We start from the raw sequence: 137224 nt of genomic DNA on the forward strand, positions 1-137224 counted from the left end.
CAGCAGGAGTAGTATGGAGCTTTGTCATCGCAGAAGTACTTTTCAAATATACATATAACAAACCTAACATCAAAGATCCTGAAAGAGAAACTTCTTTCAGATGATATCCCAGGCTCAGCCTCTACAGAGCATAAACAGAAGGGATGAATGATGTTGGAAACAACAAAAAGAAGTAAATTGTCTCCTCTGGATGAACTCAAGCTTAAAATCTAAAAAGGAACTTGTCTTGCTTTTGTCTCTGCAGAAAATCCACCTCCTGCCTGGACAATACACGGCTGTTCGGGAGGCAAGAGGCAGCCGGAGAGCTGGGATGGAGCCTGGTCAAGCTCTATTTACAGCCTCCCAGCTCACCAGGGAAACAATAGAACCTGAGCACTTGCTTTGATCAGCCTATTCAGATCTCCATCATATTAATGTAATATGTTAAGTAATAGCAATAGGTCATGCTTTTGAGGTGCCTTTTATTCAACAAACAAGGAAACCATCAGTGCTCATCCGCACCCCCTAGCACTGAGGTACGTGAGGGTCTCATCTCTCCCTTTGCGATGATTAGATGGAGGAAGAGAGGATCTGGGCTGCAAACACACCCAGGATGCTGGGCTGAAACGGGCTTTGCAGGGCAGCCCTCGGACACCCTCAGATGGTTCATATGGAAAAATACCCGGCACACCTGGCATCCTGCTGGAGCCAGCCCGAGCAGCTCAGGCTTCAAACCCTCACTGCAAACCACTTGTACTGCAGTCCCTAGGGTGACAAATGCGGCATGGCAGCATCAGGGACCATGTCCCCAGGGCAGCAGGAGGACAGGCAACACCTCTCTCCAAAAGGCAGTGGTGAGCCAAGGCTGGGAAACATGAAGCAACACCCAGCCACCATGTGTCACTTAAGGAGAGGCATCCCCAGCCATTATATAAATTGCTGATTCGCCATTTAAACAAGTTAGCATTAATATTTACTGCAGCATGTTCACAATTGTAAAGATCTTCATTTAAAATGTTTTGTGCCTTACACCCTGTCAGCAGGGAAAGCACTATAAGGCAGAAAGCAGGCTTGCAGGCTCTAATGCAAAGTGATGGCTCCAACTTCAGAAGAGAAGCCTATTTCCAGCAGGAACATCTGCTCGAGAAGTGGAAAGCAGGTACCTAGTCAAGAAGGCTGGGAGCAGATGGAATGGGAATGCGTCTCACCCTCTTGCCGCGGTGAGCAGGGCTCATGGCTGCACCGGGTTCCCTGTGTGATGCTGCCCCCGTCCCAGGCTGCATCCCCACGCGCCCTGCTCCTCTTGCTCCAAAGCAGGCGGGAAGCGGGAGCAGGGGGAAAGTGCTTGAAATGTTTGGTGCAGCAAAAGCAAACCCAATTCGGACGTGGTGCCAGCAGCTCTCCATCTCTCGCATGCCCAAGGAGCTGCAGTCACTCTGGCGAGGAGCGGTTTGTGCCAATGGCAGGGAAGGCGAGAACTGCCTGTGCGTCAGGAGAAGAGGTTGAGGCAAGGGAAAGGTGAGAGGACTGTGAAGCAAAATAAAGATTAAGGTGGAAAAGTGAGAAGAACTTAATGCCAAGATCTGTTAAACCTCCCTCTTGCAAAGCCTTATGCAGGTGCTTAACTTTGCAGGCTGTGAGTAATCCAATTAAAGTTGTTAAATCCCGCAGAGAGTTAAATTCAGGGGAATTAATGATAGTGCGCAAAGTTAAGCGCACACTTACTGGGTAAAATAGTGTGAAAAAGGCTCCTTAGGAGAAAGCTTCATGACTTGGAACTTTTGGAAGTGGAAAAAAACACCATCAAATATATCAAGAAATAATCTTGCACTGGGTTGGAAGAAGCGTTTGATGTGACCTAAAAGTCTCTTCCATCTCCGACTTCTATTAGTCTGTGACAAGACTTAAAAGGTCATCTAGTCCACCCCTTTGCTAATGCAGGATTATTCCCCAGAGCACAGTGCCTGTTACTTTGTCCAGTCCAGTTTTAAATGAAAAGCCTTGCAAAACTTCCTCTTCCCAAGGACCATTATCCTCCCAATTCTAATGTGTTTCTTTTTGTCAATAGTTCTGTCAGTATAATGAAATCCTTACTGTGCTAAATTGCTAAAAAAGATCTAAAAGTCGAATCTTCTTCTAATATGACATGAAAGTGCTAGTATAAAAATAGGATTGTATTAGCGATTCTCCACTGTATTGTATTAACATCCTATTTCACTTAAGAGAGGCAGGACTGAATTATCTGCAGATTCTTCCAGCCACTACTCTTACAAAGCTGTGTATTTGGGGTTCAGAGCTGCATGACTTCCCATTAAAGCAATACAATAAAATCCTATGCGGCATGCAAAACGCTGAGGCAGGAGTTTAGGGCACGTGCCAAGCACAGAGCCCGACCCTGTTTTTCCTTGTACCCAAGCAAAGTCCACAGGCTGTGCGACACTGCCAGGGACAGGGGAAGAGGTGAGGGAAGGCAGGCAGGCAAGGCTTGAGTCCGCAGGGTTAGAAAAAGGGAGAGGCAAGGGTGTAGGAAAATGCAAGACTTAAAATGTGCATTGTGATTCTCCCATTCTCCCATTCACAAGTCGGGGCTCTGGGCCACCCCAGGTGATAAGAGGAAAGAGCTGGTGGCAGAGACTGTGCATCCTTAACACAATCAAACCAGACATTTGTAACCAATTTTGAGGCCGTGCCAGGAGGAGTACTGATGCTCACAGCACACTTCAAGGAACAAAGCTCCTGGCATCCTTCAGAAGGGATGGGGAGAAGAAGTGGAGGGGTTTGGGACCAGCATGGAGCCAGCGCCTCGGCCAGGAGCTGGGACAGGCAGTACTCAAGCAAGCAGAAAACAGAGGCGATGCTCCGAGCTGTCTCAGCCACCGCCAGCATGGCCTCGACCCCAGCTCATCAGCAGTTTGTGCAAAATGTTTGCCTGCTGCTCAGTGGCAGGTACAGGTGCTTTCCGACTGCACTGTAGCTTTGAACAAGCTTTCAGACCAGAAGCTTTGTGCATTCCATCCCTACCAAGATTCAACAGTTTAATACATTTTCACATAAGATTGCAATAAAACTCAACGCTACTATAGCCATATTTTTTTCTACAAACCGAGTCTTCATGTTTTGAAGGCCCCTGAGCTTCAGCGAAGCTGTCCGTAGCATCCCATTTACCATGAATCTGGAAAAAAACAGTTTCATCTTGTTTCAGCCCCATTCTAGTCACTATTCCCAGCATGTTCTGCAGCCGTGCCCTCCCTGGGATTTACAGGGGCTTATTTTCCCAACACATGCTCTCTCATTGCTATTCTTTTTCTTTCTTTTTTTTTTTTACTGCATAGCAGAAAGCTATTGAGTAGAAAGCCAGTGGGAAGCCACAGCTATTGTATCTGTGGTTTAGTTCCTTATCTGCTGAGGGGTCCTTTTGTGATTATGTTGAGGAAGGACATGCAGACAGTGCCTTTTATCACCAGCACGGCATCTCTGGAATGAAAGGAGAGGCAGCAGGGATGCAGATGTGACGTTAAAGTATAAAAATCCACCATATGGTAAAGATTGCTTCAGCTACAGTCTGGTCAAGACGTTGACACTTTGGTTATGAAAAGCAATATGTATCTCTCTCTTGGTGGTTTCTGTTCAAATTAAATGTTTTGTATCAGGCAGAGAACTAATAACAAGCCAGGTTTTCCCTTGACAGAGGAGTAGTAACAAATATGAGGTAATGTGAAAGCTGACTTGAAAATTACTATTCCCAAAGATGCGATAAAAGGTAGAGATAAGATTTGCTTAGAGGACTTGAATGAGATAAATGCTAAAGGTGCTGGCTGGTGGAAAGAGGGTCCAAGGGGGACAAGCAAAAGCAAAAAAGTAGCATTTAAAAAACACAGTCTGATCTGTCAACGTTTCCATTAACAACAAATAGCTCCCGGACACCAGGCACTGCCTCAGCCTGCTGCAGAACCCACCTCCTTCCCGCAGCTAAGTGTGAGCAAAGGACCGGAAAAAAAACAGGTATCTGGGTGCAAACCACTGCGCATTCAAGCCCAAATGGCACAGCGTAGCTTTGAAAGGGATGATGTGCCCCAACGCAGTATGCAGCCCTGACAGAGGCAGGACATGCTGCCGGGGGCAGCTCTGCAGGCAGCAGGGCTCGGGCACAGCCCCCATGGCCGGGGATGTGCCAGAGCTGGGGGTGACATGGAAACTCAATAGCAGCAGCACCGAGAGAAACCCAGGTGCAAAACCAACACAACACCAGCTGAGGTTGCTCCTCCGACCAACTGCATTCTGGAGACGTAGCGATTCCGGTCTGGCTCAAGCTAAAATAAACTTTACACATCAAATATTTAATACTCCAAAGTGTCTTCCTGAGGCTACGCCCCACGGCTGCATACCCCGTGCAGACAAGCTCCCGTCCCGGTGTGCCGAGCCGTGCATGCCTCTCCCCATGCACCCGGCATCTTCCAGTGCTTAATGCGAGTTAACAGCAGTGGCGATGACTTATTTAAGAGCAGATCAAGAAATATCCCAGCTCTCTTTGGAGACTTCAAAAGCAGCTGAATGCTACCGGTATCCTCTGATAAAGACACAGCTTTGCTGTACCATCTGCCTCAGGGGAACCTTGCACCACCAGCAGTGGGAAGGGGAGAGGCAGCTGCCACAGGGTTATCTCCACCGAGGGGGACCCTGCTGCCATCTCCTCCCAGCACTGTGGCTGCCAGACCCACTGCAGGTAGAGGGGGGCCAAGATGACCCTTCCCCTGCCAAGGGTTCACATCCTGTTCATGGCCCTGGCGGGCACTCAGCCTGCACCCACTGAGAAGGTGGGACGTGGTTGCTTTGGCAACAGGAATTAATAAAAATATTGTTTTTTCCCCCCAGGGAAGCATGGTGTTAGTGGCTGCCCATGCCAGGGAAGGGGCACTGGGGGATGCAAAGCCTTGCTGGGGTTTGTAGGCTGGGATAAGTGATGAAGGAGGGATGCTGCAGACAGCCAGAGCTCACTCTCACCGAGCACTCCTCCTGCCTCACCCAGCCAGGCCGGCCAGCGCCATGCTACACCTTCATGCCTATGAGCGCCTTCCCGACAGAGGCGGTGAGCGAGCGAGAGGAGAGCTGGGAAGGTAACTGGCCGGGGGTCTGGAGCCCCTCCACCAGGAATCAGAGCTGGAGACTTCAGCCCCTGTCTCAACCACAGCACAGACAGGTGGGACTGGAGCAGAAGGACAGTGCGAGCGACGTGCTTTAATAGAGACCTTGGGACCGGCTTGCTGGCCAAGGATGAAAACATCCTCCATCAACAGATGACATTTCCTACTGGAAACCAGGGAACCAAAGTCCCATGGCCAAAATCTCCACCCCAGGCTGTGGTTGATAGGAGATTTGATATTGATTCACTGGGGCTGGGATTTCATCCTGTGATTTAAACCTAACTCCTCCAAAGAGAATAAGATCAATTTTACAGAGAATCAAATAGATAAAGAACAGCCTTTGAGCTGTTGTGCAGCAGAGGCAGAGAGTGGAGTAAAAAATAAGGTTTTTTCCTTATCAGGAAAGTTTAAAAAAAAAAAAAAAAGAAAAAGAAAGGAACCTGGAGACTGTTGTTTGCTCATTTTTCCTTTTCCAGTCAAAACAATGCTGCCTCTGCCTGCTTTCTGCATGGGCACCGAGGCAGCTGAGCAGTGGAGGGTGGAGGGTTTCTCAGAGCAGGGCTGGGATGGAGCTGCTGCACTCCCCATCCCTGGAGCCCCCCCCAGCCTGGCTCCCAGCCCTTCCCGGGTGGCCGCTGCCCTGTGAAGCTGCCTCAGCACCATGGTGGTGAAGCTGGTCCAGCATGCTGGGGGCTCACATCTGCAAAGCCTGCCACAAGTGATGGGGATGACAATACACGCTGGTGATACAGCACCTGTAAATGGGCAGGGGCACAAGGGTGAGGTGGGAAAGGCAGAGATTTGGGGCTGGAAAAGGGAAACCAGCTTGCTGCAGCAAGGGAGCAGGGCTACGCTGGTTCCCCCTGCTGAAGGGATGCAGGGAGCCCCTGCCCCAGCTACCTCCACATCTGGGGGATGTGAGCTCTCACCAAGCAGCCCAAATCCCCCTGTCTGGGTAGCTGAAAACCCTTGCAGCGAGCTTCTCTTTTGGAGGTTTGATTATTGTAATTCCTTTTTATTTTGGCCTTGGAAGACAATTCATCACCCTCAGGCAGCACAGACTGGCCCCCACCAAGGCTGCTGCCACTCTGGTCCTGCGCCATCTCCAGCTAAAGCACCGGACCAGCTTTGAGTTTTTTCTGTCCTAAAGCTTTGCAAGGGATCAGCCTTGTGCTTGTCTTCGAGCCTCTGCTGCCATCCCAGCCTCCCTCGCTCACCTGGGCAGGAGCACCCGCACGCAGCACAGGCCCCGTGGCAGAGGCTCCTGCCGGCAGCGATCCCCCTGCCCATTATTTAACCGCAATTGTCCAGAGACAATTTTTCTTGGGAAAAGCTTTTAAGCTTGATCAGTGATGGGGTTAATATTGTTTGCCCTGTGTCTCAATTTTTTATCTGTATTAATGGAAAGTGCCATGGCAGGGTTTCCTACAGCAGTGCTACGGTGCTGATTTGTTAGGGTTTTTGTTCTTTTCAGCGCCAGGTTGCAATGACTGATCGTGCTGCAGCGCAGCAGCCACCAGCCGTGTCCCCACAGAAGCTGCCCAGACACCCCTGCCAACGGTGCTACCCTAAAGCCCAGAGTTTGTCCCCAAAGAGCCATCCTTACTGCCACAGCCTGTTCCCGTCACTGAGGGCTGGGAGCAGAGGAGGGAGCAGCGCAGGGCCGCGGAGGTGAGCTCTATAATTGTACACCTGCCTGTGTTTGTTCTCTGATGGCTCTTCGGGGACGCTCGGTTACATCACGTTCAAAAGAAAAGGACAACAACACAAAACAAAAAACAGCTGCAAGTTAAACAAGTGGAAGGCCCGCTGGGGCTGCCGCTGAAGTTGGACTCTGGTTTCTGCCCAAGGCCAGGCAGCAGCACGGCAGGCAGCAGAGCGGCAGGCAGCAGGTCCCACCTTTCCCCACCGCAGCCGAGCCCGCATCGGGGAGCAACAGGAATGCAGGACAGGCACCGGCACCCCCCCGGCTACTGCCCTGCCCACAAGACTTTGTCTGCGGAGCCCTGCTTCAAACAGAAATACATTCTATATATTTTTGTTCTGTGCTTTCAGGCCTTTGATCCATCCAATTTATTTGTTCTTGTCTTTGTGGGCTTACACAGTCAAAGTGTATGATAATTCATTGCTTGTTAATCCAATTTGGGTCTATTTAGATATTCCAGTTTAACATCAAATATAATACAGAATAATGTCCAGGAGAACCAGAAATGAGATCTGTGCCTATGAACCCGCTCTGAACCTCGCCTGATGAGGGCTGGCTGCTTTCTTTGCTATTTTATTCCCTCTCTTGCTTCACCAAGGGCTGAGCCCCTCACTGCAGCCAGGGGCACAGCAGTGTGGGGGGCTCTGCACTTTGGGGTGCCATACAGCCTAGAAGCTCTCTCCCATGGGAGAGCGGGGACAGCCAGCCTCAGGCACAGCCCCAGGGAGCCTCTCCTAGGGATGCTCAGGGACCACGGGCTGGGTCCCCCCAGGGCTGGGGCAGTCTGGGGGGGGACGGGACTGCAGCTCCCTGGGGTGCCCAGCCCACCCTCAGCACCCAGCCATCTGTACCAGCTACTCCTGTTTATCAGCCACACATGGCACAGACCAAAGCCCAGAGACCTGCTCGGCCAAAGCCAGCCCAGCCGCAGGGACCTTGCCGGGGCTGGCTTCAGCTCCGGATCCGGCCCTCGGAGACCTTCCGAGCAGCGAGATTTATCACACCCCTACGGGTCAGCAGCATTTCCAGACAGGCACACTTGAAATAAGAATCCCTTTTTTATCTGCAGCGGATTCTCAATCACGCTCCCTCCTGCCGCCCACCTCGGCCGTTCCTGGCACTGTTATTTATGCAAACCTCCGTGCGCCGAGCTGCTGCTGGCTCAGCAGAGGCGACGTGCAGCTCTTTGGGGTGTGCCGGCGGGGACAGAGGACGGCGACAGCTGGCCGGGGAGCACGGCGGGGACATGTCACCAACCTGACATCTCCGAGCCCCCAGCTCGCTGCAAGCAGGAGCCCGCAGCCGGCACGGCAAGCTGGCTGGCCTTGCGGGGGGTCATTAAAGCCGGAGCGAGCCCAGTGCCCACGGGGTGCCAGCAGGTTCTGGGCAGGGCTGACCTGGGGTGCTGCAAGGGGAGCCCTCCCCATGGCGGGGGGTTCAGCCCTGTTTCAGCTCCCAGCTTGGCCCCTGGGCTGGGGCTCCACCTTGCCCCACTGCCAGCCCCCGGCGAGCCCCCAGCAGCCTGCCCCCCACCTCCAGCGCCCACCCAAGGCAGCCCACTGGGGCCATTCCCCCCAAACAAACAGGACCGGATCCTACCTGGGAGATGAGCCCACGCTGCAGTCACAGCTCCAGCACTGGGTCCCCAACGCAGGCAGGGGGACATGGCTCAGGAACGCCACGACACAGCCCACTGCTTCTTCAGGCAGAAGCATTGGTCTGCAGCAGCACGGCTGCTCCCCAGCCAGGCTGCAAACCAGCAGAGCAACACCTGCAAACCCTCACACAATCACCAGCCTCCCCTTCACAGCCTGGCTTTATCCCCTTTCACCCACCTGCCAAACGACTGACTAGCGAGGGTGCAAACGGGCCCCAGGTCCTGGTGCTGGGCTGGCTGCAAACCATTGCCTGGGGTCCCCGCGCCAACACACACTGGTGCCGGAGCTGAGCCCAGGGCAGCCGGCCAGACCCCACTGGAGCCTGGACCATGGGCTTACAGCAGTGGGGGGCCCACCCAGGCGGAGTGAACCCCAGCTGCCCCCTGCTCCCCATGCGCCCCAGCCATGCGGGGTGATGCTCGGGCATACAGCTCAAGCATCTTCCCACCCCGGGGAAGGCGTTTCGTGCATCGCTACTCTTGTGCCGGTCCCACCTCGGTGCCACCCTAGCTAAGCCACCGAACAAGGAGAGGCCATTCAGGGAGGGCATTTACCCCTGCTAGCCACAAAACCCTTGGATGCTCCACATGTAAGAGCGGTCCATGAACAGACCATTAATTCAGAGGCAGTGGATGAACCTCACCATCTTCTTGCAGCCTCCAAAGTCCCCTCCTAGGGAAAATAAGTCTTTTCTTCTCTGCCATGCCTCAGCAGACAACAAGTGTGCGTTGAAGGTGTTTCCCACCTACCTTTATCCCTCCCAGAGCGGTTTCCCCCAAAGGTGAGGGACGGCGGTGCAAAGGACCTGCTGGGTTTCGCAGGGTGAGGAGAGGGGCTCAGAGCCTGCCCACCCCAGTGGGTCACCACAGTCCTGTGGGGACAGTGACGACCCCTTCTCGGGGCCAGGAAAGCTCTGCCCGAGGTCTGTAGCCTCTCAGCTGCCAAAGCGGATCAGCCATGGGAGAAGCGGACAGGGAAAGGGCTGGGGTGGCACCCAGGGACCCAGGTGGGGCCCAGCCATGTGCTGGCTTCTGCAGGACCAGCACCTGGAGCCCGTCAAAGCAAACCCACTTAGGCATGGTTAACCAAACACTTACTTTCCATTTTATTCAATAATTGCTTTAATACTAAAATGCATTAGATGCTCAAAGCAGAAAAAAGAAAAATCACATTTAGGTGGAAAACAAAGTTCTCATCAGATGAAAAAAACCCAATGTGGCAGGTACACCATTTTGAAACAGAATTGTAATAATTTAATAAAGCTGCTTTATCATCTTCATAAAATAGACAGAATGGTGATTTTTTTTTCCTTTTTCCATTTTGTTGTTTACAATGATTCAATCACTGTGAAAATGTACATAACATACATATCAGCATATACAACAATTTATTCTTCATATACTCGGCAACGGAGACACCATGACGAGACGTGCCGCGCTCAGTCCCGCGGTAGCCCTGCCTGCTGCCGGCAGATGAGCAGTGACGGCGCTGCCGCCGGCTCTTCCCGCGCCACGAAGGTGCCGGTGTCACGGTGCCAGACCCAGGGCTCGTACCTGCCGCCCCGCCAGGCTGCAAGGAGGCGCGTGCTGCTGGAAACCAGTTTGCATTAGGTGCGTTGGAAGATTCCATCCCAGCTTAGATCAGCTGAACATCAGCTGATGCCGATAAAGGATCTGTCTCGGCAGCGCTGGCAGCGGTGCGTGCAGCAGGGTCTGGGCTTCTCCCCGACGGGTACCGCAACTCACAGGTTGGATTAGAGATTACCCATCGCTGCGAAAGCAGCTGTAGCAACAAGATCATAAATTTTCCCCAATGACAGACAAATGTGTTTCCATTCATAATTAGATTTTTTTTTTCCCCCAAGAATAATTTCAATATATTCATCAGACAGTGTGTTCTTTACAAAAGCAACTTGTTTCCTATTTGGAAAAAAAAAAAAAAAAAAGGAATTCACTTCTGCACAATGTGTGATCCACAGGCCACCTCCAGCTTCACAACAAATAGGGAACGGCAACAACCTCACCAGGACAGTGCTCGGGGGGATTTTTCCAGCCATCAACCACCCCCCGCCAGCCCTCCATCACCCCCCCTCCATCACCCCTCCCAGTGCAGCCCTGCAGCCCCAAGGGTGGGAAAGGTCAGGGGCTCCCAGGCAGCCGGGATGGGTCCCTGGGCTGGCACGGGGGAGTTCACATACCACCCCCCCCCCAGGTCCCCAGCCACAGGGCTGCTGCAGAGGGGTCCTCATCATGCCGGGGGGAGAACCGTGGTTGCTGCTCTCCTGGATAAACAGGGGAGCAGAGCAGGTTTGCCTGAAGGAAACCAACAGACTGCAGCAATTTTTCCTAATCCAGATCTGAGCACAGGTTTAAATTATTAAAAAGCACAATAATTACATCTGGAACCCCCCCCTCAACCCCACCCCCCACCCACCCTGCAGCTTTGAACATTTTTGCATGGCCAGTTTCGATGCAACTAGGAAAAAACCAAGACAGACTGGGATTTGCCCAGGAGCCCTGAACTCATCTCAAGTGACACAGAGGGACAGTGACAGGAGTAGCAAAATATTCAGGAGAGGGCCGTGGCGGCGGAGCAGGGGCCGCTCTCCGGCTCTCCCCTCGGCCCCGCACAGTGAGGACATGCCAGGGAAGGGCCCCTCGCTCAGCATCCCTGGCTGCAGCCCGGGTCAGCCCAGAAAACTGGTGTTTAAACAATTTTCTGGAGGCATAAGGGTTTGCTGACCTCTTTAATGCCCCCTTTTAATACAGAATTATTTCACATTCCTTCTCGGCTGTGCTTTTATTCAGAGTGGCAAGGAATGTTTCCTCTGGGTAAATTAAAGAAATGTTTCTATTTCTTTTCTTTTTTTTTTTTTTTTTCTTCCTTTTCAGTTAGCATCTATTTTTCATCCAAAACGCCGGGCTGGTGGTGGCAGCTCCGCAGGCAGAGGGCAATGCTCAGCAGAAATTAACGGCTGGCACGTTTCGGGCAGCTGGGGATGATGGTGGGGTGCCCGTGGAAGGGGGGACCAGTGCTCGTCCACGGGGGGAGCCTGGTCCCATCCTGCTGGAGGTGGGGGGTGGACAGTGGGGCCATGGGGGGCCATTGCCTTGCAAAGCCACGAGGATCTGACAGACGGGGCATCACAGGCTCTGCCGCTCAGCAAACCCATATGAGAAGCTCCCCACTAAAAAGCCCCCCCAGAGCTGACAAAAACAGGTAACATCAGAATAAACCCAGCCCAACAGTTACAGAAAATCCAGTTACTCCAACAGCCCCAAGCCAGCCCCTTTCTTCTTTGTGTTACAACAACACACACATTTGGGGAAAAAACCCAGAAATAAATGACAGCAGTAGCAGTATGCAGGCAGGAAACACTGACGGAACAGAAATAACATATCCCTGAAAAATGGGCTCAAACTGCAGAACAGAGGGGAAAATCCCCAGTTCGCTTTCCGGAGGGATGCAGGACATCACGTTAATGTGTGGGATGGGAGCTGAATGAGGTAGTCATCAACACCAGCGAGGGAAGCGTCACAGATTTCATTAGACAACCATTTTTTGACGGTTCTTCCCCAGTTCCTGGCCCTAGCATGTGGCAGGGGAAACAGACTGACTGCGGACCTGTCTTGGACCAGCTATGGCTTCAGGCAGGATCAATTTGCCCTGAAGAAATAAATGGCTGGAGCTTAATTTCATTTTGAGGATAATAATGACTAGAGCTTGTTTTCTTGTTGACGTTTTTAATTTAAATAAATCAAAGTAACAAATATTTTATCATGATATGTAGACCTAGAAAGACTATTTCTCTAGAAACCACTAATTTCAACTTGCTGGTACAGCAAACATTGGCAAGAGCTATATATTTTCCCTTCCATAATCAATTTTAAATTCTAGGAAACATTATTTAGGGTAGAAAAATCCATCCGGTGAAGGGTTAATAACAATGATAATAATAATAATAATAATAATAATAATTATATGCTAACTGAAATCCTCCTACCTTACTCATACCTCACTGAGGAATTATCACTGCAAGAGAGCAGAGAGCTGTGGAACCCCTTCCCTCTCTCCCTTCTACAAAATGGCTATTAAAGTAGCTCAATTTTTAAATCAATTTTATATGAGTAAATTTGTACCCACACAAAAAAGTCCTTAATTATGAGAAAAAATAATGAATTGCTTTAATTTTTTCTCCATTAAGAAGGCACATTAATTGAATTAGTATCGTTGTTACATATCACCTGTCTGCCCCTAAATTAACATCACTATTGCTCATTCCATACTTATTTATGATGCAGGGATAGAAAGAAAACGGAACAGTTTAAAATCCATGCCATGATGACATACATACACACACAAACTTGGCATAATCGTGACTGGGAAATGCTGACTTAGAAGTGTGTGTCTAATTGAGAAGGTAATTTAGATGTCTTAAAGAATTCCATCACTTTGACTTGGAAATGATTGGAGATGGGGGATATCTAAGTCTGGGAACTGGAAAAAAAACCAGAACAACCAACTTCTGGAAAAACTTTCCATGCATTGCCTTGGAATTATGCAAAAGAAACAGAGAAGGGAAAAATTTCAGCACAGTGCATCTGAGAATTGCAATCCAGGCAGAATTTTCCCCAAAACATCTTCCCGCAATGCCCTGTCACTGCCCTGCAACAGCCGGGGTGGGCTGCAGGCGATGTGGGGGGGGCTGGAAGAAGCGCTTGCTCAACTGGGTCTGAAAACTGCAGGTTCCCCAAAGTTTAAGACAGACGATTGTGATTTTTTTTCCCCTTTTTTTAAGCTTGAAAGCCTTTTGCCATCACCAGACATACAGTAATTTGCAATATCAAATACAATAATAGTACAGATAAGCATGTGACAGCAAAAGGATTCATAAATGCAGAGGTGTCCATAGCAAAATAGCAACATCTTAAATTACAAACAGCCTCATGTTGGGTGAATGTTAAAACTCACCCGACTGTCATTTTGAACAGCCACACACAAGAAATGGCTGCTATTTTGTCTAGACTACAAAACCACCAGGGTGATTACTAAAGATGTCCGAATAAGGAATTTGCCATTCAATTCTTTCCAGGAATGGAAATTTTTCTTTGTTTTGAGATATAAAAATATATAAACTCCGAGGAGGGGATACCAAGCGCTCCTGAGGACCAGAGAGGGGTCTCACGCCTCTGCCCCCTGCCACCCCACCGCCTCCCGGCAAAAGCAAAACACCAGCTACTTTGCTCCGGCTGCACACCCCTGCTGCCTGTTGAGACCAGTGGGATTGTCACATTAACGATAGCTTCATTTATAAACAATACATTTAGGGAAAGCTTTTAAATACAGCAATCTGTGAACCATTGGTAAGCAATAAAAACAATCTGCGCTGGGAGTCGTGCGGTCCCTCATCCTCCTCCTCCTCCTCCTCCTCCTCTTGCCAGGTGCCGCTCAGAGGACGATGTCTTTTAGTCTCCGGGCGCCAGGCGAGTCCTTTTCCCGGCGTTCCTGCAGGAGCGGGTTGCCCTCCTGCCCGCCGCTCTCGCTGTCCGCCCCCCGGGGCTCTGCCTCCGTCGGCCGGGAAGGGCCACTGTTCCCAAAGGGCTCCCGTTCCCGGTTGCCAGCGCAGTGCCCGGCACCGTAGGGTGCCGCCGGCTTGCCGGACAAAGGGCTCTTCAGGTGGAGGGGTGAGGTGACGGGGCTGACGGCCTCGCAGCCGTTGCCTGCCTCGCGGACGGCGCCGCTCACCTTGGGGCTGCAGGCGGCGGGGTCCACCGTTCTTTTGCCTTTGGGGTTGGCGAGCCGCTCATCGGCGAGGGGCTCGCCGCCCTCCTTTCCGAAGGTGGCGAAGGTCCTTTTTGTGCTGCAGTCTGCGTAAGGCTCCGCGTCCACCGCTGTCGCCTCGATGGAGAGGGCGATGACATTCCTCCCATGCTCAGGGGACTTGGCGCGGCTGGGGACAGTGCCGCGGGGCATCCAGCACCTGTCCGAGTGGCCCAGGATGCGGCACTCCTCCCTGCAATGAAATCCCTCGCTCTGATCTGTGGGGAGAAAACACAAGGGATGGTGAAGAGGGGAGGCCCGCCGGGAGCGCCCACCGTCCCCCTGCCCCATCTGCCCGAGGGGGGACCCCCACCGAGCACCACTCCCACCCCAGCAGTGGCTGTCCTACCCCAGACAGCAAGTATTCTCAAGACAAGGCTCGGAAGAAGGATTTTTACTGCCATTTCTCTGCTGCTCCAAGGACTGGAGTTCAATTTCCAACAGGTTGTGTGTCATCTGCCACTGCCAGACCTGCAACCTGGGGGACGGAGTTACGGCTGCGAGTCCATCACAGCGGGTCTGTCCCACGTGTCGAGCCGCTCCAAGTCAGCACTTTCTGGGTTTAGCAACCAGCACTAAAAGCCACCATGTTTTAAGCTTGGTTTGACGTGACATTTAAGCTTGACTTTTTGCAAAGCGGGGAAAGGAACAGAGGGAGGAGGGGGTTTTCTTATTTTTTTTTTGGTGTATATTCGTGTTTTAACTTTCTGCTTAATCCCCACTGACCTCCCACACAACAGAGGCTTTATAAATCTCCAAGACTGCCCACTCCACTGAAGATTAAATGTGTCATTCCCAGTGCTGGGGCTTTATTCATACCAGAGCAATAACGTTCCCTTCTCTCCACTCTGGGCTGTCCCAACACCACTTTACAGGGCTGAAACAGGGAGCAGTGGTTTAACCCTTTCCAGGGGCCTTCCACACGCAGGTCTGAGGGCTCCCAGGCAGGTGCAAACCCGGGTGCCCGTTGCTTGCATGTATCCCTGTGCTGCTGGCCGATCCCACGGGACTGCACGGCCTCAAGCCCCCGTCGCAGACAGACAGACTGGGGCCCAGGGAAGCTGCCAGGCTCAGCCGAGTGCAAAGCTGGAAACCAAATCCAGGAGTCTCAACGTCCCCAGCCCTTGCTGAGCATCCAGCTGCGGCTCCCACCAAACACCGCAGGCTCTCGGCTGCTTTTCAGTCTCAGCTTGTGACTTTTCCTTCATTTGATAAGAACCTGTGACTGCAGCTAGTCCTCATAAAGCACAACCTTTCCATACGCAAGATGTAGCTCCTTCCTACCGTAACCTATAAACACACAAAGCAGCGTTACAGCACTAATGCCATTACCCACACAAGACCGCGCTCGGTCGGTGCTGGTTTGATGGATCGAAGCCTGCGAAGGTGCAGACTCAGCCTGGGTTTCCTTCCCGTCGTTCATTTTGATGCTTTGTACATCTGTGTGCATAACCTCCACTCCTCAGACACATTGGTATTTCCACCACATTCGAGCACTAGGGCGGCTGATAAAAATTCTCAGCACATAACACAATGCACCAAAATATGAGCAGCTTAACACTTAAAGAGAATAAACGAGTAAAAGGCAGACCTCCAAAAAAAAAAAAAAAACACAAAAGGATTTTTTTTTAAAGGAGAAGAAGCCAATTAATTGAAAAATCTATGGGTAAAGCATTAGCTTTTTCTCTACATCAGAGCAGCTACCCGGTGGTGCGGAGCACGGCACCGGGTGCATGTGTAGGAGGTCTGGGTTTCGGCAGCCACCTTTACAGCAGTTTGAGAGAAGGATGCTCTGAGCCTCACATGCAGAACAACCTGCACCGAGATCTAAAAGCCCATGTTCTTATACTTTGATTCTGTTACTTTCAAGTACTTGAGCAGAATTAAAAAAAAAAAAAAAAAGAAAAATTGCCCAGAAAGTGTTGCTGCCTGCCTATTTATCCACAGCTTACCTTCAAAAGGCTGCTACGAGCATACAAAGTTGTGTAGTCTGGCTGTGATAGCAGAGGACTTGGTGATGGCTGGAGGGGATACAGAAATATCTTGGGTTCTCATCCCCGATGAGACACTGATTTATTGTGCTGTGTGACCTTGGGCACATTGCTGGAGCACACATCACTTCAGTCTCTCCACAAATATGAAACACCAGATCTGGGTGCACACTGGGCTGGCTGGTCCAGCACAGAAAGGCACAGGGGGAGCTGCTGCTCCTCACCCTCCCTGCCCAGCATCACAGCTCAGTCCCACATCCACAGGACCACCGCAGCCAAGGCAAACTGCACCCCGGACAGAACACAGGGGGGTTTGTCTTGCCTTGAGCCATGTATTCCAAGCTGGCACGTTTTACATTTTAAAACAAACTGAGGACTTCACTGATTACTGCATTGCAAGTGGATATTCCTCAAACCCTAGAAAGGGACCTGTGCTCTAAGAGCAGTCTTATTGAAGACAGCTGGCATGGTGCCTGTCTACCGGGGACTCGCGATCTTTGTACACCAGGATGCTTGCCTACAAGTTGCACCGGTGGCAGCTGAAACACAGGCAGGAGAAGAGATGAAAAGCATTACATACATATACTGTTTCCATCTTTTATTTTATGAAGGAAACGTAACATGTATGAAAGATGCCGGGCTGACAGGCAGAGGAGAAGGAGTCATCATCCATCCACAGACCTGAAGACAACAGGTAGCTCCACCACACATTCTGCCTCCCCGCTCCTGTTCCCGCTTTGACCTGCAGGGACCATGTCCCGCAGCCAGAAACCACCCTGCTCTCAGGGACAACACACGTCCGGGCTTCCCTGACCTGGCAGCAGACCCAGGGACCAGCACAGAGCCCTGAGCAGCAGCCACTTCTCCATGGCACTGTGAAGATCATACCTACAGCTACCCACCCATCACTGTCTTAACCCCGTCGCTGATATAAAATACTATTTTTACACCACAAGCATGCCCTGTTGATACACACCAACACCACACCACTGCTCTGCTATCCCAGGCCCACAGAAGGCAAGCTCAGAGGGCTGATCCCAGGGCTGTCACCTCGCATCCTCCTCCTGTGCAGGAGCAGCTGCTGCCCCAAGGCAGAGGCAGGCACGGAGCTGCCGGGCACGCTCCTGGCACTGCCCTTCACAGCCAGGTCTGATTCACCCCACCTCAACGGCACCCAGGACAGTCATTCACATTCAAGGGCTCTTTACTGTACTGTTCTGTCTTGGTTTTTACCACTTTAACAACCAGAAATAGGACAACAGGAAATTCTTTTATAGCCCTAGACCTGCCCTAGTCAATACAGCTGTTACTGTCTGCACTAAAAAATGTTCTTAATGCAAGGAGCAAAGCCCAGGTAATAACCACTGTACCACACATGACACGAGGAGTGGCAGGTGGCCAAAACAGGCAGCTTGCCACCACCCCCCCCAGCGCACCAATAGCAGGGGGTGAGCACGTTAGTGTGAAACTGCTGCCTGACAGGGCCAGGCAAGAGGCAAAGGGAGGATGGAACAGCAGAGGGGCAGCACGGGGTGAGCAACGCCGCAGCTTCAGCGCTGCTCTGCATGACCCAAGGAGCAAACACCTCATCCTGGAAAGCAGTCCCCAAGGAGCCCAACGCACCAGGCTGGCAAGGACCCACCGGCTGGCATGGGCTGGAGCAGGGGGACACTGCGGCACGGGGCTGCACAAGCTGCCCTGAGCTGGGCTGGGCCTTCTAACAAGTGGTGTACACTACACACACGCTGGGGTGAGAGTCCTGTTGCTCACGGGGCTGTAGGGACACCCGTGTCACACGCCGGCAGTCTGCAGAGATGCTGAACAGCTCGCCCAGCGCAGGTGCCACACGTGGGTGATGGCTGCGCAGTCTGGCACGCGAGGTGCGCGGGTCCCACAGCAGCAATATCCATACTTCATGCCTTCACCCAGTGTAAATCCAGAGTTTTGTTTCAGAGCACTTTAGGGCAGGTTGCTTTTAAAATGTTCCCCAGGTACAAAACATCTTGGCAAAAGCCTCGCCATCAGGAGGTGAGCAGTTATCCTGTAGTCAGGCTTGGCAGACAAAATGTGTCATTGCTAAATGTAAGCTCTCACATAGCAAATATGAAATAAAATAAAACCAACAGCCACCTCTAGAATAAATACGCTCCTTCACAAGTACAGCAAAAGCCACGTTGAGCTCCAGATTTCAAACCTGCTCTACTTGCACCTCAGGGGACCCACACAAAGGCAACTAATAAGAAGCCCCAGCCAGCCCCGCGTGTTGCCTGTGCTGCCTGTGCTGCCTGTGCTGCCTGCACTGCCTGCGCTGCCTGTGCTGCCTGCGCTGCCTGCGGGCTCTGAGCTAGGCAGTGGGCTCTGCCTGCGGGGGGAGGCAGCACCCGCAGCTCCTCCACTAGCAGACACACAGCCACCCCACCGGTGGGGTACGGAGCTGGGGACAACAGCACAGTGACACAAGAGGCAGGGAGGTGACATGAAACACTGGCAGTGCCCTGATTCCTGGGGCCGAGTGCCCCGCTGCCTGCCGAGTCGAGACCCTCAGCATTTCCCAATCCCACCCTGATGCCTGCCCAGCCGAGACACTCAGCACTTCCCAATCCCACCGCGAAAGCTCTTGGCTGGAAAGGCAGGGAGAAAGGATGGACTCCTGAGAGCCAGGAGCTGAGAGGAGCCCAGGAGGAGCTGACAGAGGACACTGGGTAGGCACTGGAGCAACACAGCCTCCACCTCCCCTCTGCACAGGGCCTCCTCTCATTAAAAGGAAGGATTAACGAACGTCCAGGGTATACAAGTGCTTTCAGTCTCCTATTCAAAGCCTGCGTACCTGCGACAGAGCAACACGAAGCCGGTGAGCAAGGCGCCCATTCAGCTCTCAGAGCAATTGAATTATCTCCAGTGGAATCGCAGCGCTGGCCAAAGAGACAAAGTTAAATCGTAGCAAGGTGCAAGTGCCTGGGAATGTAATATTCCTGATAAATGGCCAGATGACATGTGCTGTTATACAATCTAAGGTGCAATTTGGGCGATGACAATAGTCCCTGGAGTTTCCATTTTCAAACAGCCGCTCAGTTCAATCCAATCCATGTCAGAGCAGCTTTGCTGAGGTGAGTAAGTAGAGCTCATTTGTGCTATTACATGGGGAGCAAGGAAGAGGAGCGGAGAAGTCGCTTGAAAATGGAAAATAAGAACAGAAGGGACAACTGGAAGAATCGCAGCCTGGCTGGGACGTGCATGGGGTGGGGGGTGCACAGGTGAGCATGGTGCTGAGCGGCCCCAGCCCAAGCCCCCAGCCCCATAGGGCACGTGTGCCCATACCTGGGCCGGTACCGTAGGTACCCCCGTGCAGGAGCCTGGTTTTATCTCCATATTTCGGTGTTTCTTCAGCAACCGTATGATTATACTGTAATCATGATGACACTGCTCCTGGGTACAGCAAACAGCACAATCATTAAAAAATTCATTTCAAAATCTTCCTGGAAGCTAATAAATTTTACAGCAGTTTCAATCCTTTCTCATTGCAACAAAGAAAAGCTTAGTTCCAGACAAATTAAAAGTAAATTGATTGCCTTAGGGGAATCTATTCAAATATCACTTTTCCATGTTAGAAATCTCTTCCTGAAACAAGAAGAGGAGAGCCAGGGAGAGCCAGCACGGGAACGATGTGGAAAAGCAAATCATTAAATCTCAGTTCATGAAACTAAGGGAGGGGGGATCAAACTTAAAATAAAATGCAAATGTCTCACTGGGGTGCGGGCCTAACATTTGTGACGGAATTTATGAATAATAAATATGAATAAATAGTAAACATGAAGGGATCAAACACTGCTGTTGATGTTTACTCACGGTTAGCCATCTTTCACGGACAATGCGCAACTGCATTATTTAACACTCCTTTTCCAGCTACTTTGGGGTTTCTTTTTAACTCGAGCACCTGAATTTTCTCAGGGACGTATGCCACAAGGCACGAGGCACGTCCCCGAGCCCCTGTGCAGCACCCACCACCCTCAGCACACCCGCGGAGCCCACCTCCCCTCCATCTCCCCAGGAGGGGCTGTTCCCAGCTTGGGAGCAGCGATCCACCGCATTACGCTCCAGATAAAATAATAAGCCCGAGCAACATACAAACAGTCCCCAGCCATGGTTCATTATTTGCTTGTAAATTAAGACTCTGCACCTCTCCCTTATCTCCCGTAATAGCATAATATCAGGAAACAAGAGGCAGAGAATAGCGTATTATATTTTTCACCTATGGGCTTTTACAGAGCCTTCTTCACCTTTCCTAACAAGAAATCTTCAGCCAATGCAGAAATGTAATCCTGGCATGGCTTCCCTTGCACAGTGCTCGAAGGATACTAATAACCAGGGACAGTGACAAATGCTTTTTACCACAACGAGAAGCCTTTCTTTTCCTCTCTTTCGCCATTGTTTGGGATTTCTGCAAGCTGAAAAATGCTGTATTTTTAATCCTGGATTGTCTGTCCCAACACAGGAGGTCAACAGTGCTTGGACAAAACAAATGCCTGTGAGGAATTATTTTAATGAAACAAGGGATGTGAATTAGATTAATTTATCAGGCAATTGCTGATAAGGACTCAAGGCTGAACGCAGCTCATGGGCAGCGCTTCTGTCATGGTCAACGGAGAGACGCGATGGGGATCACTCCCAGCTGCTGCAGATGCATACAGCTCCCAGGAGCACCAAGGACCCACACTGATTTACACCAGCTGAGGGGTTGGCCCATTCACCTCCTTTCCTGCTCTATGTTGCTGTTAATGATGCCTGTTCTTCTGCAGAACGGTCCCTGTATCACGAGCAAAGACTGCCACGCCGACACCCAGGGTGCCTGGCTGGGGACACACCTGAGGGATAAGCAGAGATTTGATGCAAAAGATTTTCTCTGGAAAAACGCCCTCCCGGGCATGCCAAAGCTTCTGGGATAAGAAGGCTGTGGAAAGGAGGGTGATCACACGAAGCAAGAGGAGCTGGTGTTTCAGCGTGCCACGCAGTGCAGCGGAGTCAGACCCAGAAGGTATTATGGGCTAGAATGCAATTTAATGCTGGCCACCCTCCTTTATCCGGGACTGTGGGCCAATCCCCACCTCATTCGCAAGGCAAAATTAATTCCCTTTCAGAGGGCTGGTGGAACACACCATTTAAACCCCAATTAATACTTTTCTTAAGTGGTCTGTAGAGCTCATGCTGGCCCCTGAGCAGCAGGGATTTCACCTCTGAAACTTTGCTACTCACACCTTGGTACAGGGCTCATTAGCATCCTAGCATCAGTTAGGATGCAGGATCTGGTCCTCAGAGAGGAGAGCACTCTGGGTTCTGATAGACCTCTTCCATCTCGAACCATTACGGCTCCGTAATTCATAGGCACAGCTCCCATTAAGGCTAATGCAAGTTACTGTGCTGCCTGCGCGAGTGCAGAATACAACCCTTTGACTTCATTACTGGAATTCAATTTCATTAACACTGGATACAGAGGGATTGTCCTAAATACACTCTTTCTTATATTTTTTTCATGTTAATGTAACCATTTGAGTATATTATACCCTGCAGAGATGGAAACATTTCTAGTCTGTTTAAACACATTTCCCACAATTGGGAGCAAAACTTTGTCTCCATTTATGCCTTTGACACCAGCTGCCTTCCATTTAATGGGACTTTAGTCGCTAAAACAAATTAATCCAAAGGTTACTTTTCTCCGCTATTGTCAAATCCGAAACCGACAAATTCACATATTCTGTCAGGATAACATGGGACCAGCCAGGCGGCCACATTGCAACGGCAGCAATAAATCGAATTATTTCCCCATCCCGAACAAAATTAGGCATTGCTCAGAAAATAGCTACTCGACGATTCTGATAAAAATCCAACAGAACAGAAAGTACAGTTGAGGGAGATAAGAAGCAATTCCCAGCTGACTGTACCAGGCCAGCTGCTGGCCCAGCGCCTGTCGGAGCAGCATCCCTGCCCTCGCTGCAGCCACACCGACGTACACTCTTTGGGGACTCATGGCAAATGTGTTATCGCAGTCGGCATCTCCCTTGGCCAGGACGAAGCAGAACAGCCCATCCCCATCCTCTCGCTGCAGGGATGCAGAGGGCCAGGGCGCCGGCAGGAGCGGGGATGCAGGCAAGATCCCTGCCTGCCCCCTCCTCCTGTGCACCCACCCAACGCAGCACTCCCTTCCCGGTGAGGTTTCTGGTGCTTCCACACAAGTGAGAAATCAAGGAGCTGAGGTTATAAACGCTGATACATAATTTACTCCTATTATCAAGATTAAACACATCTTTGCATGCTTAGCATAAAACAACTGCCTTTCCCCAGATTTCTCAAGGACATGCATAAACTCCATTATTATCTAAATAATCAAAAGAGTATTTCAATAGAATATTTAACTGTCTGCCTACTGGAAACTCACAGCCTTAATCTAAAACTGATCCTCTGTTGTCCTTCATGTAAATATTGTTGGGACGTCAGCCAAAGCCTAGGGAAGTGAGCTTCATCTTGGTGGATGGGAATCTCTCGTGTCAGATACAGTCAGCCTGACTAATGAGACCTACAGCTTGCCAAAACCTACAGCCTCGCTGTCTGTTCCAGCCATTGAATGCGCTCAGAAACCCAGTGGCACTAGCCCAGCAGTCTACAGATCCCAATCAACTATCAATAGCTTAAGTGTAAGTGATTGTGTATGAAGTACGAGCCAAATGTGTTTCCTTTTTCAGTTTTAGGACCTCCAGTATTGTTATTGCACCAGTAATGCTTGCACGGAATTAATCATAGATGTACCCACAAGGCAAAACATTATGAGAAGCTCTTTGTACTTTCTAAAAGTGCGCAGCTCTGAAGAGCGGAGAGAGCTGGAAGGCTTCCCAGCACAATGGGGCGTTCCCCACCGTCAAGAGATAGCTAGGGAATTTTTCTTTTTTTTTTTTTTTTTTTTTTTTTTTTTAAGCCAAAAGTGTTGGTTGCTGGCCATCTCTCATCACGACATTGACCTTGACCTCTCGCTCCTCCACCCTGGAGCCCGGCATTATCCCCTCCCTGGTGCTCTACTTTAACTCTTTTTTTGATGAACACAGGGTTTTCCATGCTGGTGGACACTCTCCCCTGAAGCACAGGGATGTCCCACAATGAGATGCTGGTCTAGGGTGGTGGGTGCATCAGAAAATCCCACAGGGAACCGGGACAGCTACGGGGGCAGGTCTGCAAAGTCTGCTCTACATTGTCCAGCACCCAGCAGCGCCTACAGCCTGATCTGGCACCACGACTCACCACGACACAAGGACACTCCTGTTCCTCTGCCCCGGCCACAGGCGTACACGGAGGGCTCAAACAAGACTCCAGTTCCATGTCGACGAGGGATAACGGCATTGACAGGGGAATGCCAGCTACAGGTTAGACTAGCCCCACGGCCACCAGAAGACATCATGACATTGCCAAAGTCTGGGGAATCTAGCCCATTTAATTCAGCCGAAATGTCATTTTGGCAATTAAGTTTCCCTTCATTAATTAAGAGTGTGATCATAGTGTATAAATATGCATATAAAATTAGCATAAGGTCAAGTCAAATCTAAACCCTCATTATACGCTTAGGGAAACTACATTACTTGTAAGTCATGGACGAGCTGAATTGCCAGCAATGCAGGTGGCATCCCATCCCATCCCATCCCATCCCGTCCTGCCCCATCCCATCCTGTCCTGCCCCATCCCTTCCCATCCCGTCCCGTCCCACCAGCCCTGCAGCCGTGGGGACCAGATGGAGAATGAGCCCTCGAGTTTGTCTGGGCTGTAAACTGAAGAGCCATGGGGAGACAGCTGAGCAACAGGAAGGAAAATAACCATATTTTCACAGCCTCTGTAAATACTGCAAGGCAAGCAGTCAGCTCCATGGCCACAGCCCTCCCGGCCAAACTGACACCAACCCACGGGCACTCGAGCGCTGATGCAGAGTCCAACGCAGGGGGGTCTGCATGCAGCCCTGGGGTCCTGCCACGTGCCCCCTTGCTGTGGCTCCAGCTTCTGCCCCACCTCTGCCTGCGCAGCCTCCCGTGGTTCCTGATTTCTCCGAGACGCGTTTCTGCAACATTGCCCTGAGGTCAGGCTGGATTGTGTTGGCTCCTGGCCCCGGTTCACAGGGCTGTCAGCTAAATTGCACCACAGCATTGTTACTCGTGGTGACGGTGTGACAGACAGACAGAGCGCAGCTGGATTTTCAAAACCTAAGCACTCTGCAACACTGACAGGCAAGAAGAAAAAAAAAACCACCAACCCACAACCCTCTTAGTCTGAGCAGGTTTTATCTGGAAATACCCAAAGCTGGTAGGTATAAGACCCCACAAACCCATTCCTCCTGAATGACTTTTCTGACCAAACATTTTAACTGTCACTGGGAAATAAAGAGCAATAGGTACCAGCCCCAGCTGGCGTTACCTGATTAGTCTAGTCCCCACCGCATCCTTAACGCAGCCTTTCTTCAAAGGGATAAAGCAAGGCTGAAATGACTGATGTAATTTGGTGCTTTCAGACAGAGTTAGTGCGAGGAGAAGAGTCAAGTTCATTACACTGGATTTCACCACAGGGCTGCAGCAGTCAAGAAGAAGCGGCTGGTGCTGGGGCTGAGCCACCAGCCCGGCACGTGCTTCTGTGGCTGGAGCATGAGGTGCACCATAAGCAGGTAGGCTTAACCCAAACGTGTCCCTCTGTGGTGGGAATCAGCCTGATATCCCCCCTGCCCGAGCACAAGAAGGGGGATGCAACGGGAAGGCAGGCAGTGCGGTCCTGCAGTAATTCTGCTGGAGCCTCTCTACAGGGATCCACCCTCGCTGTCTGCGGCACACAGATGTAATGCTGCCTCTTTGCCACTGCACGCTCGCCTCATTTCTAAAACACTTACACATGCAGCATGCATTAGAATTAAAAAACCATTAAACCTCGGAAAGGAAAAACTTTGACAGGATGCGTAATATACTAAGTATAATTAATTAAATTGGATGAGGCACTGGGGGATGAGAGAAGAGTGGATGGAGACTGTTCTTGGAAAAGGGATGGTAATGCACTAATGTTCAGTGTGTGCCATTAAGTAAGAAACAGCCTTGGAAAAGGCGAGGATGAGCGACGGGGGTTTCAAGAGATGGCACCAGCCAGTTGGGCACCTCGGATGCATAGCAAAGAAGGTGATCACACGGAATGTGGCCAATTAGAGCTCTAAAAAAATCATAATGAAGGTAGAAAAGGCACCCAAGAGATGGAAGAGCAAAAACGGCACGCAGGTTGCTGAACAGCAGTGCCCTACCCACGGCAGCCTCCTCCAGAAAGCCCCTCTCACCCACTCCGCCAAGCCTGGGGACCACCTTCACCACTCAGCACCAGGCTCCTCGGGGCTGGCAGGGCATCTGAGCAGGCGAGAGGAGATTCATCCTGAAAAGCATCTGCTTCTCCGTGGGGTTATTCTTTAGTTCCCTGTAACCCCGGGCGTGGTTCCCCAGCGTGGGTAGCACCCTGCTGCATCCATCCCCCTCGGCGGGCACCGGCAGCAGCTGAGGCGGGTGGGAAGCAGCAGCCAAAGCCGGGGCCGGGGAGTGAGCATCAAAGACGGCCCCAGTCAACACAGCAGGCACAACGCGATGAAACAGCCACAGCCTGGCTGTTCAGCAGGACAAAGTTTTAACAGGCTTAACAACAGCATCAGCACTGATCATTAGGCAATTACAAGTGCTGAAAGTTGACAAAGCACCAGGACCAAATGAATTATCTCCCCAAATCCTGCAGGCAGGAGCACGGAAAAGAGAAAAGTCATCGTCAACAGCCTCTGATAGCTCACCGGGTGCAGAAGCAGTAACTAAAAACTAAAGGGCTGCTCGTTTACTTGCTGTTTGGAGAGATAAAAGGGAAAGGCCGGGAAATGAGGTCTTCAAAAACACTCTCACCATTTAGGGAGCAGCGGGAGGGAAGGTCCTGGAAACACTAATACAGCCAGGATTGCTCAGCCCCAGGGGACATCTGATTCAACGAGGAAGGGACTGCATGTCTTCTGAAAGAGAAGGCAGATTTTGGCTGGGGGAGTTCACTCCTGAATCATCTCCAGCATGGTTACTTACTCAGCCCTGCACATTCTTGCACAGCAGCCAGCACCGGCCAAGGGGACAGTCGTGAGCTCTTCTACTCAAGGACGTGCCAAAATCCACTCCTCCAGGGATCTGCAGAGCTTAATCCACGCAGGACCACAGTGACTCCCTGCTCTGCTCCCTTGCAAACCACAGGATGCTCAGCTTTGTCACGCTGTGCTTCTCAAGCACAGCCCTTCACGTTGAGTGACGAGGCACGCTTTTAGGAAAAAGATGCAAATGTGAATTAAAGACTCTAAGTGATACAGAATATATCACATCCCTTGGGAACCTGTTCCAGGGGGTAATTATTCTAATTCCTAAAATCATGTGTCTCATCTGCAGCTAGAATTTTCCAAGGCAAACCTCCATCTTCCAGCAGTGGCTCTGCCTTGTTTGCTGAATTAAGACAGATGCTCAGCAGCAGATATCTTCTCCCTGAGCTCACTTCTGAACTCCAGCTTAGATGACCGATGTCTCAAGCAAAGTTCAGAGCATGTCCCCCAAGGATGCCATCTCTCTTGGGTCCTATTTCAAGCCCAGTGGTCTCAGCTGAAAGGGTCCTGCTGGATTCAACAGGCTCTGAGTCAGGTCTTAGATATCCAGACACACATTTGGGGAGTGAAAGCCAATGCCTTCAGTTAGACCCAGAAGTTCCTGCTGCAGAACAGTCTCCAGAAAGCGAGGGGACATTTTTTGCACTGACAAAAAATCTGCTCTCCACCCGTCTGGCATAGCTCGGCAGTCCCTGCAAGGCACGTCTGCCCAGTGAAGGGCTTCCATGGATTTCTATAGTGAATTAATTGAACGTACCTACCCAGTAACAATGGAGGGAGACTAACAAAGCAGAGGTCAGGTGATTAGGGAATTGCAGGTGGGATTGTTCATTTTAATTACTTGTCTTCATTAATTTGAGGTTCCTGGATCCTACAATGATGATTAATGGATCAAAGTATTTGCATGAGTGAATATACTTCCACAAAAGGACACATGGCTAAAGGGTGGAACAGATACAGAATTTCCTTGGGATTTTACAAGGGCTTTTCCACCACAAGATGAAGTGATTTCCCAGAGCCCGGCAGCATAGCGGAGCGGAGCAACTCCAGATGCAAGACAGACATTTTTACCAGGCACAAAAGTGCCCAGAAAAAGCATGGCTGAAGGTGGAAGTAAGTGACAAACGAGGTAAAACACGGGTTATACTTGAGCTGTTTGTGTCTCCCTGGCACTTGAATGAGCTGGATTCAAGCATCACGGCTACCTGTTCTCCTGACAGCACTGAAAGGAAACAAAAGTTTGGAACAAGCCAAACACATTCAATTTGCCTGAATAATTTAGGCTGCTGAGTTATCATGTGCTTCATGGACTGTCATCGAGAAAAGCTGTATTGCAGAGAAAGGTCTGTAAATCAATGCATCTGAGGGACCAAAACTAATCAGAGAGCGGCTGCAAAAGCACTGCCTGTCAGAACAGATGCAGGACATGGAAGTCAATCGGCAAGTGCTGTGAGGCAGACGGCAGCCCTGCGTGCCCCGGGATGCCTTCTCAGGAGGCTGCTGTAGGAGACACAGCGAGGCCGTGCAGAGCGGAGCCTCCGGAAGGCACGGCTCGCGCTGAAATGTGCTGGTGAGCAACAATGTCAGTGGCACAAATAACTCGGCTGGTAAACAGAGAGTGAAACCCAAATGAAAGGTCGGTATATACATAGGGCCCACCCAGAGACCCATCCGAGTGTGCCAGAGCCTCCCCACAGGTATTTATACCCTCCACTAACACACCTACCGCTCCCAAAAACACTTCTGGCTCTCTGAGCTTTCCTGAATTACTGCTATGCGTGGTTCTGACTGCAGGTTTCTAGACAAATTCCTCTTCCTGAGCAGGAGCTGCCCCTTTATAACTTCTCACTGAGCTGCATCATGTCCAGAAGCGCAGTGAGTTGCATTAAGAAAGCTGTTCCTCTTGCAGGATGAACCCTGAGTCTCCTCGCCTGCCCCAGGAGCAGCTCACCTACTAAACCAGCCGACTGGGAACGTGCCCCAGCAGGCGAGGCAGCACTGCCTGCTGCATTCGCAGCAGCTGCTCCCCTGCCTTGTCTCTTTAATGAAGCCGACACTTCCAAAGCAGTCAGAGGAAATCAAGCGCCCGACCTATTCTGGTTTGCGAGAGATACAGGCACCCACCATCCTCGGGCTTCTCACAAAAATTTCCAAGCAACGCTCATCACTCTTTCATTTTCCACATAAAACAGTGCAAGAACAACTACAAAACCTACTCTCTCTGGCATGCACCCAGCGGAGCAAAGTCTTCTCCCTGGAATGGGCCAGGAGCGCCCAGCAGCGGGATTCAGCACCCACGCCCCCGCCTCGCAGGCAGCCCCAGCCCCTGGCCGCAGGCAACCTCCCGCGCCTGTCCCCACAGGTCTCCCACGTGCCAGGGAGGCTTCGTGGTACACAGCTCACGAGTGCTTCCATCAGACGCAAGGTAGCATCTGTGGTGAAGTCTCACCAAATGATCCAAGAGAGTTTTCTCCAGCTGGGACTGATTGAATATAGCCTGGGCACCGGCTGATGTGGGAACTCAGTCGTAGCCAAGCACAAATCGCATGCATAGAGGTAATTACTGCAGCCCAAGGTTGGTAGCACCGCTACCCACATGACAGTATCTCTCAGCAATTCTCATTTCCTATTGCTTCAATTCAGAGAGGGTTTTTTTAACCTTTTTTTTTTTTTTTTTTTTTGTTCAATTTTTTTCTTTCCTTAGAGGGACTGACGTTAGCTCAGGATTTCTTCAGGATAAAGGTCCGCTTTCAGTACAACTACTCATTCCACATATCCAGATGTCCTCCTCCTTCCTACACCCAGAGCCCGACCCCAACCTGTCTCCACCCAACTCCACTTCCCTGCCCCAAGTGTGACCATCACTGCCCAAAGGCGAAGGGACACAGTGGTGACCGCTGGTCACCCGCTGCCATGTGCTGTCACCCGCAGCCAGCTGTGGCTATCAGTAATGACACACAACATGTGAGTAGCTAATGAAGCTGGTTACAAAGCAACTTGTTCTCCACACTTGAAAAAGGGTGAAAATACAATCAGGAAAATTGAACAAGAAAGGCTTTCTGCTGAAAAATAAAAACACTAACAGAGCGAACGCTGGGAGTAGGGAAGCTGATCATTACTATTAGAGACACTCAGCAAAAATAGGGCCACATTACGCTTACCGTGATTATACACATTGTGGCTAGCATGTATCTATAGTATACTTGGCTGCAAAGAACTTGTTTGCCAAACAGACACAGGGGTTAATGCAGGACAGAAAGGGAAATCACCGAGCAAAGGCAACACAAACCCAGCCGGAGCCTGGCGCAGCCCCGTGCGCCCGCTTCCCAGCCTATTCCGTTGCATACCTGCGTGTCTACCGCGAGGAAAGGCTGCCGAAATTCTTAATAATTCTGTGGCCCATTTAGAAATATCTACTCTCTTACATTCATATATGCTGTATGAGAAATAAAATATAGTGCTCATGAGTTTTGAGTGGCAGCGCCTCCCTTAAGACAGATAAAAGCTGCAAGTTCTCTTTGCTGTTTGGTACCAATTATTACAGAGTTTTGACTTATATATTATTACATAGATCATTTAGTAAAACAACCTACATACAAACCCAGTGGTGTGTCTCCCTTCAGCAGTTATCTGCTGGAACCAGAGCAGTTTAGACACTCACCCATATACACTGTATTTCAGAGACGGGTGGGCTCCTTGCCCTGCACCCAGGGGAGATGCAGTCCCCTGCCCTACAGCTCTCTGCAGCACACAAGCATAATTAAGAGAGCTCCAAATGATTTATCCTTATTGGATTTATAAAGTTAGCTGCACCACTTTTTTGAGGGGAAATAAACAGGCACCCAACATGTGCCAGCCCCTCCGGAGATGCCAGCCCAGCACCGCTCCCGCATCACCCCCGAGCTGCCTGTGCGTGTTTCCACACAGCGGGAGCAGATTTAACCCGACGGCAACTGCCCGTGCCTAGAAGGATGCTCCGAAACTCACCGTGCCGTGCCCCCCGCGCCCGCAGAGCTGCGGGTCAGCGCACTGTTTGCGGCGATTATTCCTTTAATAAAGGGCCCTGTATTTTCCAGCGGCTGCAAAATTGATGCAGGTTGCCATGGTAAGCACACACTTTCACATTTAGTGGAATAATAGACAGCTTTGTATAATTCACTGATTTCAGATGATTTCTCACCCCAAGAGCAAGTCGCTCAAGTTACATAAGTCACCTGTTGTTTAGTCAATCTGGCAATTTTAATTAGAATAAATTTTTATGATTCCTCTTTGCAACACTTAGAGCTGCTCTGCCACCAGAATGCCGAGATGTCTGTAAATTATACAGGCTCCAATCACATCTTTTTTTGCTGTTTTAATTACAGTAACATTGCAGCATTAATCATGTAAGCCTCTGTTAAACAAGTAACAGCCATCCTCCATCATAATTAAAAAGAAAGGCCAAGCAAACAGGAGCTTTGGAGTTTACCATATTTCCTCCGAAAATTGTATTTTAACTTAAGAGTTTCACAAACAGTAGTTTTATTTGGCTCTAATTAGTGTTGTGAAGGAAACACCGAAAGGTTAATAAGAGATGGTTAGTTTGTAATGCAAGTTTCCCGGTGCCAGCCCCAGCAGTTCAGTCTGTTTTCAGAGTCATTAACGATGTAGATTGATTACAGGAGGAGATCGGGAAGTGCTGGCTTGCTGCGTTAGCAGAAGGTTCGGTTTTATTCATATACCTTCCCTACTGTTAAATATGATGGCCATTACCTTGACCATTTTGCTCGTCTTAACTGCTGTGAGACAGAAAGTGTTAATGGTTTCCTTGGGGTTACTGGCAAAGTAAAAAAAAAAGGTCCACGTGAGCCTTTTTTTGGCTTGTTTATAAGGGAAAAGGAAGCTGCAAACTTGACTGAACTGTGTGTTTATCTTAGAAATATTTGAAAATCCAAGTATTGTGTAGTGGTTTTGGAAAAGGATGCTTTGGGAGAGCCAGGGGTTAGCACCACCCCATCCTTCAGCTGAACCCTGACGAAGATCTTCTCCGCAAACCTTCTGCTTGGGCTGGAGTTTAGAAGTTAACAAAACCAAGCACAAATAGAAGCTGAAACTCTAATCAGAAATATCACTTCTTCATATCTCCTATAAATTGCTCTCCAGTCACCCAGCAAAAATATGGGTAGGCAATAACTAAATTCGACAAATTCTCATTAAAAAGTACAATAAAACGCTAGAAACTCTTCAACTTTCTGGGTTGATCATTCATCCATTACAAACCTACACAACAGGGCACGGATCCAAGTTTTAATTTTCCTCTCCAAATTGCCAAAATGTTCACATCTGGTGAGTGTTTTCTGTGCTTAGATGGAAAGGACTTGAGGATCTAAAAGTTGTAACTTCTGTGACTGTGGACTGAGTAACTTCAGTGATGGAGGCACTGCAAGAATATCTTTGAAGGAAGGAACATGAAAACTGAAGAAAGAGTGCCAGGAATGTGGGATATATGATAATGCTTCTTATGCAAACAAAGGAGGTCACACATCTGTTTGTTATTTAGTTCTGCTGTTGCAGAAAGGGATTGGCGTTCATTTATTGCTGTGGATATGACTTCAGTGTCAACCCTGCCCCACCATCAGTTTCCCGCAAGGATTTCTCCAAGCTGTGCTCAGTGCTACAGAGCTCTGAACCTAAGGAAGAAGCAACACGAGGGATCTGTCCATGCCAGCCAGTACATCTGTGTGCAGATTAAACCTCCTGGAGCGAGCGCTGCCCTGCTCTGCTGCCACACAACAGGGGGGTGAGGGAAGCTGAGCCCATCGGTGGGGCAGCCCAACCCGCTGCCCAGTGCTGCCTGCCCACATCCCACCCACTGAAGGTGGAGCTCAGCACCACATGCCTGGCAGCAGTAAGGGTCATCCTGAAGAGAGACTTGTTAGTCTGAATGCTTGGCATCTTTTTTCCCAGTTACATTCACGGGTCTAATAAAAGATATTATGTCCCCCTGCGAGCCCCGCTGAGCAGCGATAGCAGCAGCAGGCGCATGGGGAGGATGGAGAGAGAGTGTGTACAAAAGCATCAGTATCCACCACACAGCCATCCACAAGCTTAGATGCTCAATATGTAATCATGTAAAAGTGAAGGAATCATAAGACAATCAACTCCTCTTCCCAAAGCCCGGCTTAGCCACTTGTCATAAAAATCCTTCTCTGGGGTTTCAAAGTACTCCGAGAAGCTGACTGCTCCCTCCAGGCTGGCCACTGCAGGAGCACCACTGAGCTCGCCGAGGCTACTTTACTGAGAGATCCGTGCAATAATACAGAAATCAAAAGAGCTGTAATAATTGGCATTGCCCTGTAAAGAAAGCTTACAGCATTTATCCATCTTAAGGGATGTGCTGTCACTCACATATGAATGTTATACTTTATGTCTTGTGCTGCATATATGAATACAAGAAAGTAGGTATTTTTATTAATTTGTAGAAACTTCCAGAGAAATGCAGCTGTATTTCCAGCCTCCAAAGCCCTACAATATGTCACTTAGGTCTTCACGTACATACAGCTCTCAGAAAGGCTTTTCTGCAGAGTAAAAGGGAGTTGCAGGTGGAACGACTGCTGGAAATCAGCTTACAAAATCAACAGTTTCTAATACCTGTGTTTGCCTCCAGTTAATACCATTAGTCATGTTCTCAATTCATGACTGAAATGCACCCAGATACTATGGAAATGAGCATAAGAGCCAATTGGAATATTCTAAATAAAACCTGATCCCCTAAATGACGACGTATCTGAATAATTTGGGATGCAACCAGCAAGAAAAGTTTCGGTGAGTATCACGTGCCTGGCTCTCCTTTACATCCAAGCCTGTTCCTATACTGTGTGATAGTATAAAAAAGACTTAATGTAAGCATTTAAATATAGCCCATTTCTATTCAAAGAACCCTTTGTCTTGCTGGAGTTTATGAGACTCAGACACAATTAAACCACCTATGTGAGCAAAGTTACTCAAATGTGGAAATGTATGCAGGATCAGGTCTTTCCAGATGACATTTCACGCCAACCTTTACTGCTGATCTGGCACCAGAAAAGTGGAAGTGATGCTTTTAGAAGCAATTCTCTGTAGAGACACATTACTGACATTGCTTAAAAACCCTCTCACCTTGATTTGAAAGCTTTTTCACTATTTTATGGCTGTGGTGACTGTTTCTAACACTGGCTTCTTTATGATTAGTGTGTGTTTATAATTTTTGCGTTTTCTTTTGGATTCTATTTTTATCTTAAACAGCAAATCGCTGCTTCATTGGGCCAACGATTTTCTTTCTACGACTGATGGTAAAAAACACTGGCCAGCACTGGGAATTAAGAGAAGTTTGAAATCTGTTGCTTCTAACATTAAAAACACATATTTGAAAAAGTTCTTTTCTGATTTCTATGCTGGCAAGAGCTCCTATGACTTACAGAGTACAAGGATGGCTCTGGCTCAAGGCAAGGTGAAAAAGGTAATAGAAAACATTTAAGCAGATCTAGACGCCTGTATGCATCCACACAAAGAAAACAAGCCAGACCTGCACAAATGTTGCTTGGAAGAGGGCAAAGGGATTTAAAAAATAAAGTCCCAGTATGCGCAAAACCAAGGGAGGAATAACTACCTGAATCACAAAACAGAGTATCTAACCTCAAAGATGCTAATTCAGGTCCTGAGGGATCTAATCAACCTCTTTGTTGAAGTAAAGATAAAACTTTTTGACAGCAAATGCTTTCTGATAAAATGGAATTTTCAATTACCCTCTGAAACATCTGGTCTGCACTGCCATTTCCCAGGAAAAGCACTACCACGCTCTGCAGTGTTGGAAAACATTTCACACTGAGATTTCCCCACGTTGCTGGGAGGAACAGGTGTCGGGAGCTGCAAACCCGACGGCAAAGCTCCGGCGGCTGCCAGCACCACCCACTGCTGTCCACAAAGGTGATGTCAGCCGTGGGTCTCCTGCCCAGCACCACCTCCTTGCTGGAAATCAAGGCATCCTCCAGTGCCGGGCTTTGGGTCAAGGTTACACCAGGATGTGGAGAAACTCCACACCACATTGCGGTGAAATGGGCCAAAATACAAAGGGGGACCCAAGGATTTACCCCCATCCTCCAGCAGACTTCTCCAGCCAACCCAAAACGTCGCCGAGATACAACAGCCACTCAAAACCCTCCCTTTCTCCAACAAATCCATTTGGAAGTTCAGCTGAGGACACCATTAGGAAAGGAGTGCATATAAACTTCTAGCAGTGCTTAACACCTCCACAAATAAACAAATAATTAAGCAGCGAGGCAATCGCAAAAGGTGGAGCGGTGCCGGTGCCCGCCTTCCTCAGCGTCCCATTTGGTATCAATTAGCAGGGGAAGGAAAACAATTCTGGGCGATAATGAACTCCAAATTGGGTACATATTAAAGCAATTACAGCCATCTTTTCAACTGATGAATTTATAATCAATAATTAAGATCCTGAGGTAAAGAGGGACTGGGCAGAAGTCCTACTCCCAAAATAAGTGATGTGGCTGAGCTCCAGGCAGTATTTCTGATGACCTGCTGCTACCCACTAAAGCTCGACACCCTCCATGCTATGGTTTGCCATTTCTCTGGAAATCTAGGTCATTTCCAAAGGAAAAGAAAGGGCTCCTGCCAGCAGGACTGGCAGCTAGTGTCACTCCCACCCAAAAGCAGCACCAGGGCAGAGAAGGGGTAGAGGGCCTGGAGGCTACCTGAGCATCTGCGGTAGGTCCCTGGGGCTCCCATGGCCACGTACTCACCACCGGTGCTGGGCTCACTGAAGAACACTGAAGGAGCTTGGACCCATCCATGCCTACCCCATGCCTACCTCTTTCTGCAGAAAATCCAGCATCTGAGTAGGCAACGGCTGGCCAGACAGGTCCCAGTGCCACCACAGAGGGGTTGCCCTCTACCCCTGAGCTGCAAGGATTTCTGCCAACCAGCGTCTTGCTTCAGCAGACCCAGGATTACCCACCAAGCAGATAAAGATGCCCAAATTACCTGGACAAAGCCTGATAGCTGGCCACTCACAAAGCATTCATGGTGTCACAAGGCGAGGTCCAAGCCCAGCAGAGCCTGGCCACCGGGGCACCTCGCCGGGCCCCCAGGCAGGAGATAATTAGCACTAATGAGCGAACTCTGATGACTCTCCCACCCCATTTCTCTGGGATTATATCAGATGTGGTTTGGGCAGGGATAGCGAGCAAAGGCAAAGCAGGGGGACGTGAGCCACCAGGCTGCTGTTTGGCCACAGACCACGTGCTCAGGGCAGTGGGCCGCGCTCTGGTCCTGCGCATCCTTGGCATTGAACTTGTGTTTCTTCCCTGCCCTGCTACTCTGACCCAAAATCGGGTAAAAATTACCATGCTAAAACCATCGCTTTAATCATGCAGGAACCGCTGTTATCACCATCATCTCAGCATCTTGATTTTCCTGATTATTTTCTGCAGTCCCTGCTTGACAAATCAGCTCAGAAAATGTTCTCTTTAACCTTTTTTTCAGCTTCTATGACAGTAACTGCTAACCCCCCTGCCTGCGCTGCTCCTCTCATTGCTCCACAAACATCCTGACAACCTCGCAGGCGAGTCCCCACTGCTCCTCCGCACAAGACGGCACGAGTCCTGCAGGATGGGAGCTGGCCCCCCAGCACACCTGCCTACAGGTCCAGCTGCATGGCAACGCAATGCTGGCGTACCAGTTTCCTCCCAGAAACAAACCAGAGCCAAAAGCACCAAGCCCCTAGCCATCGCAGCACTGGGAGGCAGACATACAGGTTGCTTTTGGAAGTCGCCTTCTGGCAATACTCCTGATTTTGGGGGAGTCTTTTACGTGCAATGAGGAGTTCATGTTACAACAGATTGGACCATATTATTTCCATCTGAATCCTTCAACAAGCTCTGCCTCCAACTCATCCTCTTTAACTTATTTGCATTGTTATCTGGTGCACAACAGAGCCAGCATGAAGACTTATCAGAAATGTAATCTCTGTAAAACCCTATCTGCAGTCCATTGAGATTGGTTTTTTTGCTGAAGAAATGTGACAAAAAATTAACAGATGTTGCTCAGACCATTCAACGGGATGGGAATCAATTATGAACATTTTTGCTCCTACAGTCATCCCTTACTGCAAACGCATCTTAGGAAACCCTCTCCTGATCGAAATGAAAAAGCATTTCTTTGTAATAGAAGAATAATAAATGATAGCTATCAGCCTGCATTCTCTGACACGGCACTGGTCCGCAGAGAATTAAACTGCCACTGTACAGTTATATAAATGTTTAATTTTTTTCATCTTTGGCCACAGTAGGGTTGTCTGGAAATACATTATCGCTGCGGATGCCATCCCTCTCCAATTAGTGTGGCTGGCAGCGTGGAATGGGTAGGTGACCTCCACGTTCCCCTCCTCGTGGAGTCTTACAGGGTTAACTACGGCCATTTAACAGACTCTATCGAGAATTAATACAGCGATCAGCTCCTCTCCAGCAAAAAAAACCCAACAATCGGTGGCGCAGATGGCAAGAACTCTCTCTCCCCCATTTGACTCTTTTATGACAGCAAAACAAAGGCTTTTAATGATGTTTACCATGAATTGAATTAAACAGCTGAAGACCAGTTCATAATCACAGCATTTTGTTTTCATATCCTTAAGTCTTTTAGCAGTGGGGCTTCCAGTTGAGCCTCAGCTACAGCTTATCTCAAGATATAGCCAAGCGCCCCGAGGCTCCCCTGCGCCAGAGCACCAAACTGCATTCAGGCTTCTTAATTGAAAAAGACAGGATGTTTGCATAGGATCTTCGCATCCGTCAGACATTAAAAGCTACATTCATGCCCAAGTACAAACGACGGCCTGGGCTCAGCTGAACTGCTCTGACTTCTTTCCTCCAGCTAATACCAGCCTGGCTCCTGCAGGACTTCATCCCTGCGCGTGGGGATGTGTAAGAGCTGAAAGCCCACCGCCTATCTGGGGAAAAGATGCAAACCCTCACCCACCAGCCCGAGCTAATCCCTCATGGGATGCCCGGCTGATTGCCCACACGCTCTGCTGACCTTTCGGAAAAGTTGCCCAGACGGCGCCCACACATGAGCTCCGGAGATGGCGAGCAGGGCGCGCAGGGAAAGGCGCACCAAGTGCCGGCAGGGACCAGCCCTGGGCACGGCACCGGTAATTCCTGCCCTAATCCCAACGCCGCCACTCGCTCGCTGTCAGGCGGGTGCTCATGGCCTTGGGTTTTCTGCCTGTGAAACAGAGGATAATCCCAAATGCTCACTTACCTGACAGGCGCGGCGTGAATATTAATTTATATCTACCCAGCACCCTGATGATGTACAGCATTATCCCCTGCAAGCGCTACGCATCCCTGCTGTGCACCCACTGAGGCAGCACCAGAGCCACCGACAGGGCGTGTGGGGGCTGGGCGGGTGGTGGGCAGCCCCCAGGGCACATAGCAGTGGCTCACCTTGCTCAGGGCCCTGAGAACCCATGGAGGGGACGCTGGTGTTCAGCACGTCGTTGACGGCCGTGTCGCAGTAGAGGCCCCGCTGCACATCGTGCTCGCTGTCCGTCTGGTCACTCTCCTCATGGCCGCTGTCCTTCAGACTGTTCCCCTCCAAGTCCTTGAACGTGGAGCTGCTGGGGGAGACACAGTCGTGACTTATTGGGTGGGACAAGGTGGCCCCCACTGCCCCATGGCGTACAGGGAGACCTGCGGTGGTGGCACTGCTGCCACCACTCAGCCTCGCACCCTGCAGGGACAGGGAAGTCCCCTGCCATCCCGGCACCCAGCAGCAGGGCTGGAGCTGCTCCCCACACACACAGAGCTGGTGCAGGGAGGTAGGGGGGGACACCCCCTGCTCAGCACCCTGAAACACAGCATCCAGCCTGTCCCGCCTGGCAGGCTGCCTCTGCCCATGGGGATGGTGTCAGTCATCTGCTCTGGGTAGTATGGAAGCTGAGAGTGAAGCAGGATTGGAAAACAAAATTTAAAATATATACACTGAATGAGCCGTTTCTATAACTCGGCTCCCTTAAGTCGTATTACCACATATTGAAGTTACACAGGATCTAAACCCCAATTTTTTAGGTTATAGGCCAAATCCTGGTTGTTTAAAGTTTGAAAACTAAGGTCTTCCTAGAAACAGGAATTCATTTTCATGATGACAATGCCATTCTTATTTTTAAAAATAACCCGGCAATGCTGCATCCAAGTTCTCACAGCCTTAAGGAGATCCGACACACAGTTGAACTCCTTGACATCCCCTGCAAGCACAGCCACTGCCGGCTAGACCTGAGCTGCTCCCAACTTCCCCCAAGGGCCAAGCAGCTTCATCACCCCACAGCTGCTAGGCTGGAGGGATGGAAGAGTTTCATTTCTGGCTGCATTTGGGATCCTCCTGCTGCTCGCCACCATCCTGCAAGGGGTGATGCCCCAGGACACCCAGCAGCAAGTCACAGGGACATCTTGAGATGTGCCTTCCCCAGGTGGTACAGCCATCAGTGTCCCTGGGCAACCCACCCTGCGCCTCCTTCCACACCCAGCCTTGGCATGGGAAATCTGCATCCATCGGGGGGATCCACCTGCACCCACTGCCCCAAAATTTCTTGCTGGCTGATTTGGTATGAAACACCGGTGGGTGATGCGGCCTGTGCTTCAAAGCCCCAAAGAGCTGGAGATTTTCATTACTTTGAAAAACCCTTTTGCGTCTCCACGGAAACCAAGCAGACCACCTACCATCTGATGCTTTGCAAAAGCACACAAGGGGGTAGCTCTGAAATACATATAAACTGGTAAACCTTCAAACATTACCTTTTAAACAAAGATGTCCCTGTTGAAGCCACTGACTTTGATTCCAGGTGACATCAAAGAATTTTAAGTTAAGAAAGCACTACAAATCTACAATTCATTTGTGTGTGCATAGATGAGCGAGAGAGGCAGGCAGACAACACAGGAAAAGTACAAATAGATTAATTAAAGTGCTGGATTTGAGGAGATTCACTCACCAAAGATAGAAGAGCTACAACGTCTTCATAAAGGCAAAGGATGAAAATGATGCCACAGTATGTTACAGAAAATATTTTTTGTTCTTAGATGTCTGCACAGTGTTCCCAGCACCCGTTGTACTAAAGGTACAAGACAAAGGTAGAAAGCGAGGGGAAACACTGTCCTACATGGAGCTGCTGTTCATAATGCGCAGGCAACCCGTGTTACAATGCATTTATCTCCCCTGCAGTGAACCAGACCGTAATGCAGCAGCCACACGACATGTTTCCACGGCTGACACTTCTCTAAAGGATGGGCAGGTCTCAGGGAATCGGCAGCAGCAGCATTTCCCAAACAATACAGCCCCGGAGTAAGCCCTGCTGCAGCAGGCGGGCGGGCTGCTTGCCTTTATCTTAGGTGTGAACGAGGAAAGATTAATAGATTGGGGTTTTTTCAGTATGGCTGAAGACTCTCCGGCGAGGGGCAGCATGACGCAGGCAAGCCGTCGTCTCTCACAATCGCATTAGCATCATTAAACACCACGAGCCACGCAGGCAAATACACCTGTCCTTCCCTAGCTGAACCCAAGCTGCTTAAACAATGTGCTCACAGCTCCCTTACTCCTTGTATTTTTAAGATGTAAATAAATGGGATCTCAGCCAGGCAGATAATTGGATATTTTTACTGCTCAGATCAGATCTCAGCAGTTCAGGGCCGGCTCCTGCTCTCCGTTACACCCCTGCTGTCGTGATGGCTTCTGCAGAGCACCCTGGCACAACCCCACCGGGCACCGGCACGGACCCAGCTCGCTCGCCGCACACCTCGGCCGGTCCCTGGGGAGGAGAGGGGAGGTGGGCAAAGAGCTGCCGGCCACCTCCTGCGCCCGCATCCTGCGCGGGGAGACGGCCCTCCAGCCCTGCGCGGCGGCCTCCTGACAGGTATTGATTGTGCTGTGTCGGTGCCTTTCCGTGCCTTGGCAATAGCCGGGGAGGCAGAGCCAAGCCTGCCCCACAGGGGGATGCTCACCTCTCGTTTAGCACAGCCCAGCGGGGTTCAGCCAGATAACCCCAGCGTTAACCTCCCGGAGACATTTCTTTGCCACCATTAAGCTCTGAGGATACCACTATTTATGTAAAGAGTTAAATTCCCCCAAGGGTAATTGCCAGGTTGCAACTGAACCGATATTTTCCTTTTTACCCATGGAAGAAAAAAGCCTCGCAAAGTGCTGTTTTGCCTCGGCATTCAACCTAAAACAGTGAGCGCATATCCAACCCAATTATCTGCCCCCAAACGAGAATTTTTTTTTTCTTTTCCCCCGCCTCACATGGCAGGGAGATCTCACCATCCAGATCTATCATTTTATTCCTGCGCATTCAAATAGAATAAACTCTATGAATTTGAAAGTTGTCAGGGTAACAGCACTCCACCTAACTCACTGCAACTTCCCAGCGCGAAGGAGGAAAAGAAAAGAAAAAAACCCTTCCTTTATTGCAAACCAAGAGCAATGGGACGTAATAGGAAGTAAATACTGTTTTTAAAATCAAATGATTACTCTGGAAACGTTTTGCATATTAAAAAAAGCAAGTCGTATATAACACAGTAAGGAAGAACATTAAATAATCAGGATTTGGCTGGGCAAACCCAAGTGCTTTCAAGCAAGCCTACGTACCTTTTTATTAAATGAGCTCTGCTGTTCACGTAGTTGGAATCAAAGGAGTAGTTTTCAGTCTGGAAGGAGGAAAAGAAAAGGGAGATGGTTACAAGTCTGATTTCCCCATGACTGGGAACGGCCAGGTTTGAACCCCACATAAGGGAAGGAGCACCCCGGCTCGGGACAGACCCCAGCAAGCGGGACGGAGCCAGACGTGGAAGATTCCAGTCCCTGTCGGTCTCGCCACCAGCTTTCACCAAAAAAAAACCAAGGCTGGCTGGTGACCACAGAACAATTTGCAGAGAAGAAACAATGTGACTACGCTCTGTTACAAAACTAATTGCTTTTAATTCCCTGATGGACTCGGTTCTGTGTGTGTCAATTTGACTGAAAGTTCAAAAGGTATTTTTCTTATTAGTGTATAATTAACACGTTAAAATATTTATTGCATAGATATGTAAATGCCAGCAAGGTAATCCCCTGCTGGAGAATTTAATGTGGGCACTTTTCTTTGTTTTACATCATTTCATTTGCAGAGACAGTGGGCTCTGTTATTAATAAAAAAACAAACAATGGGCAACACGCTTAAAAGTTGGAGGGGAGTAAAAGCAGGGGAGAAAAGCCAATGGATTTGTCATTTGCAAGCAAAACCCACTAACTTACTCCACACTTGACACACTAACTTTTAACCTGATTACACAGCCCCGGATTTCTGGTGCTCGCAGCAGGTAAGCAACCGACAAAAGCAACCAAAAAGTAGAGAAGAGAGCAAGGTGTTAGCACTCTGGAGGCCACAGTTGGAGCCACAGGGTGGGATGTGGTGGGTGCTGCGTGGTACAGTATGGTGGGAGATGCACGGTGGGACATGATGGGAGCTGAATGGTGGGATGCAGTGGCTGTTGCAGGGTGGGATGTGTGGGAGCTACGAGGTGGGATGAGGTGGGAGATGCATGGTGAGTCACAACAGAAGCCATGTCAGGGACACGGTGGGATCTGCATGGCCAGGCCAGGATCCTCCCTGGGCTTCAGGGACCCATGAGGAGGCAGGTCAGGCACCCCAGTCCATCTGTCCCTCTACCCAAAGTCTGCCCAGATCTGCAGGGATCCCACCTGGGCTCCCACCAGCATCACTCCTGGGCTGGGGGACATTCTTTGCCCCTGCCAGACACCCCTGGCAGAGTTAGGGGTCGACCCTGTTCTGTCCTGCTTCCTCTGGGCTGGCAGCAGCATCCTCCTGGGACAGAAGCAGGGACAGTCACCTGTCCCAGCAGCCTGTCCTGGTTCCTCCTCACCCTGGCCCCGTGGCCACTCTCCTTCCCAAAGTGCCAATTTGGGATACTATGGCCTGTTTTTATGGCAATTATGAACATGGCAAAAATAAATGCATGCATCTTTAATGTCCCAATAAATAAAGGAAAGCAGAGTCTGCTGCTAACGTAATCACAATGGCAGGATGCAGGGAGCAGGGCTGCTGCAGCAGAGCCGAATGTGAAATCCAATCGTACCCCAGCAGAGGTTACACTGCTCTGCCAAGATAATAAAGCAAAGGCGGCGTTGGTTAAATGTGACCTTTTCTCAAATACAGCACAATGTCTAATTTACCAAACAGGAACCTCCCAGAGAGAAACATGCAAGGAGCTGCGAGCCGGGGGAGTTGGCCCAGCACTCAGCACAGCTCAGTTATTACTTTCACATAGTAATTACTGCTGGAGAGTCACGCAGGAGATTTACTGCACAAACTACTGGTCCCTGCAGTTCCTGCATCCTCAGTCCTGCTGGACGACTTTGATGGTTAGAGCTCAGGAGTAAATGGACACATGTATTTTTAAACTTTGTGATGCCCAAGGCTTTAAACACTGCAGAAAACACTGGTCCTGTGTTTATCCATCAATCCTGGCGCTGCCATGCCATGGGGATTGATGCCACCCCACAGCATCCCCCTCCAGCAGCCCCACGGAAGATCCCAGCCCTGCAAAGGGGCTCTGAGGGCAGCCAAGCAATGGAGCGCAGGAGGGACAGGAACCAGTTTTAGAGCAATTCCTGCCCAGCAGGGAGCCCTGTCCACCACACTGCACTGGTGCAGTTGGCAATGGCTCCAGCAAGCCTGGAGCCTCAGCTGGCCCTGTCCCCACACCCCCAGCCCCACTGCCACGCCAAGCAGCAGTGTGAGACCCCCTGTACCCACCACTACTCTCTGATAAGATGTGCGCTTCATCCCTATGGGCTCATCTCAGCCCTGGGAAAACCAGGAGAGGAATGGGTGGCTGAGAGGACCCAGAGGGCAAATTGCAATATATGCAGGTACAACACAGAGCTTTAAAATGCTCAGAGCACTGTCGCTGCACCGCCCAGGCTTCAGGGGCCAAGGGATACCCAGGGCTATCCGCAGGGAATGCTCGACCAGTGCTGCCGAAACACCACCACAGGCTGAGGAAACACCGCATGTGTTGCCATCACATGTGCCGCAGCCCAGATACAGACACTAAATCCCCCTCTGACCAACATCACTGGGAGTTTTGCTGTTGATTTCTGACCAAAAAAGACGACCAAATCCTGGCTGAACTGAAACCATTCACTGACAAGCAAACTCCCATCACATCTGATGGACTGAGGTAACACCCTTCCCATGCAGACTCCCTGGTCCACGTGTCCCCCCTGCTCAGGATGCTCCACGTCACTAATGCAAGCAAGCGGGTTCCCGTGGGGTCAGTCACAGCATCCGTTCCCAAGCTTCGAATCCCCCATGCCACCAAAAGCAGCACGACTAATGCTAATTACTTCCAGATTTCGGACAAAACAAGGAGAGACATGGCCAGAAGGATGGGAAATCTGCTTCCCTGGGACGAGGGTTTGCACCCTTGGCAAGAGCTGCCTGCCCTGCCTGTACTGGCACATTCCCGCCCGTGCATCAGGCAGCCCAGCAGTTTACGAGACCTCTCCTCAGCCATGGGATTATCCATCAAGGTTATCTAGATGCAGGCTAGGGGATCAAAACAGAAAAATAAAAAAGAAATGAGATTTTTCATGGAGAAGGGCTGCTTTATGGTTGCATTATTCAATCGAAGTTCACTTGATCTAATTCTAGTTCATCCTGCAAAGTGCAATTACTCACAAACAGAGGCAAAACAACAGCGAAGGAGAGTATCTCCAGCATGTCAGCATTTTAATTGGGAAAGGAACCGCTCCCTCTCTTAATGAGGCCCGAAGAACAAAGTTGAAGTACAAAAAAAAGAGGGAAAAGGTAAGGCTGGCTGGCACCGATGAAAGTGCGCTCTTCATAAAGTGCATCATCAAGAGGCCAGCCCTCACCTTCTTCATTATTTTGGCAAAAGCAGATCGCTGCTTTCTCACTGATCAGCTTTGCTCCTCCAGAAATCAAAGAGAAGCCCAGCCTCCAGCCCAGCCTCCCCTTTCCATGTCCAGAGCTGGGTATGGCAAGGACCTCCCAAACAGCACTGCCAGTTCTGATCTCCTGCTCATCATAACACAAATAAAAGATGCTCGCACTTGTCAGGATCAGACCCTCAGCCTCTGTGCTACAAATACACAATAAATTCAAGACACTGGGAAGCGCTGAATAACACCTAGCATAACATCTGTGGTCTCAGCCTTTATTTCTCTTGGAGGAAAGAAACCCTGCTGTCCTCCAGGCTTGGGATTTGCTTTCCAGATGCAGGAGTGTTGGTGTCAATGCCATCAAAGAGAGAGGCCTGGCTCAGCACGCAGCTTACCAGTGCCTAATTTGAAAAATGCTTTTAACTGCTGCCTTAGCAACACAAATATAAATATAACAACAGACACACTCAGAATCGAGCAATCAGCAGGGAAATTTTAAACTTCCCCCCCCCCCCCCCCAGTGGTTGCTTTTAGTTGAGGACTGCCAATTCCATTAAATTAAAAAAAAAAAAAAAAGACGTACAAACATCAGGACAACTCTTCTTGACCCGGACATCGGGAGGTGACTTCCCTGTTAGGAAAAGGTCTGGCAGCAACAGAGCACTGCTCTAACGACTGCTCACTCTCTGCCTTAGAAACAGAAATAAACCTCAGAGGATGCAAAGGTGGTTTAAGAGGAATTAATGCAAGTGCCAGCAGAAAGGTCAGCAGGCTGCAGCAACTCCAGGCACGACCACCGCTGTGGACTGATGGAAAAATAGAGGATTCTGGCTGGAGTTGGTCCCCAGGGCTGGGGGGACATGTCCCGGGCTGTGCCAGGCGGCTTGGATCAGCACACCCATGTCCCTGCCAGCCTGCCTGCCTCAGGGTGGATGCCCAGGATTGGGCTTTTTCTCACTCTTCCCTCTTTTCAGCTATTTCCAATGTTGGTTTTTTCAAACCAAAGTCTGTGGAGGTGAAAATCCAGCTTTCCCTGCTGTGTCTGGATCCAGACTCTCGGTGGAGGATTTGGCTCCTTGGTCCACACATCAGGCCCCCGGCAAAGTCTGTGGTTGTTTGAAGCTGGACCCATCTCTCCTGACCCGAAGTGACAGGTATCCATCCCTCTGCCAGCCTCCGCCTTGGAAGATAACTCCAAAGCATCCCAGTGTGAGGGTTTTTGCCCTTCTTCTCACTTCAGGGTGAAAACATTTCTATCTTTCTACAAATTATTGTAAACCTGCTGCAACCTCCTGCCAAAGCATGTAGGGACCCTTCACAAAATCAGCTTCATAAAAATGACACATTTAGCACCACTTTTTCAGGGTTATCCCTTGAGCCTTTTTTTTTTCCCCTACGTGCCTTGTTAATAAAGCTTGCATGTCACCCTTTATTATTAAAAAACAAAGCGGACCTTTCTCCAAGGCTGCAATGTGCATCTCTCCTTTTGGGTTTCAGAAAATGCTCTCGAAACATGCAATGGCTCCTCATCCTCTGAATCAAGCTGCTCATCTTCACCAGGAGCACCGGTCTGACCTTTCCTTCGTGCTGCAGGCATCACTGGGGACCACAGAAATGGCAAATCATTCCCAAAAATCCACTGGGTCTCCCCGGTGGGAAGGGCAGAGCTTGTAAGACCACTTCTCCTGGTCCTCCTGTATCCTCAGTCCTGTCCTCCATGGGCCACTCAATCACAGGCTCCAGCATCTGCAATAAAACTGTTGCTGCCTGTTAGGAGATCTCACCAGTACTTAATTCTTATGGTTTGAACTATATTGCGGGTGATATAGAATTCATGCAAATTAAATAAAAACACTACAGCTGCACGGGGGAGACAGGGAAAATTTCAAAGTAGAGACCAGGTCAAATGAAGTATGCATCAGCAGTGAGGGAAATATCATTTAGCAAGCTGCTTATTTACCTCATGGGAAATAAATAAGCAGTCTGAGACTCCTTCCTGACGGGAGCAGGCACTGTACAAATCCCCACTGAACACCAAAACCTAGCCCCGCGGCCCTGAGAAGAAGAGTCCAGGCTCATCGTGATGCTCTCACACCCAGCAACGCAGCTGGTCTCTCTCCCCACACCAGCAGGAGACTCATCAGATGCAGCTCGGGGCTGGGACCAGATCTCAAGGGACATCAGGAGAGGTTTTCCCCCATCGTGTATGATGCCACATAATTAGCCCCTGCACTACTGGCTACTGATGAGGACACTGCTGCCTCAGAGCATCGGTCAAAGCCCAGGAGCAGTGGCTGCAGACCAGCCTGGATGTGCACTGTGGTGCCTGACCCACGCCTCCTTCCCTGCGCTCACCACCAGCTCCACTCAGGCGCTGCCGGCATCAGCAACATCTGCAATAGTGGGCGAGGGTCCTGAGCACTGCGGCTGCAGCCTGGGAAGACGTAGCAGAAAACAGACCCATATTTCCCAGCTCCTCACTCTCCAGCACTGGCAGGACCTGGCATGGTGGGTATCAGAGATGTGAGAGCAGCACCAGCCCCAGGCTCTGGGGTAAACATCCATGCAAACTCTACCCAAGCAGCTACTGGCGCTTCCACCATGCAGGAAAGTCAGCAAACGCTGAGGACACGGTGGGGCAAGCGATGCCTGTGTCACCCCATGGAGCCCATCACCCTCCCCTCCGACAGCCAAGCCGTGCTGTGGCTCAGGGACCCCCATGGCGTCAGGGACTTTGGAAAGGACCCAGCTGACCACCGGTCCCCTTCTGCAGCTCCAGCCTGCTCCGGCACCGGAGCACATGCCAGGGGAGAGGGGCTGAGGGATGCACCTCCGCTGTGTCAACAGCTCCAGGCAAGACAGAAAGTAAAAGTGAAGCAATTCGGCTCTTATTGAGCACCAGTTAAGAGCCAGTCACCTGGAGGAGCTGGAAAGGTTAAAAGGATCTGACCTCTGGCATCTCCCTTTGCAGCCATCTCCCAGCTCCCTGCTAAAGCCTGTAATACAGGAGATTGCAAACTGTAAACTAGCAATATAGTGTCTCTGAAAAAGTAAGTGCATTTAGCATCTGATATTGATGTTTTATAATTAGATGTAATACAGCAGATCATTTTCCTGCCCTTGATCAATGAAACCAGGGTCGGGTTTGGGGTTGGGCTTTTTTGCAGACACTGATTGCTGCCTAAACCAAATGGAGCAGTGCCTCGCTTGGTTCAGCAGGAACGAGCAGAGACGAGGATGTGCAAACACAGCATCCATTTAGATTTACTATCCCCGAAATATAAACAGAATATTTATTTCTGACCTTTTAAGCACTAATTCCAAATTTAATAAGGTACAATGAACATTCCTCAGAGCCGGACTCCATGGCTGCTTAACACCACCGACCCTCTAATTACTACTGTAGCTTAAATAAAGGGCATTTGGTTCTGATGGACATTATTAAACACCGAAGGAACTGAGTCCAGCCTCCATTTTCTCTGGATGAAATAAAAAGCATTGCAGAGAAATCACTGGGAGAGTTCATCCTTTAGCATCACCCCGTTCATCAGAATGAGCAGAAGTATCAAACCAGACTGTATTACGGCGCTGGCATGCCCACTAATCCACACTGAACTCCTGTCCCCTCCCCAAATAAATACAGGCTTTGTCATTTTTTATCTGAAAATGGATCAGAAGCAGGAGGAAGGGAGCTGCTGTGATGTGATTTTGAAAAAGGGTACAGGATTAGAAACCCAGATGGAATCCCAAGAGAAGCAACACACAATGAAGCCATAATTACACTCCTGAAAGCCACAAATAGTGTCACCCGGTTGAATTTGTCAACATATCAGAAATCTACAGTATGGTTATGAAGGGCAAAAATGCAACAATAAAAAACCTGCCTCACATTCAAATGGCACCTATAACCCAAAACCTCTTTGGTGACTGTGACACAGAGGTCCCTCCAGCAGCACCACCAGGGCAGGCACCTGCTCGGCACCATCCCCACAAAACTGATCGAAAAGCAAAATACTGACCCAAAAGGGGAGCATGCTTTCTAGAGGAGAGCATACAGATACCCTCCCTGCACGTGAGCAGCCAGGAGGCTGGCAATGCCCCAGCAGCTGGCCAGTGCCCCCGAGACTGGGACTGGAGGGATTTGGGAGCAGCAGGAGCAATGCCTCCCTCCCATGTGCCCACCCAAGGGCACAGGGACGAGGTCACCAGCCCCCCTGGGGCACAGCCTTCTGCACGGTGGTGCTGCCTCAATACACCCAGGAAAATTCCCTGCAGAGATATAATAACTAATAAACCTAATAAAAGGGTTTTTTCCCATCACCTGTGCCTGGGACTTTCAGATATGTAATGGATCCATGCATGCAGCTTCCAGTGTGGACTACACCCCTCCCTAAGTAGTGCGAGAAACAATCTGGATCTAATCAGCAGCCCCAGGGTAATGGGGCATGACTTACAGATTTGTTAAAAAACCTTTCAGAACTGTCCTTTCCCTGCCTCCTGCCATTAGGAATGAAAACAAATATAACAGAGGAACCTTTTTTTAAATGTTCCCGTCTCTAGGGCTAAATAAAACTCCTTGTCATTCACCTTCTGGAGCGGCAGGTCAGACTGATGCATTTTGTAGGGAACAGGAGAAATCACAGATTTGTCACTGAAAAAAAAAAAAAAAAAAAAAAAAGAAAAAAAAAAGAAAGGAAAAAAAGAAAAACCAAAAATCATTGCAGCTGAGTTAAAAATAGCAAAGGCGTGAGATGCTGCTGCCAGCTCGGCACATCGGAGTGACGGGATGCTCGGGCAGCCGCCACGCCGGCTGCATCCCTGAACGCACACAAGCCCCGGGGCAGGTGGGGGGCACACCACAACAGTGCCGGGTGCCAAAACAGAGCCAGGCTCAGCTGCTGCCCCACCGCCGAGGGGCACCTTGCTCTGCTTCTGCATCCCAGAAGAGACGGAGACACCCCCAAGGCTCCCTGGGGCGGTGGGCGAGGGGGCTGGCAGCTGCAGCCAGACCATTTCCCCGCTCAGTGGCTTAGCAGACACAAGTTTGGCCAGGGGTACCGAAACCGGTGCAGCGGCGGGCGGCAGCCCCGGGGGCAGCCAGGGAGGGCAGGATGGGCGCATGGGCACTTCGGCCCTGCCCCATGTCTCAGCGCAAGCCCCGTTTCTTCTGATTTTGGGGCAAGCAGCGAGCGCTTCCCGTATCCCCTACACACCCCACAGGTGTTTGCATCCTACAGCTTCACCAAGGCCTGATCCGGTCCCATGTGCACCCCCGGCACATGGCCATGTGCACCCACACCCGGCTCTGGAGTGCAAGCTCCACACCAGCAGCTCCTGCCTGGCTCCGGCAAAAATTCCCCAGCACTGCTGGATAATAAAACTGAGGCGAACACTGCCCCGTGTGCTCATCATGCTGTCATTTACATTGTTTATCTGTAATTGCACGGAAAGGCTTGCAATCAGGATAGCCTTGGCCAGCACCCGCTCTAAGCCTCAAGGGGATTTTGCTCACAATGAAATTATTTATCAAAACCATTTTCTCCGATTTTAATTTTTTTCCCAACTTGGGCAGGAAAATGCAGCTCTCCAGCCCACAAAATTACCCTGCAGCCAGGGGAGTGACTGGGACCCTGAGCAGGACTGGCCCTCCCGGCGCTGCCATCGCCACCCACGGCACCACGCACACAGCCCGGCGGGGAGGTGGGATGCGAAGGGCACGGCACAGCTCAGCCCGGCTCCACTCCCCTCAAAACCTGCTGTCCCCCAAAAGGTGTCACACTGGCTCCAGCAGCCTTGGGGACACGCCAGCACCCGTCCAAAGAGCCCTTCCTCCCCCCTGAGCCATGCTGCCAGCTCGGAGGCACCAGGAAACTGAGGAATTTAGCCCAACAGGAGCCTGTTTTCTCCCAGAATAAACTGTAGGGAAATAAATGATAATAAAGCACCCGCTGGGTTAGGGGATCTCTGCTCCCGCAGTCACTGGATGCCCCTCTCCTCCCCACACTGCCCCCCCCCCCCCCCAGCCCGACAGCCACCCCACACTATTAACAGCCTGGTAAAAACAGCCTGTTGGTTATTACAAAGATGCCAAAACCTTACTACTTCTTGTTCCTTCCAGTTAATGTACCATAGCCGAGGATGAATTGCTATTACAACGAACTAAAAATAAAAATGTTTCAGAGGCCGTAATTGGCTTGTCTTGTTGGGCTTTTTAAGGAGCCAAAGTACCAGTTCCAGGCTATTAGCCCTAAGGTTGTAGGAGAATGGTATAAAATATTTCTTCATTAAAACCCTACCTTCTCCACAGAGGTGTTTTTCTTTAGGGCTTTCTTCCCCCTTTCCTTTTTTTTTTTTTTTTTTTTTTTTATTCTTGCTTTTTTAAAAGACTTGTGTTATCAAATAAGCTTTAGTTAAAAGAGGACTTCGGAAGCCCAGAGGTGATATAAATAGACAGGGCTCGGTGCAGCTGGAGAACCAGCCAGAGCCTTCACTCATCTATTCAGGTCACTTTCCTACAAAACTTACGTAATATTCCTCAGTCACATCTGTAATGTTGGACCGTTCTTAATAATCAGCACCAAATCTTGCAGTCCTCGGGAAGACGGTGCTCTGTGCCGGCAAGCACCCAGCCCACCGGCACAGGATGGGGACCGCCACCACCGCAGGCTGCAGACCCTCTACCAGGCGGCCAGGGGTGCCCCAGCTGCTCCCTGGAGGGGGTACAGCAGAGGTTTTTTTTCCCTTTTGAGGCCCTTCGGTGCTACTTGGTTCCTAGGAACCTTAGTTACCACCATTACTCAATATCGGCAACAAACCCAAGAAAACCGGAACCATTTATTCAGCAAAACCCTTCTTTCAAAAGAAGCAGATGCTCTGCTGAGCAAGGACTCGGCAGCTCGGCACCAGCCATCCTGATGAGGATGGTGACGATGCACCAGCAAAACAACAATTCTTTATGGTCACAACTTTAAAATTAGCTGTAAGTCCTGCCGCTTGCAGAGCCCGCTCCGACCGACGGCAGCACCTTGGGGCTGCCCTCACCACTCACACGGAGCCGGGCATGGCAAAGAGCTCTGACAACGGCTTAGAGCGGCGTGCCATTGAAATAAATAATAATAATATTGATAAGGATGGTGACCAGTCTCTAGATAACACTGCACAACCAGGGAAACTCAGCAGAAGAATTACAACAGAGCCTTTTACTTTCTGCTTTTGCACAAGAAGAAGGATGACACGTTTCTTTGAAATGACAACCCAACAGTTATTTACTACTTTGATTTTGTGATTTGAAGGTTGCTGTTAGAAGAAGACTATTTCTGTTAGGTACAATTGCTATTTTTTGATAGTGTCTAGGCAATACCTTGTTAAAAAGGGCAAAACAACAGTTATTAATTACCCTAATTAACCCAATTCATAAGACACATTTGTGTGGCTGTCATGACAACTGCTTTGACTAACTTGCCAAGAATAGCTTAGCTGTCCATTCAAATAAATCCCTGATAATTACTAGTCTAGTTTACTGGGCTTCTGTGATAATAATAATTAGTGCTACTGTACAAAAGGTCACGCTAAACAGTTTATGAATGATGCATTTTGCATGGTGATTACATGAGTCACGCAGCATCCAGCAAACAGACGCAGCCACGTTTCCAACGTGGCAAGAGGCGATTAGATGGGAGCCTGTGGCTGCTCTGCCTTCAGACAGCACGGCGGGCCGAGAGGGAGAAGTCATTAAGGTCAGAGAAATAACCAAGGAGAAGCTGGGTGAAGCTGGGACAGCCACCGACCTGCCTCCTCAACAGCCAGGGTGTCCTTTCGTCCATCTGTCCACCCAGCCACCACAAGCCAGGAGGTGGTACCCTACTTCTAATGAAGGCGGTGGTAGAGACACCAAAAAGCTTCCAAGCCTGCCCTGTCGCATGGTGGTATCTCACCTCGCCACCTCATTCCCCACCCCCGGCAATGACAGATAACCATGGGTCACCCCTCTGGTTTTGACATACTTCCTCATTAGTAGGTTTCAGGATCAACCACAAACGTGGGGTCAGGTCACCAGGAGCATCACGAGTCAGGGCTGAGCAGCCTCAGCCCTCTCAGTCTCCATCTCTGCTGGAAGAACTCCTCCAACCTGTGGTTTGGGTCTCCCCATGACCACTCGCAGCTCCAGCAGACCCTGTGGGTGCTGGCTGTCCTGCGGGCAGCAGGCACTGCTCAGCCCAGCATCACTGCTCCTGCGGCTGCTGCAGGCACCAGAAGAAAGGCTGCCTCCCCCCGTGGAGGGGGCTATGCTTTCATACACCTTCACCGCAGGAAATCCTGGGCGGTCAAATGCCATTTTTCCTTTGCTGAGGTTTGTAGGTGAAAACTGATCCGTGGGATTCCCTCTGGCTGCACCTATACAGAGGCAAGAGGGGACAGGACCGCAATGCGCCAATGCTGCAAAATCCTGCAAAAGCCCAGGGCAGGCAGGGCAGCAGGGCAGGGATGGAGGCAGCACACTCACATTTAATACAGAGGACAGCTGCCAGCTCCATGGAAATCTATGAAATCACCCCATTTAAAATAAATTCTGATTAAATACCACATATGGTCCTTATTGTCTGTCCCTTGTTACCTATCACAAGAGGCATCTGCATGTAAACAGGGTCTTAATCTGCAAATATTTGTCTGCTACAGAACTCTCCTCCCTCACCCCCACCTGAACTTGCAATTATTCTTATTGATTGACTTTAAGAGAGCACCATGCACATGCCTCGAGCTGCCACGCGCCGAGCAAACAAGGGAACAACACCAGGCTCCGCTGTAATCATTACCGGGGCGAGCAATTGCCCTGTCACACATGGCAGGTTATGGCTTCAGACTGGAGGCAGCAAGGCCAGATGAACGCTTAAAACGTCGTTACAGTGTGAAAAGCGAGGATGTAGAAATGACACCTCCTTTCTCAACAAATCTGTTCCCAGAGCATCTCCCAGCTCTGCGGATATTTCATCTCGTTAAGCCTGAAGAGCCAGCATAGCCCTTGGAGCAGGGATGCAGGCTCGCGGCCACTTTGCCTGCCAAAATAAGCTCTGAAGAGGACGTCTTCAATCTGGGGGAAACTGGATTTGAGGTCCCGAGAAGGATTTCAGTACTGGAGCCTGAGCCCAGGCTCGCTTGCGCAACACCCGCAGCCCTGGCTGAAAGCGTGCCTGCTAGAAGACCAGGTGCTGTTATCAGACCAACGAGGGGAAATTAGGGAAACCTGATGCTGAGCAGAACCTTCCCCAGTTTTCCCAAGTGAAGTTTGCAGCTCAGTTCAATATGTTAGTGTCTAATGAAGGTTTCCCCCATACTCTGCAGGGTATAATCATTCTCCTCTTAATGAGCATGTGTTAATGGCATATTAATGCTGACAACAACTAAGTGCAGAGAACAAGAGATGAACATATTCCAAAATTCGTCTCTTTTTTTCTGAACAAAGGAATCCATCGCACGGCTGAGCAAGCCCCAGCCCGGCGGGAGCCCACGGCTCCCACAGCGATGCCGCCGGCTCTGGTCCAAGGGCTCACCACGGGATGCAGAGCCTGGATGGGACCACGGCTTTGGTCTCTTGCTAACCCAACCCCTGCAATTAAACCGATGTACAGGGAAGGATCTCAGCCCAAGCGTGGTACCTCCCCCCAGAGAGGGGACACAGCCACAGTGGGGCTGAACAAGAAAGCAGAACTGCTCGCAAATGTCTGGAAAAGCGTTTCACTGGGCAGACAGGTTCGGATACTGTCTCTAAGCCAACAGCCGTGTGGATTTGATCACTAAATGTCACTGAAGCTGGGCCCCTGCCAGAGCATCCAGATGTGAATCTGAATATGAAAAGTCCAGGAGGGAGCAGGTGATGGGAGACGCAGGCGCAGGCACCGAGCCCCATCCCGGTGCCGCTGTCCCAGCCCATCTGGGTTTGCGTGAACAAGTTTACATAAGCTCGCAGGCACGGAAAAGAACACACACAAAATGGGTGTTTTCCTGTTTTTTCATCTCTGTTTGTGAAGGCAGCTCCCAAAACCCTGACAGCTTCCCACAAGTAGCATCAATCCGCCCCGCGGGTGTGCTGGCCGCTGCCAGGCGCTGCAGGGAGGCGCGGAAGCCTAATACCCTAATTGCCTGACTCCCGTGTGCTCCCACCAGCGCATACACTTAGGTTTCCAGATCGATAATCAATGCTAGAATCAATAACAGGGAATTTAGCTACATTATAAAAACAGTAAAATCAGCCAATACTGAGAAATGACTATTGAGTCCTGTGTTTTCTGTACTCACTTAGTCTAATAATGGTGAATGATATTTTCCAAGTACATTATTCAGCAATAAAACCACCGAATTATTTGATCTCTTTCTAACCTTTATGATTCTAAGCACTCTTTTTGACCCAGATTGAATGAGGCAACATCTGCAGAGCCTTTCACAAAATTGTACTCAGCATGCACTATAGTAGGTCCGCTGCCAAAGATAAATGTTATTATTTTAAAGCCATCATCCTCCTAATAGATGAGCAAACACACTGCATTAGCATAGCCTGCAGAGCTCGAGCACGGGTGAGAAAATGCCAGAGGGTTTTCGCTTAATGGAATTTTACATACCTGACTTAGGATGGGTTAATGCAGTCTACCAACACGGGAATTTTAAAACCTGCCCTGTGGCATACACCTGCCATTACAAAAGATGGTATAATCTGACAAGCTCCAGATCCCCGTGAGAACCACGAAGGATTCACGTCCAGATCTCCAGTGGCCAACAGGGCATCAAGACAAGGACCACAATTGTCTACATGGCCCCACCACGTACAGACCTACGCTATCTACCACAGCCCCACACAATGTATCGGGTGTAAGGAGGAGGAGCGGCTGGGGTTACCCGCAGCGTGCTGAGGGCTTCCATCCGAGGGTGTACAAAGTGCAGTATCTGCGATGCACATCTGTCCACTGCAGCATTAGCACTTGCCGCATGCAAGCCTTCACCAGCCTAACGAGAACTCACCGTAATCCTGTGTTAAACAGGGAGGCACTTCAAGGCTAAGTGCTAATCACTTGTTCAGCTGACGTAAGCCATTACTTCACTCCAAATTTAGACCAGAAACTTGAGGGAGACACTGAAGCAATGATGCTGTGGTCTTTTCTCCAGCAAACCCTCCAACAGGTGCCACAGGCAAGCTCTGCCCCAAAAGGAACAGCGAAATGGGGAGCCATCCACGGCCTCAGTGCCACTTTGCTGAGCCCTGGGTGATGCTCCTCTGGGGACAGCAGGAACTGGGACCACAGGGGACCCCAGGAGACAACACACACTGCAGCCCTGTGAGGGTAGCGCTGCCTGCAGAGCACCCCATTCATCACCAATTCAGAGCATGCTCTAATTTAAATTATAATTACACTTATAAGTACACAGATTACAACTATTTATGCTACAAATAAGACCATCCTGTATTTTAATTAACAGAAAATGATTGGAACTCAACTATAGTCTCTGCTGGGAACAATATCTAATCATTTATTGAAGCAAGGCCATGTGCCCAGCCCCATAGGCAGCCTGGCAGGGAAGGGGGAGCAGGCAGGGCTGGAGGTCCCCCCATCCGAGCCCTCGCATGGGAGCAGGACCAACCATCAGAGGGGGTCACAGGAGAGGTCTCCCAGGAGAGATGGAGGGCTCACGGCTGGTGAGCCTGCAGGCAGAGCCTGTGGATGGAAGCAGGCAGGGGACGAAGGGCAGGCAGGGCTCTGCCCTTCCTGGCTGATGGGAATTTAGGAAAGACCCCAGCAGGACACCCTCAGTGAGGGCAGGAGCCCAAGGACCTGGGAGGGCACCTGGCTGATGAGCTTCTCTGGCTCAAAGTCCTCAGGAGGGACTTCTGGAAATGGCAGCTGGAAAATATGGCTCGAGCAGATGCGCATGAGGTTGTTAGTGCGCTTGGCCTCAAGGATGCCTTTGCATGCAGCATGTGCTTTATGCAAAGCGAGCGACGGGGAGAAACCACAGAGTTCAAATCGCTCAATACAACAAGAGTTCATTTGGAAACTAATATAAGAAAGGCCGTAAGTAGCATGCAAGACCACCCTTTTGTCGTAATTTTAAAAAAAACTTACTATAAATCTTCCGTAATTTAAAGGAAAATTCTTATCTGCCATGTAAATATATGTGCCGGAGCTTTTTTTATAGACTCAACAAGTAAGAGTTATGCATCAGAAATATGCATCAGAAATTCAAATTTATGGAGAGGAAAACAAGACGCGCCTCTCTATTTTCAGTAAAAGTGAACCATAAAACCCAAACCAGTAAGCATAAAATCAAATGAGATATATATATGGTTATATGACATATTACATACTTATTTGCATAATTAGGTACAATATGTAACAATTCTATACACACTTTTTATATGCTTATAAATATATCATGTATAACATACAGTGTATAGCATATAACAGATAACATATAACAAATAATATAGAGAATGCAATATATAATGATATAACCATATCCATGTTGAGCACTCTAGGTGTTGCTATCAGCGGAGAAGGGTTTTACTGTTAAACACAGCTTGGCTCCTGCCACCACACCACACAGCGGCCTCTTAACTCCTCCCCAGGCTCCTGCAGCAAAGCCCCTTGGTACCACCCAGCCGGGACCCCACTGCGGGCTGGAAAACCCTTGGAAAATCCCAAGAGAGGAGCCAGGATGGGGTCACAACCCCATATCATCCGTACAAAACATACAAGGATTAGTGGTGGACTTGGCAGCGCTAGGTTTACAGTTGGACTTGATAATCTTAAATGCCTTTTCCAGCCTCAGCGATGCCGTGACAAGCCAAAGCTGTTGGACTAAAGGCTCGCCTAAGCCACCGCGCAGCGAGCGCAGCCATCAGTGAGGGACGTAGTTAAATGTGAATGGGAGCCAGCGTATTTATCTCTGTTGCAAGGTATTCAAATGAATTTTTCCATACAGAGAGCTTGGAGCGATTACATTAGGAGACGTATAATTTGGTTAGGCTGACCTCGGAATGGAATCAAAAGCTGCTGATTTCCATAATGTTGGCCTCTGACGCTCGGGGAGGTCAGGGGATGTGCAGCGATACACAAAACACTTTGGGAGTAGTTAAGCTGAGGGATTTGCTGGGACTCGTGATTTCGGGGGCGTATTTGGAGCGAGCAGGGAGCGCAGCTGGGGAGGTTGGGGTCCCCCCCACAGGCTCGGGCTCCCCGGGGGGTGCAGTGTGCCCGCTGGCTGCCCTGGCAGGGACCCCCGAGCCCTCCCCAGGGAGGGGGTAACCAGCCCCTACCTGAAGTCGGAAGCACCGCTCCTCTTCGGCAGGCTCTGGGAGAAGCAAGGCTGCCGCTAGCTCCCAGGCAGGGATGCACAGGCACAGAAATGCAGAGGCACTAATGAGAGCCATGACCTGTGCTTACCCATCACGGTGCGCATCGCAGGCACAAAAAAGTGCTGAGTTACAGTGACCTCCCAAGGAGAAAACAAGACTGGCAACGCTTGCTGCAAAGTCAGCTTCCGACTAGTCAAACGTCGACGCTCATAATGTTTTAATTATTTTCTCTGCTGAAAATAAGCCTTATTTCAACAGCCTGGCATGCCTCAGTGCCACAAACTTTCTCCGGGTTGGAAATTATCTCCGTTTTCTTCTTCCCCCCCCCCCCCCCCGCTCTATACACAGCATTACTCAGAAGCAAGCCAAATCCCTTCCAATTATGTACGATGATGTTTCCCCAGCACCACACTAAAGCAAGGCCCTTCACTTCTAAATGGCATGGTTTATAACAAATTGTCTGTTATACCAGACAGAAACTGATTTCCTCAAACCCAGCATATTAAAGTGAGTACATTCATTCTGGTTGTAACACACAAAATGTGATTACAACAGACACTTTGGGGGCTTTTTAAGGCTAGTGGAGAAGAGGAGGATAAGCTGGAGGGGAAGAAAGAATTGACAAGTAGAGAAATGACAGAGAAAGAGGAACAGCCACGCTGATTTCATTTCTTACAAAACAAAAATCTTTGTGTGTTGTTGAAATGTGCTTTAGTTAGCACCGCCAGATAGCCAGAGCAAAAACTGCCGGTGCTGCCTGAAACGAAAATTGCTCTATTGTGCTTAGAAAACCATTTCCTACAGTGAGGAGAACGCTTTCCAGGTAGTAAAAAGCATATCTGAAACCAACAGGGCCTTATCCTGCAACTGTTGCTCGCTCAAATAATCCCTGCTGCCACGAGGAGCCCAAACAAAATCAGTGTGAGTGAGGATTACGCGGGAGTGTATCAAGGTTGGGGGATTAGACCAGGATTATCACTAAAACCAGTAATTCCCCATCTTACTGATGGTGGCCATCAGCTCAGGAGGCAGTGGATCGCCACAGCCGCAACCCCTCGGTGCCGGGGCCGGAGCTGGGTCTGGGACCTGCCAGGCACGCAGGTCCCTGGAGGACTCGAGTCCTGATGGATCAGGGCTGCTCCACCTTGACCCTCTCCAGTGGGACCCCCCAAAGCAGCACCAGAGCAAGCCCATGCCTGACCCACACCCTGCTCACAGTGAAACGGCAGCACTGCTGCTTCCCTTCCCTGCCACTGCCGTGACGGAGCCATCCTGCACCCCCAGAGAGTCAAGCTGAACCTCCATGCTAATTCTACCTTTGGACACCCAACCTCTCAAACAAGACTTGCCGGCGCCCATTTCACACCTCCTCACTTCTCCCATGCTGGGTCCTGCCAGGGACCAGCCACCACTCAGCCCCGGCTGAGACTGAGGGGCAGAGCCAGCTGGCGTGCCCCCGGGGATGCTCCCCGTCCCAGGGCAGCGCTCGATGCACCAGCACTGTTTCCCAAAGCAGCACAGATTTTGGATGTAAAACTGTCCCTGAAACGCAGATGCAGCCATTACATGCACCTTGTTTTCTTTTAAAACCGTGAAGTCAAAATCCAGGCATGTAAGTGTTACCCAAGGGTGGCTGCTCTACATGCAAGTCGTGTCCTGAGAATCCTAAAAGGCTCGGCATTCAGACCGGTTTCCACACCACCCCAATGCAACGTGCATTTTTATCGAGGAAGCTGCCTAATGGCTCCTATTAATTTTGATTTTTTAATCTCCTGGTACAACTTCCAGTAATATACATGCAAAACTTGACAACAAGTCCTTTTGGTTTCAAAGCTGACTTCCCCTCCGGCTCAGCAGGAAGAAAAAAAAAATAAGCCCTCGGCAGCAGCAAAGCCTCTGACCGGCAATGCCCTTGCAGCTCCAACATGTCCCACTCTCCCTCCTGCAAAACAAAACACTAATGGGGGCCAAGCTTCCCCCTGTCAGCCACAATCACCAGAGCTGCTCGCAAACGCTTCTTGCATATCATTGCCTACCACCACAAGGATGCTAAAAGGCTGCAGGCAGGGGTCCCCAAGTGGTACCTCAGCACCCAAGGGACCACCGAACCCCAGTGAGGCCGAACCCCCCCGAGATGTCCCTCACTGCCTCCCGATGCTCTCTTGGCAGCCATGCCCTGGCACAGGGAGAGCCGGCAGCTGAATCCAGCCCCCACCCAAAGGGAAAAGCTTTTCAAGGGTCATCTCAAACTTTTTTGCATCCTCAGAGTGGGGTTGCAGCCTCTGCAGACACCGCTGTTAATCCCTTGTGGATCAGCAGGGAAAGGTGGGGAGCACTGACAAACCCAATTACCACCGGCACGGCATGGCACCGCCTGCCCCAAGACCTGCCACTGTGCATACCACTGCTGCGGCACGGGAGGAAACATTTCCTGAAGCTCCACAAACAACCCATCCTTGGGGACTTCTATTTCAAGGTTCCTGACTGTTAAAGTAAATGAGCCTCACGTTAAAGACCAGCTACATTGCAAACCGACCGCCGCTAGGACAGCGCGTGTCTGCAGAGGCAATCACTTACTCCCAGCCACAACCATCATATGCTAAGCGACATCGCCAGCGACACATTTACCTCTGTATTTTATCTTTTATCAACCGACGCTCTGCCTTCTCATCAGGAAAAGTCACTCCTAGGTGGAGCAGCAGCGATATCTCCCCGATGCTGACACCTCATAAAGGCTCCCCAGGGAAATGCCAGCAGCCTCGTCACTGGAGGCAACTCAAACCAGCCCAGACAAAGTCCCACTGGATGCACTGCAGGGAACAGTTTGGCTCTGGAAACTCTGGGCAGGAACTGCATTTATTAAATGCTCGTCACCTGAAGGTGTACCAGTAGCACGCTTCACACGTGTATCATCACACCATAATACCTGCTAAGGCAGCGATGGGCTACGGCTGCGATGCTCCTCCATGGAAGCATCTTCTATGGAGTTTCTGTGTCACCCTGTGTGCCAGGACAGGGTTGTCACTCTAGTCACCACTGAACCTCCTCACCCTCTGGGGTCACCTGGATTTTTAGGAGCCAGTAGAACCCACACCACCACCAAGATAAACTTCCCTTGCAACAGCTGGAAGCATAACACTGGGACTCTCTGCCAAAAAACATAGAAGTTCCCACCCTAAACCAAACTTCCAAGCAGCTTTCAGTTGGGATTTCTCCTCCCTGTGCCCTGGCCCTGCCCTTTTGTCCAAAAGCTTTCCCTAGGAGCAAGCAGATTCCCACCAGGACATGCTGCTCTCCCCAGGAGCACCCACCCATGAGCTGCTGATCCCTCAGCAGGGCTGGAGAAGCGCAGCTGCCCTCCTGCGTGCCCGCGGGGCTGCTGCAGGGCACGTTTTCAGCTGACACTCCATGGCACTCATTACAAGAGACAAATTTATTGCTCCAGGCAAGGTACCGGTTCTTTGCAGTGCATCCCACCTGTACAAGTGATGGGGAAATGGGGCGTGCTGGAGCCACAGGGAGAAGCAACGAGCATCCCAGCTCCCTCACATGAGGGTGTGCAAGGCGGTGGGGGTCTTTGGAGAGCACACGCTGCCGGAGCCCAGGCTAACGAGAAGGGACATGGACAAGCACTGCCTTCTGCCCGCAGCTGCCTATTAACTTTATCAGCCGAGCTGTGATGTTCCCGATGCTCCTTCCCTCCTCCTCAGCACGGCAGACCTCCCCTGCCAGCACGCACTTCTGGCTAACGCCAACATGATGGATTTTATGACTGAATTTTGTCTGTGGCAGTGAATCACAGGCTGACAGGGTGCTCCACTGCTTGGTGCCCGTAGCAAGGCACCAGCCAGAGATGCGCTTGAGACCCCTCTGCAAAGCACACTGCTCTGGGAAGGCAGGAATTCCTCAGGGACCGCAACCCCCAACATCCCAACAGCAACGGTCACCCACATCCTTGGGATGCATCCCCCAGGCAGCTAGGCTCCCTGAGCCCCAGCTGATACCTAGCAAAGGGCACAGGCAAATCTGAGCATCAACGGAGATCCCCTCATGCACGAAGGGCGGCATTTCCCACCCCCAGCCTGCCCAGGCACAGCACAAGGAGCAGACGGCTTTGGTAGCAGCTCTTCCGCCTTACCTGACCAGAGACAGGCTTATCCCAGACTGCTCCTACCCAGGCGTGGATGCAAAGTCCCTGCCTCCACCCACTGGGGGACCTGGGAGCAGAAGAGCCTGCGCAGCTCTATGGCTGGACACGTGCAGTAGAATATACGAGCGCTTATATTCAGGTCATTCCCTTTCTGTTATGGCTAAGAAACTCTATTACAGCTTTTATACCAACACCAGAAGTTAAAATTGAGCTTTAATGCTCTGGACCAGCGCTGGGTTGCTCCTGCCATACCCTCCCAAAGGCAGGCAGAGTCATGGTGCCGCAGCCACAGGCAACCGTGCAGGGCTGTGCTGGGGCACCGGTGCAGGAGGTGCCTCCTCACAGCATCTCAGCAGGTAACCTTGAACAGGCAAAACCCTAATGGAGCCTGCACGTGTGAGGGCAGGAGAGCCTTCAAACGCAGGCTGAGCAGAAGGAGGCTAAATGCCCACGATCTGTCACGGAGATCCCGACAGCCCCCTCCTGACCGTCTGGTCATTAAAAGCTGCACCTCTGCTTTGAGCGACCGGCATTTGGGCTGGGAGCACTGTAAAACTGGGCTGACACCAGTACATGACCTCCTGGGAGGTGGTTCTGTAGCCTTAGCAAAGGTTGAACACCAGGGTTCAATGAGTATTTTGCCAATACAAACACTGCAGGATGAAACCCGCCAGCACCAGCCCTCTCCAGCAGCCCTGCAGACTCTCGCAGAGGGCCAGGCTCTGCTCCCCATAGAGCAGATAAATCTGAAGCAGCTCCACTGTCTTCAGCAGCAGCATCTTACATTTACACCAGCACACTGAACGCAAAACAGAGCAAGCCATAAATATTTCAGCTGCTTTTTCAGCTTTGTTATTCTGCTCAAAGCAGGAAACATGACAAACCTTTGATTGTTTTGCTTAATACCAAACAATAATTCAAAGAGAGACAAACAAGCAACATTAAATGATGCCTGTGATGTACAGGAAAGCTGATGAATTAGAAGAACCTGATGAGAATGGTGTGGATCGGAGCAGACCCTTTCCCTGCCCTTGGCAGGTACCACGCATCCCTCCTCCAGTTGCACACCCATCCTGCACGGCGAGGGGACAGTCCCAGGCCAGGCGTGCATGTGGTTGCGCTGGGGCACCCTGCACTGCCTGCACCCCCAGCACAACACGCTGCCTCCAGTGGAACAGCCACCACCACCACTTTCAACCACCTTTTAACAAACTCTTGTGAAGTTAACGAGCACCTTGTCCCCTGAGTATCATCATACCCAAAATCCACTTGCAAAGCAGCCACCTCCAGCCTCCCAGCAGCATGGAGGCAGCGTGGCCAGGCACACCCATGCTAGCACCCCCGCTGGGGCATCCCTGAGGGTGAAACATCCACCCATGGCCACATCAGGGCTGCCCCAAAACCTGCAAGGTGGGTGCCCACCACTCCCCCTGCCCGTCCTCCATCACTCCCTCACCCAGGGCATCCAACGCACGGAAACCACCACAGCCTGTTTGCTCAACACATCGTTTCGGCAGCGCTTACACCGACAGACCCACAGCCCATGGTCCACGTGCAAACCCATCACCGATGCCACAGGGGCACGGGCTGCCCGCCTGCACTCACCTCTGGCAGCGGCATCCCGTTGATGATGAGGTCGGGCTGCTGGGGGCTCTGCCCCGTGAAGGTGTGATGGTAAATGTGGTTGGAGCCGGCGTTCCTGTTGTTCTGGCTCTCCACGTTGAGGAAGGTGCTTTCAGAGCGGCGGCAGCCCAGCGGCAGGGTCTGCTGGTGGTAGTCAAAGTAGTTGAGGGATGAAGTAAGAGAGGAGCAGCTCACAACGTTCATTTTATCTGTCTCTTCCACGTCCCGCGGTACCAGGCGGATATCATTCTTGCTGATTTTCTTCTTTTTGCTTGATTTCTTTTGATGCCCGTAGGAGTATTCTGCAATTCTGGGGGACAGAATGAAAATGAATAGCTGAGAGCATCCCGAACCCTGCCCCACTAAATACACATGCTGAAACTCAGAGGGCTTGGCCCCCATCTCCATGTAGGCTTCTTAGTCATGCACATTACGTCATGTTTTGAGACTGGTGGCACAACACAGACTTTAGCTTATTTTCATATGCATAACACTTTCAGGTCAAATATGAAAAATAATGGGAAGGAAGAATGCCTTTGGTTTTTTCTAGTGTTTGTAATTGCTGATATTTAGTTACTAGGAGTAAAGTCCAGCCTGCAGAAGAGAAAAATGGAGATGTTAAAATCCATGAACTGAAAAGGGTACCTGCATTCATTTCCATGCATAATAAGGATTTTAAAAGTGATTTAATTTGGTCCCTATAATGAAAATTCAAAACGAATAGCGGATTTTTTTCCCAGTTCATTTTCCATAGCAGTAAATAAAGCAGACCCAGAAGCAGTCCTAGCTGGCAAGCTCTACTCTCTCACACTCCAAAGGCTGTTTGTTTATTAATGTTTTATCCAAATTGCTGGTGTTTTGACTATATCCTGATAATACCTAATAACTCAAAATCTTTTCTCCAGCCGCATCCTATTCCTCCCTCACTCCCCAGCACGCACACCCCCTTCTGCTGGGAAACGCTTTCACCTTCCAGAAATCAGAGCGCAACAAAACTGTGTTTTTCAAAAAGAAATTATCCTTTTTGACCTTTTTTTCTTTTTTTTACTGCAAGCTTGTTTTTCTCTGCCTTTCTTTCCCTCTTTGCTTCCCACCTGCCAAAAGAATCAACTGATTAAGTGCCTTGTTTGCCTTCTGCAATACACCAGAGGAAAAAAGTTACCGTAAAACACCACCCAAGCAAATAATGACAAATATGATTGCACCTTGCATTAACTGGGTATGCTCAGCTCAGAGTGACTGTGGCTTCTCTTTCCATAGGGAGCAACACAGCCCTAGCGAATGCCTCACAGATGAATTTGTACATGCACTGCACTGGGCAGCTCAGTATTTCACAGAGAAGCACATCAAATGCTACCCACAGTCAGAAATACACATTTGAAAGTCAGGACTTTGCTGCTTTTCTTGTTATGATTACAGCATTAAAAAAAAAAAAAAAAAAAAGACACACCAGAAACAAACAACCCAATAGCTGCAACAGAAATAATGGGATGAATAAATAATACAGTTTATCTAGAAAGGCAAATATTGGACAAATATTCTTGTTCCAGAAAGCTAATTGCCTGAGCATGAAAATGCCAGCAAGTCAAACAGCTCTCATATACCTTACATGCCTCATAAATTAACACATTTTATGAAGACTGTCCAGCAGCTCTTGCAAGAGACTCTAAAACAAGGCACTGCCAAGCCCAAAGGCACGCACCCGGTGTGGGGAGAGGGTGCCCCACGGTCACAGCCGCTGCTGCGCCTACCTGGTGCTTCTCTACCTCCGCAGCTGACTTCTGCTCAGATGCACACTGATAACCGCCTGTGCATCCCCCTGAGCATGCAAATAAATCAGGGGAAGGCAGGGATTTCTGTTGTGCCAACAATCTATATGCTGCTGACTCCTCTAACAATGCTTGATGAAGCTTTAATTGTTTTGTTTACCTAAATGTTTAAGTTTGGCAATGCGAGAGCCCAATTATTTCCTGCAGGCATTCATTTTGCTGTCCTTTCTCTATTGACCAATTATTTAATCAAACTGCACTTCATTAATCCCTAAGCCATCACAGTAAACCCGGGGCTTATACATATGTGTGAAGCTGTTAGGGGCACCACCACAACGTGATTTTTATCTATTCAGGCCCTATTCTCCTTTAATGGGCCAAGCTGGCAAGAAAGCTGGTGTATGGGCTTTCACTTGAAGCTAGACATCCCATAATACAGCACAGATCGACCTTTATTTGCAGATGATTTTTCCCCCATCAAGCAAAAAGGCTTATAAATGCACTTTATGCGGTGAAAACCGGGGATAAAACCCAAACTCTCCAGCATTATTTCTGCGTAAATAAAACTTTAAAGACTGCACATCCCCCTGCGCTGCAGAATCGCCGGGGGCGAGCGTGCGTTTCCAAGGTAGAGCAAAATTAATTTCCATCCCTCCCCTCTGAAACGACTCGGTGCCGAAGGAATGGAGAAGTCATGGCTATTTCACTAGTAACAGGATTAAACCATTTATGAGGCATTGCAGCTGCTCTTTTATGGCATCTGATTGATATTCATGTGTGGTTAGCATTTGTCTCCTAACTTGTGTAACACAGAGAATAGTAAAAGAGAGACAATAATCGCCGGGCTGTTACATATTCAGGGGACTGGATTTCCCCTATCAGCCTTTCAGCGGTTGTGAGCATGGGGCTGACCTCCCCTCCGGCATTTCGGACCCAGAAGCACGCATCCAGCCAGGGCAAAATAACGCGGCGCTGCAAAAATCTCCCCTCGCCCCATCGCTCCCAGCCCAACCGGCCGTGCCAGGCGCTGGGTGCTGGGTGCTGGGTGCTGGAGCAGCGCATCGAGGGGAACCGGGTGATTTTCGCCACTATTTTACCCAGCCAGCCCCACCGGCAGCCGTGGTGAGGAGCCGCATCGGGCGCACAATGGCTCTTTTGAGCGGCGAGCGAGGGCTGACGGAGGCCACCGCGGCCACTCGCGCTCCTGCCGCGGGGCTGCGGTGGTGGCTGGGGGGCTTTCCCCCCTCGCCAGCCCGGGGAGCCATGCTGGGGGCAGGGGGCTGCCCACAGGAACCAGCCACGCCGCCGTGAAACTGTTCTCCCCCTTTCCCGCGACGGAGCACGTAAAATCAGGGATGCTGCAACAGATTGTCAAGCCACACAGTTAAGTCGATCCGTTACTCGGCACGCATTCCTGCTCTCCTCCCCTGAACAATTTTTTAAAGCCTCGCAGGAAATTTTCTTGGAGGGACGGGAAGCTCACTTTTGTTCCTAAAGCAAATCTACCCCCACCCACCCCCACCCCCCAAAGTATACAGCAGCAAATGGAAAAGTAACTGTGACAGCAAAAATCAAAGCAGACCCGGCGGCCGCACAGAAACAAAGATGTCTTTACCTGCAGTTGTAGGTCCTGATTTCCTTGTTATCCCTTTTGCACTTGACTGCCACGAAGATCATGGTGACAAAAAGAATGGCTGCGATAGACCCCAGGGCAATAATGAAAATCAGAGAGAGGTTAACAGATCCTATGGACTCCTGGGCATCCAGGGCTGGAGACAGGTATATCAAAATCAAGGCAGAAGCAGAGAGAGATGTTTTTCCATGGTCATGAGCCACCACGATCAGCTCGTAGGCTGTCTTTGCGTTCTCCCCAAAGGCTCTGGTGGTCCTTATCTCTCCATTGATCTGGTCTATCTCAAAAAATCCTCTGTCTCCTTCCACCATTTCATAGGAAAGTCTGCCATTTTCACCCTCATCGTAGTCGTCTGCCTTGACCACCGTCACCAAGTAGCCAACCCCTGCGTTCCTGGGGATGTACACCTCCGCGGTCCCGTTGACCAACGGTGGGGCCGTAATCACGGGGGTGTTGTCATTTACGTCCAGGACAATCACCCTAACAGTGGCATTGCTCTGCAGAGAGGGATTACCCCCATCTTTTGCCAAGACCTTGAACTCAAAGGCCTTCGTCTGTTCATGATTGAAGGACCTCAAAGCATAGATATCTCCAGAGTTGGGGTTTATGGAGACATAGGTGAAGACAGGCATGTCCCTGACTTGGGAGGGCACAATCTGGTAGGAGACGCTGCCATTGAGGCCCAGGTCAGGGTCCCTGGCCGAGACTGAGAGGAGGTAGGCCCCCGGAGTGTTGTTCTCCTGCACAATGACCTGGTAATAGGGCTTTGAGAAGTGGGGATGGTTGTCATTCTCATCCGTGATCTTGACGGTGAAGGACTTGGTGGCCTGCAGGGAGGGGACGCCATTGTCCTTGGCCTGGATGGTGAGGTTGTACTGATCCCTCTGCTCCCGGTCCAGCCGCCCATCCACCAGGATGGTGGAGAAGCTCTCGTACTCCTGGAGCCGAAAAGGCACGTTGCCCAGGAGCTTGCACTGCACCCGCCCGTTGGCCCCGGAGTCGCGGTCCGAGACCCGCACCAGGGCGATGACGTACCCCGGCGGGGCGTTCTCACTCACCTCCACCAGCTCGCTGTTGACGGAGAGCAGGTTGATGAGGGGTGGGTTGTCGTTGGCATCCTGGACGCTGATGGTAACTTTGCAATGGGCAGGGATGGAGTTAGGCCCCAAGTCCTTGGCCTGCACGTCCAGCTCGTAGACGTGACCCTCCTCGTAGTCGATAGCACCGCTCACTGTGATGAGGCCGCTCTGTGGGTCTATTTGGAAGAGCTCCCGGGCCCGATCCGAGACGTAGCTATGGAAAGAGTAGAGGACCTGGCCGTTGGTGCCCTCGTCCGGGTCAGAGGCGTTGAGGCGGATGACCGGCGTACCCGGCGGGGAGTTTTCAGGCACACTGACGGTGTAGGCCGGCTCCTCAAAGAGTGGGTTGTTGTCATTGGAGTCGATGACGCGGATGCTGAGCTCCACCGTGCCGAAGTTGGGCGGGTCACCGCCGTCCAGCGCCGTGATCACGTAGCTGTAGTGGGACTGGGTCTCGCGGTCCAGGCTCTTCTCCACCACCAGCTCAGCGAAGCGTGACCCATCGCCCCGCGTCTTGGTCTCCAGCCCAAAGAGGTCGTTGGGGGTGATCTCATAGCTCTGCACACCAAAGCTACCCGAGTCCGGGTCGTAGGCGCTCTCCAGTGGCACCCGGGTGCCGGGGCTGGCCGTCTCAGAGATCTCCAGCTCGATCTGGTCAGTGGGGAAGCTGGGCGCATTGTCATTGAGGTCCTTGATCTCCAGCTTGATCACGCAGATCTCCATGGAGCTGGACATCACCTCCAGCGAGATGACACACTTGGGGCTCTGCCGGCACAGCAGGTCCCGGTCGATCTTCTGCTTCGTCACCAGCAGCCCTGACCCGGGGCTGATGTCCACCAGGTGGGGGGCCGAGTTGGAAACCACCCTGAAGGCGGTGGGCTGCCGGGGGTCCAGCACGAAACCGGCGTCCCGGGCGTCCTTGGCGACGTTGGCGATCACCGTGCCGGCCCGCTGCTCCTCCTCCACCGAGTACTTGAGGTTGACGAGGGCCCCGGCGCCGGCCCACAGCAAGGCGGCCCCCAGCAGCGCCGGGAGAGCCCCCATCGCCGCCGCCGCCCCCGCCGCGCCGCGCCCCGACGGCCGACGGCCGCCCGCCTCAGGGGCCCGCAGCCCTCATGCGGACAGCGCCCGCCGGGCTGCCCCGGCCGCAAGCGGCGGCGGCGGGCGGGTGCGGGCACCGGAGCCGCGGTCCCCCGCGCCCACGCCAACACCGCCCGCTCAGGCGCTCCGAGCCGGCGGCGCCGCGGCTGGGCCAGGCATGGCGTGCGGGAGCGGGGTGCCGAGCCGAGCCGCGCCGAACCGAGCGGGGCCGAACCGCGCCGCGCCGCGCCGAGCCCGTTCCCGCCGGCGCTCGCTGCGGCGGCCGCACGCCACTGCCCGCAGTCCGGAGCGCTGGCGGGCGGCGCGGGGGCGGGCGGCGCGGGGGCGGGCGACGGTGAGCGGCGGCCAATGGGCGCCCGGGGGCGGGGCCGGCGCGCCGTACGGCCGCCAATGGGGCCGCGCCGAGCCGCGCTGCCGGCCGGTGGGGCGGGGCCGGGGCGGGGCCGGCGGAGCGGCGCGGCCGGGCAGGGGAGCGGGGCCGCGCGGGGTGGCTCCGCCGCGCCGGCCGCCGGGTGCCCAGCGGCGCCGAGCCCGCCCCGGTGCCCGGGAGCTGCGGGCGCAACGGCGCTCTCGGGCGCCGCGGCAGCCGCTGCGTGGCGGCGGCCGCCGGCGGTTCCTTCTCCAGAGCCGCGGGCGCGTACAGGGCGGTGGCGGGCCCCTGCGGGCACCGGGGTGGGCGCCGCGGGGGCCGGGCCGGAGTGGCCAACGGGTCCGCGCCGAGCGCCCCCAGGCCCGTTCAGTCGCTCTCCTTCGGGGGCGGGAGGGAGCCCGCCTCGCTCCGGCTGCACCGCCCCCCGCCCCGCCGGGCAGGGTCCACCGGGAGCCGGCGTGGGACCCGGGGCCGCCAGGCTCTCCCCGGCGGCCCCAGCCCGGCGGCGCTCGCCGCTCACCGCTGGTTGTTGCGGAAAGCACGGCGGTGCCGTCCTCCTTGGAAATGAAATAAACCTCCCGCTGTCCGTGTGCCGGTGCCTTACCTCAGGGCTCCGCGCGTGGCCCGCAAGTCCCCGGGGGCTAATTACCGGGGTCCCCGGGCAGGTGTCACGGTGCCTGGGCACGGGCCGGTGCTGCCCCCGGCCGGTGGGGCCGGGCCCTCCGCTCCGGCACTCGGCCTGGGGCCTTTGGGCCGCACACCTCCAGCCACGCCGCTCCCCGCCCCGCGGCTCAAAGAGGGGCCGGGTGCAGGCGCGTCCCTGCGGCAAACCGCCCCGGGAGCCCGCCGGTCGATAGCGGCGAGCCGGCGCCGCGGCGGGGAAGGCAGCGGGACAGGGTGCCCGGCCGGAGCTGCCGCGCCACAGGCCCCCTCGGGGCGGGGCGGGCAGCGGGAGCCGCCGTCTCGTCGGAGCCGCCGCCCCGCGGGCACAGCCCGGGCACCCCCGCGGCGGCGGCTCCGGCTCCGGCCCCCCGGCCCCGGCCCGGCCGCGCCGTCGGGCCCTGCCGCGCCTTCCCAGGCACAAGGGCGCCATCTAGCGGCCGCCGCGGGGAGGCGGAGCGGCGGGACCGGCCCGGACCGCGCACGGCGGAGCCGGGACCCGCCCTGCCCTGGGCGGGCCCCCACGGTGCGCGGCTCCGGGCGCTGCGGCGCGGCCACGGGCCGGCCGCCCAGCCGGCAGGACGGGCAGGCGGCGGGCGGCCGGCACACCACCCCCTCCCGAGACACCATCCTCCGGGACAGCGCCCCTCCATCGACACCGTCCTCCCGGGACACCGTCCTCCCGCGACACCACCCGTGCGGGGACACCGTTCCCCGGGACAGCATCCCTCCAGGGACACCGTCCCCTCCGGGGACACCGTGCCCGGGGACACCCAGGGGGATGCCCTCTCCTCTCTGGGGAACACGGGAGCAACGCCGGGTCCCCCCGCTCCTGGCTGCCGCGATCCCGCAGCGGGAGCAGAAGCCGGCGGAGGGAAGAACCATTCCCAGGAATTTCGTGTGTCCCCCCCGGGAGGCAGCGGCGTGGGTCGGTGTGACCCACGGGGGAGCAGGGGGGGGACAGTGCGAGTGGGCAAACCCTTTGGTCCCGCGTCCGCCAAGGCTTCCTTGGAAAAATTAATTCTGATGCCTTGAACTGTGCCATGTGGATTGAAAACCTGGCTGAAGGATCATAAACAAAGGGTAATTAGAAACAGGGGGAGGTGTTTATGGGGTACTGCAGGGATCTAGGTTAGGTCTACTCTCGTTTAATACCCTCATTAATGACCTGGAAAGAGGGAGTAAACTACACATTAATGAATTTGGCAGATGATGCTATATGGGGAGGTGCTGTGAGCTCCAGCAAGCACAGAAAATTAACAGAGAAAGGGCCTAGTGAGAGTAGAAACATGGGCAGAAAGCAGCGCAAGGATCTGTGCCTTAGACAACTGCAAGCCAGCGCGGCTGGCAGGGAGACGTGGCCACCAGCCCACAGCAGGACGGGCCACGGCAGCTGAGCCACATACCGGAGCCAGGACAAGGGCCAGGGGACAGCGAGGGGGACATGGGGGGCTGCCGTGCACATCCAAGCCCTGGGATGCTCAGGTGTGGCCGGAGCTGGGCTCCCTCGGCACAGACACGCTGGCAGCAGTTCAGAGGGAAGCCACGCAAGTGATCAAAGGCACAGAGAGACTGATTTCTGAAGGAAGATTAAAAGGCTTAAATATATATATTGCTTGGCTAAGAGCTGTCCGTGGGGAGACAAACTAAGAGCCTTACAGATCTGGTTGGTGTAAATAGGGAGGGAAGGAATTATTTAATAGAGTACAAGGGGCATCACCAGAAGGGATGACAGGAAATGAAGAAATGGAGCATTTAGGTTGAATGTCACAGGGGAAAAAATCCCCTCTGCTGACAGCAAAAATTATGAGGCTGCAACATGGTTCCCTGGAGGGAGAAAGTTCGGTGGCTTGAGATATTTAAAACTAGACAGGATCAGTCTGAATATAAAGGCACCTGGGATCAGCTACCGGCAGGGGAAGTGTGGAAGGAGCAAGAGCTGGGCAGGGACGCATCTCATTTTCCAGCTCTTACTGAAATGCTTATATGTCACATATATAAAAGACCTGCATTTTTTATTTATTGCATACCTGTATTTCTGCTGCTGTAAAGAAAATCACTGACATCATGGATGCTGTCCCAGGCACCTTGTAGCCAGGCAGGGCTGAAAAGGCCCTGAAATCAGAGAAACTTCACCTCCATATAGGTATAGATGCAGTTTAAGTGACAGGTACAAGGTTGCTGAGCAGGTCTATGGTGTCCCCAGTGTCTGTATCCCTGCACAGTGCGACGTGCCCCAGACCACCAGGTCTCCTGCAGGCTTCTGTAGAGCATCCTGTATCTCAGTGGCTTTCTGCAGGATGCTTTCCAGGTGACCAAGGAGAAGCCAGGCCACAGCTGGCTGGCTGCACAGCACCCGTAACCTTGGTTAACGCTCCATCCTTTCACCCTCAGCTAATGCTCAGTTTGCCAGAGGCTGTGACGGGATCCCTTCCGAGCAAAACAGGCATCGATTGCAGCCCCCCCTCCCCCCCATCTCCTGCCTCACTGGAGGTCTGTGAGTGCTGTCAGCAAAATGGATTAATAGTCCTATTATCAGTTCAGATGGATGGCCAGGGTGAGGAGAAAACATCGCGTCCCAGGGAACTCAAGTAGGCACATTAATAAAGATGCCACACGTTGGCTCTGAAATCTAAAAGCATCACTTCACTCCTTGCAACACAATTAGTTTATCCAAAGCCCAACATCAGCACCTGCTGATGGCCCTAGTACCAGTGCGTGGTGACCTGGCTGGCAGGGAGGGAGCTGGTGGCATGGTGGTCCCCCATGTCCCCCTTGGCCAAACCCCTTGCAAGCACTCTCCATGCAAGACAGCAGCTCATTTCACAGCACCCACCTCTGGTCATCCTGCCACTGGGCAGCTGCACTGTCCCCCTTGGTGTCGGCTTGCTGCTCCTCAGCATCAGGCTGAGGGGAGGGGGCGCAGGGCCAGCCCGACCCCTCACAGCTTGCGTGACACACAGTGTGACAGGGCAGCACCACAGCCTGTTGCTCAGCCAGCTCATGGATGGGTATGGACAGCGTGTAATGAAGATATCGGTTCTGCCCATGCTGTAAAATAAGGAAAACTTTTAATTAAAAGCGAGTGGTGCATCTTGCAGCCCTTTGTTTGAGCACTAATGGGAATGACTTTCCTTTCCAGCCCAGCATTTATAGCTGTCTCTCTTGTACCTGTCAAAAAGTAAATCTCAGGATCTAAAACATGTATATTTAAAAATATGGTGTCAGCGGGCTGTCAAGCCTTGGGTTTTTTATTCCTCGTGCAGGGGGTGAGGGGAAAGGACATGCGCAGGATGAGACCAGCAAAGCCATCGCCCGCAGGCAGGGCAGGGTGACAGCCTCAGCGCTTGCCCAGCCAGCTCCTGCCAGCACCCTGCCTGTCCTCCCTGCCTCCCTCGGGGTGCACCGCTGCAGAGGCCAGAAGGCTTCAGGGGCTCGAGGCACAGCCAACCTCCCCCTATAGCGAGGGCTTCCCGCTGGTACCCACACCACCACACGCATCCTCTGCTGCAGCAAGGTGGGGACTGAAGCCCACCCTGACCCAGCTCCCCCAGCACCCCACTTCTCCTGGTGTGGTGCAGAACCGGAGAAAACATGCATAAAACAGTTTGAAATTTTGAAGTTTGTTTTAAACATCAAAGAGGAACTTTATCTTTTTAATTTTTCAAAGCTGTTCTTTTAATTTCACATTTCTGAAGTGTTGTTTTTCCCCTTTCCGGCACCTTTCCCTTTCGCTACTAGGTGAAGTAAAATAAATGATGTAAGTTTATTTTTTCCTTTCTTTGCTTATCCAGTTCTGCAAAACTTGAAAGCTTCTCAAGGTGTCTGGGTGTCGGGAGTTACAGTTTAGGTTTGTACTGTTTTTTTCCTGAGCAATGTTTCGAATAGCACAGCAAAGTAGAAAAAAAACCCAAAAACCCTGTAGTCTAGAAAAAGGAAATGAAGAAATAGGAAAACTCAGAGCAAAATCCCTAGCCCATTCAGCCATCAGATAACTGCTGTTATGGAAAAAGGAAGACCTAAAAAGGAGAAAATACAATATTTTGTGTTTGGCAGGGTGGTGTTCAGGAGACGAGACAAAGTATTCAGCTTCAAATTAAACACACTTCACCACCACCACCACCCATCATGTGGGAATTCAGTGTATGTCTACTCTCAAGAGGTTTTGGAGTAAAGACAGCCTGGCTAGCACTGCCCATCAGCCCCCCAAGAGCCAAACTTTCTCCAGCATCCATGGGACTTGCAGACATTTGTGCATGTAGCTCTGCTAGCACTTTGCACATAATGCAGATAAGGGACCGCTGCTGTGAAATATTGAGTCTTTAGACTATAAAAAACTGTCTTTCTAAGCTGAAATCTAACTTTATTTGTACTCCCGCAATTCCACCCAAGTCAGCAGGGTTTCCTAGCTGTTAGCAAGGGCAGTGTCTGGCATGCTCTTTCCACAGGAGAGGTTAAAGTGCCAAAGAGAGGACGGCATCACTGTGAGGAATTCGATAAACTCCTATCACTCAATAGTTTAATTCATTTTACTGATGCAGCATCTTTTATCGAAGATTACATAATGCTGAATAATCATGAAGCACATAATGCAGAGCCAGACAGGCAGTTATAATCAGATTTAAAGCCTATATTAAAAAAGTGGCAGGTGAAGGGCTAATTCTCCACTCCCACACTGGTGTTGGTCCAGAGGAAGCCTGCTGGAGCTGCTCCCAATTTACACAGCCTGCCTGACAGCAAAAAATGGGGACAGAGGAGAAGTAATAGGATGGTGCTTTCTGGGGGTACCTAAGGAGCCAGGCCGGCACATCCCATGTGAACAAAAGCAGCACCAGGGCACAGCGAGGAGCTGGGCAGAGGCTGGCTCTCAGCAGCCCGCACAGGGCAATATTAAGGCACAATGCAGCCAGCACCATCAGCCACTCTCTTCCCGGTATGGTCTGTGAAGACGTGAAGCAAAAAATGCTGCTTGATGCAGGGGGCCATGATAGACAATGCAGCCTTTCCCCACAGCTCGCTGGCCCACACCCCACTGGCTGCTGCTGCTGTTCATTAGCCAGCGGCTACTCGATGGCCTGGGGCAAATGAGCACACTGGTTCTCAGGCCACTTCCCAGAAGGCACATTATGAAATATACTGCCAGAATTGCCATCTCTGCCAGCTGAGGGACCAGGACCAAGCAGGGTGGGGAGGGCACCTGGAGCGAGAGCCAGGCATGCTGCTGAGCAAGCTGGTCCTGCACCAGCACTGAGCACCAAACAGCATCCTCACAGGTGACTGACAGCTGACCTGCTGTCTGCTGCAGGATCACACCAAGAAACTGCACAGCTTGATTGATTTAATCCTGTATCGTACAAGAAAAGCTGACCTGAGGGTCTGGAAAGGGCTGCTGGTCACCCTCCGAGATGCAACCCTGGCTCCTCGGGCACAGCAGCACACCTGCACCTGGCAGCCCATGGGACACACCTTTCAGCCATGCTTGGCTAAATTTCCCCTGCAATCAATTCCAGCATATAAAACCATCAAACAGAGTAACCTTGCAATCAAATAGCCAACAGAGAAAAGTGTTTAATATTATCCACTCCAGATAATGATCTGTATTTCCAGCACAGGCCCCAAACACACATCACCATGCACTAAATGCCATGCAATTGCCTACACAACAACTTAAGCAAAGATTGAAAGTGAGGAGAGAAGAGGGAGGGTAGAAAGCAAAGCACAGGGAGATTGCAATCTGTGCCACCAGTGTGTGCGGGAGCCGGGCTGGGGGAGCGCTGCAATGCAGTTCGGTGCACAGTCGTGTGGTGGACCTTCAGGATGGCGCGTTGGATGCCTGCCTGGATTTACAAACCGTGCGTGCTGTTACACACACAGGTGAAGAACAGACGGCCTTAGGGTTTACAAGACAGCAATGCCATGGATGAATTAAGAGGCAACCAAACTTCTCTCTGCAGGAGATCCACCTGCCGGCGAAGGTTATCCTAGGTAATGGGAGAATCTCTGCTCTTTCTACCCTGCTTACAAACAGCACATCTTAATTCAGTCTCCAGGTCATTGCATGGACGAACAGACTGCAAAGGTTGGGAGAATAGAGACACCTGGGGAAGGACAGTGATTTAGAGAAGCAGAGCAGTGCAGCATCTCTGGTCTGAACAGCTACGCTGCTAACGCACAGAGCTTAGCGAACTCTGCACAGCCGCCCCCACAGCATCCGTTCCATCTTTCAAAAGTCACGAATACAACTAAATCACTTATTCCACATTTTTCTTTCCACTTTTCTGCCCCCTTCATTCCTGCATGCTACTTAGTCTGCTGCTGACCCCATGGCATGGGAGAGAGACTCCAAGGCTTCCTTCTTCCAGCAGAAATTAGATACCTGGCACTGGCAGGGAGCTGACAGCTCCCAAACATTCACTTGCTTTTACACTCGAGCCACAGGGCTTCTGCCCAGCATGCCAGCAGGCAGGAGAAGCATTCCTAGGATATACAGCCTCCTGCCACAGCGCTGAATGCCAGCTGGGAGACTTCAGCAGCGCTCCTCAGCTGGTGCGATTTGCCCCGGCTCTGGAGCAGCCAATGGAGACGTGTAGCACCAGCCGAGGAGCAGCCGTGGGTCCAGCTCCATCCCACCACGGTGCCTGCATCAGGCAACCTGGCTTCAGTTCCTCGCTGGTATTGACTTAGCAGCACCCCCCAGCTTGGTGTTTCAAACACTGCCTGCCTTTATCCTACACCCAGCAATTAGCAGTCCAGGCACCAGTCCTGGCACACTTCTCTCCTCCCCGGCACCCCCTGCCACTTCTGCAACGGCAGATGTAGGGAAATCATAGAGTACACCCGTCAAAACCACAGCTCTTCCCCAGCATCGCCACGCAAATCCTTTTCACCCACCAAACTGAGATTCGCACGTTATGGCACTCCACCTGCACTGGCTGCGGCGAGCCTGATGTTCCTGCACCGCAACACAGCTGGGCGACCGGTGGCGCTTCAGCAGAGCACTCAGAGATGTGAATGTCAGGGAGAGAGATTTGTCACATAACATTACCTACAAGAGAAGGCAGAAAAGGCTAGAAAAATGCCTAACAATTGCTGTAATTATGGCTTCTTCAAATGACTACATGATGTCAGACAAGGGCTGGCATAGCTTACCATAACCGAACCTAGGGTGGATGCTGTTCCAAGCCAGTGATTAATAGTCTGCTAGGATTTGTTTTGGCACGGCAAAAAAATGAGTGTGGTGTCTCAAAAAGATGCCAGATGGATGGCCGGGAGCAGAGCCCCCCAGCCAGCCGCCAGCACTGCACTGCAGAGCAGGTGCTGGCAGCAGCAGTGCTGGCGCAGGTTGTCACCCCGAGCCACGCAGTGCTTGCTCCTTATTTGTGGGGTAACTGCATCCTGGCAGGGACCAGCTCCTGCCGCTGCCTGGACCCCGACACTGCTCCAGCCATTCCCGGCACCTTGCAGAACAGGCATGATGCTGGATGCAAAGGCCAGTGTGCAGGCAGGATTGCTGGCTCCCATCCTCCCGCAGTGCAGGCTGCTGAGCAGCACAAGCACATGCAGACAGCCTTGTCATTATCCTCGCATCAGGTGCATCCCCACAACAAATTCCTGGACCTCATTTTCAGCAGGAATGCCAGGACAAAGCCTTCCTCCTGCAGCTTGGGTTGGTCCCCCTCTCCTTCGCCAGCCTGCAGACTTCACTTGCTCCAGGGCAATGAGACATCACCCTCTCGGCAGCCGAAACAGCGGCCACAGCTCCAGCAGTGCAAAAGCCTGAAGTGTGGTCCCTCAAGAGGCCACCCACCCACCGTGGAGCAGGTGTGCAGGGTGAGAGAGCTGCCTTCCCCACAGAACCCTGGGCCAGCGTGCCACCACAGCTACGGCCAACGCAGACCCTGTTCTTCAGAGAAGGATGCAGCGGGGAGGTGGCAACCATGCTCACATCGCTCTTCACCTTGGCAAGTAAGAGGCAGATCTTGGCTGTCCACGCAAGTCACGGTGTCTGCTGGTGCCAACGCATCCTCCAGTGCGAGGCTAAGGATGAAACTGAGTCCAGCTGGGCCACAAGATTTATTGTTTGGATCAGGCTGAGAAACACTTATGCGGTGTTTTATTAACCATAATGGATAGCTGTGCCTGGTAAAATGAATAATAATCTTGTTTAAGGGATCACTCCTGAATCACACAGTATTGTTGCCAATGCTGCAAACTTTCCTCACTGGTCTGCAGGCCAACTCCCGCCCTGGAGCAGGTGATGCACAGAAGACCACAAAAGGTAGGACAGTTTTCTTCATTTTTTTCTTTCTTTTTCTTTTCTTTTAAGAATTGGAGATAATATGACAAGTAGCATCCTCCATCTCACAGTCCCTCTGATTTTCACACATCTCATCTCAGTCCATCAGGAGTGCTGTCTTACCAAGCACTTACCCAGCCTGCAGCTCCACATCCATCTCAGGTGTTTCCCGGGGACAGAGCTCTGCCTGGGGTAAATGGTCAGTGGCTAATGGAAGGAAGTAGAGGAAAAAGTAATTTACATCAGCTAAGCATTTATTCTGTACACTGCTATTTTGTGATCATCTATAATTTTAATCTATTAACAGTAGAAGGTGCATCTGTTCTCTGGGTTCATCTTGTTTACAGGTGATGTAAACAAGACTGAGGGACTGGTCTTCTATTTGAGGGTATTTTTGGAAATCCTGTATTTCTTCAATCATGAGTGACCCCTGAAACTGAGGGGGGGCACTTGGAGAGGGACAGCATCCTACCTGACAGAGAAGCTGCCTTTTAAGCAAGACCCGCTCCGACATGTTACATGCTCAGGAGCAGCAAAGCGTGCCGCAGCGAGACTGCCAGCCAGCTTTTGCAACGATGAGACATGCCATTGCCACCACCCCAGCTCTGTTAAAAAGCAGCGAGATGCAGTGGGCAGCAGCAGCCCAGGGATGTATGTCAGGCAGAGCTGGGACCAGAGATCCAGGCTTGGGCACCAGTGGGGAATGCACCAGGATCCTAGAGAAAGCTGTCACCCGTAGTAGCTCCGCGTGCATGTCCTCCTGAAATATCCCCTCCCTGGTTCTCCACCCGGTGCCCAAGACCCTCATGCAGCGGAGCTGAGGCTCTGATTCAGGGCAGCGAGCTCTCCTGCAGCCAGGGAATAAATAATCATTAAAGTGAAGGCAGGTACCATGCTCAAAGGAAAAAGCAGCAAGTACAGCCTAGACCACGTGGCAGAGTTACGTGTTGCGCTATGTAAAAACACACCCTTCCTGGTAGAGATTTAACATATACCTCAGCCCTATCACCATAATTTACTTTAATTAGCAAGCTAATCAGCTGACGGCACTGTGGAGCCAGGGCTGGCACTGGGTGATGGCCAAAGGTCCTGATGGAGAAAGCCACCAGTGGGAACCATCATGATGCAGCCCCTCCGCACCCCACACAGGACAACCCTAATCCTGTGTGATGCTGGGAGGGGTGCAGGTGGGGGGCTCAGCCCCGCAGAGCCCGGCTCAACCGTCCTGCATCTGCCTGGCTGTGGGGGAAGGCCTGAGCAGCCACCCATGATGGAGATGCTGAAGGAAAGCACAGCTCATTGAGATTCTGCCTGCCTTCGCAAACCAAGGCAGCGGCTGCCGCGGGCTGGGTGCCCCAGCGCTGCCCGCACAGCTCGCCCGGGCGGCTGGTGGGTTGGGCTTGCTCCGCACCCGGGTAGCAAAGCCTGCACGGCCAGCGGCGCCGTCAGTCAGCCTCCTGTGAACAGCAAAGAGAGGGAAATAAATACTAAACAGGTCTCCTGCAACACACACAAATGCCACGGAGACCGTCCTCTTTAACACAAGCCGGTTTCCCCTCGGGAGCCTGCTTTGAACTCTGTTTTAACACAAGCCCAGGACTGTCCCTTCCCTTTCCTCACTGGTATGGAGGCCAGCAGCACAGGCAGGCTGTCCCCCACGGCCCTCCCAAGGGACATCCCTGCCCACATGCAGAAACGTAACACGCTCGCTCAGATTTTGAGTAAGTCACCTATCTCCAGTAATGACAGCCACCGCCAGCAGCTCTGCCCGCCAGGCTCTGGCTGCTGCCACCATTCAGGTGCCGAGATTTGCAAGGCTTCGGGCACCTGCAGAACCTGAGCTGGAACGGACAGAGCTGGTTTAAGTATCCTGTGAATTTGCAGCAAACAGTTTATTGGAAACTTTTAGCTCTCTTTCTGTTCATTAATGAAGTTCAAACATACTTTGATTTTCTTCATATTTGCTCATTATTTGAAATTGCACAGGGATGCTTTAATGGGGATGTTTCGAAGCAGGGTCTGCCTGCCTAATGTTCAAAGGCAGGCAGGCAGCAGCCACAGCATGTCCCTGCTCTGGCCTCGACACACTCTGCAGGATGGAAACCTGGCAAGGATTCAGGCTCCTACTGCCACCCCCCAGACCTCCTCTTTCTGCAGGCTTTTCTGCAAGCAGACTTTGCTCCAGATGCAGAAGCGCTTGCTGAGAGCAATTTAAAAGGGTTTGCAAACACCAGCATGGTTCTTATTGAAACAAATATCCACCAATCTGTGCCGTGCTCTGAGAGCACCAGCTCCAGGAAAGATCACATCTCCCCAGCTGGTCTGGACACGGTGCCACAGCAGCAGCGTCAGAGCCACTTGGCTGCAGGCAACTCCCTGCCAGCCCTGCCTGCACCATGGGGCACACACTCCGGCCACCCTCCCAGCACACAGCCATGGTGGGACCATGCTGCCGGAGCTGAAGAAGGGTGGAGGGGAATGCAGCTGGAGGGCACAAGAGGACAGCCCATCACCAAAATGCACCCTGTGGTAGGAGCACCCATACCAGGGCAGGCAACGTGGCAGGAGGTCATCGTGGGCACCCAGCACAGCTTCTCCACGCTGCCATCAATGCCTGCATGGATAACAAAGCTCCATGTATGCGAGATCACCACGCAGGCAAGGAAACGCAGAGCAGGGCCATGAGATGGCTCCTTTCCCTGCTTCTCCAGCCACCTGCCTGACCTGGGCCAGGACACCTGAGGTGACCCTGGCTGGTGTACTCAGAAGGGAGAACTGTGGGGTAAGACGCAAATCCCTTGTTTAATCCTGGTTACACTGAGGAGGAGCACTGGTGACTGCCACATCTGTCAAACTGCAGAAGAAAGTCTCACCCCAGACACGGTGGAGCTTCCCTGCCCCAGCTATGGGACGAGCAGCCACCACGGGGTTTTCCAAACAAGGAGCCGACACTGACCGGCAGAAAGCTTTTGTGTGGATGCTGCCAGCCACTGCCGAAACTTCTGCGGTCTGAATATTCCAAACCTGCTGTAACATTTGGGTATTTCACATATACTGCACAAGCCCAGTTTATTTCGGGAATTATATGGTGATGGATAGCTAGATGCAAGGAAAGGCCATTATATGCTATAAAAAGCTGCACAGTCTTCCTGCCTGCTCCGTGCTCTGTGACAAACCATCTGCTTTGCCTGCACCTCCCTTTGTTTATCCTGCTCAGCTCAGCTGAAATTAAAATTGAGAAAAGCAATTTCTCCCGATCAAGTTGGAAAGATAAGGAGAGCGGCTGCTGCACACACTGCCATAGAAACCTGGGCTACTCCAGCGTTTCACCCTCCTCCTCCTCCCTGTGCACCAGCTAAGCCTGTGAAGTGCCCAGCTGCAGTGGGAAGATCCTTCTGCTCATGCCAAAGGAGAAACACAGATGGATTTAGCCACGGGAGATCTATCTCGCAAACGCAGCACTGAGGAGTTTTGTTTTACTCGTGCTCCCATCCCCTCCCCTCGGATTCAGAAGTACAAAGTGGCCCCTTTGATTAGAAAAACACATTTAGATGAATTTGGAATTATTTCTCATTTGAGAGAAAGGAGGGGGCAAGGCATCATTTTCCCAGAGAATATTTCTGGAGCATTTGAGAACCTTCTAGGTTACGTTTACACCACTAAAGCACTTTTCAGCTCAAAACACTCTACAAAATATGGGTCCAGGCTACAGACACAGCTGCAGCTCAGCTTTGGCACCAAGCCTCCAGGATTCGGTCCCCCAGCATGGAAGCCCAGCCTCTGACAATACACCTGCATGTGGCTGTGAAAGCTGTAGGATGGGAGAGAGCCCCTCACCACCTCCTCCCAGCACCTCCTCTTGAGATGCTGGAGTACAAGCCCCCTTTAAGCCCAGTGGGTTAGCACCTGCAACCTATTTGCAGCCCATTTGCACCACTCATGCCAGGAACAGCACAGAGTACAGCTCTTAAAAGACAGGAGATCTTCCTATTTCTACATCCTATTTCTTTAGACATGTTAATAGCATGAGGCCTCTTCTCTCTAAGATGCAGAAACAGCTGCTTGAGTCTCCACTGAATTAAGCTAAGGGCAAGTTTTACGTTTTGAATGAAGATTTTTGGGGTCTGGTGTTTTTTTCAAAACCTGAGAGCAAAGACATCAGAAAAACATCAAGCTGTGAGACATGCCATTTTCCCTGTGCTGGTATAACTCAGGAATAGCTGAATAAAACTGCAGTCCATGTTCCTGACAAATTCCCCAGTGGGCTGAGTAAAGGCTGGAGAAATTCCACCCCAGAAGGTAATTGCTTTTTTCTTTTTTTTCCTTTTCTTCCTGAGGTTATCAGAGTTACCGGGAGGCAGCAGAAGCCCCTTGCCTCACGGGAGCAAGCAGACCTGTGTGTGCTGGAGCCCACTGATTGTGGGCTACACGCAGGGCTGGTGGGCTGCAAAGACCAGCTTTTTTGCAGGGCCACGCAACCAAGTAAGGGGACAATTGGATGTCATGGCCCTTCTGCTCCCTAAAGCCATGGGCGGAGGGTCAGGAGACCTCCAGGGCCTGACAGGAGACCAAGGAACACTCTAGGTGGGAGCAGGATCCTCACCTACACAGACTGCACCTTCTGTAGGCACCCATGGCTCTGTGACCACCTCTGACAGCAAAGAAAAGCTCTCACAGCTCAGGTGAAACATGAACGGAGGGTGCCTTGAATCCCAGCACCTTAACCTCCTCCCTCTACCGTGCCACTCTTACCTCAGAAACCCCACTGCCCCGCAGGTAGAGCAGCCATCGCAGCCCTGCAGCCAGAGATGCCAGGCACTCGCTGCCACCAATTAATCAAGATGACTGCTTTGATTGCAGTTACATGTCAGGGGGCAGATAATGCCGATAAACCCCTCTGCAGCAAGGCAAAACCAGAGTGACAATGCCAGCAAATCAATAGAGCGATCCTGGATTTGCATGGGATGCGTTACCTTAGGATCTGAATCTGTTCCTGGGTTTGTCCAGGATAAGCAAGATTAGATCTGGATCAATCCTGGGCTTACTGGGGCTAAGCAAGATTAGACCACAGATCAGTCTCCATATTGATCATATAATTTGTCACTACTGTGCTTGGGGAAAAAAAAAAAAAAAATCTCCTGTGCAGTTAATGGAGGCTGCACCAGCACGAGGAAGTGGAGATGCCAGGCTATATTCATTAGACATGTCATTCACTCAGCACAGTCATTGTTTTCTGTGATAATGTACTTAAAATTCAGCAGCACACTCTTCCCCACATTTAAATAGAAACAGATTTACCCGCAGACATATATTATGCATTAAAAACAGTATTTTAGGAATTGGAGTAAGAATTCACCTGACTCCTCATTTATCTGCAGCTAATGAGGCTCCACAAACCAGCATCCCACGAATGCTCCCGCCCGAGCAAGAGCCGGAGGGACCACGACTCTGGGATGGCACAAGCAGCGGGAGCAGCATGTGGTCTGGGTAGTAACTCGGGGGAGAAGCAAGCTGAGCATCCGAGGAAGCTGGGTACACAAAGGGAATGGGGAATGATCTGCAACACCACTTGCTTGACAGCATCTGCCAGTGTCGGCCGATGCGATGTGACATTTTGGTGTCTGGGATGGGGATGTGACTTCATCTAGACCTTGCTAAGTTGCCCTGGGATTTTGAAGGGTTTGATGATAATAATAACTGGTTGGTTTTTTTGCATGAGCTGCTTTTTATGCATCCCTGACTTTAAGAGTTAGAAGGAATCAAAGACTTTGCAAACCTTCTGGCAGCGTTAGGGATCGCAGCCCACTGCGAGCAGGGAGGAGAGGGAAGAGCTCTCATGGCCTCTGAAGTCTGCTCCTCCTCGGGGAGCGGTGTAAAGTTATTTCTGCAATATTGCAACTGGATCAGCCAAGGAGGAGATGACATGAGATTAATGAAATAATAGTGCTCTGTGGGCTGAGCAGGGAGCAGGGCAGGATATTGCCCTGGCAATGCTTTTGGCAACTAGCTGAGCATCAGGCAGGGGAAACCACAGACGCCGGCCTCCTGCCTCTGACTTTGCCTCCAGCAACAAGGACTTCTGTCTGCATCTCTCCTGTGCCCCTGTCCCCTCCTGGGCCAGGGAGGGTCATTTCCAGGTGCAGAGATGACAAGTTACTCAGTCATGGCTGGCGCAGGAGCACCAAGCCACAGCTCGCTTTTTTCAGGCTGTGATGAGGATAGTGCTTGGTACTCTAATTTATCCAAACAGAAATGCCTCCCAAATTTCTCTGCAAATTTTCCCAAGGTATCCATGTCCTCTTCTTATTGACCACACTGCTGAAAGCCTTATCTGCTGAAGACAAGCGTTCTCGCCTGTGTGGCAGCTAACACTAATAAATCACTGTCACACTGCCACTAGGGAGATCCTGCTGGGGAAGGGCTGCGGGGGCACTGGGTGATGGGTCTTTGCTCCTCCCAGTCCCCCTCTCCCCACCAGCCTCAGAGCAAGGCCAGGGTCTGGGAACCTCTCAAGGGCTCAGCCACCTTCTGCAGACACCAGTTTCTGCAAACAACCCCTGCACATGTTTTTTTCCCCTGCTTACCCTGGTAAATATGTTTCAGTTAATCCAATTTGCTCTCACACTGAGTAGCATCAAACACAGCAGCTGCCAACCAAATATTAAAGATACAAAAAAAAAAAAAACCACCACCTTCTCCAGCCCCTTGCTGACGGTTTGGGAGGGAAGACTCAGCACAGGCATCCGCACGTTACAGAGAGAAAGCAATTCCCTCAGTCCCCCAAGACACAGCTGGGGTACACTGGCAACCAGCAGCAAATAACATAGGGGCAAAGGACTAAATCACATTTGTACGCCATCCTCCTCCCCTCATGTTTCTCTGCATTATTTAAAAGAAAACAGGTTCTCTTCTAGTTTTTCTTCTTTGCCTTTTGCACTCAATTCCTGCTGCTGGTGGGTGAATTAAACCAAACCCTCCGAGCCCCGGTTTTGAAGCAGGATGAAGCCACGCTCTAGGTCCAATGCAGTCACACCAGTTCCTGCAGCAGGACAGAGCCAGCCCTCCGATCAGCTGGACGCAGAGCGGCACAGTCCGGGCTCAGCAGAGCCCGCAGCTATCACACATTGAAAGAAACCCAGAGCCCAACACTTGTGGCTTCAGCTGCAGACCTGGGCTCAAACCCTGGGAAAGAGCCATGCCCAGGGAGCAGGCACATGGGCAGCTGCCACTGACTCTGCCCAGGAGCATCACAAACATCAAGAAGGACCAAGACAAAGCAAGAGCTTGGGGCACCATAGGCAGTGTGTGGAGGCAAGGGCAGGCACCATACATCAGCATGAGCCCCAGGTTCCTCACCCTCACTCAAGCATCAGATGCATCAACAGCATTGCACCGGACTATCTGGATGCCCCATGAGGAGCCTCTGAATCCCCCCTGTCCCCCACCGACATCTTGCAGGAGGGTCTCGCAGGAGCAGCATCACTTTCCCCAAAAAATAACTCTTCACCTGCACCACCCCAGCAGACACCATGGGCAGGACGAGGTGGGAGTGAGAGGGGCAGCCCCACACATGCCGAGTGTGGGCAGGGGAGCTGCTTCGCCCCCCCACCCCCCAGCAGGCTGGGCTGGAGGCAGGGAGAGGATCCTGCCTCTCACCCAGGGCACACATAAGGGCATGAGGTTAGAGCAGGCGCCAGCATCTCTATTGGAAAACCTACCCCTGCAGAGCTCAATTGATTTTCTTTAAATTAATCTATTTACAGCAGTTGGAGTTGAGCTAGCTTTAGGTGCTATTTAAGCTGCTTTCCCTGTGCCTTGCGTTCAGCATTTGCATGGTGGGATTAAGTCAGATGGAGGCGAAGCAGGAGCAGAGGCACCAGCACCTCTAAGTGCTGCTGCCTGGTGTCTGCACACCCAGAGCAGGTCCTGAGCCCAGCAGGAGCCCAGAATCCTCAGAGCCCTCCATTCTGCATGCCCAAAGCATCCCCCCCACCCCAGTCAGGGCAAGGCTGGGGAGGCAGTGAAGGAGCCCCAAAAGCTTTGGGGTGCAGCATTGGAAGGCCAGACCCCACCAGCCTGAGGTGCCCCAGCCCAGCAGGACACCCAGCCGCCTCCACCAGAGACCCTTCATGCCTTGGAAAAAGGCTTAGTGGGGAGGATTTCTCCTCTCTGTCATTAACCTGACATAACATCTTTCCTGCTGGCAGCTTTCAGGCTCAGCAGGTTTGTTATAAAATTCATTATCAGATACTGCAATCACAGTCACCTTTATTGGGCTCTGCATTTACAATAATTAGGCCAATAAACACTGATTTATAAAAATGACAAACAGGAACTCCCAGTAAGCAAGAAAAATGTGCCTTCTTTAGTGAGCAGTTTCTCACAGGACAAAAAAAAAAAAAATATGTAAAAAGGCAGAAACCAATCACCACATCTGACAGCAAAGTTAAGCAGGTTCTCCCAGGAATTTCCAACGCCAGCCAACACCTCACCGGGAACAGACCTGGATGCAGACCCCTGGGCCACGCAGCCCAGCATGGGGCAGGGGGTGCATCCCCCATCCCAAGGGCTGCAGCCCCCTCCTGCTGCAATGCCCAGGCAGCCAGGAAGCGGGGGAGATGCTGGGGGTGCGATGGGAGAAGATCGTGGCAGGTGGCACAGAGAGGGAAAGAGCAAAGAGGAGGCGGGAGGAACCACGCAGGAGAGCAGGAACAAAGCAAAAGTGGAGAGAAAAATCCAGCAGAAGGGAAGCACCTTGGCAGGGTGGGAGGGGAAAAAAAAATACTTGCCAGCTATAGCAATGGGGGAGCAGAGCAACAGGAGAGAAAGAGAGCGAGATTGAGCTTCGAGCCTTGATGTTAGGAAAAAAGATAAGAGCCTCAACAGGAGGGAAGGAGAGTGCAAGGTGTCACCTCTGAGAGGAGGCAACGCAGATGCTTGCTGCATGGCCAGACTGCTCCAAAGGCACACAGGGCTGGGCTCAGCCTGCTGCAGGTGGGTACATCAGGTGGAAGGCAAAGGCAGGCACACCGCAGAAGTGTGCTGTCACAACCCCAAAGGCAAAGGCTCACCAAGTCAGTAAGAGCTGAGCTGCAGCCAGCCCAGGTGCAGGGGAAGGGAGCAGCAAGCTTGTAGGGCACAGAATGGGGCCAGCCACAGCATCAGTGACCCAGCACCACACAGGGTACGAGCCAGCTCTCCCACAAACCCCAGGATGGGCATGAGGAGAGCCCCGTCCAGGGGTCAGCGCACCAGGACTCTGGCACCTCTGGAAAGGGCAATAGCCAAGTCACCTGTGTTTCAGCAGGACCCCCAGTAGCAGTGGGACATCAGCTACTGGGACATAGGACAACCCACAGCAGCTCCCAGTACCACTCTGCAGCGCTGGGAACCCTCCGGCTTGCCACCAGTCAGGCAGCAGCCCCTGGAGATGGCTGCCTCCAAAGGCTGGTCCCGCACAGCGCCGGGCAGGAGGAAGCATGGCAGGAACACCGTGCCCATGGCCCCCAGCAGCCAGCCTGCTCTCGCAGGCGGGCGAGCAGCACATGCCACGGTACATCATCACCAATATGCTTATTGTCTCCCCTCCGCACCCCCTTTGCAGGCCATCTGCGATCACACATGGCTGAGGCGGAGAGGAAGCTGCAGAGGAGGAGGAGGAGGAGGAGGGGGGGAGGAGATCCCCTTCCACCAGCACAGTGCGGGCACACAGCCCAGCCTGGCACAGGTACTGTTCCCCTACAGCAACAAGACTGGGTAATGCCCACAGCACTGCCGTGACCCCACAGCTCCCACCTCACCCGCACACACAGGAGCCTCTTCCCTGCTCTGTCTCCTGCTTTTTTCATCTGTAATTGTCCCAATTTCCCCTTGCTGATCCTCAGCACCCTGCACTCCTGAAGATGCTCAGAGCCCGGCAGCCCCTCCTCAGGCAGCCAAGGGTCAGCAGCAGTACAGCCCAAACTCTCTCTGCTGCCATCCCAGCCCCTATATACCCTCCCAACCAGGAGCAGCTGAGCAGCATTGGCTCCAACCACCTTTGCTCGTGGGGAACACCTGGTGCCCTAGGTGGAAGCATATCTGCTGAAGTAACCCCACAACCCAGCCCCCCTAGGGCCCACCCACCTGCCGGTGAACATCTGGAGGGGAACCAGCCCACAGCAGCATCAGCTGATGAACCCCAAAATTCATAGTTGCAGAGCCTTCCACGGCTTCATTCTATTTGGGGCAGAGATGGGCAATCATGCTGACTTTGATTCATTTTATTTATTTTATTGATTTTTAAAATAGCTGCTTTTCTTCCAAAAGGACCCTGGAGCCGTGAACAGCTTGACTGAGAGCTGAGAAAGGCAACAGCTGAGCTCAAGAGGCAGGGGAAGCAGGTCAGGTTATGTGGAGACATCACTGAGAAAGGACCAGGCAAACCCCCTCTCCTGAGCCTCAGGATCTCCCCAGAAACCTCGGCACACTTGGGAGACCAGGGCATCCATCCTCCCATTGCTGGGATGCTGCGGCAGTATGTGGTCTCAGAGGATGAGAGATGATGCTTGCAGCATCGCAGCTCAATTAATTGCAAAGGACATCAATGGGAGATTTAATGACAATCAAAGAAAAATTAACTGTGTTCAAATTCTTCAATTTAATGGATTCCTTTTTGATTAGTAGCATTCAGGAGTAATCTCAACTCTGTCTTTACTTGCTTTAGTAAGTAAACAACATTAATACGTATATTGGGTGACAGTGTAAAAGAACACAGGAGCCTACGTGACACTGAACTGATGCAGTAGGAAATGTTCAATATGCTAATATTAAATATTTTAGTTTTACTAAACAGTGGTAATACACTGCCTATTCTCTTCACGCAATCCCAGTACGATGCAGCCATTTTTGCCAAAAATGTCCTTCTCCCTGTGGGTTTCCTGCTGCTGAGTTCATGACCAAGGTGAGATACGGACCCTGCTGTCCCTCAAAGGGGAACCTGGTGCCTTTCCCCCACCGCTGGGCTTATCGCTGCTGCTGGAGAAACCCAGAGCATCCATCCCTCCTGCAAAGCACCCACACGCTCACAGCACGACATCAGCACTTCCTCGAGAAACCAGGCTGGCCTTGTCCACCTCCTTCCCCCTGCACCTCAGGCACGGTCATCACAAAATTACTGGCTTCTAACTAAGCAGGCTGGCAATTAACTGCTGCCCACGGAGCGCCTGCATCACCCTGAGCATCTGTCTGCTGCCATGAGTATGGAACCCCCCAACAGGGGGGCAGTTACTGCAAGGCAGGGGGAGGCACTGACCCCTCGCTCCCCAAGTTATCCTCTTCTTGGTTTCCTTTCTAGCACCTCCAAGAGGAGCTGTAGACTATTTTTTCGGATCTGGACACCCCTTAAACTATTTTTAATAAAATGCTTTTTGGTGTAACACCAATACACATGTAGCTTTCAATTACATTTTAGCACTCCCAGTAGGAAGCAGCTCTTTATTGGGAGAAGTGACTTATGATAGTGCGGGATTATGGGTTTGGTCTTTGCATTACAGATATTCAAAGCCTGGTGAAAATAAAAACTGCTCAGCACATATTCTGTAGATGAGCTCAGCTTTGTGCACAGGGAAGCATTTCTGAAGAAGTTCAGTGTTTGAAATAAAACCGTGCAGTCATCTAGTAGAACAGAGACATGAAATTGTTATTTATCAAGATGAAACCAGCATTTGGATAAAATTCTCCGGCGCTGTTAATAACTTCTGTTGACGAGGGAGTCGCAACAGCAGCAATGAGGTAGACGTCCCCCAGAGCCTGGAGGAGTGGGATTTTTCACGGGCTGTGAGCAAGGAGAAGTGTGTGTCTCTAGTAATAACCTTCTGAGCAGCTTCATCAGAACGGCCACCATGAATTTATCTTCTTCTATTCTCTCCAAAAGCTTTGTCAGTTTTGAATAATCTGCTGTGGCTACAGGCTGCCGGCGTGCCACATGGCCACGTGCATCTCCAACATGAAGTCCAACTCCCCGAGCAGTTTTATCATAATGATTAAGTTTCTTAACTTAAATCAAGGATGTCTCTGGAGTTCCCTACAACAATGCGAACTTAAGATAAACAATGAATGATGAATAGGCCAATTACTGAAACCTCCCTTCAGCTGAGGCCATATGTGGCTAGTTGATAAGAGGAGGTATGCATCCTCTCATCTGGCAAATGTTACAGAAAATGGGATGGTTTGAAGCAAAGACTGTTCTGTATAATCAGGCACTGCCTAATGAGCAATTTCCTTTTATATATGATTTTTCCCTTTCTCTATTTGTTGTCCAGGATGTTGGAAGTGGAGAGGGAGCCGGCAGCCCAACCGACATACGTGTAAATGCTTCACCCTGGTATAAATCACTGCCCGCTGCTCCCACAGGAGGTCCCAGCCCAAGACACAAAAGCAGCAGGAGAAGGCTGAGGGCTGTGTGATGGTACTGCACATACCTCCCAAAGGCGAGGCAGCCCTTCCTGAGAGACCCACAGCCGGGGAATAGCTGTTCTGTAAATCCGCCAGCAGCCTGCTCCAAGCTTTCTGTGTGCAACAGCAAAGCGGGACAGACACTTGGACCACGGCTGCAGGACCAGCGGATGGACACCTTGGAGCACAGCTGCAGGACCAGGGGATGGACACCTTGGAGCACAGCTGCAGGACCAGCGGACGGACACCTTGGACTGTGGATTCAGAACCAGGGGACAGACACCTTGGAGCACAGCTGCAGGACCAGCGGATGGACACCTTGGAGCACAGCTTCAGGACCAGGGGATGGACACCTTGGAGCACAGCTGCAGGACCAGCGGACGGACACCTTGGACTGTGGATTCAGAACCAGGGGACAGACACCTTGGAGCACAGCTGCAGGACCAGCGGATGGACACCTTGGAGCACAGCTGCAGGACCAGGGGATGGACACCTTGGAGCACAGCTGCAGGACCAGCGGACGGACACCTTGGACTGTGGATTCAGAACCAGGGGACAGACACCTTGGAGCACAGCTGCAGGACCAGCGGATGGACACCTTGGAGCACAGCTTCAGGACCAGGGGATGGACACCTTGGACTGTGGATTCAGAACCAGGGGATGGATACCTTGGACCACGGCTGCAGGACCAGGGGACAGACACCTTGGACCGTGGATGCAGCACCCCAGACAAGCTGTAAGCCAGCACTCTGGGCATATTTTGGGGCTGAAGCACCTAAAAGAGCAAAGTGAGAGGCATCACGCTGACTGAGAGACCTCCCAGTGGCAGCCAAGGAGAAGGGCCCAGGACTGGCAGGGGCAGGCACAGTGGTGTCCCTGGGTGCTGTGGCTCTGTGCTGTGCCCTCAGCTCCATCCGGGAGCAGGTGCCACCACTGCCACCACACCACCCTGCAGCGAGAGCTGTGAGGCGCTGCGTCCAGCGGTAAATGATATGATTTACTTACTACCTATGGAATTGCCCAATTAATTCACTATCCACATTAATATTATGGCTCATTTTTAACTTTACTGTCTCCATCGTTCCAATTTAGTGCTGCTCAGAGATGCTGCCACTGACCTTAATGGGGTTTTCATTATAACAAAGAGCACCGTATTAATCATGATGGGTTTTCGGCTGGATGTTGCTGCCTGAGCCCCACTGCTTTGGGGAGCTGCTTTTTAGTGGTTCGGGGACCTATTTTATTTCTGCTGGGCTTCTTGCCCCCTTTCACACTGTGTACAAACCTTCATGTTTTCCAGGAGGAATTTCTTGGTATAACATTTCCAGGCACAGAGGTTTTATGCAGCCGTCAAGCTATGCTGCAGATATGATAGATTTTTCTGGGCAAATTAGAGCAAGAAGTAGAAAACTGAAAGGATGCACCAGTCATAGCCAATGAGCCTCTTATTGTCCTGTATAAAAATCAAATGCCTTTTAATCATTTCAAATGTTCTTCTGGGTATCAATTAGTCACACATTAATATCAGTATTGCTTCTCTTCTTCAGTTCACATCAGATTAAATTCTCCCCTGTCATATATACTCGTGCTCATTAGCTTCAAGGAAAATTAGTGATTGTTCCCTACTCATTGGCACTGATGGGAGATTTCCATCAGAACTGCTTTTTATACAGAGAACCTGATTGTCATCTTAAAGAGATTGAGGTTTTTTTCCCAAAAACATTGTTGTCTTTTCATGGAAAATCCATTTTTTTTTTCTTTCTCTGAAACCCTGAATGCTGAGCCAGAACACTGGGGAATGGAAGGGAAAAAAACCATTCCTGACCAGCATCATCCTGCGGTTTCTGTCCCTGTTTGCATCCCAAGCATCCGCCTCCCTGTTGGGATCCAGCAGCTGTTGCACAGCCCACAGCTGCGGAGGGGAAGGACAATTTGGGTTGCACAGGGTTTTGCTGCCATCAAACTCTCTGGTTCAAGGCTGGATATTTATAACAGTCTCTATGGAGAGCGGCAGTGTAGAGGGGTCTCATCCTGCTCCCTGCCCTGTATGGGGGCTTGGGCACATGGCTCTGATCTGGCTATGGGGCTCCATGTGCGTGCATGTGTGGACATGTGTGTGCATGCATGTGTATGCATGCATTGCGTGTGCTCTCTCCCATAGCTCCCCATCCCTCCGGGCCACCAGTGCCCACTTTTGCAGGCTGCAGCAAAACAAGGTCTCCAGCCCAGTGGCAGGATCCCCTGTACCCCCTACCGCTCACCCCAGCTGCTCCATCCCCAGCACTTGCCAAGCCCTGGAAGGGACCGATGATATTTATTGAGTTTTATTAACTCCCAGCCCTGGGAGGTTCTCACCTCTTCCAGCTAATTCAGACGCCCGACTCCTGCCAGAGTTACAGTGATTGCCATTAAAAAGCTTGACATTTACCTTAAAACAGTAATAAAATGATAATGCCTAATTTGGTTTACGAGTGGTATTTGCAGTGTTTCCTGTGCCTTGAGTGGGGGATATTGTGAAGATCGCTGCTATGCTGATCAATTATGTCTGCTTAACGGCACGGCTGTAATTCTTTCCTGTAATCATAACCATCTTTCAGTAGAGCTGCTCCAAAGTTTTCCTTTGAAACTGCAGTTTTGACAGGAAAAGAAAATGTTTTCAGATATTTCAGTTTCCAGTGAATAACAAAAGCTTTGGAAGCAAAACTTTCTGGTGAAAAGTGAAGAGAGACAAACCTCCTGTCTGTACAGATTTGCTGCATTTAGATTTCCAAAACCTTTCAGGTGTTTTCAAAGGCTACCTGTGACTGCTTTCCATTAAAAAGTGATTTTTCTCCTTCAAATAACCTGCTGTCTTTCACCCATCAATACGATTCCCTCCTGTTATTAGCCTCTCAAATATTAAAAACCTCTGGTGTGTTTTACATCCCCAAGTGACTGCGGCTGCGTTAAGGGAAGGGATCTGGTCCCAGAGCTGCTGCAGGGCTGCAGGGTGAGGAGCGACTGCTGCCCCGGGGAGCCCAAACCCCTTTGGAGGGAGCTGGCACACACCAGGGCACACGCAGCCCCTGCACACACACATGCCCAACGCCTTCCCCAAGCTATTCAGCAGCTCCGCTTCTGTCCCACTCAGATTTACCCCCAGATTGCAGGCAGCGCTGCCCCAACACACTCACGAAGCCAGCACCAGACCCGCTAAAAGCAATTTCTTTCTCCATTTCTCACCCTGAGCAAAACTCAATGTGGATTTTCTTTTTTTCAGTGCAATTTTAATTAGTGCATGATGCACTCTGGGTTTTTATTAGAGTAAACAGCTTGGAAAAACAGTCCATGCCAGCTCCTCTACACCAGGGAGCCTCATCCTGTTCAGACTAGAAACTTCACAGTGGATTTCTGAAAGCCTTTCTTAAGATGGGTTCATTTCCATGAAATGATATGATTTCAACAAATGGAAATTTTTCAACTCAGTAAAAAAAATTAGTCAGGAAATTCCTGGCTGGGCCAATTTTGGGGCAAGGCTTTGCACACAACAGGCACGGGATGCCGGAGTCCTCCGTGGGAGAACTTGGCCTTCACACCACATTGCTGAGGGCTGGCAGTGAGTGCATGCACACGCATACGTGCATGCACACCCATGCATGTACATGCACACCCATGCATGCACGCATACACACATGCGCACCCGTGCCCAGGCGTATGCACATGCACATATGCACGCACATGCACATACATATATATGCACACACGTGCCCACGTGCACACCTGCCCCTGCCATGCCCGTGTCCCCCTGCCCTGCAGGCACCCCGCCAGCAGCTCCCAGCCTGCCCCTGCTGCAGAAGCCCCGCTGCACCCATGAGCAGAGGTGAGCAGCGCCCAGCAGCAGTGCCCGCATCCCCAGCGCGCCGGGGGTGCCAGGAACCCTTGCACAGCCTGGGCACCTCCAGCCATCACTGCATGGGCAGAAGTGGGGGGCAGGAGCAGAGATTAAATGAGAATCTGGGCCCCTGGCTGTGCTGGTGGGCACCACGCAGCAGAGCTTCGTGCGGGCTCGTCTCCAAAGGCGAGGGAATCGCTTGCACCCTGCAAAGAGCAAGCGCTGCGGAACCCCCCGGGGCCCGCGGGCTGTGGGGGGACGCTGGCAGCCGCCGTCACGGGGGCGGCAGTGACCCAGCCTTCCACTGCATGTGCAGCCCAGAGCTGCTGTAACTCCACCTCGGAGCGGGCTCGCATCCTCGCACAGAGAGGAGACCATGGGAGGGACGGCTCGGGAGAGCCCGGAGGACTGCCGCTTTCTGGACGTAAGTTCATGGCTTGTTTTGCCACCGTGCAGTTTGTCAGTATGATAAATGTCTGATATGCATGTGTACTCATCCCTCCTTGAATCGTCAGCAGACCTCTGGCTATCACCGTTTTGTCATTAATTAGGCAGAAGCTTCCAAGACGCGAAAGAAGACCTGTACCAGATACCAGATCTGCGGGCTGCTCTTCAGTGTGCTGCTCATTTCTCTTATTCTGATATTTCTTGGTGTCAAATATCTTTGGAACCCAACACCCAGAAAAGTAAGTAAAACCCCTCTGATCCAGCCTTTCAGAGTGCCGCTCCCCTAGACAGAGCTGTCATTCCCCCCCACCCCACTCATCGAAACTTTTAACTACACCCCGAAACCCAGGCAACTTTACAAAATGCATTTTCTTAGACTACAAGCATTCATGGGACTTTTAAAAATCTTTGTATTATTCATAACCAGCTTTTACTTTGTAGGAGCTGGGGTTTTTTCTCTGTCACCGCATTCTTTCCCTGACAATTACAGGGGATGGGAGCTACGCCACAAACAGTTAAAGTTACTCTTCTTTCACCGGCAGCAAATTTTATGACAAGTAAGAAAATATTTTCCATTTCATTTCAATTATCTTGCCAGAAACTGGTGGAAAAGTCATTATGCCACCACATAAAGAGGAGAGAAAGCCAGGACGCAGTGGTGATTGATTGCAATGGATTATATTTCTTACTTTAATGTGTCTGCAATGTGAGGGGACGGTGAGACAGATTAGCTTTTGGAGGAGCTCCTGCTAACTGGATTGGGCTCGTTTATTCCCAGTTCCCCAGACAGACGCTACTGTAAGCGCCGAGTGTGGCGGGGCGGCGACGGGGCTGCACATCTCCCATACATCTCTGCCCACTGCTGCCCAGCATCTTGGCAATTCTGCCAAAACTCTTTTTTTTATCCCATACCCCAAGCAAATTGCTTAACCTTGAAGCCAACAGCCTGGCCGGTGCTCCTCATCCTCCTCTCCTTTGAGTTTCCATGCTCACCCAGGAGGTCCTGCTTTGCACCCTGGCGCCAGCAGGTTTTGCCGACTCTCAAGAGCGTCTCCAAAATTCCCATGTGCAGCCAAGGCAGCCCCTTTCCCACGGTGGCGTCTCCCTTCTCCTCCCTGCCCCATGCCGGAGCCATGCCAGCTCAGCCAGGCTGCCCTCCCGCCGGGCAGAGGAAGCACCCCGCTCACCGGATACTTTTGTCTGCTTATCAGCAAAGAGAAATAAATACCCCAAAAAATAAAAGAAAAAGCAATAAAAGCCATATGTGCCTCCAGGCTACTGCCAAGTCGATTATAAAGTCTCTACTGTTCCTCGAAAAACAGGGTGCGTGCCAGCTATGGGGGGAAGAGGCTGTTAACCCCTGGAGGGGAGGTTTTCTCCGAGCCAGCAGCACAGAGCCATTGCTGCACCCTTGGAAAGGTTAACCACAGCACTGGCCCTCAGCATCCTCACCGGCAGACTCTGGTGCAGGATGGAGTCCATCAGAATTTCTGAAAGCCCTTCACAATGCCTGACAGGCAGGCAAAGAGGTCACAGGAAAGCGGAGATGTTCCTGCAGTGGAGCTGCCTGCTGATGTTCCCGGCGTCCACCACCACCACGTCCTCTGCAGCCGTGGGGCAGCAGCTTCTCCAGCTGGCCCCGGAGTCCTCCAGAAAAAGCAGGATGCAGGAGGCTGGAAGTTCCTAAGGCTCAAAAATATAAACCAAGGGCAATCAAACTCTTTAAAGAACAAAAAATCCCCTTCAAGCTCCCTTCATGCAATTGGACAGTGGAAAAAAAAATCTTTAAAGACAATTTGTTCCTCTGAGGGGTGGCCTTGGACACGGTGCTGCCCTCTGCATGGCAGCATCCGCGCCAGGCAGCACAGCCGAGGAGCGAAGGCGATGAGTCAGCTAACGAGGGGTTCATCGTGGCCTCGCAGGGGGACATATTTCAACCATTTGTGAGCAAGTGTCATTTTTAGCCCTATAAAACATCTCACAGTTCTCTGAGCAGCACGGAGCCAGCAAAGCCCAAATGGGTTAGCTGGCCACTGCACTGGCAAAAGTAATTCTTTGTAAATGGAGAGGCACTTGAAGGTAAGGTGCCACCCGGGATCCTACCTTCCTGGAAATGATTTATGGCACCATGTGCATTTTGCCAGTCAAAACCGGCGGCCTTCCAGACGTTTTAGGCTTCAGACTATTTTTACCATACCATAAAATACATTGACAGCTATATATGTTTATAAAAGCCTCCCGTTGACTAAGAGGAGATGCTCATGACTGCCAAGGCACACATCACTCTTCTGACTTTTAAGCAAGGGTAAAGGTACCCGGCAGTTACCACCTGCATGGCCTGTCCTGTGCCCAGGCTTCCTCCAGCAGCTGCAAAACGGTAGATGCTGATGCTGAGAACATTGCTGAGAGGGTTTGAAGCCCCTAATGGGGAGGGATGTGCAAGAACCAAGGGTCTGTGAAAGGAAGTTTAGACTGGGACTGCAGGCAGAGCCCCTGCCCCCTGCCAGGACATTGCTGGGGTCCAGGGTGTTCCCTCCTTGGCTCCACAGCCATGCCAGGGGACAAACGAGGCTTTCCCATCCCCATGCCTCCACCACTTCCCCCTGCCCTGTGGACCTGAGTGGTTTTGCACAAGCCCTTTGCTTCCGCAGAACACCATTGGATTTGGAAAACAAGGCTCCCCAAGGCTCGGCGGCTCTCACCGCACCAGCAGGATCATTTTTGTGCTTCAAACAGCATCTGCCGCTGCTCGTGCTTGCAGGGTCAGGCATCCGCAGAGACTGGAGGGCTGCTGGGCTGGCTGAGTGCAGCAAGCACCTGCGAGGAGGAGAGGGCTGCTCCCCACAGCGATGCTCACCCCAGCTCCCCGCAGGGATGAGTGCCGCTGGGGAGCCGGCTGCTATGCCCTGAAGCTCTTCAGCAGCCCTCGAGGAGGTCTTTGATTCACAGGCAATCCCTGATCTCCTCCAGGGAGACAGAGGCTCTTACCTCTGCCTTTCCAGGAAAAACAGAAGGTGCAGAGATGGAGAAAGTGAGCCAGGGATGACACAACGGAGCGAGCAAGGCAGGGACATGGTGATGGAGTAAGTGAGCCAGGGATGCAGTGATGGAGAAAGCAAGCTGGGGACACAATGATGGAGCAAGGAAGTCAGGGATGCGATGACAGACCAAGCAAGCCAGGGAGAAGTAAAAGTTGTCGCGACGGAGGGAAGACACAGTCACTCAATATGAGTGATCAGCAGACTTCCCTCCGTCGCGACAAAAAGTGAGGTCCCTTGGGCCTGGGCTTTGTGACTCATGCCACAGAAAGCACCAGCAAAGGCTGAGCTGTGGCAAAGCTCCTGGCGCAAGTATGGGATGAGCATCTTCTCCCAGGCTTGACATACCTGTCCTCCCGCAGCCTGGCCCCATCCTGCCCTTCTTCCCAGCCCTGGTGCCTGGGAGCTGCCTCTCCTTGCACTATCCGGACGATTGTCTTGGCTCAGAGCTGGGGTGCAAGGAAGCAGCCAGCCCTGTGGCAGAGCACTCAGCATCAGTGGTCAGGCACCCAGCACCAGCCTGCTCACCCAGCAGCTGGCGTGTGAAATCGGCTGGGGGCTGAGCCGACCCCCATGCGGTTTTGGCCCTCACAGGTTTATGACATGGAACACACATTCTTCAGCCACGGCCAGAAGAAGAAGATTGTGATGGAGATTGACCCACTGGCCAGGACGGAGACCTTCAGGAGCGGGAACGGCAGCGAGGAAATCCTGGAGATCCATGACTTCAAAAACGTGAGTGCAGCAGCATTTGTCCCCAGGACCCTGCCTGCGGTCTTGCAGCAGGACCGACGGGATCCCTCAGGACACCACAGGGTCGCTGGAGCAAGCCCCAGGATGATTTGCTTCTGCGTCAGGGAGAGCAATGCCCAGACGCAGACTCCCTGGGGATGCTCTCAAAGGAAAGGAGATGTGTATCTACATACGCTTCCACCGGTATTTAATAGTGCCGTGGTTCAGTTCCAGTGAAATACATCTCAAAAGCAAGACCTAGTTATTGGATTTACCCTTGCAAAGGAATGCAATCATCATAAATCTATCCAAGCCCAGTACATTTGTCTGTCTGGAGAGCATTAAAACCTCATGACAATGTGGTAGACTCTCTCTGAAATCTAATTAAAATTTGTAGGGAAATACCCTGTGCAGTGGCATATGGCAAAATTTTCAGCTAATAGCCTAGCAGGAACTGGGGGCTCAATGTTCATATAACCATAACGGTCAGATGCTACTCTGCATATTTTTATTTATGATAACGAGAGCTCGTGATAGTTATAAGGAGAAGGGGAGCAAAGTAAAATTTTATGACTGTCTGCCTTAAAATGTTTGCAAAAAGCCCGATTCTCCCAAACCATAAAATGCAATATCCCTTAGGAGAACCTGTTAGTACATCTTAGCACCACCGCTGAACAGAGTTTGCACGAAAACATCAACAGGAAAAAGCCTCCTCCAGCTGTACCCTCCATATGATGGGGTTATTTATCCTCCTGCTTTGCCCTGATTGCTTTTTTGCTGTTTGTTCTGATGCTGTAGGGAATAACTGGCATCTTCTTTGTGGGACTTCAAAAATGTTTCATCAAAACTCAGACTAAAGTCCTACCTGAGACGACAGAGGCCAAGATCCCTGAGCTTGAGGTAGGTGAATCAAACAGGACCCCCCCTCTGCCCCCGGGAAGCCCACTCCTCTCCCTGGCACTGGGAGTGTGGCCGCCAGCCCCACCGCCCTCTCATCTGCTCCAGCCTTCCCAGAGATGCTGCAATAAAGAAATAATGAGTTGTGATCGCTTCATAAAATGATCTTATTTCAGAGGATTGCTTCTAAAAACAAGTGGAAAGAGACAGGATTAGACAGCCAACAGACAAAAACCTCTCAGCACAATACCGGAGATCAAGAACAATAATCCTGTTGTAGTCAAAAGGTCGCAAGGCAGCTCAGGATTAGCAGGCACCAAAAAGTCAATCAAATTGTTTTCTCCAAGAATTGAGCCTCGCGTTCTCAAGCAGAATGAGGCAGAAGTAATGAATTTAAAAGAGCAGCCGTGTTTAAGAAATGCGATTTGAGAAAGCGCTTGGCGTACAGCCCTGGGAGGTGGGAAGCACCAGGCTGCAGCACCTCCCGGTCCCCCCCAGACCTGTCTCCCACGGATGTGCCTGGTGGCTTCTTACACCCCTCTAGTTTTTGCCCACCACATCCTGCTGCAAGGAGTCAAGCGCTTTGCCTGCTGCATGGAAAAAAAGTGGTTTACTCCATATTTTAACCCCTCCTTGACAGCGTAACCCGGGGTGATGGCTCAGTCCCTTGAAAGCAGTTGTCCCCTGTCCCCGTCCCCATCCCCAGGCCCCAGCGGTGGCACAGCCCCACCACAGCACAGCCTCCCCGCTCCTCCATTTCATGATGGGGGTGTTAGCAGACTGAATCCCCCCCAGGGAAGCTGTTGCAGATAAAACACCAGCAGGACATGCGTTTGAAACGAAGCGTGGGCAGAAACATTTCCCCAATTCATGACCCAAATTCCCAGATACCGATTCTTTGATTATGCTGTAAGAAGCTAATATATTTTTTCGGCTACCTTCGTAAAAGGAATATGACTTCCCAGGCTTTAGCAGAACATTGCCCCGGGTAGAGAGCTAAAATGTAAAACCCAATGAGATAAATGTAGATTTAAGCTCTAGTCATCTCCTCCCAGAGCCCACGCAGTGCCAGGTCCCTCATGCAGCACCTCCCCAACCCCCCAGCTTTCACCAGAGGCTCCAAAAAAGCCTCAGACTGGGTCGGGTTGTGTTGGCTCTTTCCTAAAACTTCCCAAAACCATAAGGAAAAACTCTGTAAAAGAGAAATACAGCTCCAGACACCTTCTGGAGAGAAAAATGCCATTTGCCAGCTTGCTCTGTGGGCCACCACCACCAACATACATGACGTTGCCTTGGCAGATAGCTCGGCACAGACCCATCCAATAATCTTTATATATCGCCCTCCCTAAGCACCTGCCAAAACACACCATGGACTAATGCAACAGCAGAGACATGTGGTATAAATTACAGAATACAGCCATGCAAAGAATTCCTGTGAGGAATAAATTAGAAGTGTTCGATCACAAAATCGGTAGCAGAAGGAGAGAGAAATTAAATAGTAAGAGCAAAGCAGAGAGGAGATGTTTTAATCTTGGGTTTTAAATGAGCTGGGGTGCTCCAGAAGGTTCTTCCAGATGGTGGGGACTGCACAGGAGAAGGCTCTTCAGGCATGATGAGTGGAGAGAGGAGAGAGCAGGGGGCAGTGGCTGAAAACAGGCAGGAGAGACAAGGCTCACAATGGGTGTCCCAGCGTGAGGACCAGCAGGGCATTGCACGGGCACCCTGCGAGCACCACCAACCAAGGCAGATGAAGTCCAGCTGCTCTCTGGGAGGGGAGAGGGGCCTCTGGGTAAGCCAAGGGGAGGAGGAGCAGCCAGCAGTGGGGAAAGGGTGTCTCACCACACCGGGGTGAAAACGTTGTTCTTCCTCCAGGGAGAAGAGATCACGACCACCTACTTTGAGCAGTCTGTGGTCTGGGTTCCTGGGGAAAAGCCCATTCAGAACAAAGAGTTCCTGAAGAGCTCCAAAATCTTTGACATCTGCAGAAACGTGACCATCTACTGGATCCACCCCACGCCTATAGCAGGTACAAGGAGCCATCTCCTCCCTGAAGTGTTTGTGACACCCCTCACCAGAAGCAGCCCTGCCACCACCCATGTCCCCCTCTGCCACGTCCCCACTGCGACGTGGTGGGAACCCGTTTCCACAGCCTTGTACATCTCAGACATGAACACATGTTGGCCACAACCAAGAGAGAGCAAGGCAAATGTAACAGCAGGGGCTGAAGTTTCTCTCTGCAAAGCACTTGTCTCTGTCGGCTCCCCACTGCCCTGCACTTTGCAGAGTGGCCACCTTCCTCATAACAAGGCAAAAACCCACCCCTTTGTACCTGCAAAGAAAGCAGCGCTGCTGGAAACTGGGACGCCTAAATTCTAGTCACTGCATGAACATCAGAGCACGAGCAGACATCTGCATCTAAATCACACAACGGGGTTGCCACCTCCAGCTGCTCACTACACAGCCCTCACAGAGGTTGCGGCCTCTGAGATCTGCCAGTGTAATTACCCGCTGTCTCTAACCCACTTCTATCCGAATGAGCTAGTTTTAAAAAACCAACTGAGAAAACTCCCTCCGCTCTGCAGTCGCAGAGGCACATCTCGCTCCCCACGGGTACCAGTCAGCCCACGGCCACTGATGATCCTGGCAGCAAGTGGGCATCAGAGAGCCCTGATGCTGCTGTCCTCGGCCGCTGTCCCCTTTTGCTTCCTCAGTCCCCGCTGTTAGATCCCATCTGCAGTTGAGTTTTAGCAAAGGAAATTTACGTCACCGTAGGTTTTACCTAAGCTGTGGGTGGTGTAGCTGGGTCTAATCTGCCCCAAATCATGTCACTTTGCTGGGGCTGTACAAATCCCTTCCCACCCCCAGCAGTACAGCCCACCACGAAGATGTGCTTCCCTGCACCTGCAGCCCCGTGGAGGGGATGCCAACACCACCCCTGAGCACAGGGTGGGGGTAGGACATGTCTTTGCCCTTTCCTCCCACCATATTATCTCCTACAGCCCTACTTCCAAGCCTGGTAAGAGCAGGAGGCAACGGAGCACAGCTGGTCTGCTGGTGGGCTTTTGGGCTTTTCCTGTACATTGGCACTAAATTTTGGTAGAGACATTAATGCCTGCTGCTGCCTGTGTCCCCCCACTCCCTGGCTGTTGACAGCAATGTTTGGGCTCTTCGTGTAGCTCCTGAGCTGGCCAACCTTGAAGGGACAGAAGACGATGACCCTGAGCTGCTTCTAGACAACCAGAGCTGGCTGGATGGGGAGAGCGAACACGAGGCAGAGAAGGATGTGCAGCCAGGACCCAAGCGTCGGGCACGGCAGCTGACCGAGGAGGATCTGCCTGTCAATGACTACGTGAGTGCGGGCAATCGCATCCTGGGGTGCCCTGCCCATTGTCCCACATGTCCTGGTCTCACTCCTGGGGTTTCCTGCCCACGTTCCTAGAGTACTCTGGTCATGCTTCTGGGTGTCCTGGCCACAGTCCCAGGGTGTCCTGATTGTGTTCCTGGGGTGTCCTCGTTGTGTTCCTGGGGTGCCCTGGCTGTGCTCCTTGGGATGTCCTGCCCATGCTCCTCGAGTACTCTGTCCATGTTCCTAGGGTGCTCTGCCCATGCTTCTGGGGTGCCCAGGGTGTCCTGTCCACGCTTCTGGGGTATCCTCCCTGTGTTCCCAGGGTGCCTTGGCCATGCAGCCTCTTGCTGCGCTGACACTGTCTCTTCCCAGCAGTCAGAGAACGGGCTGGAGTTCCACCCCTTGTGGGACGAGCGAGGCTACTGCTGTGCCCAGTGCCGCCGTGCCAACCGCTACTGCCGGCGGGTCTGCGAGCCCCTCCTGGGCTACTACCCCTACCCCTACTGCTACCAGGGCGGGAGGGTCATCTGCCGGATCATCATGCCCTGCAACTGGTGGATTGCGCGGATGCTGGGCAGGGTGTAGCCCCCACCGTGCAGCACCTAGCGCTTGGGTGCTTCCCCGTGCCCACCTGCCGCGTTGCCACCCATCCAGATTGTCCCGACATAGCTGACACGCAGGTTATCTGCTTGATTGCTGGTGAGTGTGCAAGTGTGCAGACGATGGCACCCTCACCATGTGTGCACAGCCTGTCCCCCTCCCCCAGCACCCTGCGCTGCTCCCACGGGGTTGGGGGAGGCTGTGCTCGAATGCATCGTTGCCATGCTGAGCAGCAAGAGGCAAACAATAAACGTCTTGTATGAGCGATTGCAAAGAAAATGGAAAGTTGTTTAGTCTCAGTCTGTGATGCTTAATGGGTCTGAGAAGTGATCTAATTGCTCGGCTGCCTCGTCACAAGCATCCATAACTCAGGTACCAGGACTGCTGGCGCTCACCTCGCTGGGAACGTGTGGAGGTCCCTAATTTGCTCCCTGACAGTGCTGGTAGTTGTCCCAACCCTCTGTTCCAGCATGCTCCGATATGTTCAGTAGTTACTAGTGACAGCTCAGGGGTGCCACCAGTCCCCTCAGGAGCAATGTGCAGCACAGCAGCATGCTGGCAAGGCAGAGGCAGGAGCAGGCACAAGGAGTCCCCCAGGGAAGTGGGCAGCCAAAGCCAGAGGGAGAGGAGGTGCAGAGGACCTCAAGTGACATCAGCTGTCCCCAGCCCTGTGACCAACAAATGGGCAAAACCCAGGAGGGAAAAAGTAAGTCCTTGATACCGCAGCCACCCTGAGCAGGACACTGCCTGCAGCAGTGCTGACAGCTAACAGCCAAAATCCCCGCGCACCCCCTGTGCAGCCCCACCACTCACGGCCTCAGTGCTCACAGCAGACCCCAGGCTCTAGCTTTCACCCCAGGGAGCCGGCTGCTGCCGAGGAGCTTTGACATCCCACGGGTGTCACCAAGGGAAAGCCTCTCAGTGTCACTGAGGGAGCATGCACTGCCACGGCCGGTGCTTTCCAGGGAAACGCCTGGACAGACAAGCCTACCCAGCTGTACATACAGAGGAGAGAGCAGAGGTCAGGCTCCACTTGCTGCTACTGTGACGGGTGCCAGCCGCGGTGTCTCCGGGGCTGTCAGGCACTCCCTGCATCCCTGTGGCTCCTGCAGGGACATGAGCACTTTTTAAGGGCAGCTCCTTCTGTCCCTGCTCACGGCTGTGCTGACAATGTGGTTAAAATGCTGGAAGCATGGTGCAGCAGAGCTCCCCACACAGCATCCCAAGGGACACCAACCAGCCTGGGGGACACCAAGCGTTTCCGACAAGTCCCCCGAGATATTTATGCCTCTGAGAGGGGGCACTGATGCCCGCAGTGCCTGTTGCTGGCTGTGGGGATCAGCAGACTGGCCAAGCCTATGTGCTCCCCAGGTCAGCACCATCAGTGCTAGTTTTCCTGCAGCAGCTTGGGAACCTCCAGGCTGCCCATCCCACCTTCTGCCAGAGCCATCCCCTCCCCACCTGGGAATGAAGCTGCATGCAGAGCCAGGCGCACAGACCAGCGCCGGGTCACTCCCCTCTGTGCAGGCTTTCTGGTGAGGATGGGTTTAGCCAAGCCTGGCCCTGCTCCTCTCACGTTCCTGCCCTGTCTCCATCCATCCATTGCCATCGGCTGATCTCTCCAACCCAGCTTCTGTGCTCTGCCGCACTCTGCCGCACCGTCCTGACCCAGGAGGCTTTTGGGCAGCCAGGAGCTGACAACAGTCCGATTTACTCACCCGGGTTCAGCGCGGCATAAGGATTTTGGTTGTTCCCCTGTGGGTTTCTCGCTGTGGGGCAGTTTGGCTGCGGCAGCTCACCCAGCACTGAAGCAGTGTTTGCCAGAGGGCTGATGCTGACAAGGGGCCACCACTCCTACGCGCAGCGTAACTGCTCCTTTTACACCTGCCTGCTTCCCCGGAGCAGGACAGAGAGCCCCAGCAGCCAGCTGGCTGCTCCAAGCCAGAGCCCTTCTGGGTTTGTTCCTGACACCTGAAGATCCCAAGCTCACCGGAACGGAGCTTCACCACACCACTGCATCATCAGGCTCAGTAAGGCAACGGCTTGCTGACAAAACAGCCCAAAGATGAGCAGTAGCAAACAAACACAACAGCTTAAACCCACGTTTCTTGCCCTGGGGAGAGGCTGGGGGCGAAGGCAGGTCCAGCAGCGCTGCCTTACCCTTTGCTCCGCACCAGTGGCCGACTGGCAAAGGATGCACACGTTTGCACAGGGCTGAACTCACCCACCCGGCTCCTGGGCTGGGATGCTCCAGGCCTTCTGCTTCAGCACTGTTACACAACCGCTGTTACGAAGAAAATTCAATTACAGAGGTTATTTGTAAGTGCAAGTGCACTGGTGAGCATCGGAAAAACACAAGCTGCGATGGTCCAGAGGTTACTGGCTGGCCCGGGGCGAGTGGATTGCCTCCCAGGGAGGGTTGCTGCTCTTTGCAGCAACTCAAGCAGTTATTTCCAGGAGATGAAAAGAAAAGCTAAGGTGGTTTCATAGAGTAAAATATCTTAATATTTATTGTGTTTTGGGACAAGAGAGTTCTACTCAATACACAAAACGAGTTAAAGCAGCATATAATACTGACAATCAAGTCACAGCTGACTTGGTGCAAGGACACCTACCAAGGTAAAGGCACCAGAAGCTACATCACCAAACCTTGCTACAGCTTACAAAGAATCACTACAGCCTGTACTTAAAAAAGTACAACTATAAAAAAGTATATAAAACCCAGGGCAGGGATGAGAGAGAGCTTGGCAACACACTGAGACCTTGCTGAGCCAAGGGCTTCAGGCAGGCACGGATGTGTTTTAACAGGGCAACAGCCCCATCTCGAGAGCAACCACGTCTGGAGAGCGAGGGGACACCGAGTGGCTGCCAGAGATGAGGGGAAGCCTTGCTTTCCCAACGGAGGCACCGAAGATGAGCACTGGGAGTCCCACGAGGCTGCCTGCATGGTCAGCTCGCCATGGCACTCGAGTGCGCCGCCAAGGAAAGAGCCAGGGGCTGCGGCACCCGGAGGAGCCCGCTCGCTGTAACCACCGCAGCTACACTAATTATCCCACGTGGTGGCACAGCGGAGTAGTGTTAGGACAAGTCCCTGAGCGCACCAGGACAGCTGCTGCACTCGTTTCTATAAGCTAGTGGAAAAGAAGATCAGTCAGTTCAAAGCCAGATTTCACAAAGTGGCAGCCAGAGGAAAACTGGAGGTGGTGGCATCCTCCCTGGCCACGGAGAGCATACCCTGCAACGCACAAGACAAAGCGTTAGCAGACGAGGCTGGATTTATACACAGCTTAAAATGACATAGCAGACAGTCTTGCAGGTGCCCTCTATCCCCACACGCCCCCACACGTGGTACCCACTGCCACGCTGAAGGTCCCCAGGGGCTACCAGGCAGCAGGCAGGGATGCAGAGGCAGCCCACCGAGCTTACATCACTGGACGGACATACCCAGCCACAGCCACAGCGCACTGGGGGCCAGCTACACGGCTACACCATCTCGTACTGATTGTTCGTGATGTACTGGGACAGGCAGCAGGCAAGAATGATGCCAACCAACTGAAGAGAATAAAAACACATACATCAGAGGTAGCCAAAAACATGATGCAACATTTTAGGGGGAAAGCCTGACAAATTGCTCCAGAGCATCAGTTTTATAAAATCCAAGGATGTACAGTGGGATTTATAAACCACAACATAGGCTGCTGCGCCCTGCTTCAGAATAACAGAGAGGCCAAAGCAGAGGATCCTGACATGCATCAGCCAAACAAGCTCCTCACGGGAGGTGCTGTGTCCCATCCTGTTACATTTTGCTTCATGAAGCATCTACAGCTTTATGGTAATTTTGGAGATTACACAGATTATCTGGAGTGTCACAGCCAATTACACACACAAAAGAACACCTCTCAAGCAGTCACCTCTCCCTGCTGCAAGGACCATGGAACAAATGGTTTCGCATCACCATCTGAAGGACACGCTACAGTCATCACAACGTGGCCTCCCAGCCCCCCTACGCAGACATTTAGGGCCAGATCCTGCAGGAGTTTGACCTCCACAAGCAAAGTTAGAGGCACATTTGCATGATGGCTCCCTGCCGGCCACACAACACAGCAAGGCTTGCTGAAAGAGCCATAAAAGCCAGGAGCCAGTTACAATTCCCAAGCCTGGCATCAGCCGAGATAATTTCACAGCTGGGAGTGTGCAGCTCACACTTTGTGTGTCAGTCACATCTTGGTGACGCCACAGTGAGCACAGCCCAGCTGAAGAAGAAAGTGGGGTGAGTGGCTGGGCAGAGCAGAGCAACTGCAGCTCCTGGGCTCTCCCAGCTGCAATCGGAAGCACTTGGTAGCACAAGCTGCAGGCAGGGGCTGCTGGCTCCCGCCTCTCCCCCAGCTCGGTCCATCCATTACGGGAAACGCACGACGACACACTCATTACGGGAGAAATATCTTGGCAGGGTTCCTTCTCCCCATGCTGGCATGGTCACCCAATGGTCCCAGGCGGCAGCACCTCAAAGCTCATGCCACTGCCTCTGCGCGCCGGGCCAAGGGGAGGGGGAACTCAAGCCCCTCCAAAGTCAAGGCCAGCCGAGCCCACTCCGCAGCTGCTCAGTGCCGATTGCCCAGCAAGCTTCCACAAACCAGCTAAAGAAGGGCCGGCTGTGCATCCTGCAGCTCCCACTGTGGAGCACCGGAAAACCCTCGGCACTTCGGGAAGCCCCACGGCAGCGTCAGCATGCCCAGCGCCCTGCGCGGCGGAGCCGGGGGCAGGGGCCTCCCGCTTCCTGCGGGGATAAGGCCTGCCGGAGCAGGGCTGGCGAGCATGACACCGCTGCGGCTCCTGCAGGAAGCATCCTACAGGATAAAGTAAAGGAGATGGTGGGGAGCAGGAGGGAAAGGACACAATTGCAGGGCAAGGCAGTGTGTGGGGTGTAAGCTGCCAGCACAGGTGATGCCCCACAGGTGCTCACAGGGACTCAGCCATGCAGAATTGATGCCAAAACACCTCTCAGATGAAAAGGGAGGTCAGCGGGTAGGAAAAGGAAGGGCACAGATTTGATCCCTGCCAACAGCAAATGCAGGGAGTTTGCCCAGCACAGCACAGGCTCGGTTTGGTTTTTCTTGAAGTCAGTTGTTTCATACAGGGGCTATTCTCAGATAAGCTGGGCTCACAGAAACAGAGCTGGTGCTTCAGTCCTGGGTTTAAAAGACTGGAGACTGCACGGTGGTGAGATTAAACCCAAGCGGAATCTGCAAAATAGCTACTCCTCCCTGGCTGAAACAGGACGTGACTTTTGTGCACACACCAGGCTTTGCACGGAAATTAAATAACCTCCGGAGGCACACTAACTTTGCTCTGCACTCCTCCTGTACCAGACAAAGGAGATTTACCTGGAAGCATGCAATGCCAAAGGAGATTCCAGCCACAATGCTCATTTTTGACTCCATCGTTGACGTTACCAGGAAAAAACAACCCTGCAGAGGAGGGAAAGAGAGCACATGGGTCCAGTGCTTTTCACCCCCAGGAGCGCAAACCTCCCCAGAGCACCAGCAGCTCCAGGGGAAGATGCTCCCACAGGCCGCCAAAGGCTTCTGGCTGTCACCCTCTTGCCTGACCTTGGCGAAGTTATTTCCCTATCAGCACCGCAGCAGCCAGCCTCCCAGCCCAGCCGTTATCAAGGGGAGTGCTGCCCTTGGGCTGTTCCCAGTGGTAGCATTGGGTTGAGCAAGGTGACTCATCAGAGGAATGGCCCTTGCATCACCAGGCCCTCCCTGCCAGATGAGGTCACCGCGCTCACTGCCGGGTCAGGACTTTGCACAGTCGGAAGACACCAGCACTGCCGAAATGAACTTTACTGGGAAATAACCTCCTTATTCACCCGTTCTCCAAAACACACAGCTCCTAGCGCAAACGTTTGGGGACCTCCAAAGAAGGAGTGGAGGGGCCCTCAGGCAGGAGGGAGGGCTCGTTCCTCCATACCTTTCCCCTGCCTCCATCCCAGGGGAGTCCCTGGGCCACAGGACACCTGCACAAAGAGAGTAGTTCTCCTTTCAAGCCTCCAGTGAAGGGCAAGCCCTTCTCCACCCACCCAGCTCTGCCCTCTCCACCTCCAGGACTGGCAGGGAGATTTTTCTAAGCTGAACTTACATCCACAAACACTTTCAGCTTGGCTTTACTTGGGTCTTTCAGATCCTCCTCCGAGCAGTCATCCTGGCTCTTGCAGCAGCTCCGTGGGATACCCTTCTGGGTGAAGTACTCAGTCCTTTCCCAGTCCGAGTAGTTCTGCACCCCGCAGCAGTGCAGCTGGAGGGGGAAGCACATTTGGGGAGCACAGTCACACCAGGGTACTGACCCCCTAGACCCACCATCACTCCCATGGCTCCCCTGCCTCTCCAGCAACTGCCCCCATCTCACCCAGCGTCTCCTCCCAAACTCAAAAGCCCGTGGTGTGAAAGGACCCCCAGCACCGCGCCAGGGATGCCGATGCTGCGGGGGTCCCAGGGGATGCCCCTGGGCAAGGCGAGCAGACCCACCCACCGCCAGCCAGACGCCAGCCTGGGGCACTCACGGTCCTCTGGATGGTGTCGACGGCCTCACTGTGTCGATCCGCGGTCATGTTGTAGTCCCTCAGGGCCAGGTTGAGGTTACTCTCGAAGTTTGTCTTAATCTGCAAGAGAGAGGTCTCTGCGGCGGTGCTGTCCCCTCCCGCGCTTCAGGACCCGCGGCCCCACATTAGTCACCTCTCAGTGTCGGCAGGAATGACTCTGGCCGCGGCCAGCAGACATCACCCCGGCCACCCAGGCAATTAAACCCAGGCAATTAAAGGGCAGGCTGGGATGCGCCGTGGCGGCAGGGATGCTGCATGTAATAACAAGGACCCGTGTGGTGCCAACTCCCCCCTAAGCAGGCTGCTCCGTGGCACAGGAACCCTCAGAGGAGCTTTAATTACAGAAATTATTGCAGAAGATAGATCAAAGTCCAAAATTAAAAGTCCAGGGCTACTTTGCCTGTTCTGACGGAGGGGCAGCATGCCGTGTCAGGTGGATCCTGACCCAGCCTGGTCCTTACGGGGATCTTATGGGGCCTTCTAGGGACCAAGCTGCTCTTTGGGCTGTTTTAACCCTATGTTGGCTAAACTAAACACTGCGCCCAGCAGCACCTCTGCCCCGCCAGTGACACCTGCAACTGCTCTTGCATTAAAGCCTGCATCAAACTCGCCCCGCAGCATGGGGAAGCAGCAGTGGGTGCCCAGCTCACCTCGTGCCTGAAGACGAACCCCACGACGGCAGCCACCAGGACGATGAGGAAGATGAGGGACAGGAGCATGGCGTACTGCAGGCAGAAAGGGCGGGATGGGACAGTGTGGATGGGATGGGGCAGGATGGGATGAGATGGGGAAGGTCAGGATGGGGTGGGATGGATGGGATGGGGTAGGATGGATGGGATGGGGTAGGATGGGTCGGGATGGGGACTGCATAGGGAGTCATGGGGAAGGATGGGACGTGCCAGGATGGGTCAGGACAGGTCGGGATGGGTCAGGAGTGCATGGGACCCCATCCTGCCCTGTCCGGGACCACCCACCAGCTTGAGCATCCAGGTGCTGCCGCGGCAGGTGGCAAAGCAGCCAAAGGTGCCCAGGAGGACAACGACAGTGCCAGCGCCCACCAGGACGAAGGGGACGTTGGTGGCCTTCTCGTCCAGCAAGGAGAAGTAGACGGCCAGGCTCACCCTGCCCCACACGCCCACGGCCAGCAGCACGATGCCCGACACCTGGGGAGAAGGGAAAGCTGCTGTGGCTGGCGACTCTCGCGACAGGGCAGCGCGGCGGCGATATATCGCGGGGACAGGAAGGGCCGGGGCGGCCGCGGCTCGGCGCTCACCCAGAAGACGAAGGTGTAGGTGAGCAGGACGCTCTTGAGGCAGGTGATCACCGGCTTCGTCTGCAACCGACGCGACGGGGACGCCATGGCCGACGCGGGCCCTCTCCTGCCGGCCGGGCCCCGCCGCGCCGCCCCGCCCCGCACCGCCGGCGGCGCCCGAGAGGCGGCGGAGGTTGCCGAGCGCTCACGGAAATGGCCGAGCGCGCCCGAAGGCGGGCCGCTCCTCCCCAGCGGGGCGCCCCCTGCCGGGCCGCGACCACACCGGGCCGCCCGTCCCCGCTCTCCTGCCCCAGCGGCTGGCGGTGCAGCCCCTGCCGCCTGGCCGGGTGTCCCCCCGCAGAGCAGGGACCGGCCATCCTGCCCCCCAGCACATGGCACGGCCACCATGCCGGCAAGCGACGGGCATCCCCGCGCCCTGCAGCCCTGCACAGCCGCCTCCTGGCAGCCCTCTCCTGCTCGGGACAGCTGTGTTATTAATTAGCGCGCTCACCGTTTGGCCGCCACATAATTAGTGCATTCAGGCAGCACGTCCCCCCCCATCACCCCACGCCAGCTCTCCTACCTGTGAGTGCCAGGCTCGTCCCTCGCCTCCCCTCACCCACGCGGTCCAGTGCTCCAGCGCCTAAACCCCGGGGGGCTCCGGCGCCCGCCCCCCACCTCGTGGGGCAGCGGGTCCCACCGAACGTGCTCCATGAGCCCTGCCCGGCGGGGGCTGCGCTTCAGCTGGGAGGCAGCAGCCCCTAGCTGGAAGCGCTTGCCTCAGGACCCGCTTCCCAGCCCGCCGTCTGCAGTGAGGTCTGTCTCTCCCTCCCTCCTGGCAAGAGCTGGAAAAGGGGTCTCAGCTCCCGCCGTTCTGTCCTCGCCTCCCCCCCGACCCCCTGTTCCCAGAGCCCGCCAGGGCTGGGACAGGCTGGGCTTGGCTCTCTCCTCTGTCAACACAGGCTCCTGGCTCTTCTGCTTGCAAAGAAAAAACTCTGACAGCCTTTTAAAGCCTCGGAGAAGCAGGAGGTACACTGGAAAACGGGCGATCCTGGGATTTATTATTTTTGACAATCTCATCATTTTGGGCCTGACTCACGGCTTTTGAATGTTTGGGACGAGCAGCAGAGGGGAGAAGTAGGTTTGCTGAGCACAGGCAGCACGGCCAGGCAGGAGGGTCTGGCGTCTGTGCTGTGACAAGGCGACGGAGGGGGGCATCATCCCGCTCCCAGCCCCTCGCCATCCCCGCGGCTGCCCCTGGCTCGGGCACGGCAGGTGAGCTGGCCAGTCCCCAGCCCCCCAGCATGGCACAGGAGGCGGCCCCCATCTTGCTGGTTGTCCTCACCAGGCTGGTGTCATCCACGTGGCACGAAGGTGAGTGCTGGCGCATGCGGGCGCAGCGGGGCTCCCCCAGGGACAGCAGCCTGCGGGGTCCTGCTCCCATCAAGGGGTGACGGGCAGGGAAGGAGGGAGGGGTGCCCTGGTACAGCGATGCCAGCGAGAGCATTGATGCCTACAGGGTAGGGGGTGCCTGCAGGGGAATGCTGTGGGGGACGAGGAGTGGATGGGGTGCTGGGAGGCATCTGGAGAGGAGCAGAAAACCAGCCTCTCTATCACGCCCCTGCCTGCACGAACGCAGCCTTCCTGCTGACTCCCTGCTCCCATGGGGGCCATCGGCAGCAGATGTTTGCCTGGACTGAGTGTGCAGTCCCAAACCCCACTGCAGCCAGCCCAAGGATCAAAAGCTCTTGCCCTGTTTGGGGAGGGCCTTCCCTGCTCCCATCCTCATCCCTTTGCCACGCTGCCAGCACGGCTGGCTGAGGATGTTCCTGCCCAGGGCAGCCAGGGCTGCGTGCTGGCCCCAGGTGAGAAGCAAAAGGCTGTGCCTGCACAAAAAGGGAACATCAAAATTAAATGGCACATCTGCCTGCAGGAACACAGTGTACTCCATCCCCGGAGCTGGGGGGGGGGGGCGCTCAGCAGCCCCCTCGGGAAGCAGCCCTGCTCACTGACACAACCCCACTGCCACCCCCACAGATGCCAGCCCTGTGCTAACCCTGGGACCCTCCACTCCCTGGGGCAGCCGTGGCAGCGTGGGAAGGACGTTGGGATAAAAGGCTTGTGGAAATGTGTGGGCGACTTAATGAAGCTTGTGGGAAGCAATGGGGAGTCGCTCTGTAGTAAAGTTCATGCTGGAAAGATTTGTAATGGAGTTTCCTCCCTGTGACGGCAGGGCTGCTCCTCGGATTGGCCTTGGCGGATATCCCCTTCCCAAAACCCGGAGCAAGGGGAAGGGGAGATGGGTGCAGCTGCAGTGGGACTGTGGCTTTGCTTGGGGTCCCTTCCCAGGCTGAGCATCCCCGCCATGTGGGAGCGGGGAGTGCGGTGGGGTGGGCTGGCAGCGAGGAGGGGGCAGCGCTGGCGGGGGCCTGCGGAAACGCGGCGGAAACGTGAGCTCAGTGCTGGGGAATGCCGTGGCCGAGGCGCCGAGGGGCCACGGGGAAGGATGCCAGCCCTCTCCCCCTGCATGGCTCCCTCCTCGCCGGCTGGTCCCTTGCCCATGGGGATGCGGTGCGGGCCAGAGAGTGGCCTGCAAGGATGGCACAAGGCTGTCCTTCCCCCTGGCCATGGACCCTCTGCACAGCATGGATGGCATGGGGCCAGCAGCTCCAGCCAAGCCCCTCCAGCACCGTCCCCCAGCAGCAGCATCCTTCTCTGGCACACAAGCGAGAGGCTGCATCCCCACCAGCCCCCCAGCAGGGCAGCGTGCCTCTCCTGCCTTGCCTGGGCCAGGGGCTCCGCTGGGATGGGCAGGAGAAGGCAGCTTTCTTCCTTCCCTCGGGATGCCCGGTGGCAGGGACAGTGCCACAGGAGTGGGTGGAAGGATTTCCCGGCAGCGCAAAGCCGGGGGTCGGTGCCAGCCCACTGTGTGCCAGCACCCGCTTCCTGCCATAACCACGGCTGCTCCTGCCACTGTTTAGTCTGCGGGCTGGTGCCAATGCACACCAACCATGTCGCTGGGGACTGGGCTCACTGTCTGCCCGGCTTAACCCTTGATGGCAGCCCCAAGGACAGCAGGGCAGGGGATGCCTGGGGATCGGATCTCTTACTGGGTGCTGCAGGATGTTTTGGGGTAGGACAGTGCAGCTGCCCAGGGAGGCATCATCACCTGGGTGCCGCTGCATCCGTGAGCCATCACGCAGCCCCCTTGTCTCCTTCCTCCTCCCTAGGGTCTGGCTACTACGCAGCCGAGAGTCACACCAATGAAGTCTACGCAGAAGAAGCCCCTCCTGAACCTGCCCTGGACTATCGCCGAGGTAATGGCACCCAAACCTCATGGGGAAACTGAGGCACGGCAGGGTTGGGTGGCCCCCTCACCTCCCTCCTCTCCCCCAGTGCCCCAGTGGTGTGCCACACTCAACATCCACCGCGGAGAGGCCACCTGCTACTCTCCCCGGGGGGGCTCCTACCGCAGCAGCCTGGGGACACGCTGTGAGCTGAGCTGCGCCCGTGGGTACCGCCTGGTGGGGCCCGGCGCCGTCCAGTGCCTGCCCAGCCGCCACTGGTCTGGGATGGCGTACTGCCGACGTGAGTGTGCCCAAGCCGTCAGCTTGCCAGCATCCCCACAGACACCCATGGCAGCCAGTCCTGGGTGCTCTGCCCACTAGCAGTCAGGCCGGCTGGTTCCCTCCCCTCTTTGTGCTCTCCATCCCAGAAATCCGGTGCCACGTGCTGCCGGCAGTGCTGCGGGGCTCCTACGTGTGCTCAGCCGGCGTGCAGATGGATTCCCGCTGTGACTACACCTGCCTGCCCGGCTACCAGCTGGAGGGTGACCGAAGCCGCATCTGCATGGAGGACGGGCGCTGGAGTGGGAGCGAGCCAATCTGTGTAGGTAAATTCTCACCCTACCGTCCTCTCAGCCCCATGCTGCTGGGGCGCACAAGGGCAGGCCGCCCCACATCCCTGGAGTGCCTACAGGTATCACCCCACGTCCGACCCGGGCATTGCCAGGCGCTGGCTTCTGCACCTCCTGACCCTGGGACCGCTGTGCCCATTGCTCCCTGAGGTGCTGTTTGTCCTGAAGCACGCAGTGGTGCAGGCACGTTGGTTCAGGGTCAGGACACTCCGTGCTGGCTTTACAGCAGGGCTTGCTGGCTCTGGGGTGCCTGGGATGTGCGCAGCATCCCTGGGGGATGCTGGGGTTTAACCCTGGGGTTACACGCTGGGGCCAGTGCCTGGCTCTCGCAGCCCAGCCCCAGTGCCCTCAGGTTCCCCAACTCCCTCTCCTCCCTGTGGGCAGATATGGAGCCTCCCAAGATCCGCTGCCCAGATTCCCGGGAGCGGATAGCCGAGCCGGGCAAGCTGACCGCCACTGTCTACTGGGACCCCCCCCGTGTGAAGGACTCTGCTGACGGCATCATTAAGAGGTGAGGGCGGAGGTGCTAGGGGCACCACCAGCGAGGGCTGGGGGCCATGCTGGGTGCTCCCTCCCGGGGTCCTGACAGAGAAATCCTTCTGCTGGGTGCAGGGTGATGCTGCGGGGCCCCGAGCCCGGCTCTGAATTCCCCGAAGGAGAGCACGTGATCCGCTACACTGCCCATGACCAGGCGTACAACCGAGCCAGCTGCAAGTTCAGCATCCGTGTCCAAGGTGAAGCAGGCTCCCCGGGGGCTGCTGGCTGCCTCCCCCCAGCTCTGGGCTCCGCACCCCACGGCTGGGGCCGTGCCCCATGTCCCCCAGCCCTTACTCAGCCTCCCTCTTCCCAGTGAGGCGCTGCCCTGTCCTGAAGCCTCCGCAGAACGGTTACCTCTCCTGCACCTCTGACGGCAACAACTACGGAGCCACCTGCGAGTACCTGTGCGAGGGGGGCTACGAGCGCCAGGGCACCTCCCTGCGCATCTGCCAGTCCACCCAGCAGTGGACTGGCTCCCAGCCCCTTTGTGCGCGTAAGTGGGGCAGGGCAGGGGGGGACCTGCCTGCAGCCATGCCCTGCGCTTGGGGAGGATGCCACCTGGCCAGGCAAAGGGGTGGGGAAGGGGTGATGGGGGGCACAAAATGGCACTTCCCCACACGCACGCCTCTCACCCCAGCCATGCAGATCAACACGGACGTGAACTCAGCTGCCAGCCTACTGGATCAGTTCCATGAGAAACGCCGCCTCCTCGTCATCTCAGCCCCTGACCCTTCTAACCGCTACTACAAGATGCAGATCTCCATGCTGCAGGTGAGAAGTCCCTCCTGCCACCCCCACCTTCCCCTCTCCACCTCCAGCACCCTCTCACCCGCCTCGACCTCCACAGCAAGCTGCCTGTGGGCTGGACCTGCGTCATGTCACCACCGTGGAGCTGGTGGGGCAGCCCCCGCACGAGGTGGGACGCATCCGGGAGCACCAGCTGTCCCTTGGCATCATTGAGGAGCTCAGGTAGGGGGGAGAGGGGGCTGTCCTGCAGAGCCAGGTGCCTGTGCAGGGGAACTGAGCATGGGGACATCTCTGGGGATGGCAAAGCATGAGGTTGCAGCTGGGTTGGTGGACAGACCTTTTCTGCTGCACCAGAGGGGCTGGTGCAATGTGAGGACACCCCCAGCAAGCCTGAATACAGCATCACCAGACGCTCCCAGAGCTCACAGCCCCAAGGAATGGATGGGAGTCACCTGAGGAGGACCTGAGCGCTGTTTCATGGGGTGGGCAGGCTCAGCCCTCCATGACAAGCCCCCCAACCCTGACCGTCGGCTCCCCCCTGCACCCCCAGGCAGTTCCTGCACCTCACCCGCTCCCACTTCAATGCGGTGCTGCTGGACAAGGCGGGCGCCGACCGCGAGCGCTACATCTCCCCCATCAGCCCTGATGAGCTCTTCGTCTTCATTGACACGTACCTGCTGAGCGAGCGGGAGGCAGCACGGCGGGCACAGAGCGGGGACCCCTGCGAGTGAGACAGTGCCAGGGAGACACCCCCGCTCCGCTGGCCTCAAGGGACGGACACCTTTCCTTTTTGCTTTTCTAGTCACCCACCGTAGAGGAGGACCAGGGTGCCAAGGGCCTCCTGGGGAAGGGGAGCCCCTCTTCGGCTGCTCTGGCACAGAGGCCAGCAGGGCCAGGGACCATGCGCTGGCAGCATCCCTAGTGCCCAGCAGCCGGCTGCAGGGTGGGATGGCTCAGCCCAGCCAGGACCATGGTAGGACCCACCAGAGTGCCTCCGCTCAGACCCCAGGGCAGAGGGGAGATGGGCTGCCAGGCGCTGAGCTGCCAGAGCAGAGAGTGGGAGGTCAGGCAGGACGGGCAGGGAAACAGTGCAACAGCTTCACCCTCCCCTGGGGTAGCTTCACCCCCAGGCACAACCTGCACCCGCTCCCTCCCCCCCTGGGGTCAGCCCTGACAGGCAGGCACTCCTGCCAGAAAGCCTTCATTAAAAAGCAAACAGCCCCACGCTCAGCAAAGCCAGCGTGCAGCGCCCACCGCGGGCTCGCCATCCCCCCCCCCCCCCCCCCCCCGCCACCCCTTGCTTCACCCTCCACCAGCCATGGGGCACCCTTCCTGGGAACCATTTTAGCCATAGAGTATTAACTTGAAATAAATAAATTTGTATTAAAAGTCGGTGCTGGCAGAAGGTGTGTGGCAGAGGGTCCCAGGAAAAGGATGCTTCCTGGGGACCACTACCCCCAGGGTGACCCCACACAGCTCCATCCTGGGCCCACAGCCAGGGCCAGGCTGTGCACGGCTGCCCTGGTCCTGGCAGTATCCTGCGGGAGGAGGGTGGGGAAGACAAGGAGGGAGCAGACTGTGAAAGAGAAGGGGTATGAGTAAGAAGAATGGAAAGAAAACCCAACTACATTTCAAAGTATTTTGCCTGGAGGCGGGAAGAAGGGAGGGTCCACAAGGACTCCAGTTCAGCCTGAAATTTGGTGCAAAGCCTAGGACAAAAGGAAAACCCTTTAAACGAAGCTAAGCCAAGAAGAGTTTCTGCCCAAGCCTGTTTAGAGAGGGTCATGTTTATTAAAGGAAAAAAACCACAACCACCCAACAAAAAGCCAGCCCACACAGGGCAGCCCTGCCAGGCCGTGCAGCGAGGGTGGCCCAGAAGCAGCAGTGCCAGCCCCCAGCCAAGTCCCAGTGCCACAGCCTATGGCCTCAGCTTGGCCATGGTGGAGCGGAGCTGGAGCGTCCCCTCTGCCCACGAGCCTGGGTACTGGCACATCTTCTGCCACAGATTCAGCTCTTCACCCGTGGAGTCCATCCAGTCCACAGCCTGCCCGTTGCTCATGCCTGGGGGAAAGGTTACATATGGGCAGAAGTCACGGCTGGAGCAGCCTCCTGCCTGCAGCAAGGCAGCCCCAAGCAAGGCTGCTTGTCCCCAGGGTTTGATAGGACCCCAGGGCTCCTCACCATTGCCCACCCCCAGACGGACACCCCCGAGAAAGTCATTGCTGGACAGTGGCTCCCTGTCCCAGACCGTCAGCTCCAGGCAGATGTGCTGCAGGTCCTCGGGGTTGATGCCGTTGTAGACAAAGGTGTGGTTGTAATGAGGGTTCAGGGTCTTCTTCACCACAGGCGTCTTCCTCTTGGAGGCTTTGGTTTTGTGTGGCAGGAGGTAGCTGGGGGAAGCAGCCCCTTGGGTTAGCTGCCTGCAGCTGCCTTCTGCCTCAGGGTCTGGGGCAGCTCAGCACCCCAGGACCTGGCTTGGAGCCCACCTTCCCCGATATGGCTTGGGCAGGAGGACAACAGTCGGCAAGGGGCTGGGTCCCTGCCCTGCCTCCTGAAAAGCTGCTCAGCAGACTGCAGCAGCCTGAGGAGGGGAGAGGGCAAGGACTGGAGCCTGCTTGCCCCCAGCCATGCTGCCCGGTGGCTTGGCGACCTCTGGGAAGATGATTTGATGGCAGCTGGAGTCCTGCCCTGCACACAGCCTCCCGGCTGCAGCCTCTCAACCAGCCAAAGCCTAGGAGAGCACTTGCTGCCAGGAGTATCTTGTCTCTGGGCAGACGGTGACTTTCAGGGCACTAACGCAGGCACCACGGGGCAGCTAGTGGAGAGACCCTTCCCTCCCCAGGTCCCTCGGGCAGCTCTGGCAAGTGCCCTGGGATGCAGCCAAGGACGACAGTGCCTTCGTTGCCCCCCTACCCAGGACCCACACTCACCCCTTGACAAAGCTGTCTGAGGTCCCCCCAGATTTGGCAGCTGTGAGGTTCTTGGCTTCTTTGATCCAGACCTGGAGCTCACCACCTTCCCCTGTTTTGCCTGGGGAAAATCCAACACAAAAAAATTAATCGACCTTAATTTACACCATCACAAACTTCTGGAAAGGTCCTGCTGAACACCTTCATCACAGAGGCAGGTACAGATCCCCCAGCTAGGTTCTCCTCTTGCCTCCTCCCTCGCTGGCCCTGCCTGCTGAGGCCAGGGCAGGCAATTGCTTGGTGCAGGGCCTGATGGTCCAGCCCCAGGACCAGTGGACCAGCCTGAGGACAGCCAGGTCTGCCCCGACCCAGAGCAGCCCTGCAGGCATTATGGAGGAGAAGGCTGCAGTGGCGTCACCCAAGAAACCCATCAAGACCCACCTTGCCTTGCCATGAGCAGATCCCACAGGCTACAGAGATCCTGGAGCTCCAGCACTCACCCTTCCTGCCTTTGCCGGCCCCAGGGTGTTTGGAAGATGGGATGTACTTCATGGAGACAACCAGCTCCCCCTTGTACTGGTGGAGACCAGCAGCATCTGCCCCGATCTGCAGAGAGGCAAGACTTTAGAGGTCAAAGCAGACACGGTGATGGCCTGGTCTGCATGCAGACCTCCCCACGCTGGGCCAAAGGGCTTGGCTTCTTCTAGAGGTGGTTTAGCTGGCAAATGCCTACAGACCCTCCCCAGCATCACCACGTCAGAACTCAGACCAGCTCCTTTGGGATCCTACTTTGGCTCAGCCACCTCCCTCACAAAACCCTGTTTAGGGGTTTCCACAAGCTGTGTGAGCCCCAGCAACACCAAGGGCTGAGCCCACAGTACGAGTTAGCCTACAGAACCAGACCTAAGGGCAGCAGCAGAAAGATCCTTGCTGCCTGGCTTTCCAGCCTGCAGCAGGATGTCCCAGCCAATTTCCCCCATTTGTTTCCCTGAAGTTGGCTCCAATTCCTCCCAGCTGGAGCAGAGCGCCATGAAGAGCGGCACTCAGAGCAGTCAAGCAAGCAGAATGAAAATACCTGATGGGGCAGAGACAAGTTCTGCAGTATCACATAGGGGACTTAGCAAGGAGGAAGAGGGAAGCTGCGCTTGAGGCAGAAGATCTGCCCTTGTTTACTATGACACTACTGCTGTCTGCTTCTGAGGTCTTCACTTCTCCAAAGATTCGATTTGGCACAAGCCTTTTGGCAGTTCTCGGACAAGGTGTGTGCACCCCTCTGCCCACCAAGGGCCACCCCCTCCGGACAGGGCCAGGCAAAGGTGGCTGCGGGCAGCAGGGCTGGGGTAGCAGGGCCAGCACCTTGCCATGCAGGGGCAGAAACTCCTCCAGGTGGTTCTCGAAGTTCCAGGTGTCCAGTGGGACTTCCACCTCCCCCAGGAACGTGTTGCGGCCAAAGCGATCGTGGTGCCAGACTGAGAACTGCAGTGTCCTCGCAAGCAGGAGGGACTTGTTAATCTCATACTAGGAAGAGAAACAGGAAAACCCCTGGTGAGCTGGCAGCGGCGGGCAGGGGACAGGCTTAACAGACACCATCAGCCACAGGTCTTGAGCAGGAGAGAAGACAGCTTGGAGGAGCAATGGGTACATGCAGGAGACCGTTCATCTTCCTTTGCAAGCCTGCTTGAAACCTCAAAGTCCTGGGGCAGTGGTGCAGGAGCCTGTGCTCTGAGTGGTCCTCAGAGCCAGGACCAGACTCAGAGCATCCAGCCACCCCACCTCCACCACAAGTGAAGCTCTGCCAGCCCGCTGAGCCTCAGGCGGTCAGAGTGTGAGACCTTGGCAAACCCAGGGCTGTGGGTGCCTGGAAACAAAACCGCAGTTCCCACTTCCCTCCTGCCAGAGAGCGCCTGGCCTCAGCGATGCGCTGCCAGGCTCAGGGACAGAGCCACCCAGTCCCACCACCCCATGGTGGCTGCAGAGGGAACCGTGAAGGGCGGCACCAAGTGCTTCTGCCAGGGACCCAGAACTGCCTTAGCTCTTCCTCTGCAGCCATGCCGCCCTCCCTCCCACCACTGCAGCCTGCCTGCGATGGCCCAGGAGCCTCCTCCATGAAAGCTATGTCCAGGGTGAGCAAAAGGGCCCAGCTCTGGGAGATGCCACGGGAGCAAGGAACATGGCCTGTGACACACATGCACCTCTGCAGTTGAGCCTCCACCCCACCACGGCACCCAGGGCTTGACACTGCAGCCACATCAGAGCAGCAACCCAGCCCAGGAGTGGGTTTTTTTCCAGCTTTCAGGGTGCAGTGTCTGGACACAAGTCCTCTACAGAGCCCCCACCTCGGCGTTTGGAACCCATCCCTCCCCTGGTTTGTTCCAGCAGCTTTCCCAGGGCCGGCTGTCTGCCCGGCCCCACAGCACAGAGTGCCCATCCCAGCTGCCCCTCCAGCCCATCCCCGCTCACCTTCAGCAGCTCATTGTACAGGGGGTTGATGGTGTTGCGTTTGATGGTCGTCTTGCGTTTCCCTTGCCGGGATTTGTCAGGCAGGAGGTAGGTCTTCACGTACCTGAAGGGAGAAGCAGCAGCACTTCACCAAGGTCTCCCCAGAGCCCACCCCCAGAGCCCCCCAGGGCAACCCCAGACCTCCTGCCTTGCCAAGACCCCCCTGCTTACTGCTCTCATCTCTGGTGGGCACCCACAACCCAGCTGAGCACCACCAGCCACCACCCCCGCCCAGCTCTCACGGGTTGGAGCGCTTCTTGCCCTCGTCCCCATAGGCCAGCTGACGACACTCCTTCACATGAATGAACAAGGTCTGTGTCTTCTGCTCGTAGCTCAGGGAAAAGGAGATTCCCCCGGTGACCGCGACGTTGCCAAAGTCACCAGCCTCGCTGTAAATGCTGACCATGCTCCCCAGTGTGCTCTGGAAGACACAGCAGGGCTGAGCTGAGGCAACATCACTTGATGGTTCCTCTTCATCCTCAGCAAGGCTACTCCCCATGCCTCCTCGGCACTGCCCCTCTCACCCCTCCATGGCTGGGGATGGCTGCCGAGTGCCTTCCACCTACACACAGGCTCCCTGGAAGAGAGCTGGGTCTCTGTGTTTTGATTCCCTTCAAGGGGAGGAAGCCCCCACACCCCAAGCTCTTGCCTGTGGAGCTGCCCACCCTGCCTTCCTCCCACCCAACCTGTCTGCGTTGCCCTTCTCCATCATTTCTTCCTGCAGCACAACCACGTTGCAGGGACTCACCAAGGAGGTGCCACTGCGCATGCTGCCGCGGGCCACCCTCTGGCGATGGATCTCCACCAGATTATCAATATCCTCCTCTTCCTCCTCCTGCAAGGAGAGACAAGCCACCTTCATGGGGAGTGGCATGGCACGGCTGGCCAGGCAGCCAGCTCTGCGGCATGCTGAGGGTCTCACCAGCTCTGTGTTGAGGCCAGGGACCGACTTGCTCCGGTCCCCCAAAGAGCTGCCTTCCCCCACAAAATCTTCTGGGCGCAGGTCGATCACCGACTTGGTGTAGTCTGCAGGAGAGATGGTGAGGCAGGAGGCAGCAGCACTGTGCAGGACTAACAGAGACCTGCTGCTCCCTCAAGCAAGGGGCTGCCCCAGCCTCTCCCATCCACACCAAAAGCCCACCGCAGCCCGGGGAGAAGCGGCCACCCACCCCCCGCCACGTCAGCATCCAAACCCCCCACAACCACGCAGCTCTCACCCGCAGGCCTCACCACCCGCCGGGGATTCTTCTTGAATATCGTTTCGTGCTCGTCCACCAAGGCACTGCTGCAGCTCCCCACGGCAGCACCCTGGGGAGGGGAGATCCCTTCAGAGCAGGGCAAGGCTGGGCACCCCACAGGGTCCTGGCCCTGCGCCCCAGGACAGGGCTGAGCCTGCTGGAGCAGCGGCACGCACCCGTCTGTCAGAGAATGCGTTTTTGGAGCGGAGAGGGAGGGTCAGGCTGGAGGCAGCAGGTCCTGCTGGTGCAGCCGCCTGTTTTCCATCTCTGAGAGGGGCAGCTCTCTCCAAGGAGTTACTTCTGCAGAGGATACAGAAACATCTGTCGCAGGCCAAAAGCATGGCTGGAAGAGCAAGCGCCGGCCGGGAAGCGCTATCTCCCCACAAGCTACCTAGAACACCTCAGCCTGGGAAGCAGAGGAGCTGCCTGCCCAAGGACAGGTTCAGCCCAGCCAGAGGAGCCAGCTCCCCCTCACTAGACTGAAAAAAAAAACCACTTCAGATGAAGGTCCTCATCCTTCGCCAGGCCAGTCTTGCCAAGGAAAACCCACACAGGGAGCCCCTCACCTGCCCCCACCACCAGGACTAGGTCTGTAGCCATCCAGGCTCATGTTTTCCATGGATTCTGTGTCGCTTTTGCCATCCCGAGGGTCTGAAGCATCCGGGAACAAACTGCAGACAAATAAAACCACAGGTATGTCCTGTTTGGCAAGGAGGTTGAGCTGAGAAAGAGCTTCTGCGCCACCAATGATTTAAGCAGGGTGACAGCATCTGTCCCGCCCCTACAGCAGATGAGGGCTGGCACCCAGAACAAGGGAGATGGCAGGGATCCTCACCTGGGCCCCTTCTGGGGTGCCGGGGGGCTTTGCTGCTGGGCTGTGGGGGAGCTTTTGGGCTCGTTGAGCTGGGCTTTCTGGAGAAGGGTTTGTCCCACGGTCTCTCTTTTGCTGGCTGGAAAGAGAGAGGCATCAGGAGAACCACTGCTCCAAGCCCAGCACCTGAGGCAGGAGCTGCTCCCAGCCAACTCCATGCTGAGGCACACCTCGGAAAGCTGGAGCATCCCAGAAGGCTGGGCTGCGGGAGAAGGCATCGCTGCAGCACTCCTACCTGCCGACCTGTGCCGCAGGGACAGCCGCACCATGTCACTGCCCAGCCGGTTGGCGAAGCGGTTGACCCTCTGGTCATAGAACCAGTCACCCGTCGTCTTCTTCAGCTCGCTGCAGAGCAGGGAGGCAGCGGGGGCAGTCAGGAGCAGTGGGGGCTGCTCCCTGTGCCCCAATGCCATCCTCAGTGCTGCCACCAGCCAGGGACAGCACGGGCACGGGGGGCACGTTTAGCAGCTGGCTGGGCACAGCCGATGCACTGGCCCAGCTACGTGCGCAGCAAACACAGGAGCAGGAAGGGTTTTGTAGGACGGGGAGGCTGAGAGGGAGGAAACCTGGTGCGGTTGAAACACAGGCTGAGCAAAGGGCATGGGGGGGATGCCAGAGTCAAGTGAGGGGGGAAAAGGAGTGGAGTCAGCACAAAGGAGACCCAAGAGTGGGGCACGACCCAGCTCTCCATCACCCAACCATGGGTGCCTGCCACGGGAAGTGTCAGCAGAGACAACTGCCCTGCACTGGACATCAGCTAGGCTAGCAAAGCTTGGCCATGGGATAGCGAGCCAGGGCAACCGGGAAGAAGAAGGGGAGAGGAGGAGTGTGCCAAAGGTCCCTGTCACTTGCCCCTGGGGTACTCACGCCTCCTTGGTGCAGACTTTGCAGCGCCAGGAGCTGTTGAGGCTGTAGGAACGGCAGTCCTGGCACACCAAGTGGTTGCAGCCCCGGCAGGTGTTGGCCTTGGGGCTGACGCGGCCCAGGCTCTGCTGGCAGCGGGCACATGTCCGCTCGCTGTAGCGCTGGCTGCCCCGCTTGGCCCCCTTGCGCCGGATCTCCAGCAGCTCGTTCTTCAGGCGCCTGCTCACACCCCAGCACCGTCAGAGCTGCAGCGGGACCCCCAGGCTGGGGCTGGGGCTGAGCCGCCCCCACCCCATCACCTGCACCCTGGCCCCTCCAGCCGCTTGTAGGGCAAAGCGGGGAAACCAGCGCCCTGCCCGCCCCCCGCCACGTCCCCACCTGATCCTCCGCTCCTCTGCTTTGCGGAGCTCCTCGTCGCGCTGCAGGACCTGCAGGATCAGATCCCTCTCCGCGTCCGAGAGGAAGGACAGATCCACGGCCTCCGACATCGCTCCGCCCGGCATCGTTCGCCCTGGCCACAAGTAGCCGGGCGCGTCCGTGCTGGGAGCGAGCCAGGCGCTGAGCGCAGCCCCACGGCTCCCCCGGCACCCGGTGCCCCGAGCGCCCCCGCGGCCCTGCCCCGGGCCGGGCTGCCTGCCAGCCCCGCCGCCCGGTGACCTCAGCCGGCGCCGTGGGACCGGCGCTGACGCCCAGCGTCCCCGCGGGGGGAAGGAGCTGCCGCCGGCCGCTGCGCCCGCAGACGCGCCCCGGGCCGGGGACGCGGCTCGTCCCCCCGCGGAGCAGCCGGGTGGCGGGAGCAGGATCCGGACCCCGACCCCGGGCGGCCGCGGCAGCCCCAGCCCCGACGGAGCGGGACAGAGCCGCGCTCCCGGAGCCCCCGCGGGGGGTCTGCGGCGCCGCTCGCTCCCCGCTCCCTGCCCGGGGCAGCGGCACCGGCGAGCTGGGGGACGGGTGGCGGCTGGGAGCGGTCGCCGCCGAGCCCGGCGGGAGGGACCTGCCTGCCCAGCCGCACCGGCCCCCGCGCCCCGACGGGCCGGACCCCCGGCTCCCCTCTGCCGCGGGCCGAAGGGGATGTCCGGGGCCGCCGGCACCACGCTCGCAGCGCGGCCCCCGGGGCAGGAACACGCCGGCAGCCCCGCGTCTGGGCGGCCCCGGCGGCCCCCGGGACACCGCGGCCCGCGCCCCTGCCCGCGCCCACCCGCCACAAGGGGACCCCCAGTACCTACCACGGCACCTACCCCGGTACCTGCCACGGCTCCGGCAGCACCTCCCGGCAGTAGCGGGGAGGCGGGGCCGCCTCCTTAAAGGCGCCGCACCTGCGCCACCGACGGGACGGCCCGGGCGGGAGGCGGGAGGCGGGACCCAGGACCCGGGACCCGCCCCGCTAAGCGGCCCCGGCCGTGCCCGGAGCCCCCGGCCCCGCTGCTCTGTCCCCAGCGCGGCTGGGCAGCGCCCGGCTTGGTGCTTGGGGCTGGGCGCTGTGCCCCGGCTGCCGCCCGCAGCCCTATCTGGGAATGCGGCTCCTCCCAAAGAGCACACACACACACCCGTTGGCATGAAGTCTACAGCCACCCGAACTGCTGCGGGGTCCTCCCGGGGTCCCCGGGGCGCCCAGCACGGCGGCGGGCGAGGGGCAGGGACCCGAGGAGCGAGGCCGTGGTGCCCTCCCAGCGCTGCCGCAGCAGAGCATGTCCCCGCTGCAAGGCTCCAGCCTCTGCCCTTGTCCTTCGTGGCAGAGATACGGGCCCGGAGGAGCTCCCCGTGCTCTGCCCGCAGCAGCACAGGCAACAGGGAAGCCATGACGACACGTGGCAGGATGAGGCGCAGGGCTCACATGCGTGGGGACATGGTTTCTGGCCACTCAGGACAGCAGGGACCACCCCAAAACAAGCGTGAGGCCACAGCTCTGCCCACGCTTTTGGCTGTGCCATGGGGTTCCCTGCCACAGGACGGGGGGAGCTGGAGGAGATGGGACACCTACACAGAGGAAAACCCAAACCTCGTGGCCCCCCAGGACATCCAAGGCCAGCGGGAGCTCCCTCCTGGGGCAGGGGTTTCTCTGCAACAGGGGTACCCACACCATGCTCAGGCAAGGGGGCTCGCAGGCAGAACCCAGAGCAGGGGATGCCAGCAGAAGCTTTGGTCCCCAAGCCCCTCCACACACCACCCTGGGACCCGGCCCCCCCAGGCCAGGCCCCCACACACTTGCACCAGTGCTCACATTTTAACTGGACACCAACAGGAGAGGTAAGAAACACCTTTATTTTTGCATAAAGGTGAGAAGAAACCGAAATGAACAGGCCTGTTTCCAGTACAATAAAAAAGCGCACTGGTAAATACAAGCATCAAGCCTGTTCCTGACTCGCTGAAATGAAGCCTGGCAGGAACCCGGGGTCTCCTCAGCCCTGTGGCCCCCTCCTGCGGGAAAATGGGGCTGAAAGTGCCACCACACATCCAAGACCTGGGTGGCGACAGGCACAGCCAAGGCAGGATCCAGGGCACTCTCAGCCACAGCCTGCTCCATCCTCAGCTGGGATACGGTTCCTGGAGGGGTCTCCTGTGGGAGCACATCCAATGCCACTGTTTTGTGGGAGCCAGGGCCACACTGGGGGCTGTGCCCAGCTAGGTGGGCAGCGTCGGCCGGCACTCGAGGTCCAGCACAAGGTGATGCACATGGGGCGCGTAGGACTTGACCGCCTCGATGTGCAGGATGCTGGTGTGCCATGGCTGCCCATGCAGCTCTGCCAGCAGCCCCCGGATCCGTGCTGCCGTTGCTTCAGCCCACCTCTGCCACTCAGGCCTGATCCTGGCCCCCTGTGTCTCCTTCTCCCTGTCCTCCATTGGGTGCCATGCCTCTCCATTACAGTCTTTTCCCTCCGGAGATGCCTGCTCAGCCAGCAGGACTGGGGTCTGCAGTGGAGCCGTTGTGGGGAGCGTCTCCACGTTGTGGTGGATGTGGAGAATCCCACCTGTGCCCTTCTTCAGGACGCGGCAGGCCACTGGCCAGCCTTCCTCCGAGCTGGGAATCAGGCCCAGGTTCACCCGGTCCGCTACATCCCGCAGCTCCAGCTGGAAGAAGAGGGGAGGTGAGGGGGATGCCACATGGGGATGGGGGGTCTGAAGTCAGGCAGCATCGTTCACCTGCCGATTGTCCCCATGGTGGACACAGCAGCGGTCCTGCACACCGTTCAGCACCAGGCTCCTCCGAAGGGCCTCCACAGCATGGCTGTTCCACTCGCAGGCGTGGGCAAAGGCAGCCGCTGCGTGAACCAGGTATGGCAGCGTGAAATAGCCGATGCCTGGAAGCAGGAGGTGGCAGTGGCTGAAGGCAGGGTCCAGGCACTGCCAGGGGTCCCTGCTCCTCCCCAGAAGCAGGCCAGGATGCAGACTGCCATCCCAGCTCTCTGAATCTGCTTTGCTCTGGGCTGGAACAAACCCAAATGCTGGGAAAATGGAAAATCATCCCCCCCTCCTCTGCAAAAGCAAAATCTGGCTTGAAAAATGTTTAAAGAGGAACTTATTTTACCTTCAGTCTTTGGCCGTTAGCTTAAGACCTGCCCTGCCCTGCTTCCACTCTGTGCAGAAGTGCCCAGAGTACCATTTATTTTAATTAATCCAGAGCAGTTTTGTGAGTGCCACATCCTTTCCTCGTGGTACAAATTGGAAGCATTAACCTCCCTAAGCACAAAACGGCTGTTCTCTCGACATGCAAATGCCTGGTTCGATCTCCCCAGTTACTTTCACAGCACAGGACACTTCAGTTAGTGCCAGCCTGTCATGAAAACACAGGCTCAGAACATCTATGGGAGCTTTTCAGAAATAACATTGAGGGCAAATATTTCCCCTGGCTCCAAACGATTCCCATGAGCAGCACTAGGTACAGAGCAGAGTTCTGCAGAGCCTGAGCACAAGGTCATACTAAGTGTCCAAAGGCAACATGGACACAAGGAGAGACAGCAGTGCTGAGGGCTCACAGATGGGGTAGGAGCTCTAAGTCTGCATGTTTTTCCAGTGCAGGCTGGAAATGACGTTTCACATCCACCTGGATGCCATCAGTACCTGCATCACTGCTCTCTGCCTGCCTGCCCCCACAAGCCTGCCCTGCCAAACCCCTCCACCGTCCCTGTTACCTGCATAGAGATCCACCAGGACCTCCCCGGAGCAGGGCAGTGAGGCCACCCGCAGCTTCTCCGTGATGTTTCCCGGTGAGAACATGCACTTGGTCACGTCAAAGGTGTACCTGGGAGACACCGCTGACCCAGTGAGGGCAGCCCCTTCCCTGTACCAGCCGCACCCTGCAAGGCAGCTCCTGCCTACCTGATCCCGTTGTCCACATGCTCCACCCAGCCATCCTGGCCCAGCAGCAGGGTGACGCGGGGGGACCGCATCCCGTCTGGCAATACCCGTCCTCGCCTGGCCAGCCGCTGGGCACCCAAAGCCGAGGCGACCGTCTCCCAGAGCACTGGACCTGCAACACACCCATCCTGGGAGCTTTAAGAAAGGCCAGGGCAGCTCTTCAGGCAGGATCAGGGCAGGCAGGCCCTGCTGCCCCTTACCCAGCTTCTCCCACACCGCAGCCTTGAAGCTGTCCTCACTCAGCAGGACCAGGTCCTTGTGTCGCTGCCAGGCGTGGGGCACATCGCGCTCCAGCTCCTCTGACCAGCTCTCACCCAGCAGTCGCCGCAGCTCATCCCGCAGCTTCTGGGCTGGTGTCTGCCGGCGGGCTGCCCTGGAGGGGACGGGGTTCTGCGGGGAAGGATGTGGCACATGGGGCTGAGACCCCACCACCCCACAGCAGGGCTCAGGGCGAGGGCTCTCTCCCAACCTGGATCCAGACCAGTTCACAGGGCATCTCCTGGGGCAGCCACAGCTGGGAGAGCTTCTCCTCCAGCACAGGCAGGGCCACACAGCCCCCTGGCATCTTCTGCAGCTGGTAGTGCCTGTCCAGGAGCTGCTCCTCTTCCAACTGCTCCCTGCGAGGCTAAGGCATGGTCAGACCCTCCCCAGCCCTGCTGCCCACCCCATCGCAGGGAAGAGACCCCCGCTGGGTGCGGGGCTGGCCTCTGAGCTCTCCTCCCCGCCAGCCCTGCCGGAGCAGCCGCAGGGCTCCCATTCCCTCTTTCAGGCTCACCTGAGGCACTGGGCAAACCGCGGCTCCGTGGCCAGTGCAGGGACAGGGATGGGGGTGTCCCTGGCCTCCATCCTGCCGAGCCCCAGGACAGAGGGACATCACCGGCTGGCAGAGACACGAGCACTGGGTGTCAGGTTTGCAAGGGACAGGAGGGAGCTGCGGCCAGAGGAGTCCCTGGCACTGCCATGCTGGGGGCATCGGAGCCCCGGCTGCACGCGGGGGCAGGGGGCTGGCTGCCCTGGCACTGCCATGGGGTGCCCGGGGATGGGGCGCCCTGGGGGATTGCGTGCCCTAGGGCTGTTGTCCTTGGGATGGGGTGCCCTAGGGGATGAGGTCCCTGGGATGGGGCGGACTGGGGTGGTCCATGGAAAGGGATGTCCAGCGATGAGGTACCCCAGAGGATGGGGTGCTCGAGGTATAGGGGGAGTGGGTACCCCAGTAGTGGGATACGTGGGGGGTGGGGTGTCCCAGGGAATGGGGTGGCCGGGGAGTGGGGTGCCCGGCTGCGGGATACCCGGGGGGCTGTGCCTCTGGGCCGGTGCCCGGGACTGCACCCTTGAGGCCACGGCGCTGCTCCGAGAGCCAGCCCCTGATGGCGGACTGCCCGGAGAAGGGCTCCCCAAGGACCCCGCACCCCCCGGCCAGGTGGCCCGGCCCGCTCCCCGCTCCTACCGAGCGCGGCGCGGAAGCGGCAGCAGCACAGCCCCACGTTTCCCTCCGGAGCGCTTGCCGTGCCGCGCCGCCGTGCCTGTCGCGGGCGTGGGCGGAAGCGGAAGCGGGGGGGACTGCTTGGGGCGAGGGACCGGAAGCGGCGGCCAGGCCTGGGCGGCGGGATGGCGGGGTTGTCGGTGCGGGATCCCGCCGTGGACCGTTCCTTGCGCTCCGTCTTCGGTGGGTGCCGCGGGGCGGGGGGCGGGCCGGGCGGCCGAGCCCCCTGCGCCGTGCGGGGCCAGTATCCGCGGAGCCCTCGGCCTCCGTGCTGACCGGCGGCCACCGTCTCTCTTCTACAGTGGGGAACATCCCGTACGAAGCTACAGAGGAGCAGCTGAAGGACATTTTCTCAGAGGTTGGGCCCGTGGTCAGCTTTAGGTGAGGAGGGCTGCCCGCCCCGGTTCCCCCGAGCCCCGCGGGGCGGGCAGGGGCTGCCTCAGGCGGCGGCTGTGCGGGGGGCGCAGGCGCTGGGGCCCGCCGGGAGCTGCGGACGCAGCAGCCCAGCAGGGCAGCCCGAAAGCGGCCGCGTCGCGCCATGCTGGGGGCTGCTGCCCTGCTGCGGCCTGGAGCCGGGGCAGGTGGGTCCTGCAGTCCCGACCAGGCTGTACGCAGAGCACGCCCGTCCTCGGGGCTCTGCAGGGGTGTTTTCCTGGCTTGGTATCAGGCTTCAGTGAGCTCTCAGTCAAGGGCTTGGAAACAGCAGGAGAAGCCAGTCCAGCCCTGTGCCCCCAGGAGCTGTCTTTGTGGCGTTATGGGAAGCATGATGGTGCTTGTGCTGGTGGCCTTCCTGGACGCCAGAACTTTGGGAACACCTGGGTCTAGGAGGCCTTTTGGCTTTGGCTTAGGGCCCACTGTTGTGCACTTTGACCTGACTCCGGTGCCTTCGTTCTGCTCCGCAGTGCTCCTGTGTGGTGTACCCCAATAGCCCCGTTCTGAGCGATGGGGATATGTGGGCACTGCATGCTGCTCGATGCCTGTGCTGCCCTCAGCGGTGGTGGTTCTCTCCTCGCTGTGCAGGCTGGTGTATGACAGGGAGACGGGAAAGCCGAAGGGCTATGGCTTCTGTGAGTACCAAGACCAGGAGACGGCCCTCAGTGCCATGCGGAACTTGAATGGGCGAGAGTTCAGCGGGAGGGCCCTGCGTGTCGACAACGCGGCCAGTGAGAAGAACAAAGAGGAGCTGAAGAGTGAGTCTAAATTTTGTGATGTAGAGCGCACTGATGCCATGCTGGGCCTGCCCTTCTCAGCGTTACAAAGCATGCCTTTTCTGTAAGGCTAGCAAGATGGAGATCTCACAGAGCTGACCCGCTCTAAGCTATGTAGCAAGTAGCTTTGCAGACGGATGTGTGGGCTCAGCTCTATGTTTTCTGTCTCAGATGATCTTCCTGTTTTCACTGCCTCCTTTTCCCCATAATGGCGTGGTGCTTCCATTCTGATGAGCCCATTAAAAACAGCCAGTTTGTGTTGCTGTACAAGGTTGCAAACTTTGTTGCAGGCTTGGGCACAGGTGCACCCATCATAGAGTCACCCTACGGTGACCCGGTCAATCCTGAAGATGCCCCCGAGTCCATCAGCCGGGCAGTAGCCAGCCTGCCACCCGAGCAGATGTTTGAGCTGATGAAGCAGATGAAGGTGAGTGAAGCGGAGAGCTGCACTCTCCGCATGAGCACAGCTTCTACCACTGCTGCCCATGCCCTTGCAGCCCCTGTCGCACCTTGCCAGAGCTCTGATCTGCGTGTGTCTTCTCAGTTGTGTGTCCAGAACAGCCCCCAGGAAGCCAGGAACATGCTGCTCCAGAACCCCCAGCTGGCTTATGCCCTGCTACAGGCTCAGGTGGTCATGAGGATTGTCGACCCGGAGATTGCACTGGTTTGTCCCTTGCTGCCTTGTTTGTGGTCAGTAGGATATTGGTGCAGCCTGTTGTGGAGGAGGGGTGGAAGATAACTCTCTTCTCCTTTTTCTGCCCCTAGAAAATCCTGCATCGCCAGACCAGTGTTCCTCCTCTCATCCCAGGCAACCAACAGCCAGTGCCGGGGCCGGGGCCGGGACCAGGACCAGGGCCTGGGCCAGGGCCTAACGCCCAGCTGAACCCACAGAATACACCCTCGTCCCAGCCACAGCCCATAGTAAGAGTCTACACGATGCATGTGCTGTGTGTGGGAGAGATGGGCATTGCCAGATCCAGCTCTCCCAGCTTGGATGTGCATGCCTGGGTGAAGGGGCTTCCCTGACTCAGTTTTCTCTCCTGGGTAGGGTGGGATGCACGTAAATGGCGCTCCACCTCTGATGCAGCCGCCCATGCAGGGAGGAGTGCCGGCCCCAGGACAGATGGCAGCCCCTGTGCAGGGCCCAGGCCCTGGCCCCATGGCTCCAGGAGGTGAGTGCATGGGTTTTGGCTGAGCGGGGCCTGGGGCGCACGGGTCCTGCAGACAGCGCCCCTCTACCTTCCCCCTAACTGGAGGGCTTGGCCCTGTGAGAGCACATGTAGCCCATACCATACATCATGGTTGTGGCTACTGCCAGCAGTGGTCCAGAAAGTTGGCTTGTCTCTGTGGGGGGCCAACACCAAGAAAATAAACTGCTGGATGCTCCCCAAGGAGCTGGGCACAGGGGAGGTAGTTGGGGCCAGAGGAATCTGTTAGTGGTGCGGGGATGGCCAAGGAGGGATCTGATCTCTGCCTGTCCCTCTCAGGTGGGCTGCAGCCGCAGGTTGGGATGCCGGGTGGAGGGCCAGTCCCCTTGGAGCGTGGACAAGGTAAAACAGACGTGAATGAGTGCTGTGCGTCATGTGAGCATTGCTCTGGTGGGGGCCTGGGCCACGGGTGCTGAGCAGTGCTGTGCCAAGAGCCCCTGCCAGTTACCTGCAGCCTTGCTGTCCCTGGTTCCGGGGCAGCTCCCACAGCGCTGAGCTGCACCCAGGTTTGTTCGCTTAGGCGCAAGGCTGTGGTAGCAGCTCTCTTGCTTCCAGGGCCCCAGCCCATGCACCAGTTTGCTCCCAGTTTGTTCTGTGCCACGTTGTGCAGACGTGCCCTGGAAGCTGGGAGAGCTGCCAGTCCCTGCAGAGCCCCACTGAGCAGGACGTGCCTGTGATTCCCATCTCTCTGTGAGCCTGTGTCTGTCCCTTTGCTTGTGTGGGCAGGCCGAGCTTGCTCTTCTCTGGTCCCTGTCCTGTTCCTTTGCTGTCTGGGTGCTGCGAAGCAGCTTGTGCTGCCATTGCGTCTGCCCGCATGTGCCAGCACTCCCCGCGCCGTGCCCGGCAGAGGGAGCCGGGCCTTCGCTTTCGCTTGCGACAGTGAGTGCGAGGCTTGGCAGGGAATTTCCTGGTGAGTGATGGCTTGGCTTTCCCTCCGCAGGCACGGTCTGTACGGCCCAGCCCCAGAGCCGTATTCTTTACGGTTCACATGTTGCGTGGCCACTGTGTCAAGCCACAACCAAGGCGTTCCTGTTCTTCCAGTAATAAGGCACACAGGCAGCCACCCCTATTGCCTTCGCTCGTATCGTAGGCCTTGTTTCAGGGATGTGACAAACTTGTTCTGAGATCCTCTTGTCTTAGGTACTTAGGGGCAGCTGACTTGCATTTTCTTTGGGGTGGGCACCGTCTTCCTGACAGCAGCCTCGTAGTTCTTGGCACCCAGAAGGTTTTGGAGAGCAGACAGCTGGCTCTGGGGAGTGCCGCGGGAAGCTGCGGGCAGAGGCAGAAGCTGGCTGGCTGCATGTTGCGGGGCACAGCACAGCCCCACAGAATGCCAGTTCTCTCAGCAGGACGTCCTCCCGCCCTGCACATTCACGTAGTGAGTGAGGGAAGGGCCGTGCCAAGCGGTCTGTCACGCCTGTGGTGGCAGAGGTGGCGTTAATGGAAGAGGTTGGTAAAGCCAGACCTGCAGCATCCAGCATCTTCTCCCTAGGTCTTCCGGGGGACTTCAGGGAGTGGAGGTGATCCTGCAGGCAGCATTGTCCCCAAAGCTGAGTGCATGTGTGCATACACTATTTACGTGTCTGCTCTTCTCCCTCTTTTCCTGCTGCTTGCCCAGGGAACCTGCAGCTCTCGCCCGTGGGACCTGCCAGGCCTGCGTCTATCGAACGCGTTCAAGGTATCCCGGCACCCGCCAGCTGCCTCCTCCCGTGGAGCTCGTTGTGGAGTGTGCAGAGTAGCTTTCACCCCGCTGCACTCGGGGCCAGGGACTGGCATATCACTCTGTAGCCTGGCAGGGTAAAGAGGAGGAGGAGGCAGGATTTCCTCCAGTGCTGGAGGAGAGAACAAGCTAGAGCCGTGCACAGAGAGCCACCAGTGGAAAAGGAGAGCCTGCTTGGAGAGGGCCTTTGCCTAGGATCCAGCCCCCTTTGACACCTCGTTACCAGGAGCCTTCCAGGTCTTGCTTTGCTCCTGGCCCCATGTCAGCGGGGTGTTGATGCCCATGCTTGTAGGGATTGCCATGGGGGCACCCACGCTTGGTTTGACCACCTGGTGCCATAAGGAGCCTGAGATAGAGCCAGAGGGAAAGAGAGCGATTAAATCGGCAGCTAGGGAAGGGGTTTTGGTGCACTCTGGCCTTGTGTGAGGGGCTGCGCCCCGGCGGTCGGCGTGGCTCACCTGCCTGCGCGCCGGTGAGCGGCAAGGCTGCCCCACACCCCAGCCCCAAGAGCGCTGGGGGACAGTCTCAGCACAGCACTGGTCATGCAGATCCTCACGAGCTCTTGTGTGTCTCCCTGGCAGTGCCCATGCCAGACCCGAGGGCCCCTATGCAGCGTGGACCTCTACCTGCTAGTGGCCCGCCGCCCCGAGGCCTTTTGGGAGATGCCCCGAATGACCCTCGCGGAGGGACCCTGCTCTCAGTCACTGGAGAAGTGGAGCCCAGGTGAGGGGAGAGGGAAGGAGAGGAGCCCTTGGCACTGTCCCCTGCCCAAGGGTGACCTCTCACTGAGGACAGGGGAGTGACTCCCAGCCTTTCGGGAGTCACTGCTGCCTGGTCGGAGGCCTCTGTTCTGCCGACCGTGGGGGCTGGCCCGTTTCTGCGTGGACGGGGCATCCCCAGGGTGATGGCAGCAGCCCTGTGGCGTGGGGCCGACAGCACCTGTCCCTGTGCCAGCCTCGCCCTCCTCCCCTGTGGCCGGCTTCGGGGGCAATCCCAGCGCTCTGCCCAGACCGTGCCAAGCCAGCGTCTGATTCACACTCTCTCGCTTTTTCTTCTCCTCCTGCTTTGCTCTCCTCGTCTCTCTGCCTCAGAGGTTACCTTGGGCCGCCCCACCAGGGAGCCCCTATGCACCATATGCCTGGTCATGACAGCCGTGGCCCCCCCCATGAGATGAGGGGGGGACCCATGGGAGAACCCCGACCACTGATGGGAGAGCCACGGGGGCCCTTGATGGATGCTCGAGGTGAGAGAGGGGGCATGAAATAATGGGTGGCTTAAAGCGTACAGACAAGAAGTCAGAGTGGAGCCCACTGCCCTGACACGAGACATAGGAAGGGAGTTTGGGCAGTGAAACGACTGACTCCAGGGCAAGGAACGACAGTTCCACAGGGCAAGGGACTTCCTCCAGGCATGTCCCCTCTGCCCCCAGCCCTGCACCTTTCGGGCATTTGCTCGCCCCCAGACAAAGGAGGCAGCAGGCTCGCTCCCATGCTCCCTGTGGCACTGCTCCTTTCAACAGCTTGCCGTGTCTTTCCTCTGCAGTCGGAAGAGATCCCCGAGGGCTGGAGCCACGAGGATTGGAGCCACGAGGGTTGGAACCCCGGGTGATGGAAGCGCGAGCCCTGGAGGCACGAGGCCTGGAGCCACGGGTCCTGGAGCCGCGAGTGCTGGAAGCCAGGGCCATGGAGGCCAGGGTCATGGAGCCACGGGGCCTGGAGCCTCGAGGGCCAGGTCCCAACCCACGTGGCCCCATGCCTGGTGGGATACAGGGTCCTGGGCCACTTAACATGGGAGCCAGTGGCCCGCAGGGGCCCCGCCAGGTACACACAACACCTCTGCTCAGCTGGTGGGCGCCGACGATGTCCTGTAGGTTAGGGATGGGTGGGGAGCGTGAACGTGTCCTGCAGCAGCTAGCGAGGGGAGGGCATCCTGCAGAGCAGCACCTCCAGGAAGCACAAAGCCTAGGTCAGTGGCTTTCT

General features: G+C 54.1%; 7 protein-coding genes across 15 annotated transcripts in view; 3 read left to right on the forward strand and 4 right to left on the reverse strand.

Annotated features, from left to right (window-relative positions):
- Positions 1–9564: 9564 nt before the first annotated feature.
- Positions 9565–69373, reverse strand: PCDH19 (protocadherin 19). Of its 2 annotated transcripts, none has more exons than XM_056359998.1 (5): positions 66947–69373; positions 63545–63872; positions 41130–41188; positions 37940–38109; positions 9565–14521 (listed from the first exon to the last, which is right to left on the reverse strand). In XM_056359998.1, exons 1-5 carry the CDS (start codon positions 69085–69087, stop codon positions 13932–13934), a joined length of 3288 nt encoding a protein of 1095 aa, XP_056215973.1. In that variant the 5' UTR covers positions 69088–69373; the 3' UTR covers positions 9565–13931. The 2 variants fall into 2 exon arrangements, with proteins under 2 accessions (XP_056215973.1, XP_056215972.1); XM_056359997.1 differs by having other exon boundaries at positions 37940–38112.
- A 25699-nt stretch (positions 69374–95072) lies between these two features.
- TNMD (tenomodulin) lies at positions 95073–104512 on the forward strand. The gene is made up of 7 exons (XM_056360170.1): positions 95073–95200; positions 95328–95462; positions 98856–98996; positions 99792–99893; positions 101763–101916; positions 103067–103239; positions 103612–104512. Exons 1-7 carry the CDS (start codon positions 95153–95155, stop codon positions 103819–103821), a joined length of 963 nt encoding a protein of 320 aa, XP_056216145.1. The 5' UTR covers positions 95073–95152; the 3' UTR covers positions 103822–104512.
- A 1806-nt stretch (positions 104513–106318) lies between these two features.
- On the reverse strand, positions 106319–111865 carry TSPAN6 (tetraspanin 6). Of its 2 annotated transcripts, XM_056360006.1 has the most exons (8): positions 111711–111865; positions 111412–111600; positions 111088–111162; positions 110399–110497; positions 109978–110133; positions 109221–109304; positions 107281–107388; positions 106319–107071 (listed from the first exon to the last, which is right to left on the reverse strand). In XM_056360006.1, the coding sequence occupies exons 1-7, from the start codon at positions 111795–111797 to the stop codon at positions 107320–107322; spliced, it is 759 nt and encodes a 252-aa protein (XP_056215981.1). In that variant the 5' UTR covers positions 111798–111865; the 3' UTR covers positions 106319–107071; positions 107281–107319. The 2 variants fall into 2 exon arrangements, with proteins under 2 accessions (XP_056215981.1, XP_056215982.1); XM_056360007.1 differs by lacking the exon at positions 111412–111600 and having other exon boundaries at positions 111711–111850.
- Positions 111866–112248: 383 nt separating this feature from the next.
- Positions 112249–118171, forward strand: SRPX2 (sushi repeat containing protein X-linked 2). The gene is made up of 10 exons (XM_056360005.1): positions 112249–113063; positions 114920–115006; positions 115086–115277; positions 115405–115581; positions 115990–116116; positions 116218–116339; positions 116456–116635; positions 116780–116913; positions 116990–117111; positions 117440–118171. Exons 1-10 carry the CDS (start codon positions 112994–112996, stop codon positions 117618–117620), a joined length of 1392 nt encoding a protein of 463 aa, XP_056215980.1. The 5' UTR covers positions 112249–112993; the 3' UTR covers positions 117621–118171.
- Positions 118172–118656: 485 nt separating this feature from the next.
- SYTL4 (synaptotagmin like 4) lies at positions 118657–126693 on the reverse strand. 2 transcript variants are annotated; one of them, XM_056359829.1, is made up of 17 exons: positions 126509–126693; positions 125649–125781; positions 125274–125489; positions 124642–124751; positions 124371–124485; positions 124102–124206; positions 123712–123835; positions 123515–123605; positions 123220–123323; positions 123046–123132; positions 122540–122718; positions 122259–122361; positions 121155–121316; positions 120299–120404; positions 119820–119919; positions 119071–119279; positions 118657–118950 (listed from the first exon to the last, which is right to left on the reverse strand). In XM_056359829.1, exons 2-17 carry the CDS (start codon positions 125771–125773, stop codon positions 118808–118810), a joined length of 2079 nt encoding a protein of 692 aa, XP_056215804.1. In that variant the 5' UTR covers positions 125774–125781; positions 126509–126693; the 3' UTR covers positions 118657–118807. The 2 variants fall into 2 exon arrangements, with proteins under 2 accessions (XP_056215804.1, XP_056215805.1); XM_056359830.1 differs by having other exon boundaries at positions 125649–125810.
- Positions 126694–127526: 833 nt separating this feature from the next.
- On the reverse strand, positions 127527–131169 carry TRMT12 (tRNA methyltransferase 12 homolog). Of its 4 annotated transcripts, none has more exons than XM_056359837.1 (8): positions 131074–131169; positions 130402–130506; positions 130096–130243; positions 129827–130016; positions 129588–129738; positions 129401–129510; positions 128412–128569; positions 127527–128339 (listed from the first exon to the last, which is right to left on the reverse strand). In XM_056359837.1, the coding sequence occupies exons 2-8, from the start codon at positions 130470–130472 to the stop codon at positions 127893–127895; spliced, it is 1275 nt and encodes a 424-aa protein (XP_056215812.1). In that variant the 5' UTR covers positions 130473–130506; positions 131074–131169; the 3' UTR covers positions 127527–127892. The 4 variants fall into 4 exon arrangements, with proteins under 4 accessions (XP_056215812.1, XP_056215813.1, XP_056215811.1 ...); XM_056359838.1 differs by having other exon boundaries at positions 129827–129999; positions 130096–130251; XM_056359836.1 differs by having other exon boundaries at positions 130096–130251; positions 131074–131163.
- Positions 131170–131171: 2 nt separating this feature from the next.
- CSTF2 (cleavage stimulation factor subunit 2) overlaps positions 131172–137224 on the forward strand; it is a 7066-nt gene continuing 1013 nt past the window's right edge. The window contains exons 1-12 of one of the 3 annotated variants that reach the window (XM_056359831.1): positions 131172–131292; positions 131412–131490; positions 132130–132299; positions 132608–132744; positions 132862–132981; positions 133083–133238; positions 133366–133489; positions 133805–133867; positions 135144–135203; positions 135827–135968; positions 136337–136488; positions 136788–137065. In XM_056359831.1, coding sequence (XP_056215806.1) covers positions 131235–131292; positions 131412–131490; positions 132130–132299; positions 132608–132744; positions 132862–132981; positions 133083–133238; positions 133366–133489; positions 133805–133867; positions 135144–135203; positions 135827–135968; positions 136337–136488; positions 136788–137065 — 1539 coding nt within the window. In that variant the 5' untranslated portion in view covers positions 131172–131234. The remainder of the gene's footprint in view (positions 131293–131411; positions 131491–132129; positions 132300–132607; positions 132745–132861; positions 132982–133082; positions 133239–133365; positions 133490–133804; positions 133868–135143; positions 135204–135826; positions 135969–136336; positions 136489–136787; positions 137066–137224) is intronic. The other 2 variants (XM_056359832.1, XM_056359833.1) reach the window with 2 other exon arrangements.

Source organism: Falco biarmicus, chromosome 14 (assembly GCF_023638135.1).
Source record: "Falco biarmicus isolate bFalBia1 chromosome 14, bFalBia1.pri, whole genome shotgun sequence".
Classification (NCBI taxonomy): Eukaryota; Metazoa; Chordata; class Aves; order Falconiformes; family Falconidae; genus Falco; species Falco biarmicus.

Bases quoted from the DNA above. Each gene is read 5' to 3' on its own strand.
- PCDH19 (XM_056359997.1), bottom strand. From the start codon at position 69,087: ATGGGGGCTCTCCCGGCGCTGCTGGGGGCCGCCTTGCTGTGGGCCGGC. The intron at 38,113-41,129 runs GTACGTAGGCTT...TGTCTCCCCCAG, and splicing joins AGAGCTCATTTAATAAAAAG to CAGCTCCACGTTCAAGGACT. The intron at 14,522-37,939 runs GTGAGCCACTGC...TTCTCCCCACAG, and splicing joins TTCTCAGGGCCCTGAGCAAG to ATCAGAGCGAGGGATTTCAT.
- TNMD (XM_056360170.1), top strand. From the start codon at position 95,153: ATGGGAGGGACGGCTCGGGAGAGCCCGGAGGACTGCCGCTTTCTGGAC. The intron at 95,201-95,327 runs GTAAGTTCATGG...GTCATTAATTAG, and splicing joins AGGACTGCCGCTTTCTGGAC to GCAGAAGCTTCCAAGACGCG. The intron at 98,997-99,791 runs GTGAGTGCAGCA...CTGATGCTGTAG, and splicing joins AGATCCATGACTTCAAAAAC to GGAATAACTGGCATCTTCTT.
- TSPAN6 (XM_056360006.1), bottom strand. From the start codon at position 111,797: ATGGCGTCCCCGTCGCGTCGGTTGCAGACGAAGCCGGTGATCACCTGC. The intron at 109,305-109,977 runs GTAAGTTCAGCT...CCTCCTCTGCAG, and splicing joins AGCTGAAAGTGTTTGTGGAT to GGTTGTTTTTTCCTGGTAAC. The intron at 107,389-109,220 runs GTAAATCTCCTT...TATTCTCTTCAG, and splicing joins TTGGCATTGCATGCTTCCAG to TTGGTTGGCATCATTCTTGC.
- SRPX2 (XM_056360005.1), top strand. From the start codon at position 112,994: ATGGCACAGGAGGCGGCCCCCATCTTGCTGGTTGTCCTCACCAGGCTG. The intron at 115,278-115,404 runs GTGAGTGTGCCC...TCTCCATCCCAG, and splicing joins TGGGATGGCGTACTGCCGAC to AAATCCGGTGCCACGTGCTG. The intron at 115,582-115,989 runs GTAAATTCTCAC...CCCTGTGGGCAG, and splicing joins GAGCGAGCCAATCTGTGTAG to ATATGGAGCCTCCCAAGATC.
- SYTL4 (XM_056359829.1), bottom strand. From the start codon at position 125,773: ATGCCGGGCGGAGCGATGTCGGAGGCCGTGGATCTGTCCTTCCTCTCG. The intron at 123,606-123,711 runs GTGCGTGCCGCT...TCCCCTCCCCAG, and splicing joins ACGCATTCTCTGACAGACGG to GGTGCTGCCGTGGGGAGCTG. The intron at 122,719-123,045 runs GTGAGTCCCTGC...TGTGTCTTCCAG, and splicing joins TGCGCAGTGGCACCTCCTTG to AGCACACTGGGGAGCATGGT.
- TRMT12 (XM_056359834.1), bottom strand. From the start codon at position 130,472: ATGGAGGCCAGGGACACCCCCATCCCTGTCCCTGCACTGGCCACGGAG. The intron at 130,252-130,401 runs GTGAGCCTGAAA...ACCATGCCTTAG, and splicing joins CGGTTTGCCCAGTGCCTCAG to CCTCGCAGGGAGCAGTTGGA. The intron at 129,511-129,587 runs GTAGGCAGGAGC...GGTGTCTCCCAG, and splicing joins CATGTGGACAACGGGATCAG to GTACACCTTTGACGTGACCA.